Consider the following 121,896-nt stretch of genomic DNA (forward strand, 5'->3'; position numbering starts at 1 on the left):
AACATTATGACATAATTTATCCTTTGCCAAGTGAATGGTGACAGAGGCTGTTATTCTGTCATCTCATTGTGTGTTCAATGGATGAAAAGAATTCATACAGATTAGTAACAACATGAGAATGACTAACTGATGATAAGATCCTCATTTTTGGGTGAGCGATCCCTTTAAGACGTCAAAAATAGAAATATGTCCACAGCGTTTCCTTCCTCAGCATAACAAATCTTTTAAATTCGCATTATCCTCAGAGTCACAGAAGTTTATGTTTTGGTATGTGGCAACTGGCAAGTGTGACTGATTTTGCATAAACAGTCATTCTACTGTACTGACTACTAATGACAGGTCACAACATTGAGGACCCTCAGGAATCCCCACCGCCTGTCAATCATTCTCGCCGGGTCACACACCCTCACATTACACTCATAACCCGGTTTTGACAGGTTATTATCATCACTATTATTAATGTTATGTACACTGACCAACCTACCTAAATAACAACTACTCAGAAGCTCATAGTGAAGACAGGTCACACACAGAAAGATGGACTCTCATCTCTCCATCCTTGCGCCGTTGCTTGTATTTGGAGGGAAACTGCAGAAGAAAGCGAGCGCGAGCGAGTGGAGGCGTGTGTGCCGTGAGCCAATGAGAACGCACACTGGCTGCGCGAGCGCACATGTTTACAGGCGACATTCCGCCGGTACAGCCAGTGGCTCTTGAAAACCCGGATGGCATTTATGGAATGGAGTCTTTCTCACATGATACCGGATTTACGCTAATCTGGGGGGTAAAAACCGGCTGTTACAACAGCACAGTCGACACCGGAGACGTTTATTAATATTATAATATTAATTAGATTTCTGTTCGGCCGCTCTTCGGTGATTTATGACATAATGCTCGTGGTGTGTATTGTGAAAAATACATCGTGTGTGTCGAGTCAAAACGGGTGCTCCGCTCCATGTTTTACCACAACCCGCCAGCTTTAAGGGAACGGCAAGCAAAACAAACAGGTCGACAGAAGAAAGATATCGGTTGCCGGTCGGTTGTTCGGTCGGTCGGACAGAGAGGTTATTTAGCGAAGTCCATTTGCATATTGTAACGGTTCATTGGTTCGGTGTCCTGAACATGCGCGCTCACGCCGGCTGAAAGATGTGGATGCGGTTCATATCTGTGGTGATGATGTTGTCGTATTATTCGCATGTACGGCCCATGATGACGGTCGGTCCGATTATGTTTTGTCAACGTGACATTTCTTTTTTTTAAAGCGGCATTGCTGTGCAACGATCGAAGTACTTATATTTGTGCATTTCATTGATATATCAACTATGCATACGCGGCGGCTGGTGAAGCGCTCGGTCATTGGGAGCCGCGTGTACGCGCCGGGTTTAACGGGAGACGCGGCTCCGCTCACGGGAGTGATCCAGGCTGTCAAACAAGACAACAGAGATGCTTCAACCGGCCATCGGCGTAACGTGTACACGGTGCTCATGCAAGACGGGAGCTTGAAAGAGTACTCGGAGGAAGAGATTGCACAGATGACTGCGAAAGCACCGCTGAAGTCGAGCTTGAAGGTGTGTGTGTGTGTGTGTGTGTGTGTGTGTGTGTGTGTGGTCAGCTGGGCTTGTTGTTGTTGTTGTTGTGCTGTTGTCGCACACAGTATTGTTTACAGTGCATTGAGAGATTGTTTGTTTGATGATCCAAATAATGTGTGAGTGGATATTGCAGTAATCATGCTGAGGACGAAGCTACAGATTGGTCCCTCAAATTAAACATTTAGGGGCCAATTACTTTTTAGCTTACCAAATTCTAGAATTGCAGAAGCGCCGGTGTCCATGCTCACAATCCATTACATGAAACTTTTTTAATATGGACAATTTTGGCCTCATTGTAATGGGAATAGTTGCCAATGACTAAGTAGGCTTCATATTGAAGTAACGTTAGCGTATGAATTGAATATGCCATTTGAGTTCGTATAGTTTACTTTTTAACCTTCACTATGAATGAAACTATGCAAATGTTAGTTATAAAAACATGGCTAAAACGATGCTGTTGTGAGTCAGACTGTATTTGCGCAATATAAATATTTTGTGAGAATATTAAGCACGAATCCATCTTACAAGTGGATCTCATTCGACAATTAACTTTTCATGACAATGAACAATTTCATTAATCTATTACAATAATTAACTCGACTGTGCAAGCATATATTTCGATTTAGGCTACATGTTGTCATATGAACAATCAGCTGAAGTCTAACGTACCTAACGTTAAAGCCCGAGTAGCCGTGATCGGTTTATTTTCAATCGAACATAAACGAAAAAATGACTCGCAAGTTCAGCGAGGGAGTCATTTGTGAACTCAATGGCGGCTCCGGATGGTTTTAATCGAGAGAGCTCAACGCTGTTTTGGGAATACAACGCAACAGATAGATGCAAAATAACGGTGCTGGAAACACTGCATATGTATGCCCAATCACGAGATTAAATCTGACGAAACTCCCTGTGGTAAACAAACACAAAGTTTTGCCGACTGACTTCTAAATGATTGTCGTAAAATAGTGTTGTTTTGTTGCATTTGTGGTCGTTTTACTCGCAGTCTGTAGCCCTGTAGGGCCCGTGTAAGCCGCTGATGATCTGACTTCAGTGGGTGGATAACAGTGGCGAACAAACACAACTCTGCAACATTCATTCATTCACGCGCCAGCAAAAGCATCTGTGCGCGCGCGTAGATCTCTCCGCTGAAACCGGCTCTTAGTGTGTGTGTGTGTGTGTGTGTGTTTTTTAGTGTTTTCGACATTAATTGCTTTTACAGTGATCGCGTTTTTGTAAATATGTCATTTGATATTTAGTTAATGCTTTAGATCATGTTAATTTTATTCACCGAACTCTGTGTGATTGCACACCAGGCTGAGTCGCTTGCACGTGATTGCAAAATACAAAGGTTTTTTTTTATAATGACCTAATTGCAGTCATCAAGTTAAACAGCCTGAGGTGCCATATCAAAACAAAGAGGGTCAAAATGACAAGAATGGCACCAGTTCTTCTATTTCATTCTCTTATAATCAGAGCTGTAAGACTGTAAGGTTAATAACATCGGGGAAATAATTGAAGTAAATTAAAATAAATGCAATAACTGCAATGTGCATGCAATATTTGCAATCAAATTTTATTTTGGATGCTGCTGGATGTAATGGTTTGCATGTGTTTGTTTGTGGCACCTTAATGTTTGTGTAACGTAGCCTACATCTACACTCCCAAACAGACATTCATTTAATTTGCAATCAGAGAAAATAAAGTGGCACTTTTCAAATGTAACACAAGCAACTATTATATACAAGACACGGTGACATTTTCTCTGGTGACGCATGATGGGGGAAAAGGTTAAGATGTAAGCGATGCAAGCAGGGAGGGATGTGAAACTAGGGTGGGGGCTAATGGTCCCAGAGCAGCTGCTCCGTAACGGTGCAAAACGGAGCTCTACAGAGGTCATGCTCATAGAATCTGGGGCTTTGGCAAGGCGCCTGGATTCCCAAACGAGAGCCATTCGGCTTGGGGCTTGGGGGAATGCCACTTGTTGACTGGTATAGTAAGACAAAAGGAGGGGCTTCACGTTAAGTGTGTTACAGTGTGGTATTTCCAGACAAAGGCGGAACTGGATTGTTTTTGTTCCCTTGTTGTTTCCACTGCTTAATATCAAAATGTAATTAACCCACACAGGCTGTCTACCAGTCTTAACTCTTTATGCACCAAGGCTTTGTTGCTGGTTTACACTTCACTCACATTAAAAGGGTTGAGGTTTTGTCATGATGGAACCTTGTTACAGGGGCAGAAAGCAGTAGATGTTTGTTATGGGTTTATAAAGAGTGGCATAGTTCCTTTTGGCAGTAGATATTTCAAACCTTGAGTGCAGCATCTCGCACGTGAACGTGCATAGTGCGTGTGTTTATTTTCCTCATGAATATTCAAATATAAATAAATAAATAATTTGTAGATAATTAATTTCGAGTGCTCATCTGTGTGCATCCTGCTCTCAGATCTAATTAATTCTCTTATTAGATCAGCCGAGATCTGTTTAAATTGATTAAAATCCTCTAACTCTTTAGCAAAAACAAGAACTTATTTGAATAGTTTGACTGGCATATGAATTGTGACCCATATTTGATCATTTTGGAGGCTGTGCTCCACATGATGTGAGAAAGCTGTGGCCATTAAAATGCACAAAGCAAGGGTGTGTGGTTTGAGAGAGAAAGACAGAACTTAATAGTGTGTGAAATTTAAATTTGAACTTGTCAACTGTGCATTTTTGATTTGACGCTTGAAAGTCTTGCACAACATGATGCCGCTTTAACAAATCTGTTCATCTCGTGAAAATACGCCAAAGCCTGGCATTCATCTTCTACATGGAATAGCATTATGTTGTGTGTGTTTACTCCATCAGGGATGTGTTGTGGTATCGACCCTTCATTTTTTGTTTTTTTGTGTTTTGTAACTGAATTTTTTATAAATCATGTAACAAAATTCTATTTTTTATAGTCTCCCATTGATGTCTATAGGCGAATTTTTTTTTTTTTTTTGGTGTGTGTGTGTGTCTGTGTGTGTGTGAGCAGAGCGTTTCACATTGTGGATGTGCAATAAGGTTGCCAGCTCACTTCAATGTATTTGTGTTAGAGTTGTTCCGATTCCGATACATCGGAAATGCCGCCGATACCAATAAAAATTCTGGCATCGTATCGGCGATCCGATACCCTTTTCTTAAACAATAGTGGTGACATGTATCATATGCCATACTGCAATTTCGAGGGGTGGCACAAGATTAGCAGCTTCAACACTTAATAAAGCATTTGAAGACGCGTAACACGAGCAAGGGCAGAGAAGGATGAGCCGCGCCAGAATCAACAATCTCTGGAAGCTTCATTCAAACGAAGAGAAAAGTTTTCAAAAGACAGCCAACGGGCGATAAATATAACCCACAAAATTATCGAGCTTATTGTTCTGGATGACCAGCCGCTGTCAAAACTGAAATGCCGTGTATTTAACAAAATTGTTTCTGGACTTTAAGTTATAAAGAGGTTATTTTCTTATATTATTCATATATCATTTTTTAGATTCCTAGATTTATTTGTTGCACTTTTTTATACAGTTATATTGTAAATCTAAAATACCTTTTTCAGTTTAACATATTAGATGTGTGGCTGCATTTTAAGTTCTTTTTCACTTAAGAAGAATAAATGATATATTGCTGGGAAATGTATGTCAGATAATAAAAATACTCTAGTTCACTGTATGTATTTATTAAGGGATGTGTCTGAAGCACACCATAAAATAATTCTATCAATTCATACAGGGCTAGTATCCAGGAGTCCAGGTATCGGGAAGGGAAAAAGGGTATCGGAACATCTCTAATTTGTGTTCTGTGTTTTGGCTGGTTTAATTTTTTATATTTGACAAATATTTTTTTTTAATAAAAAAAGTATCACATTCATCCTATTTAAAAAATATATTTTAAAATTTGTTCATTTAAAAAAAAAAAATGCCTTAAATCCCCCCAACACTGCACAAATGTAAAAACATTAATACAGTGAGTGACATTTTGTTTAAAAAAATTTACATTATTTTGTTACAAAATCACATTGTATTGTCTGGGGTCTCGGTAGACCCTGAACATCCTGAGAGGGACTTTTTTTTTCAGCTAATGTACAACCAGATATCATTCAAATTTATTTTATTGTTTGTAGAGCTAGCAAGTGTCACAACATCAAGTCTCATGCCATTTAGATGAAGGGAGTCTTTTTTTTATATTTCAGCAAACATCATTTGGGGTCAATAAGACCTCGAATAGCGCATAAGGGCTAGAATTATGGCTAATAGAGATAAGCTGATAATTATTTTCATGCTATAGCTGATAATAGAATTGCAATATCTACCATTTATCAATAATCTAATTTGTCTAAAATAAAAGAAAACACAAAAATACATTTTTAAATGAATTTAAAAATGAATTTACACATCACAGCATTACAGCATTTAATTTGAACTAGTGTATTTAACATTGCTATTCAATTATTAGCATTTTTAAAGATTAAGTGAGCATTAGATAACAGCACAATGTAAAACTAATATTCACAATTACCTAGCTAATTTTATATTCAATACTATCCAGTAAATAAATAATAAAATCTTGTTGTGCATCCCAAGTTTTTCTCCCAAAGCTATTAAATGAAGATTTGGAATATTGTAACATATAGTTCATGTTTGTGAACATTTTATGGTGTATCTGTATTCTTTTTTGAAGCTTAAAAGCTCCAGTCCTAATTCACTGTTTTTGAATAGAGCAGCCAGCACATTCTTCAAAGTTTCTCCCTTTGTGTTCTACGAAACAAACCCATTTAGCTTTGGAACGACATGAGCGTGAATAAATGATGATAAATGAATAAATGAAAACAAACTGTTATTAATTCAATAGAGTTTATTAAGATAACCACACTTCACTAGTGATGAAATGGGTATTGAGGCAGGTAATCCATTTTATTTTTAACTCCATTGTAGTATGTAAACTCCCAGATGCTCAAAGCTCAGCACGATAGGCGTTTACCCTCTCTTCAGTCAAACTAATCATGTTCCGGTAAGATACTGATCTGTATTGCACGCCGCTCACTGTTAGATCATGCTCTCCGCTGGTGCATGCGGTGATGTGCGTTGTCTTGGCCCCTGTTTGTCCTCTCTGTAGCTTGAGGTTTAGTGTACCACAGCTTTAGTCACAATAAATAGAAAAGTCTACGGCAGGTGTGCAGATGAGACGTGCAAGAGGAAAAGCTGCTCGTCTTTGCATTAGTGTGGTCACGGATGGTGGCTTGTTGTGCTAAGGGGGAAATGGCAGAGTGAGGGAGGTTTATTTTTCTTTTTTTCAGCAGCGCAAAGATCTTCTAAAACAAACAAGCCTGCAGATCAGTGAATATGATTTCTTGATCCAAAACATTGGTGAGGTGTTTGTATGGACCGATGTATAAATTACAAGCAGTTTAAATACAGCCTAATGCACTGTGATTGCAAGCAAACAAGCCTCAGTTGGGGTCAAACAGTTGGGGTCTATAGCTTTAACGGCCCCCGTAGGTGTAAATAGAGCTTCATTGACTGGAGGCACATGGAGAGACTGTTAAGACTGAAAAAACTTGAATATGTTTCCCTCTGCAGAGCACCTGTAACGGTGGCCAGCGGGACTGGCCCACGCAGGGCCAGAATGGAGGTGTGCCGAGAGGAGAGGCGCCCTCCCTCAGCCCGGAGAGCATAGAGGAGCCACGGGTGCTGGAGCACAAGCGAACGGGCCGGGCGCTGGAGCCGGAGAAGGATAACACCCGCTCCATTTCTCTGCTGGAACAGAAACGCAAGGTGGTCTCTTCCAGCATCGACGTACCACAAGCCAGGTAAGGCTACAGGATGAGCACCCCCTACAGGCACTGATGAGAGCTGAAGGAATTATGAATGGCATTGTTTAGTAAATTGTTTGCTTTCGCGCACTGAATAACAAGAGCTGGGGCCTCTTTTTTAAACGTGGGGTACGGGGCTGGAAACGTGCGTACGCCACTTCCCAAGCAAAGGTTGCGATCTATTAAAAACAAATTTGACGGGAGAATGTGCGCACCTGTAAGTAAACTCTGAGCCATGAGTAAACTTCTTCATTATTGAGAAGTTACAAAAATGTTATATTCTAATAAATAGAAATATTTGTAGTGGATTGCCTGTGGCATGCTGTGTTTTAATGTTTCAGCGAGGATTGCTTAGCGCATGATAATAGCAGAACTCATGGTCTGAGAAAATATTTTTGTGCAAATAATGATCAATAATGCACAATAAGGCCTATCTGTTTCCATAAAAAATATATAAAGCAATTAAAACTACCATTTGGCCATTGGAAAAGATTGAGAAAAACTTTCTCTGAAATGTATTTGATTTATTTATTCAAAAACAAGGCAAGGATAGGCTACTAAATGATTTTTAGCAATGTAATGTGACGGGAAATCTTCAACTCATATTTTCCTAATGTTTTGTACCGTTAAACATGGTATCACGTGGATGAATATGCATATGCAAATGATTTGCACTGATATGCATAGTAAAACTGGTTTGGGGAGGAGACGGGTGAAGATGCATGTACACAATCTTCCGCTGACTGGGTTTTATAAAGGGAATGTTGCGCAGGTTCTGGTGTACCCATGGTTTTGCAAGTCTGAATATTTTTTGGCGGACGCCATTTTTGGCTTTCGGACACTTTTAGTAAGTAAGTAATTTAATAAATGAGACCCCTGGACTGAAGTGCTGGTGAGATGTTGGCTTCAGGTTATTTATGTTATTTAAGTGGCGTCAGTCTCCATAGAAACTAACATCAGAATCCCAAAGGACAAAGTTCTATAAATGGTTTGATCTTATCTTTTATAATTATAGATATTTTCTTTCAGTAAAAGTGATGTTTACACCATATATTTAATTTCATTTTGAGAAGTTATTGATTCCAAGAACTTGAAGTATTTCCCTCTTATATTATATAGCATGGTAACACCATGGTATTCTTTGCAGTACTGGAAAATACTCTAGTAAATGCACTACCTTTCAGTAAGATTTGAAAGTTTTTTTTTTAAAGAAGTGTCTTTAACCAATGGTGCATTTATTTGTTCAAAAATACAGTGCAAACCGGAATATTACAATAGTACAAAAGTTTAATATTTTAATATATTTTCAAATGTAATGTATTCCTGTGATGGAATCCAAAGCTGAATTGTCAGGATCATTACTCCAGTCTTCAGTGTCACATGATCCTTCAGAAATCATTCTAATATTCTTATTTGCTGCTCAATAAACATTTCTGATTATCAGCAGAGGCGGACAGAGTACACAGCTTTATTACTTGAGTAAAAGTACAGATACCCCTTGCTAAATTTTACTCAAATACAAGTAAAAGTACTACAGTCAGATGTCTACTTAAGTAAAAGTACTGAAGTACAAGAGTACATTTTCTAAATATTGCATTACTACTGCCACAGTGCTTACATTTATGTACAGAAATGTCTTACATAGAGTTATGAAAAATGTTAATAGTAATACCTTGGAGAATGCAAAAGGAATTGAAAGTAAAATCAAGTCATTTTCATCCTTTTACCATGTTGCTTTATTTAACATTTAAGAAAATTTCAGAAAATTCTGAAAATTGAAATAGTCTGGGGAGGTGGGGCCACGGGTTGGCACATTCACGGGATGGACCTGCTGCGTCTTCATCCATTGTTTCGTCCATGGTTTCGTCTCTTATCTAAATCTGACCATGGAGTTGACTTTGGTGGAAAGCTGAAGGTGATTGCTGATAGGCTGTCGCAATCAGTGGCGCCTGGACAATCCAATCACGTTTGAGAAGGAAACAACAAATTGAGGGTTTCCGAGATTTTTCTTTGTTCCATTTTTTTTTTTTTTTTTAGAAGAAGTAACGGGTACTCACGGTTATGGATAGAAATGTAGTGGAGTAAAGAGTACAATATTTGCCTCTCAAATGTACTTGAGTAAAGTCATGAGTACTCCCCAAAAATGATACTCGAGTAAAGTACAGATCCCTCAAAAATGTACTCAAGTACTGTACTCAAGTAAATGTACTCCGTTACTGTCCGGCTCTGATTATCAGCGTTTTTCTTTTGTGTGGAAACGGTGATACATTTTTTTCTCAAGATTTTGTCATGAATAGAAAGTTATAAAGTACAACATTTATTTTAAACATAACTGTTGTAACATTATAAATGTCTTTACTTTCACTTTTGCTCAATTTAATGTGACCTTGCTCAATAAAAGTATTAATTTCTCAAACAAAATGAAAATGACTGACTCCACTGATTGCTATTACTGTTGGATGGTACCTTCACAGTATATGTCTTTGTCCTTTAAAGGAGTCATATCGAAAGAGCCTTTTTGGAGCTTGATTAAATAAATGCTTTATTTATAATGAGGAGGACATTTCAAGCTGAAACTTGCAGGATGTTTTAATGGTACAAAAACCTCTTATATGTCAAAAGATCAAGGCAAATTAGTTTTATCATGTCATGACCCCTTTAATTTTATGATTTACTGTTATATATACACTAAATAAAGTGAAGCGTGTATGATAGTTATATTTATTTAGCACTCTAAGTGAAGTGCAGACCACCGGTATATTGATACAAGCTTGTTTGTGGTTTGTGAATCTTGTGGTCTGAATGCTTTACATTTGTACTTTCTTTTCTGACACCTCTAGCATGCAGCAAGTTGTAGAACTACAAAAACACAGTTAACGGCTCTTTCCTTTTATTTGTCACATGCAATTTGTAACATAACTGACACGCACTGTTTTTAGTGTGACTTTTTAAATATCAAAAATCAATTGACTTACAGCTTTGTGTGAAGCACAACATAAAACATCTGCCGTCTGATAGCTCTATTACTACACTCAGACCTGATATTGACTTATTTGTTGACGAACTATTGATCTTCTAGATCAATTTACATTCTATTCATCCATTCAGAAAAAAAAGGTCTCATTGAGCACTGAATTTATTTTATGGCAGACAAAAATGTTTGTTATTTCTATCTGCGTTAATTGGCTTTATCCACAGCTGCACTACTTCCTGAACTTCAGCCAGCTCTTTTGTTTCCTGTCTGCCATTATTGGACAAACTGATTAATCTAGGTGTGCCTGGTCTCGGTAACAATAATCAGGCACACCTGGATTAATCAGTTTGTCCAATAATGGCAGACAGGAAACAAAGGAGCTGGCTGAAGTTCAGGAAGTAGTGCAGCTGTGCATAAAGCCCATTGGCCTTGCATGTTTGATTCGCTATAGGTTGACTACTGATATCTCCGGGTGTTATATTGATTGCCTGAGTGGTGCTCAATTTATGAAGCTCATTATTTTTAATGCTTATAGAAAACTGCGATTACTCCTCCATGTACAACATGGTGATGTAGTTTGTTTTGCTACGTCTCCATCCTGACAGATATTCAGTTGTGCTGTGGTCATATACAAATAGTTTTTTGAACAGATTATGTATAAAACATGAGATATTTACTATAATATATTAGAAGTTAAAAATGGCTATAATTTCAATAACAGTATCCATAATAATGACATTTTCCCAGTTATCTGTAATAGCTGGGTTTCAGTCACGTGATTATGATGACGCGCGAAATTCAGATGGAGGGCAGGGAGTGAAGAGCGCAATGGACGAGATGGAGGAAAGTCCGTACTGTACTACTTTACACGCTATTACAAGAGAAAGATATAAACAAAAAATCAAACATATGTTGGACGTGATCCTTGCGTTATGAAGAGGAGCGATTTTTCAACTGAATTGAAAGATTTTCCTGACATCGAGGCGGTAGATATCAGCAACTACATTGTCTTACAGACATACTTTGACTTTACAAAGTTCGGAAACGTTACACGTTACACAAACATAGCCACTTAAGTTGTATTAACTCACCTTTGACGAAGTGATCACTGCACACACGGGCATTTTCCCATCCGGCTCCTCCCGACCGCAGACGTAAGTTTGCAAGCCGTTTTCACGGAGTTTTTCAGTCAATTTCTTTAATTTCCCCCCCTTATGAACAACAACTTTTGGTACACGATAAAAACTCCTCGTGGTTTGATCGATTTAAGTAACCATAAACGATGCAAAACATAGGCATTTTGAGTTTGTTATAGTGCTTTCTAAATACAGCAAATCACTTCCTGCCCTCCATTTGCATTTCGCGCCATGGCAACGCAGTGGCGTGACGTCATATGAAAACAAGCTATTATTATATCGGCGTTGAATATAGATTACTGTTAAAAAGCTTTGGGTCATAAGCTCCCCCCCCCCCCCCCCCCCCCCCCCTTTAAAAAAAAGAAAAGAAATTAACACTTTTATTACATTTCTATTTCAAACAAATGCTGTTCTTTTGAACTTTCTATGCGTCAAAGAATCCTGAAAAAATCGCGGTTTTCACAAAAAATATTAGGCAAGGCAGCACAACTGTTTTGAACATATATGATAATATGATAATAATAAGAAGAAATGTTTCTTGAGTAGCAAATCAGCATGTTAGAATGATTTCTGAAGGACCATGTAACACTATATGTAACACAATATTAATGTTTTAACCTGTATTTATTTTTATCAAATAAATGCAGCCTTGGTGAGCAGAGACTTCTTTTAAAAATATTAAAGAATCTTATTGAAACTTCTGAATGACAGTGTATCATGTACTGAACAATTCATCATCACCATATCCTGGCTAAAATCGAACCAATTTTTAGATTTGCGTGCTTGAATTGACTCAGTCTCAGTGCGTGTAACCATGTTTGCTCATATATTTTCTTTTCTGTGTTTCTTTTGGACAACACAAACCTCAAAGCATGTGTATGTTAAGCTCTGAGGTCTATTAGTCACGACTTTGGACAAGAAGCAGCCACACGTTTAAATATCTCAAAATAATTGCCTTTTTGTTGGCAGGGCTGGTCAGTTTAGACAAACAGAAAAAGTTCTGGATAGATTTTTCATTTTGTTTCATTTCTTAGCTCCAAGATAGTTGATCGATCCCTTAAGCCAAAGTAACATGAGGATTAGCTTCACTATGTTATTGTGTAACATGTCAAAATCAATATATAGAGCCTTGCAACAAATGATTTTATTGCGCACTTGAGAAGATCATTAGATCCCATGGCCGAAGAGTGTATTGTATGAAATCATGTGAGCACCAAGCACTTAAGTTGATGAACACAGAAAGGGGCCCTTTGACAAAAGAAAAGATCAGATATTGGTTCACCAGCTTCCTTAAAATTCGGTAGGCCTAATGGTTATTGGCGTGATTACTCTGAAATTGTGACTCATTGCTTTGAAACAGTCATTGGTTCTACCTAAATGGGAACTGGTGACATGGGAAGGGAATGGAGCGTTTAAGACTAAATCGTTGTGAGGAAGGTGATCCGAGCACATACATGTTATTGGAGACCAGGCTACACGCTCTTGAAGTTGTGATTGCAAAAAGCAGTGACCTAGATGCAGTAACTCAGTTTAATATCACAAGGCTGGAGCTTAAGTAGCCACTTGGTTTCTTTTCAATCAGCGTTCAATGGAGTGTGTGGTGGAGTTTGTTTGGTGACCTGCAGGTCTAGGGGGGGTGAATGGAGCCACACGTTTCCCACCTCACGTCAGGTGTTTTATGTTTGTTATTGAATACCGAATAGCTTAGTTCATCATATTTGTTTACATAATTACAACACAAGCATTCTGTCTTGTATTAGTTGACCGAACATGATTATTGTCCTCCCTAACCCCCGCCCTGGCTGCTTTGCTAAAAGAGAGGTTTGTTAAAAGATGGAATGCTAGAATGTGGAAACTATTTTTGGTTCATATTTTCTCTAGTGTACAACAAGAATCTACAGCAGCTTTTTTTTTTTTTTTCTATAGCAGGAAATAACCTATTTGTACAAGAGCAGTCAGACTGTAAAGTTGCAGGCCTGACAAATAGCCTTCACTAGACTAATTGCAAGCAGGAAATGAATGATGATTTTGTGTGTGTTCGTTCAGAATTGTGTAAAATCAACATTAGCCACTTTAAAAGAATAGTTAGACTAAAAAAAGTTTTTTAGTCTAAAATTTGGGCATTATTTACTCGCCCTTAAAATTATGAACCAAAACCATATGACTTTTTAACTTCTATGAAGAAGAAAATTAATTTTTAAAGAATGTCCTGCCCACTTGTTCTGGAAAGTGTCTCCCCCCAAGAGATCTGAGAACCCGAATGGCATCATTTGCAGCATTTTCATAGTTTGTATGACTTTTGTAGTCCATTTAAGAGCTTCAGCGAGCTTCAGTCGTCTCTGCACAATAAACAGAGTTTAGAGTGTTATAACATATACATACATCTTTAAACCATTAAAAGAAGAGATTTGTGATCCTGAATCATTATTTATGGGTCCTGAATTATAGCTCATTCACCTGTGGGAGACCGAGACTGTAGCAGAGGCAGTGGTCAGAAAACCACATGGGAGGATTCTCCAAATGAACTCATTGCTCTGAGAGTTCAGTCCCATGAGTCCATCAAAATAAGCCTTTGCATTACAGTGGTAAACCTACGGAAATTAATGCAACCAAATTACTAGGTTTCCTACAAACTCTCCTACAGCCATATTGCTTGAAATATGGGTGTGACCTTTGTTGATGCTTTTTTCTTTTAACAACAAGCTTTTTCCTTCCTCTTGATCCAGTGTCCGTATATGTGCTGGGTGAATAAACTGGGAATGGGACTGCTCTGGTCAAACAGTATGCTTTCTCAGTAGAGCAGCTTTAGTGGCTGCCAAAGAAAACAAGTTCCTTCAGTAAGCGGGTGGTGGTTGGGCTGCAACTTTAGAGAGCATGTGATTGCCATCTGAAAAGCGCCTCTCTTCTGCGATGCTGGATTCTTTCCAGCACTCTCACAGCAAACAACACAGTGCCTGGTGTTGATCCTGGGTGTCTTATCAGACTGGACACTGCATATTTTTTCCTTTTTTTCAGACTTCCCTTAACCTCACGAGGATTGAAGTAGTTTTTAAATAGTTCCTATATCTGATTGGCTCGACATGCAGCGAGATGACTACACAATCCATATGCACCTGGTTAAACTTAATAGCTGGTGGTCAGTGACTAACACACTTTTTAAGCTAAAAAAAAAAAAAATAGTGCAAAAGTGGTTCAACTATTTCCCCCTTAGTGATATGCTTAGGGGTGTAACGATACCCTCATGTCACGATTCGATACATATCACGATACTGAACTCATGATACGATATTATTGCGACACTCCAAGACATATGATAAAAGGTTAACAAAAAATTTACTGTTGATTAAAATGCTAACTTTGATATTACATTGTGTGTGTAAATGAATAGGCTTGAACTCTGTGCTTTTAACCCAAGGACAATGGTGACACCAGAATAAAAATTTTCATGATTCTGAAGCTGAAAATACAGAACTATTTTAGAATATTCTTGCACTTTTTCACTGACTAGATATATTTCAAATAATGTTGGACACTTTTTACTGGTCAGGTAACATTTGGTATTATCAGGACCCACAAATATTCCCCCATTGCATTATTATACATTATAATCAACATTATATATAGTAATGTAGTAATGTTTAATGTAGTACTGACACTAAAACTCTGAAAACTTGAATTATTTTCTCACACAGTAAATTTTTTTGGGGGGGAACTATCCACGATACATATTGTTGCATTTTTGTATTGCGATATATTGTGGCACGATATATTGTTACACCCCTATGCTTAAGCCAGGGGTAGGCAAGTTCGGTCCTAGAGAGCCGCTGTCCTGCAGAATTTAGTTCCAACCCTAATCAAACACACCTGAACAAGCTAATCAATGTCTTCAGGATTACTAAGGCTATAGGCAGGAGAGGTTTTTTTCAGTGTTGGAGCCAAACTCTGCAGGACAGCGGCTCTCTAGGACCGAACTTGCCTACCCCTGGCTTAAGCCATTAAAAATACATTATTGTTGTGTTTTCTGTTTAAAAATGAAAGAGGTGGCAATTTAATGGTAAAATGGTTTTGGTTGAATGTAGATAACTATAAAATCAGTCATCTGGAAATTGTGTTCAAAAGGGCCATCCGTGAATAGTTTCTCTTTCATTGCTAAGCAATAATAGCCTTTTCCATTAGAAGCTTTAAATCACCGGACGCTTGCATGTCGCGGCCACCTGTGATGGTTTGGAATGAGATGTGCTGGTATTTTTATGCAAATTAGTGGTTTAATTAAAAATCCCTGAATATCAGTGAGGGGGAGTGGCCTAGAATGGATTATGTCTTTCTCAGCAATAATACGTTAAGTTGTCCCCACTAGCTGATTGAAGTTACCAACATGAACGGCTCAGATGTTTGCCGTAGCTCGATGCCAAACATACCAGATCAGAAATGGCTTCCCAGTAACATCCAACCTCCCTAAAGATGCCTGTCTGAAGAGAGTCGTTTGTTTAATAGATCAAAGTATGATTCCATCAGCCTTTCTAGTTACGATACTGTGTGTGCAAGTGTAATACGCTGCATTCAGTTATGAACAATGCCTGATGTGTTGAGAGCTTTAAATGGACAGGTCTATTTACATTTATTTATGTTGTAAATAATGAAGTATCGCCTTGTTTTATGCGTTAAACACTTTTATATACTGCAGTCACGGGAGTAGAAACAAATGTTCCAGCTGTGTAATTCTGACAGTCATGTTACTGTAAATCACAATGTAAAGCGGTGGAGGGACTACTTTAAATGTAATTGCAGCATAGCTTTTCATTGCATGCCGCCAATTTGAAGGTGCATGTGTTAAGAGTGCATGTGGCATTCTCAGCAGTGTGATCAAGAAAAAATATTACATCAATACTGGGATCCTATGCAGTGCTTTGTTTAAAATAATTGTTGGAGGCTTGTTGGGTTGTCTCATTATTTTAAGAGGCTGCAACTTGGATCCGTGTGAAAGGATGAATTGATTGCATGTGTGAATTGATATGTTATGTGCTGTAGCAATAATCAAAAGGACTAATATCACGGTTTTCAGTTGTTTTGAAAGTAAAATGGACTGTAATTTAGTGTTCTCTGTCAGAGTTTCACAAACAACGATTCATAATGATACTTTGTGAGATTTCATGTTGAAGAAGATTTGATCATGTTTTACAATAAGGTCCCATTAGTTAGTGTAAGTTGCATTACATTTACATTTAGTCATTTAGCAGACTCTTTTATCCAAAGCGACTTACAAATTAGGACTAAATTAAAGCGAGTAATCTTGAAGAGGCAAAAACAACGCAAGAAGTGGTCAAAATACAAAATGCAGGCATTTCTCAAAGTAGCATAAGCCAGACAAGGGAGGATTAAGGGAAAAGGAAAGAGTTTTTTTTTTAATGAGGTTAAGTGCTCACGGAAGAGATGAGTTTTCAGTTGTCTTTTGAATGTTGTCAGGGATTGTTGTCAGAGACCACGAGCCGTCGCTCATTGACTGATCGTATAGGCTTCTGGTAGGGACGTAGACAGGAGCGAGTGAAAGAGGGAGCTGAGCCTGTGATAGATCTGTAAGCAAGCGTCAGTGCCTTGAACTTGATGCGAGCAGCGAGTGGTAGTCAGTGCAGAGAGATGAACAGAGGAGTGACGTGGGCTCTTTTGGGCTCGTTGAAGACAAGATGAGCTGCAGCGTTCTGGATCATTAAGATTGAGCAATACAGTGATTATTAATCTTTGTTAACATTAGTTAATAAAATACACGTGTTCATGTTAGCTTAGGTTTATTAAATAATATTAATACAACTTTTGATTTTAATAATGAATTAGTAAATTTGTTGAAATTAACATTAACTATTAATTAAATTATTAATGAATTAATAAATGCAATTAATAAATGCTTTAGAAGTATTTTTCATAGTTATTTCATGTTAACTAATGTAGTAAATTAATATGAATGAATGTGGAACTTTAATTTAAATAAAAAAAACATTTGAAAACCTTTGAAATAAAATATATTTATAACTATATTATATTAATTATATATGACATATTTTTTAAATTGGTTAACACATTTTTTGACTGATAACATTAGTCAAATTTTTTATAAATTTGCCTAAAAAGTATATATTTATATACAATAATTTATCATTTTTATTATGTAATTCTTATTGTGAAATATTTAAACTAAACTAACAATAAACCCCAATAATGTATAAGTAATTAAATATAAAATCTTAAGTAAATGTATTGAGAAAATATTTATAATATGAAGATGTATAATTCATTTTATTCATCACATTTCATTCCAAGTAAAAAATTTAAGCCATGTGAGTTCACCTGACAAAAATGGTTGGTTAGATTCAAGTCTGTATATACATTTCTCTGTTGCTCTTTTCGTAAAGGTAATTGTAGCCTAGTTTATATGTGTCTCCTCTTGTGGCTACTGAGAGGAACTAATTCAGTTTGAGTTGTAGTTTGGGGCAAAGTTTGTCTGGCAGGGGGGCTTGAGTTACTCAAGTGTGTCCTATTAAAATAAACCTGCGTAACATTTCCTGCATTTATAATTATACCTTTCAGTTTTGATAGTGTAGTTAGTAACATAAATTATCGATCTCTGTCGAGCTAAAAGGCTTTATTAATTAAAATGGAGATGAACTAATTAAGCTCTCAGCATGGGGGTGTCGCTCACCAATTGTGGCTGAGAAATGAAAATGAAGGGAGACTCTAGGCTAGAGATGTGACGGTAGGAAAGAGTAGCCTAATGAGCAGGCGAACAGAAGAACAGAGATTATTTTTTTCCCCACTATTAAAATACATAAGTTTCTCCTATCCCAGTTCAATGTGTGGACTTGTGTTGACTTCCTGGAAGAGCAGGAACATTGTGGCTCTGTGGTGTTTTCAAAACATGGCTCTGTTTAAAAGGTTTAACACATTTCACTGTGTGGCTCAATGGCATGAATTTGAGGCAGCCGGGACTTCCTGTTTGTCTAAACCAGTGTTTCTCAACCTCTCCTGCAGGGACCCCCTGACAGGCCATGTTTCTGTTTTAACCCTGAAATGGCACACCTGATTCAAGTCATTAAAGGCTTAATGAGTAGTTGACTAATTGATTAATTGAACTATTCCTACTCTAATTACTCATTAAGCCTTTAATTACTTGAATCAGGTGTGCCATTTCAGAGTTAAAACAAAAACATGGCCTGTCAGGGGGTCCCTGCAGGAGAGGTTGAGAAACACTGGTCTAAACAATGTGTGACAGGGCCACAACAGATCTTGGTGATCACCTTTAAATCTAAACATTTAGGCTAATAGGTTCATTAAAATTAAATTGACAAGATTTACTGTTATTGTTAATTAAAACTAAAACTATTAAAAATCATTATTGTTAATTGAACTGAAGCAGAAATAAAATAAAATATGACATAAAAATATAAATATTAGATAAAAACGTAAATCACAGTTAGAAATGTTGTACGGCAAGTAACTGAAATAAATTGAAGTACTGTAAAACTCTATAAACTCTATATATATATATATATATATATATATATATATATATATATATAAAAGGACAAAAGCACATCAAATTTAATTAAACTTAATCTAAAATTGATATTAAATATTAATTTGAAAATGAATATGATATATATATATATATATATATATATATATATATATTGATTATATTGGGCTCTAAGATTTGATTTTAAGACTATCCAGTTATATATGGTGATTATTGGACTACTCCTGCAGTCTTAAACACACACACACACACACACACACACACACACACACACACACACACACACACACACACACACACACACACACACACACACACACACACACACACACACACACACACACACACTATAAGGGAAAGGAATGAATTGCTATTCCTCTGAGGGAGGAAGAAAAAAAACTGTTTATGATTAATGTGATTATAAAGGTTTTTTGTTAAATCTATATCCCTCTCCCACAGGTTTAGGGCTTATAAAGCCAAGATTACTAAGCTTAAGCCAAAACAACACTGTATAGATTAGATGTTATGATTTTGATTTACTCCTGCATGCTGTAATACAGCTTCCTAATTCTTGCACAACACATTTTTTATATGGAAGGTCTTTACTGACCACAGAGATTTTAGTAGACTAACCACTTTAAAGGACTACTCAAGTTGAGGTTAGCTCATACTATTCTTGGTCTCTTGCTGATCTTTCAGCAGTGCGGTACACTATGTTCCAGATGTTTAAAGAATGTCTTCTGAAACACCATATGCATTACATGTTGCAGAGCCTTTGCACTGAGGTTTCGTTATATTGCCCAAGGGATGGAGTATCATTGTGATCGCGAGCTCTCAGCTCCATCATTCAGACACGTAGCCTCATATTATGCCTGTTGCACAGAGGCACGGCAACTTTCCCTTTGCTCTGTGAAACTAATATTACCTTTTTTTTTTTTTAGTTAGTTAGTTTGGTTATCTGCATATGAATTTAGAGACGCAGCTTCTCAGAGAACGTGATTACAATAACTAACTGTTGACTGTCAGAGGGCTAAAACTCTCTCCACGAAGCTCTCATCCCCTCCACCGCTACTGCAGTCATCAAAGCAGCACTTTTAAACAAATTATTCAGCTTCAACAATACATTTCAAGACAATTACTGTCAGACTCTTCCTGTTATATGCATAATTCGAGGTTCTCAAATTTTGAGGACTTTGATACTGCAGTTTTCACATTTAGATTTTTATCCACTGGTACTCTGAATCTGATTGTTTTTAAATATGAATGCCAGCCATTGATACCATTACCTGTGACATTTAATCAGTGTTGGGTAAGTTACTCTAAAATGTAATTAATTGCTAGCTACTAATTACATATTCAACAGTGTAATTAGACTACTGTACTAATTACTCTCTCTAAAAAGTATTGCATTACTTATACTAATTACTTTCTAAATCCCATCTCAACCTTGATCACTTGACCAATATAAGGATAGACATGCTCTTAATTCTTTCAAATATTAATATGAAATTGCTTCAATTATTCTTGAACTGACCAAAGTATTTAAAGGAATAGGTCACCAAAAGTTTGTAATTATTTGATAATACAATTGATCAAATTTACCCTTGAGCCATCCTAGGTATATGAGTTTATATGAGTTGCATTAATTAATATCCTGACACTTCCCAGCTTTGTAATGGCTTTGAATAGTGTCCGAGTTTTTGAAGCGCATCCATCCATCATAAAAGTAATCCATACGACTCAGTGGGTTAATAAATGCTTTCTGAAGCGAGGCGATGGGTCCATATTATCCATATTGATAATATGGATAAGCCACTGGCTTCCGGCAATGGCCGTACGAGAGAATCGAGTTCTGCAAAAGAGTGACCTTTGACCCGACGTATGAATCCACCGACATTTGTCTTGAAAACTTCTCGTTTTAGACTTCTAATTCATGACCGGAGTTTTTCCCCTCTATCCTCTGCGATCACCAATTCTCACCTAAAGTTTACGCTACTCCTTCGTCCTACATCATACGTCAGGTCAGAGGTCACCTGTAGCTTTCAATTATCTAAGGCCCCATCCACACTACTGCGTTTTAGGTCTTCGTTTTTGCCGTTTTAGTCTGGGTGGGAGGTGCAAACGTAGCAAAAGGTCTCCGTTTCTAATCTAAAACGTAGTAGTGTGGATGGGGCCTAAGTGAATTAATCCACTTCAAGTTGTCATGTAATTATTCAAGTAAACAATCAGTAAAATGGAACAAAGAAATAAATGAGTGTTTTTCTCTTTTTCTTGGCAAATTGTAGTCTAAATAATGACATAATAGACAAGAGCAGGTTTATTAAGCTGTTTTTTTATTTGTATTTTTTATTATTTATAATTTTTATACTTTAATTTTTTTAATTTTAGCATTGACTTGGTGGAAAAGTACTTTTGACGTTATTAAAACAGTGCTTAGCAAACAATACTTCAATACGAGTGAAATGATTTGATCCCGAGCTCTTCTGAAGAGCTGCTATTGCTGATCTTCGCATCTTGTGCTCTGAGAAGCATGTGGAGAACGGCTCAGATCCTTTTTTCTCTGAGTTCCTTTTTTTCTCTTTGTGGCTGTGACAACAGGTAAAGTCTCCCCTCAACGCCTCCTTCAAGAAACATGTGGGTCGTGTTGTGTTTTTCTTCCCAGTCTCCTCTGAAAGCCTGTGTGCTGGAGTAAACAATAAGGCGGTCCCGTGAGCATCTGTGGGAGCGACTGCGCTCCTCTTACGGGCGCTGAACTTTGCTCTGTTTGGAAGAACGGCGATCGGTCCTGCCAAACCCGAGAGGCTGCTCCTCCTCTCTGCGCTCGGGGGCTTGTGTGCGTTTTGAAGTCTCTTGTGTAACTCGAGGAACTGTGAAAGCGAGGGGCTAGAGCTTTGGCACTACCTCACAGCACGTAGTGACAGGAAACACTGCACAAATGACTCGGCCAACTCCCCCCCCTCCTTTTTCATTCTTTGTCTCAGTCGTTCTTTACACATACACTGTTGCTTGCTGCTTCACAGCTGTCTGCCTATTAGGGATCTGCAAAACAACATATTAAAAATCAACTTGTCGTGGAGTTACAGTGGGGAGAACAAGTATTTGATACACTGCCGATTTTGCAGGTTTTCCCCATTACAAAGCATGTAGAAGTCTGTAATTTTATCATCGGTAAATAAAATGCAAATGAATTACTTAAAACAATGTGATTTTCTGGATTTTTGTTTTAGATTCCGTCACTCACAGTTGAAGAGTACCTATGATAAATTACAGACTTCTACATGCTTTGTAAGTGGGAAACCTGCAAAATCGGCAGTGTATCAAATACTTGTTCTCCCCACTGTATATATCATATACACTCACCTAAAGGATTATTAGGAACACCTGTTCAATTTCTCATTAATGCAATTATCTAATCAACCAATCACATGACAGTTGCTTCAATGCATTTAGGGGTGTGGTCCTGGTCAAGACAATCTCCTGAACTCCAAACTGAATGTCATGGGAAAGAAAGGTGATTTAAGCAATTTTGAGCGTGGCATGGTTGTTGGTGCCAGACGGGCCGGTCTGAGTATTTCACAATCTGCTCAGTTACTGGGATTTTCACGCACAACCATTTCTAGGGTTTACAAAGAATGGTGTGAAAAGGGAAAAACATCCAGTATGCGGCAGTCCTGTGGGCGAAAATGCCTTGTTGATGCTAGAGGTCAGAGGAGAATGGGCCGACTGATTCAAGCTGATAGAGGAGCAACTTTGACTGAAATAACCACTCGTTACAACCGAGGTATGCAGCAAAGCATTTGTGAAGCCACAACACGCACAACCTTGAGGCGGATGGGCTACAACAGCAGAAGACCCCACCGGGTACCACTCATCTCCACTACAAATAGGAAAAAGAGGCTACAATTGGCAAGAGCTCACCAAAATTGGACAGTTGAAGACTGGAAAAATGTTGCCAGGTCCGATGAGTCTCGATTTCTGTTGAGACATTCAGATGGTAGAGTCAGAATTTGGCGTAAACAGAATGAGAACATGGATCCATCATGCCTTGTTACCACTGTGCAGGCTGGTGGTGGTGGTGTAATGGTGTGGGGGATGTTTTCTTGGCACACTTTAGGCCCCTTAGTGCCAATTGGGCATCGTTTAAATGCCACGGCCTACCTGAGCATTGTTTCTGACCATGTCCATCCCTTTATGGCCACCATGTACCCATCCTCTGATGGCTACTTCCAGCAGGATAATGCACCATGTCACAAAGCTCGAATCATTACAAATTGGTTTCTTGAACATGACAATGAGTTCACTGTACTAAAATGGCCCCCACAGTCACCAGATCTCAACCCAATAGAGCATCTTTGGGATGTGGTGGAACGGGAGCTTCGTGCCCTGGATGTGCATTCCACAAATCTCCATCAACTGCAAGATGCTATCCTATCAATATGGGCCAACATTTCTAAAGAATACTTTTAGCACCTTGTTGAATCAATGCCACGTAGAATTAAGGCAGTTCTGAAGGCGAAAGGGGGTCAAACTTAGTATGGTGTTCCTAATAATCCTTTAGGTGAGTGTATGTATAATAACAGTTGCTTTTTGGTTATCAGCTAAAAAATACATACTCAAATATATATAATGTCTGTGCAATGCCTTTCTAAAATTTTCTTAAAAGTTTTTTTTATTTTGAAATAATTATTAAATAAAAAGAATGAAAACAGTGGGAGTAGCGATGAAACATTACATTTTTTGTGTTATTTATTTATTTTTGTGTTAGTAGTTTTTTTGGTTAAATATATAATAATATATACTGTATAATGCCTTTCTAAAAAGACATTTTTAAATACAAATTTATTTTATTTCTAATTAATAAAATAATAATAATAAAATAAAATAAAAACTGTCAGTGTGTTAGTAGTCATGAAACATATATATATTTTTTATTATGTAGTTTTTTGGTTATCAGCACAATATGCAATCTACAATATTATATACTGTACAGTACAATAAAATAAATAAAAATTGCGTTATTAGTGAAGAAACAGCATTATTTCATATTTTCATGGAGATGTCATTATTGTTAGTTTTGTAACAAAAGTTTTTTTGAAAAAAAAGCACTATTTTACATTTGAGTGGGAAGTTTTTATTCTTATAATTGTTCTATCATTTTATTCTATCATCTGATTAATTGGTTATTGGACAATTTCAACATTTTAGATATTGGTATTGGCAAAATCTACTATTGGTCGATCTAGCCTGAATGTTAACCCAGTAATCATTCAGAAAACCCAATCTCTAGTTAGCTGAACTATTTCTTTAAAGTGGCTACAAAAAATGTCATGGAAAAAGAAACTAGATAAACTAGTTGACCCTCTTTCTTGTTGTATTTTCCAGATTTCCGCTGAATATTTACACTAAAGCGAGCACTGCTGTGAAAATCCCCCGTAATGTGATTCACCGCTGATAAAATGAGGCTGAAGCCCTCTTGAGACCCCTGTGGCTAACTTAACCCCCCTTTCAGCAGCTTGCTGTCATTCCCGGCGAGGGTAGAGCTCTATGTGACGGTCATAAATACAGCAGTGGCCCTCTCACAGCCACTTAAAAACAACCAGAGCTCTGTCCCGTTTCTCCCTCTTTTCTTCCGTCACCCTCAGATGCTGAGTGGCAGAGACCCCTCTCCATCTCACTATCTTTCTCTCTTACCTTCTCTTTACTGTTTGTACCCTGGCTCTCTCGCTCCCTTGCTCTCCCCCTTTGTCTCCGTGGCTGGTGTTTTTCTGCGGTGTAAGAGAGCTGCTTGTCCACCACTGTGCAGGGGATTGAGCTACGCCTTCTCTGGCTTTCACATTTACATAAGGAACAGTAGCCTGGCGCCAGCTCTACCTTAAACAGGGCATCTGCTGCTGTTTACCAAGTGTGCGTGCCGTGCACAGAATCAACATGCCTCGACGGAAACAAAGGAAAATTAGTTTACATGCTGTTACAGTATAACTTGTTTACTGTTTTGGAGACGCACCTATTTCAATTATGTGCTAAATCACAATGTGACTGCAAATGCATACATTTAAAAAAAAATTAATATATATATAATATATGCATGTACAGAACAAAAGATTTTTACATTTTGTGAATGTAAATGAAGAAGGTTGCTAAGGTCTTCTGAATGTTTTTAGGAATGCACTATATTTTGGACACTTAGAGTAGAGAGTAATTGTGTATACTCATTTCTCTTTATTTTTTTCCATCATCTAACACCCACTTACAGTAAACTCACAAAAAGCAGGCTTTTGAGATGCGTTTTAAAAAAATAAGTTTTACTTTCTAATTTGATTGCCGTTTTTAGAACGCCATGTCCTGAACAGGTCAAACACGTCTAGTGCATTTACATAGAAAAACATAGAAAAAAAGTAGCGAATGGAATGCAAAAATGCGTTCTGTGTGAACCAGCCCAGACAGTCTGCAAAATATGCCGTTAATCGGTTCCAACCATGGCGGGAAACGCAACAAACCTTTTCCATCACCTGAAAGGGCACCTTCCCAATGACATCATAGAGATTGCAAAAATACGGTCCCATGTTAATGTGTGTAGCATAATGACTGGTTTACAATGTTTACATTCTGCGCTTTAACTCAGATTTTTACCTCCAAATCATTTCATACTTGTAAAACCAGTGCATAGTTAATATTTTTCTCTATTTTATCTAACAGTGAGCTTTTTTTGTATAGGTTATATATACCTCTTCAAATATTTGAGATGGTTGCTGCCACTATTTTAAGATACAAGACAACCTCTGTTGTTTTAAGGCAGAAAAAGCATGTTTGCACAGTTTAGGTTTATGTTATTATGTTATTCTATTTTTGTTAGTAAACTATAATCTGAAATTTAATTATTGAACCCTCTGTTTTCTCTTGGCTTCAGTCATTGTCAGGATACTCTTCAAGCTAACTGAATTATCAAATTATAAATCGAGAAAAAATATCAAGATCATACTTTGCCATATCGCGATCATACTTTTTTGCCATATCGCCCAACCCTATTTTATTGGATTAATCACTTTGGTCAAAATTAGTTCTTTCTAAAGGTGCTATAGAAATGCCTGTGATTTGAAGGATTTGTTTTATTTTTATTTAGTTTTTTAGACAAAACGGAATAGAATTTTAATACCAGCCAATTATCGTTTTTTGGATGAAAAAGTTGACTATTCTGTCTCTATATATTGCTCAAGACCATTTCATTTCATGTCTGAGTTCTTTTTTTTTTTTTGTAATTGAAATAAAGCTGAAAAAAATAAATTCATAAAAATATAAATATTAGATGGAAAAAATCTAAAATTAGAAATGTTGCCTTGGCAAATAACTGAAATAAATAAGTCTTAAGTTGAAGTACTAAAATTACTTAAATAAAATAATTAACCTAAATAAAATAAAGCTAAATAGAAATATCTTTCACAAAAACTAATCAAAATTACAAAAGCATGTAACAATTAATAAATAACAACTAAATAACACTACCACAAGGCGATATCATTCATGAGTTACATGAATTATGTGAAATTAATACTTCTTGCTAGGGGTTTGTTCAAATCCCTAATCTTACTGTAAATATGAGCAATAGTAACATTGATGTTGCCTTAGCATTCACCACTTTATATACTTTAAAGGAATGGTTCACTTCAAAATGAAAATTCGGTCCTCATTTGCTCACCCTCAAGTTGTTTCAAACCTGTATGAATTTCTTTCTTTTGCTGAAAACAAAGGACGATATTTTGAAGAATGTCGGTAACCAAACAGTTGATTGACCCCATTGACTTACATAGTATTTTTTTCCTACTATGTAACTCAATGGAGTCCATAAACAGTCTGGTTAGCGACAATCTTCAAAATATCGTCCTTTGTTTTCAGCAAAAGAAAGAAATTCATACAGGTTTGAACTTGAGGGTGAGTAAATCAGGACAGAATTTTCGTTTTGAAGTAAACTATTCCTTTAAGCATGCCTTTCTGAATATGTTGTGTGTGTATTGTTGTTCTACAGGCGTAATGCTGATAAACTGATCACACTTTAATGGAAGCAGTGTTCCTTTGAGCTTCTTACCACAGTCAACTTCTCACTCTTAACCATGCACCTGGCATTTTTATTACACCCTTTAGGCGGCTCCGTCGAGGAATTAAAGCGGTGGAAACCACAACAAATCCCCTAATAAGTGTCCATAACACGCTCGCAAGTGACAGGGTCTTTGTCCCGGCCTGAGGCAGTTAGGACATGATGTTCAGGGGAAGACATCTACCCCCACCACACACAAGCGTTCTTACCCATCAGCCCCATCTCATGAAGTATGGACTTTTATGAGGCACTCCAATACCCCCCACACTGTGTAATTGGGAGCGTCTCTGTCGTAGTGATGGCTCCCTGGGGAGATTGGAGATCCGGGTGATGCTGGCGGGGGGATGGAGGGGGTCACGTGCCGGCGTGAGGGATTGTGGGCATGGGAATCTACGAGAGAAAGGGACACTTTGGCTTTGACATTGAAGCAGAGACTTTAAAAGGTACATCATTACCCATAAATCAAAGTTTTGTAGGCAGTCTGCTTCCGTTCTGTTGTTTATCTAATGTGGAGGGAACAAGGAATGTTTTTCACGGGACGAAGCACAGGTGCTTTGTGGACTTGGACTCAATAAGAATCACATTGTCACTAAATTCCAGTGTGACATTTGTACTATTGACCTCAGCTTTGTGCGTATCACTATTGTTACCACAGACAGCTGCCTTCCTAGGGAAGTTCCTACTTATGAGTTTAGAAGTTGTTCAGAAGGTATGTTACATATAAGTGATTTTGGTCATAGCACAATTAGACATTTTAGGCAATATAGATGTATTTCTTTTTGATCAGTAGATCTTAGTTTAACGTGCCCTGACAACATTTTCACTGGCCCAACCACAAAAGAATGATCCATATTTATTTTTAGCAACACTACTATTCAAAGGTTTGGGGTCAGTAAGATTTTCTTTCTTTTTTAAATAAATAAATATTTTTTTTAAATAAAATGGATAGTTCCAGTCCCTTAGCTGTTCAAAATTCCCTGTAAACCACAGCTTCTTTAGGCTTATTGCTTTAATTTAGCAAGGATGTGTTAAATTGATTAAAAGTGACAGTAAAGACATATATAATAATACAAAAGATTTCTTTCAAATAAATTCTCATCGAAGAATCCTGAAAAAAAATCAGTTTCCACAAAAATATTAAGCAGTTTTTAAAATATGAACTGTCTTTAATATTGATAATATTAATCAGAAATGTTTCTTTGAGCAGTAAATCAGAATATTAGAATGATTTCTGAATGATCATGTGACACTGAAGACTGGAGTAATGATGCTGAAATATCAGATTTGCCATCATCATAATTAATATTTAAAAATATATTAAAATAGAAAAGTAATTTTAATTTGTAATAATATTTCACAATTTTACCGTTTTTACTGTATGTTTGATAAAAAATAAATGGAGCCTTTTATAAGCATTTCTTTCAAACGCATACAAAAAACTTACTGAAACCAAACTTTTGAACTGTAGTATTTTTATATTAGCTGTATAAATATTTATTTTATTACTTGAGCTTAATTTTTTTTACAACATTTGTTTTCTTCATTTTTTCTTCACAAAAATAGCTTTAATGTAACTCGTACATTTATAAACAGTCTTTTGCTGGAAACCGTTGACATGCGATGCAAATCTTTGCTGATCCGTTTGTAGTTTTTAACACCTGATGCATCTAACACTATAACAAGTAAATTTCTACAAAACCTTATCCATGTTAGCCAGCTAGATAAGGTTATCTTAGTGGAAAATCAACAGAATTTGCAGAAAGTGCTGTAACTGTTTAGTTAATTTGTCCCTTACAGACAGTTATTATGACTTATTATGTCATTATGGCTCGCTCTATGGGAGAATTAAGGCATGGTTTTCTGTAAACCTGCTTTGAAATAATACTGTATGCATTGTGAATGGTGCTATACATTACAAATAAAATGTACTTATTATTAAGAATTCCAATTAGCATTCCACAATGATTCAGAAAGTAACCTTAAAGGGAAAGAAAGTTCACCCAAAAATACAAATTCTGTCATTTACTCGCCCTCATGTCAATCCAAACCACTATGACTTTTCTTTCTTGAAGAACAAAGATAGATATTTTGAAGAATGCTTCATCCGTTTAAAACAACATTAAACCCCTTTGACTTTCAATGAAGGAACAAAAAAAAAAAAAAAACATGGTGTGTAAATGACAATCATTTTTGGTTAAACTAACCCTATAAAGAAAACCCTGAGTTTCCAGCTGGTTGATACGACATTGAAGTGTCCCATCTCATAAATTTGATCATTCCGACGTGACTTGAAGACAACATGTGAATCTGGCAGGTAGCCAGCAGGAACACACTGGCATTGATGTGAGTTCAGTATTCAGGGAATAGAACAGGACCAAGTGTGATCAGCAGTCATTGTTGCCGCTGTAGACTTTATAAAGACTCTTTTTTCACGTGGTTGCCTCTTCCTTTCACTATCACCTCGCTCTTTTTCTGACAAAAGGGGCGGCTAAATGAATGGCTTGCAGCAGCAACAAGCTCTGTATTCCCATCGCTCATTAGGTCAGACAGAAACATCAATTCTCCGAGTCCATCAAAGCAGTTGCTATGCCCGCTGAACGGCCCGGCTCTTAAACATCCCAGCGCTGGCTTTGTGAATGCAGTTCAGGTACTCTATCATGGCACATCTCTGGGGGAGGTGACGCAAAGTCTACGGTTGGTCTTTTGCTGGTTCCTTTTGTGGGTCATATCTTTGTGTGAACTATACCGTGGGATGTAGACTGAAATGTAGGGCGCCAATGCCACGTCGCATTGATGCACACTACCATATTTCACATTCATGTCTCCTGAGGTGGGACAATGTTTGAGGTTGAAGTATATAGGTTAATATTCATCACTGATTCCCAACCTGGGATAACTAAGCTGGTTCCAGTGGGTACTTGGAACGATTTAGCTTTTGTTTTGTTTAACCTATAAAACAGGACAATTATTTGATTAATACAAGTAATCGTGATATGTGACCCATATTTTTCATTATTACATTTATTTAGTTGTTTAAGTGACTTTAATATTATTAGGCCTGATGCGATAATTACATAATCTCCTAATCAGCATTGTTTGATCTAATCACTTTTATAATTTCATGATTAATTTGTGAACTCCTCTGGTGTGTGCAGTGGACCGACACTCATGTCAAAGTTTTTGCTTTATTTTACTATATTTATATATATTCTTTGCACAAAAGCAAATATTTTTGGCCATTACAAGCTAGACATCTTTAAATGGCATATGAAAATCTATTTATTTTAATTATATCATTGTTGTCATTTTTGATATTCCAATATTCATAATGAAACAATAATAATTGTAAATATTTATATATAATAGCATTTTTGTAAATATTTTTGGACATTACAGGTCAGACCATCTTTAAATGATGTAAGAAAATTGATTTATGACAAATGGTTTTGTTGTGATTTATGACAAATGGTTTTGTTGTTTTAATTATTTGTTGATACTATTCAAATGTTCATATTAAAAGCAATAGGAATTCTAAATATTTTAATAACATAGCATAATAGCAGATATTTATCATATTTATAATAAAACAAAAATAATTTTGAATATTTTCATATTTCAAATATAATTCATGTCATTCTACCTCAGTGCAATATTTGTTTACAAAGGAAATAAAACATTATTGGATTGAATTCCAGGTATAAGTGAACAAAACAGGCAATTACATCATTCATACAAATTATTTAAATGACATTTTATCATCAATCATCAAGTTTCATGATTGTGACACGCTTAACTAATAATAATGTAAAATGATATTCAGTTAAAACTGATATAAATGGTTCAGAACAAAGATGTTCACCTGCAACTGCAGCCTGTCTGACATTTTTCTTCGACATGCTTGTGAGAAGCTTGTCATACTTCATATATCAAGCATACTTGTCATATTTTTTTACCCAATAGCACCAATGACTGGGATTTTTCTTCTTTCTTTCATGTAGTAGGCTCTTTTACAATGGCACTGTGTGACTGTGTCACTGTGTGGTCCTACTAGTAAAAAAGAACACCATCCCGAGGTTGATATTAACCCTTATTACCTGAGCTCTTACACAGCCCATGTTTAGCAGGAATGTGGAAACCTCCCTCTTTGTGAGTGTTTTTACCCTCCTCACATTGAGGAACGCTCATGAACACTGCGGAGAACTGTAAAAACTCGACCCAACCGTGCGGGGTGGGGGCAGGGGTGGCTATAAATGCCGTACGAGTGGCCAGTGTAGCCGAAACGCAGCACTGTATTTTGTCTGTTCGCAGATTAGCAAGTAAACAAGGCTGTCCAGTATTAAGGGAAATCATTGTTTGACTCCAGCTTTGCGTCTGGCCGCGGGCCAGGTTTCACAGGCACAATGTTTATCCATACTACAGGGAGCTGGGCCGTGTGTGTGTGAGGTAAGAGGAGGCTGGCTTTGGGCCGGTGCCAACCACTGTGATTTCTGGACCGCCTTGAGCATCCCTGTGTTGACCGACAGTACCCCCCTCGGGCCCCTGAGACCGCCGCAGCCCACACATTCAACGTATCCTGCGCGAGGGCTCAGCCTACGGGCGTGAGGAGAGCACCTCTGGAGCCGGGGTGGAGGGGGCGAGATGAAACGAGCGTGGCATTGAGAACAAAGAACGTGCGTGTGTTTGTGCTCCGTGTCAACGACACGCTCGACCTGTAATGATACAAAGTAATAGATGATGAATGGATTAATCTTTTCTTTAATCAAATTAAAAAAGAGAATAAGTGTGTATGTGTGTCAGGTTGCCAAGGTTAATGTCTCTCGCTCCAGAGCGCTTTGCAAGTTTTCCTTCCAAAGAGAGAGAAAGGGGGGAGATTTCCAGAACAGTTGGGTGGTAGAGCGTGCAGTAGATTCAGTCATTATCAAAACTGGAAACAGTCCTGGACTGGTCCTCTGGGTAGAGCAGACTCGAGAGATTTTCTAGAGTTTCTATTATAGACCGGGTTTTTTTAGTTAGACTTTTGACTAAAAATACAGTTTGTTCCTTTTTTCCAGCTTATTCTGTCCAAGAGCTGTTAACCTAGGGGCTGTTTAAACTAAAAATGTAAAACTTTTGAAAACGGGTTTCAAAGTGCAACTTTTTGAATACGGTCTCCGTGTAAACAACAAAAACGCGAATCTCTGAAGACAATGACGTCATACACATGTGACATGCGTATTATGTGCTCAGTCTAGTGTTTCATCACAATCTAATGGCCTGGCAGCAGAATACAGCGTTTTTATTAGTTTTCGCGGATCCGTGTAATTGGGGATCGTTTTGACAATGGTGTCGCCTGTACGCGGAAAACTCAAAGGAAAAACTTCTCCGTTTTAAGCATACCGTTGTCGTGTAAGCGTACCCTTAGACAGACGCTTCCTGAAGTGACCAACCACAGTTAGAGATTTGACATTACTTTCAGTGTCATTTCACACTATCCTGGCTCAAATTTTTTATTTGAACTGCCATACAATATATATATACAGTACAGTCATACCAACCAGAGGTGCACTGTAATGATATTGCACAGGAAATTGATAGATATCAGCCCATAAATGCCTCCGCCATTTTATCTTTTAAAGGTATGTGATGTTGATTGGATCTGCACACGGCCGTGGAAAAACGCGGAAGGCTCGGTCCATGACCGTATCTGATTAGTATCTGACAGTCAGAGGTCACAGTCACAATGCTACATGTTTATAGCAGGTTAAAGTTTTATAATGCCTTAATGTCTCTCATGCATATTTGTCCCATGTCGTATGCAGATTTTTACGTGGATGGCAGTGATAACAGAACATAGGAGCTCATGCCGGGAGGCTTGAGGTGTCTGATTTATTGCCCGTTATTTAGAAGGAAATGAGCGTCATACACTAGTGACTGTAATAAACGATGGACGGCCCAGCTCGAACAACTTCAAAGGCATCTCTCTGCTCCCTCCTGTTCTAGCTAAAAACCGAACAGGAAGGGGATGGCTGCAGGGGAGGAGCTAAGTGCTCTTGTTTTTCGGGGAATTCCCCTGATTTCCCCAGTGCTATTTCAGAGTTATCGGTGTCTACTGATACTGAAATGCTCTCTGAATTTTGAATGGACTGCAATTTGTTTTCGATCGTTTTGGTATGTTGAAGTAGCACTGTTATTTTGTCAAAGATTTTTTGTCCCACTGTTGCGAGGAACAATGGCTTGAATGAGTCCACAGTGATTAAATGCAGGAAGACTGATATTGGCTTAGGACAATGACTGTAATCCAATCAGTTGTTATTATATCCTCCTAAACCACCGTTATTTTTGAAACTGGAAACATCTTTCCAGTTTTCCGCCACTGTGGGCACAGGCCTCCTCAATGGACTAATTAAACACAAAGGTCCAGATGTCTGAAGGTATGTAGGATAGCCTTTCTCTGGCCACCCGCTCTATCATTTGTCTTACAAGTTTGGACGGCAACAAAAGTTGGCACATCTGTCCATTGAATCGCAACAGATGTCTGCGGACTGCCTCCCCCTCTTGGCTGGCGGCCATCTCACGCATTTACCCCCATGACCAAAAAAAACCCATTGACGTTTGTCTTCCTGCAAATGAGGGATACCACTGGAAGCGTATTAATGACTCTTAAATCTGGGTAATTCATAGACAAGCTCATTTTTACAACAATGGTCATTAATTTATATCTGCCTGATTGGAAATGAGCAGAAAGAGCATGATCATATTGTCCCAGTCCCATTGAGAAAACCAAAGACGTCAAAGTAAGCCAGTGAGAGTAAGGCAACATCAGATACAGCACAGGCTCAGTTCACAGCAGAGTGTCTGTTTGTCTGTTCTTTTTCTGTATTTGAGAACAGTAACTCCCATAATGTGTTTTTCCAGCTTCATGGTTGAAGATATTCTAGTGATGATGGTATAGACCATGATTAGGGATGTGCAAAATTACATCTTTTCATTATCTACTAGTTGGAAGTCCGGTGTAAATAACTGTGTCGTTCACTCTGCTGTGCATAATAGCACCAAATTAGTAGAAAGCACAATATATTGACCCGAGCCCTGTTTTCTACCATGCACCGTGTACGTTTGTGATGACGTAAGATGAACACCAGGGTTCGATAGAATCAAGTTAAGTGTGAAAGCAGACCACCGCTGCAGAGGGAGCCGGGAACGATCGCGCCCGGATTTGGACCGCAGCAATGTGAAAGCTCCCTTAGTCTCCCATCATATGCGTGATTTGCAGCTGAATGTATTGCTCACCTTCTCTTTTAATTACTATTCATAAATGTGCGGCCGGCTTCACTCCCATGGCTTGATAAGGACACTAATGACTCATGTGATTTGGGACCTCAGAGATCATTTTTTGTTCAAGTGTGGCAATATATCACATGCTAATTACACAGGATCTAATGCATTTCTTGAAATTTACAATATTCCATTGGATGAGAGATGTTAAAGCTCTTAATTAGCAGTCATCCAGGACCACCAGCGTGGCATTATCTGGAAAGCTCCATCACTCCCAGTGTGCTCTCCCAAGGTGACCAGGAAGAAGCCGTAATGGTGTGGTCCTGGGAAAAGCGGCATCGATGGCAGCCTACCGTGATTTATCCGAAAGCCGTAATGACATCATTCTCGCCGCACGAGAAACATAAATTAGGCCTATCTCTAATGGAGGTGCCGGGCTTCACTGTCAGCCAGAGGTCTCTCTCTCTCTCCCTCTCTCTCTCATATGAGATTTCATGCTATGCCTTTGGCAGGGCAGCTCAGGTTTTCCCAAGAGAGAATGTGCTCCTGTGAGCTGACAGGTGAGAAGATTTATTACTCCTTCCACACGTCAACGCATTCATTGTCCGTCCTTCAATCACAGGCATGAAATACTCATCTGAGATATAAAAACAAGTGACATCTTTCACGCAGCCCTTTTTTGTTGTTTAAAGACCTGCAAACGGCGCAAGATCAGCTGGTCCGTTCCCAAAGCAGAAGCAGGTTGTGTTGAGATATCATCATTCTCCATCATGCTATCGTAAAGAGACATGTTACACTGCATCTGTGAGTGATGAGAGTCATCTGTCAGGACAGATGTTCCTGTTCTGTCCATCATAGGAACGCTGTGCAGTGCGGCTTTGGAGATCCCAGAACAATGAACGCAGCAGCTGGCGTGGAAGTTTGGAGCAACATGTATGTAATAGCATTTTAGGGAGGTCTGTAATACCTAACCATTAAGGCCCCAATATACTCAAGGCAAAGTCCTGTTTCTTCACTTAAGAGGTAAAAACAAGTTTGAAATACCTGAGCAGCTGTATACTGTTAATGAACATCCCGATGTTTAGAAGAATATGTATATAATATATGCTGCACATATTCCTCTCAATAACAAAATGAACACTCAACAAAAAGGACAGCAGTGAGAAAACGGCAGTTGTGAAAGCATCTGATCAAAGCGATGTGGATATGTTTGCACTAGCTCTGCAATTCGGACTCCAGTCACGTCACGTCACATTTATTTATAGCACTTGGACAATAGATTGCTTTAAAGGGGTCATATAATGGTACATGCACTTTTACAAGTTGATTGTACTGAAATGTGTGTTGGCAGTGCCTGTACACAACCATCATAAAATGATAAAAATCCATCCAGTGTTTTTGTTTTAATATCCTTATATGTTTTCCCCTGCCTCAAATCGAGCCGTTCGACCGTGTGACGTCACAAGGTCGGAAGCCCCTCCCACGATTGTTGATTGACAGGAGCGTTTCAACACAGACCCGCCCTCGCTCGTGAGCGAGCTGTCAATCATAGTCTGCGCGGACCGGCGCGGTCATTGTTGATATGCTGGAGCACTGTCTATGAGCAGAATGGCGTCTAAGCGATTGTGGTGTTCTGTTCTTGGGTGCAATAACGAACACAGTCATTTTAATGTTCCTAAATCCGAACCGCTGAAGACGCAGTGGCTGAGTTTGTTTTCGAAGGGAATATTCCCCACGAGCAACGTCAATGCGTTCATGTTTGCGCGAATCATTTCTCACCAGACTGCTTTATAAACGAGGGTCAGTATAAAGCTGGTTTTGCTAAGAAGCTGCTCATGAAAAAAGGATCGGTACCAGCTATTCGTGTTCCTGCTGAACCTCTAGAACAACTGAAGTGAGTGTAACGTTTTATTAAACTTTATATTAATATTTATATTAATCTTTGCAAATCGCTAGCTGCACGCTTCACAATGAATGCGTCTTATTGTTTACATATAAGGTTTACACTTAGTGTACATTACGGCATGTTTACTATGTATGATGTTCTCAATATAATTCATAATCCCACGTTTAAACTGAACAACGCGTTATGGTTATTGTGTTATTGTGTTACAAACGGTGTACGCACAGAACAGAGAGGCAGAGTGAGCAAAGCTCATTATCATTTAAAGTCATATGCACTGAAACGGCGTGCTGAAAACAGAGCTGTTTTTGACCAAGTAAAATAAGTGTTTTCTTACAATACTAATGAGAATTTTTAATTAAAGTATATTACAAACTTTTAATTTAGACCCTAAAGAATCATACTAGCTTGTACAAAAATGGCATTATATGACCCCTTTAAAGCAAGCATTCACTGTCACTTTCAATTAGAATTACAACTTCAATTTCCACTATGAAGCGGCTCTCCTGTGTGCTCATGTTTTTACTCGTGTCTGACCTCGACGGTCAACTGAAGAAATTAACTGGAGAAGATTTCCATGTCAAAGGTGACGGCACACCTACCTATTTCGTAATCGCCACAAACCAATGGTAGTTTGAAGGCTTTTACTAGCTGGAGCGAACTTTTCCGGAAGGTTTGCTTTAGGAAGCGGTTTCAAACTTTTTTTTTTTTTGCTGATTTTGTTTCGAAATGATGTGACATAAGTTTGTTCTTCAATTTCTCTTGGAATATTGTCCCGCTTTTATTGTCCCACCCTCAAGAGTAGGGGTGGGACAAAATATCGATAGGGCGATATATATCGTTGTCCTTCTCCGTGCAATACGAGAATCAATACGCTGTCGCCAAATATTTTTTAATTAATAAAAAAGGCGCTCTAAATAGATTTCCCTGCTCCAAGCATCGCTACTTCATGGTTCCTTCGAGGTAGCAGTCAACAGATGAATGAGGGAAACGTGAACATAAGTTAACTAGCCTAAAACAATTTTTTTAATGGGATGGCGGACAGCAGTGTGAGTAAAATAATAAGATGCCCCAGCCGAAGTCTGGACGCACTTTGGCTTTTATACCATTGATGGGACAAACATGTTGTGAATAGACATCTTTGACGCTCTTCACTAAGCACTTACACAGATACACACGGGAGTGTTTGAAAGCAGGCGTCTATCAGTGGATATATTAGGGATCCGCTGATGGACACCTGCTTTCAAACGCTCCCGTGTGTACCTGTGTAAGTGTTTTTTATTACTCCTAAAAAGTATTACTCCTAGACAACATGTAAATAGACAACATGTTGTCTATTTACAACATGTTTTGAAAGCGTTGATTGTAGCCAATCAGAGAAATGTTTTAAATACCCAAGTCGGTACCTTGGACACCACTATTCCCAGGTTTATTTTAAGGAAGCTGGTAAACACTGAGATGCTACCAGGTTTAAATAAAAGAGGTTGGTAAATTTTGAAATGTATCCAGGTTTATATAAAACTAAAACTAGTCGATAAGCAGTTAAATGTGTCAGTTTACACACAAAGAAAAGTTAAAGCTTTTAAAAAGTATAAGCAGCATGAAATGTTTAATTTACTTAAAATGTTCCATTTAATTTACAGACTGAAAAACTTTTTGTGCTGTTTTCTAAACAGTTCGGACTTGAATAAAGAGAGAAAACCTGCACTTAACCTTTTCACGGGCATTTTGTTTTCATAGTTTGTTTTCGACAGATTTCGTGATGTATTATTATAGGATTGTCTAGCAATATATCTATTGTCTAGTAATATTCCCACCCCTACTCAAGAGATGTTGATGCGAGATGGAGGGGAAGTTAATGTTTTTGATTTCATGGTGAGTTTAAGTAATGTTTCTTGCTCTTACAGGAAATCCGAGGAGGAGGTGGACATGGACAAAGTGACGGCTGCCATGGTGTTGACCAGCCTGTCCACTAGTCCTCTGGTGCGGAGCCCTCCTGTAAAAGTTAGCGGTAAGTAACATTAGATCACAACTACACAGTGATCTCAGTCGTCATGAAGACGTTTTCACACTGCCTGCTATGAGCTGCAGAAACGACTTGCTTTTCACTCAGCTATTTCCTGTTTTCACTGTCACATGCGCATGAAAAAGTGTCACATGAGATGATAGTGCATTAGTTCAGCCATCACGAGACTAGCTTTTGCTGTCTTAAAGCGGTCATCTACTAATAACATAAAGAGGTTAGTAAAGGTTTGTTGCACCAAAACTGTCATAAATTAGTTACAATTCTATTCCCTCATTCTGATCTTTCACTTTTGATACTTTACCCTTAAGTGCTCTACATTTATTAGTTTATTGCTTGAAAATGTTTTGTTCTTGCAATAAATAAAATAAATAAATATATACACTCACCGGCCACTTTATTAGGTACACCTGTCCAACTGCTCGTTAACACTTAATTTCTAAGCAGCCAATCACATGGCGGCAACTCAGTGCATGTAGACATGGTCAAGACAATCTCCTGCAGTTCAAACCGAGCATCAGTATGGGGAAGAAAGGTGATTTGAGTTACTTTGAACGTGGCATGATTGTTGGTGCCAGAAGGGCTGGTCTGAGTATTTCAGAAACTGCTAATCTACTGGGATTTTCACGCACAACCATCTCTAGGGTTTACAGAGAATGGTCCGAAAAAGAAAAAACATCCAGTGAGCGGCAGTTCTGTGGGCGGAAATGCCTTGTTGATCCCAGAGGTCAGAGGAGAATGGCCAGACTGGTTCGAGCTGATAGAAGGGCAACAGTGACTGAAATAACCACTCGTTACAACCGAGGTATGCAGCAAAGCATTTGTGAAGCCACAACACGCACAACCTTGAGGCGGATGGGCTACAACAGCAGAAGACTCCACCGGGTACCACTCATCTCCACTACAAATAGGAAAAAGAGGCTACAATTTGCAAGAGCTCACCAAAATTTAACAGTTGAAGACTGGAAAAATGTTGCCTGGTCTGATGAGTCTCGATTTCTGTTGAGACATTCAGATGTTAGAGTCAGAATTTGGCGTAAACAGAATGAGAACATGGAACCAACATGCCTTGTTACCACTGTGCAGGCTGGTGGTGGTGGTGTAATGGTGTGGGGGATGTTTTCCTGGCACACTTTAGGCCCCTTAGTGCCAATTGGGCATCGTTTAAATGCCACGGCCTACCTGAGCATTGTTTCTGACCATGTCCATCCCTTTATGGCCACCATGTACCCATCCTCTGATGGCTACTTCCACCATGTCACAAAGCTCTAATCATTTCAAATTGGTTTCTTGAACATGACAATGAGTTCACTGTACTAAAATGGCCTCCACAGTCACCAGATCTCAACCCAATAGAGCATCTTTGGGATGTGGTGGAACGGGAGATTCGCATCATGGATGTGCAGCCGACAAATCTGCGGCAACTGTGTGATGCCATCATGTCAATATGGACCAAACTCCCTGAGGAATGCTTCCAGCACCTTGTTGAATCTATGCCACGAAGAATTGAGGCAGTTCTGAAGGCAAAAGGGGGTCCAACCCGTTACTAGCATGGGGTACCTAATAAAGTGGCCGGTGAGTGTATATATATATATTTACGTATCTATTTAATATACGTCTACATATCGCCTTTTGTGCTGACATGCCATAACAAATTAAGACTTCTATATGTAAATGACCTGTTATGATTAGCTAACCTCTTTGCATATGATATTCTGGGGTGGGTACAAAAAACAACAACAATATTTGAGAATTATAAGAGTTATTTTACCTCTCAATACTGTATCAATATTTTCACAAAATGTTTGTTTATTTTTCACATAAATATTATTTGGAGGAAAAAGAGACTTGGAATAAGCTAACAATATATTTACACAAAGAAAGAAGCAAAGTGCCAGAGAAACAAGTAAATATCACAAAAAATATATGACAGATCACAGTTTCAAAAATATTATACAGTAAATATAATATAGCAGTTACCTGCTGATTCCTATTCTGAAACAGTGTTATTTTATTTGTATTTACTGCATGTACTATTATAGTATTTTATTTTTCAGTTTTTTTATTAATTTTGTTATGTTTTCATTAGTTTTAGTTCATGTCGATTTTAGTCATTTTAGTACTTCAAAATATTTTATTTCTGTTGTCAAGGCAACATTTCTAATTTTAAAGTTTTTAGTCTATAATTTATTTTTTTATTTAAGTTAACAAAAACAATTTTAATAGTTTTTTAGTTGACAACCGCAACATTGCTCAGAATGATAAGTTAATAAATCATGTGTTAATAATATGTAAACATGGCTGCTAATTTGCTACAGTGAGTTCTGGAAAAACAATCATGTTTTCTTTGCTTTACCCAGGGCAGAAAGTCATATGTTGACAGTAGACTTTAATTATATGGATTTCTGGTGAAATCACTGTTCATTTAGTTCACCACTAACAATGCGCTATCACTTTAATTCTGCATGTGCATTAAAGCATTGCTGGACTGCATTCATGTGCAGTGTGAATGCTCTAACCCAGACATGGGCAAACTACGGCCCGCGGGCCACATACGGCCCGTTAGGCTTTTTAATCCGGCCCGCCGAACTTGTCCAAATTATAGTAAAAACCTCCTTTTTTCCCCTTTCCCTGCAATGCCCACGTTTCCCCAATAGATGGCGCACTCAAAACACATTGACCGTTGTTGGAGTGGCGCGTATTTCTCTTTATTTCAATTTAATTTTCACTTCGTTTCACGTCACCATTAAGCCCTTCTGTAAAAATGAGCGGACCAAAGAGAAGGAAAGTGGACAGCGAATGCCGAGTGTTTAATAAAGAGTGGACAACAAAATACTTCTTCACTGAAGTCCGATCAACGGCTGTATGTCTGATATGCCAAGAAGCTGTAGCGGTTTTCAAAGAGTACAATATCAGCCGTCACTTTGCCACGAAGCATGCAAACTATGCTAGCAAGCAGTCAACACAAGAACGGGCGGCTACTGCTCAGAGGTTGGCAGCTAATTTACAGAGTCAACAGAACTTTTTTCACCGACAAACTGCAATTCAAGAGTCAAGTACCAAGGCAAGTTATTTGCTGGCATTCAAATTAGCAAAGGCTAGCAAGCCTTTCTCCGAAGGCGAGTTTTTGAAAGAGTGCATGGTAGAGACAGCAGGTCTCTTGTGTCCGGAGAGCAAAGCCAAGTTTGAAAAAATCAGTTTAGCACGCAGGACAGTGACTCGCCGCGTGGAACTGATTGACGAAGATATAGTCAGCGAGTTAAACAAAAAGGCGGAGTCCTTTAAGTTATATTCACTAGCACTGGATGAAAGTAACGACATAAAAGACACTGCTCAGCTCCTAATTTTTATCCGAGGGATTAACGACAGTTTTGAGATAACGGAGGAGCTTTTGAGCATGGAATCACTGAAAGGGAAAACGCGAGGAGAGGACTTATATGAACAGGTGTCTGCTGTCATCGAGAGAATGAAGCTACCTTGGAATAAACTTGCCAATGTCACCACGGATGGATCGCCAAATTTAACTGGAAAAAACATCGGGCTGCTGAAAAGAATCCAGGATAAAGTGAAAGAAGAAAACCCTGACCAGGATGTTATTTTACTTCACTGCATCATTCATCAGGAGTCTCTGTGTAAGTCTGTATTGCAGCTTAATCACGTCGTGGATCCAGTTGTAAAACTTGTTAACTTCATACGAGCAAGGGGACTTAATCATCGTCAGTTCATTACGTTCCTGGAAGAAACTAATGCGGATCACCAGGACCTACTTTACCACTCTCGCGTCCGCTGGTTAAGTTTGGGGAAAGTGTTTCAACGAGTCTGGGAGCTCAAAGACGAGATTCGCTCATTTTTTAATTTAATGGGGAAATCCGAAGAATTCCCCGAGCTGAGCGACACAAACTGGCTTTGTGACTTTGCGTTTGCTGTGGACATATTTTCACACATGAATGAGCTGAACGTGAAGCTACAGGGGAAAGATCAGTTTGCGCACGACATGTACACAAATGTGAAAGCCTTCAAATCCAAGCTGGTTTTATTCTCCAGGCAAATGTCAAACAAATCTTTCGCACATTTCCCCACACTAGCCGTGCAGAAAGAGGCCGCCCGAAATGCGAAGAAATACTGCAAATCACTGGACGATCTGCACAGAGAATTTTGCCGTCGGTTCTGTGATTTTGAAAAAATTGACAAGTCACTTCAACTGGTGTCCTGTCCCCTGTCACAAGACCCCGAATCAGCACCGCAGGAGCTGCAATTGGAACTGATCGATCTTCAGTCTGACTCCGTCTCAAAGGAGAAGTTCAAGTCTCTTAAACTGAATGACTTTTACGCTTCACTTAACGAGACCGCGTTTCCAAACCTCCGGAGGACGGCGCAGAAGATGCTGGTGTTGTTTGGCTCGACCTACGTGTGTGAGCAGACGTTTAGCGTCATGAAAATCAACAAAGCCCATCACAGATCCAAGTTAACTGACCAACACCTCAGATCTGTCCTGAGAATTGCCACAACAAAACTAACTCCAGACTTTGATGCACTGGCAAAAAAGGGAGACCAACAACACTGTTCCCACTGAAATGGTGATTTTTTCTGCTGTGTTATGAAAAAATGCATATGGAAAGTTTGGAAGTGCGTCTTTTAATTAAGAGCAATGCGCATTTACGCACAGCAGCGGTACAGTAGCTTAATTAACACGCCGCACATCGCTCTTAATTTAAATGTAAATTTTCAGCTGCAGGTAGGATATTTAATACAGCCTATGTCTGTGTGCTTGGCAACGATACACGTGTACTGTTTGCGCGTGAAGGCGAGGGCGTCCGTGGAGAGTTTGTAGAGCGCGCGGTCAGGACAATCCATCCATGATTTTGCGGAGTTTAACACAAGTAGATATTATTGAGCTTGAGTATTTCATTGTGTAATAATATGTTTTGAATGTTGAAAGTGATTCCATTTTTCAATAAATGTTGATTACTTTAACTTTGCACCTTCGATTGAAACTTATTAAAAACAGACGCAATCTTGATAAATCACAGTGCGTATGTTATTTTAATCTATTTACATTTCCTCCTCACAGTATCTGCGAAATAGTATGTAAATGCCATATCTTGCATATTCCTTGAGACAAATTTATTAACTGATAAGGGCTATTTTTCACATTTGAAAGACAGTTAATAAATTGGGTTGTAGTGTTCTTACTGTGCTATGAGGTTTGCACACACTACATTTAATGCTTTAGTATATCCGGCCCAAACACTCCCTCCAAATGCACCTGGCCCGGCCCCTCTGTCAAATTTTAAAACCCATTGTGGCCCGCGAGTCAAAAAGTTTGCCCACCCCTGCTCTAACCTGTTAACATGAGCACTGAAAAAAAAAAAAACTTTAATTTTCTCATAATGTACATCACCTCATTTCTCAAAGAGTTTGAAAACGGTTTGTTCGAAGATTCTTCCGTCTTTTGTTGGAAACAAAATGGCTATTACCATAATGGGAATTTCAGCTCCGGAGGCTTCCTTAGCACTTGATACACAGTAATACAAACAGTAACAAAGGCGTCAGCTTTACCTCTGTAAATCCTGTTTAATCATCCGGATGTCCTTCTGCTGTCGCCTACGTTGTTGTCTTCTTGTAGCTCTTCTCCCCGTCTTCACATTAGCCTTCATTGGTTTCACCTCCGCTTGTGGTTTTAACACCTTCACTTCATCCCCGTGTGCCCTCTTGTTAACCTTTGTGGTTGACAACAAACATTAAGTTCAAGGAACTTAATTTTCACATCTTTTGCTCTACATAACAAACAAAGCAAGCCAAATGTATTTGTTTACACCCTACATATCACTAAGTATTTTAGGTACTCAAATAGCATACAAGCATTTTTATATATTTAAGCATATATGGCATTACCTTAAAAGCAAGCAAAATAACATTTCTTGGAAACAGGTAAATATATCCAAAACAGTATGTGACAGGAAGCAAGATTGGAATTGCTGACTACTCGTTTCAGCAGGTCAGAATAGTTCTTTCTTTTAGGAGACAATAACTTTTTGTTGTGCACTTTGATCTTTAAACTTTTGCAGACATTGTACATTTGCCAATAGCTACATTACATTACACACTGCATTAAAGGTAAAATTCGAAAAAGCATAATAGGAACACTTTAAAATGATATTACCTTTTAATGTAAGAGAAGCACCTTATGTTTATTCTGTATGTGCCATGTTACAACTTAATATATAAATCTATAAATATGGTAAATCTCTCTCTCTATATATATATATATAGTATTTTTAATGTTTTTGAAAGAAGTCTCTTATGCTAATTAAGCCTGCATTTATTTAATAAAAAATACAAAAAAAAAACAGTAATATTGTGAAATATTTTATTTTAATCTGCTTTAAAATATAGTTTATATCTGTGATACTTTTTTTTTTTTCAGTGTCACATGGTCCTTCAGAAATCATTCTAATATGCTGTTTTGCTACTCAGTTATTATCAATGTTGAAAACAGTTGTGCTGCTTAATATTTTTCTGGAAAATGTGATACTTTGTTCTGGATTCATTGATGAATAAAACCTCAAATAGAATAGCATTTATTCGAATGGTAATATTTTCGAACAAAATAAATCTTTACTATAACTTTTAATCAATTTAACACATCCTTGCTAATAAAAGTATTTATTTCTTTCAAAAATGAAAAGAAAAAAATTGTGACCCCAAACTTTTGAACGGTAGTGTATATGGTTACAAAAGATTTCTATTTGAATACATGGAGTACATGGATAACTAATAGTTGTATTTGTGGCACACAGCTGGGGATCAGCTGCGCACTGCAGAGTGCAAATGCGTCTTGTTTGAAAGCACAATGAGACAAACGGATCATGTGTGAAACGGGCGCAAGATTTTGATGAAGACGTGTTATAACTTTTGAAGGCCTTTAATGGAGTACTAAAATTGTGGCTTTTATGTAATATAATCAGGACTTTAACTTTCTGTTATGACACTCCTGCACACTGAGAGTTTCATAAACCAACATGACGTTAATGTCTTTACACTCCTCATTACACTTAATTGAAAGTTTAGTGTATTATAAAGCAGTATATATGTCGGGATGATGGTTATTATTACTTTACGCACTTAATGTGTCTTTATGGCCCTCACTGAGTTCTATTCTTTCCATACAGAGGGTCTAAATGGCTCCTGGAAGGACGGAGGTTTCACTCCATCAAGTTACAGCAGCAGTGGATACTGGAGCTGGAGCGCACCCAGTGACCAGTCCAACCCGTCCACGCCATCCCCGCCCCTGTCCGCTGACAGCTTCAAACCCTTTCGGATGCCCAGCCACAACGGCCCGACAGACGACAACATCGATGAGCATGACGGCAACAGCTTGCTGTTCGACGAACCCATCCCCCGCAAACGCAAGGTGAGCCACTGTCATCTCACCTTCACTTATGGAGATTTGATCGGACGTAACTTAGTTAAACGCTACTATAGGAAGAATGGATAAAGGAAGATAATAGATTTACAATGAGCGGCACAAAAATCCGCAGCCACCCTGCCGCCCTTGTCCCTGGCACGGTTTGTGATCCTTGAAGTGAAATTCAAATGCAATTTAGAATGAGACAAAGACCCTTATGTGGGTGCTGAAAACTTCATGTTTATGCTAGAGGTCGATTTGCATATTCATCGGCACCAAAAATGGCGTTTGCAAATATTGAATATCTGTAGAAAAAAATAAGTGCCAGTATTATAGATGTATTTTTAATTATGGCTGGTGTAAATGGGGTTAAAATGAGGAGAAGGAAAGTTAGCGGTGGTTACAGTGTATTGAGTATCATTTAAACTGCTTTATTTTATTTTCTGAATTGCGCGAATAGGCCTAATCATTTTTCTAGTTTTGGTTGCACAATAAACTGCTCCTGGGATTTCATATATTTTGGAGACTGGAATTTTTTGGAATTTTTTTGACATTCAGCATATTTACAGTATTTAAAAAACTTAAATTCAGAAATCAGGTTTTTAAACTCTTAAGTTATGGGTATCTACAAAATCTAGCATCAGTCAACCACTAGTTAAGGCCATTATGCCTTCTTTTTTTTGGGATGTTTGTTAATGTATGTGATTCGAGTGGAATAAAAATGGTTAGGGGAACATTCCAACATGGTACATTACAAAAATATTATAAAAAAAACCTATCAGGCCAAAACACATTTCAAGACCATGATGAATGGGAAAAGCCCTAATCCAAGAACCAGCGCAAAAAAAACATGATTTCTACATTGTGTTCAGTGCATTTTTTCAGTGCATGTATTTCAATGTTTTATTAGCAAGGATTCAGTGCATAATTTCAATGTAAATGGGGTGGTGATGGCGCAGTGGATAAGACACATGCCCTTGGTGTGAGAGACCCGGGTTCGAATCCACTGTGAGACACCAATGTGTCCCTGAGCAAGACACTTAACCCCTAGTTGCTCCAGAGGCGTGCGACCTCTGACATATATAGCAATTGTAAGTCGCTTTGGATAAAAGCGTCAGCTAAATGAATAAATGTAAATGTAAATGTAATGTAGATTCAGAAATATGCGATTTAAGCTTATATTATTTTATATGATTGACAGACCTTGTACTTTGCATTTTATTCCTGCATGTGACATGACTCCTGAATTTAGAAGAAGGCGTGTAAAAGTGATTTATATCTGGACACATACTTGCATTGCAGACAGATTATTTGAGAAGTCGTGGGTACATATTTCTTTACTTTTAATAACACACTGTCCTCTCTGGGATGTGGCTCATTTGGAGGTGCCATTACTAGACATGATGACGCTGTGTAGAGAGGCAATTTACTTGTCTTTACGAAGACAAGTTACCAATGCACTAGGCTGCTCACAGGCACCAATCTACTTTATCTTCCAGTTCATCAGGCTCATGTCAGGTGCATCCCAGATTCTGTCAGTCTTCCCTCATTTGTGGGAATGAATAGACCTCCGTTTATCTCAGTTATTGTCTCTCTAGCTCAGGATTCCAGGACAACAGCAATACCAGTGTTTGTCAGTGCCTTGTTTTCATTATCACTACTATTATCCTTGCATTTCATGTCATGGACATAAATATATTACATTTTTGTTACATTTTGTATTATAAGAACTTTTATTTATTCATTTTACTTCAGCTACTTGCCAAAGAAACATTTGTCATTTTCATTAAGTTTAACTTTATGTACTAAAATAAAAAATGAATAACTAAATCGACATATAAAAGAATATTATTTATAAATAACACATTTTTCTTAAAAATATATACATGCATGTGTGTATTTGTATATGCAAAATAATTATACACAGTACACACACATATATTATGTAAACACAAACTTTTATTTTGGATGCGATTAATCACGATTAATCGTTCCACAGCCCTATGAGAGAGGAGCTGTAATTATGTCAAATATGTAAAAAAAATAATGCGTTTTTTGAACAATCAAGTTATTATACAGAGTACTCTAAATATTTACCATATTCATGTACAATGGTACTTACAACCTTTACAAAAATTACTTTGATAGTACCATGGTACAAGTACCATGGTACATTGATGGTATCATGTGATAATATTATGGTACTCTTCATGATGTTTAGATACTTAAAAAAAAAAAAGGAATAAATGTTCAAAAAGTGCCATGGTACTGTTGGCACTTTTTGTGCGCTGATAGGTGGTGATTCTCCAAAGTATTTTAGCGAATATTATGTCCATAAAACATGGTAATACCGTAGTACTTTCATAAATACTGTGTTACTGAATGATTACCATATTTATGTATTACCTGTATGGCATTTACACACTATGCTACCTAAAATAATACCGTGGAACTACCATGGTACATTACCTTGGTACTAATGACCTAAAAACCTTGGTAGTACCACCATGGTACATTTTAAAGTAATGATTTCACACCAATTCCTACAAATATATCTAATTAATAATGCTGTTGATGAAGAAGTTAAATTCCTTTTAGATTCATTTCTAGGAATTGCGGTTCTAGGAATCACGAGCTGCCTCCAAACACATCAATCAGTCATTTCTCAGTGTCTTTCCTGGCAGCAGCTTCTAAAGAGCCTTTCCTAAAAGAAGAAAAATGGCCAAGCTTTCTGCTTTGACCTTCAGCTGCCTTCTAGAGAGTTGACTTCAACACGAGGACACCAGCCGGTTTCAACTGTTGTTAATTAGGAGCTGGTTTATAGCACTGGGAATTACGGCGCTGTTGTCATCCAGGGACATGGTGAACCGATTATGTGGGAATGAGCTGCTTTGTTTGCCAGACCAACACAATGGCCATCTAGAGAAAATTAAATTAGCGTCATGACAATGGTAAACAAACTACAGCACGCCACCCGACATAAAAGCATATGTCGAGAGATCGAAGGATTAAGACTTTCATCTTCACTTACGCTAACTTGTGCTTTCAACTCGAGTGCAGTTTTGACACGGGAGCCGCAGTTCTCAAATGACAATTGTGTAATTAGTGCAGACAGATTGTGTGAAAAATGACATGAGCTTTGAAAGACTGCGCTATAGTGTCACTCTCAATGCCGACCAATTACCAGCCTCGGAATAGAGCAAGAGAGACATCTAAGGTGGGCGTCCTGCTGAGGCTCTGGGTTCTGCTCTCACCCCTTGAATCCCCCCCCGTGTCAGTCTTTTGTGAGCATCTGAATACTGGGTACAAGAGGTCTGCCAATTGATGTTGATTAGTGTACTCACTGTGCACCTGTGTCCTTGACAGAACTCCATGAAGGTGATGTTCAAGTGTCTGTGGAAGAACTGCGGAAAGGTCTTGAGCACAGCCGCCGGGATCCAGAGGCACATTCGAACCGTCCACCTGGGGTAAGCCACCTGTGGTATCACAAGAAATTGTGTCGTATTCAATAACCACCCACAATACATTTTAAACAGGTGTTAAATGCGCTGAAATAGCATTACGTCATATTTAATAGCATGAAGTCATTGTCATTTTTTTTCTGCGCAAAAATGCCTCATTTTATGTCAGTTAGGCTTGTTATAGATTGTGCCTTTAATGGTAATACAAATTGTTAATGAGAGGGGTGTTTGGTACATTACCGTTCTAAAGTTTGGGGTTTTGATCAAAAGTGACAGTTACAGACATTTACAATAATTTCACATACATTTTTCAAATAAATGCTATTCATCAAAGAATCCTGAAAATATTTTTAAGTTTCCTCAAAAATATTAATCAGCACAACTGTTTTGAACATTGATAATATGAAATGTTTCTTGAACACCAAATCAGCATATTAGAATGATTTCTGAAGAATCATGTGACTGAAGACTGGAGGAATAACTATTGCCAGTACAGGAATAAATTACATTTGAAAATATATTAAACTAGAAAACGTATTTTCAGTTGTAATAATATTTTACAATATTACGTTTTTTTAGTGTATTTTTGATCAAATATATGCAACCATCATTGAGCATAAGAGACTTCTTTAAAAAACTTTTTTTTTTGCACAATGAGTCCGAAATTTTCATTTGCGTTTTTTCATATTAGTCACCTTAAAAATTCGTCATGCACAGAAACCTTGCACACTACGATACGTATTAATTAATCCGCAAAACAATACAAAATGGAGTCTTCAAGCAGTGACGATGATTTTGTTGTCCTCTCTTTTCTTAAAAATAAAAAAAGAGGAAATATTGGGTCCATCCAATCCTGAGATTACATATGAAAGGAAGGAGAGTTCCACCTTCTTATCAAGGAGCTGCGGGATTATCCCGAGCGATTCAAAATTTACTTCAGGATGTCAGTGGCCCAGTTTGATGCTGTCATGATTCTGCCTTAGTATTCTTGATTTTCCTAGTCGTGAGGCAGGATCATGACAGAATCATGTTTTATGTACAAGCGCATGGTCTGTTATTTGGACCATGTGCTTGTGTTGTCTCGTCTCGTTACCCCGCCCCCTTGTTATTGTCCCCTCGTCTTGTGATTATTGTCTAGTCAGTTTCACCTGTCCTCGTCATTAGTGTTCCCTATTTAATCCTCTGTATCTGCTGTCTTTTGTCGGTTCATTGTGATTGTTACCTGAGTGTTAATCCTTGGTCAGAGTCTGTGAGTATCTTGTCAAGAGTTTTAGTCCTGTTGCGCTATTGCCTGTAAAGGTTATTTGTGTTCTTATAGTTATCTGTCTCAGTCTAGTTAGTCTTCATAGTCCTGTCTTGTTTTGCCCCCTCGTGGGCTTTGTTTTCCTGTTTTTTTGTTTAATAAATCGTGTTGCCTTGACTACTGTCTGCTATTGGGTTCATCCTTCCTCACCCTCATAACAGAATGAACCGACCACCAAGGAACCCAGCAGACAGTATGTCCTCTTTTGTCGAGCATAACCCGGATGACCTTGCACAATGGTGGCGGAGGACTATTTCTGATGCAAGTAATGGCAAGCTGCCAATTCCTCCCCAGGGAGACCGGTCCCTGAGGGAGTACGCCCAGGTTGCAAACGAGAGGAGGCTTTTCCTACCTGATATCCTCCTCAACCGCTACCTCATTGCGGGTCTCAACGCTCCTCCACCCCTGGCTGAACGGGAGAAGCTGGTCTGCTGCCCGTTTGGTGAGATGGTGGATTGTTTGTCACGGAGGGAGTCGCGGGGTTCCACCTTGTCGTCACCATCACCCAAGCTGTCAGTGATCCCGGAGGGTCGTGTTATAGGCGTCGCGACGCTTGGGGACCAGGCTGGCTCCCTCACGACTCCCGAGGTTTCATCCACACCCGCAAGTCTCCGTGGAAAACGAGGGAGACGGATTTCCTGGGAGTCTGCTTCGGAGTCTTCAGCGACGGAGTCTTCCCTGCCTGAGACAGCCCTCCCACTTCCAGTCATGGACCCTGCTGCGCTTCTCCTGCCGATCTCCAGTCCAGCTGTGACATCAGCTCCGCGTCCCAGAAGGAAGAGGAGGAGGAAGGGACCCTCTTGTCCTCCGTCTCTGTCTTCCCATGAGCCCGCCTCAGCAAGCGCTGTCCCAGAGCCCGCCTCAGCAAGCGCTGTCCCAGAGCCCGCCTCAGCAAGCGCTGTCCCAGAGCCCGCCTCAGCAAGCGCTGTCCCAGAGCCCGCCTCAGCTAGCGCTGTCCCAGAGCCCGCCTCAGCAAGCGCTGTCCCAGAGCCCGCTGAGAGAGTTGCGGCCGATCTAGCCGCTAAGGAGGTTCTGCGAGCAGTTTCAGCTCGTCAGGAGATGCCCGTCATCATTGCGGCCAAGACCCTTTCCGATTACCTGTCTCGTCTCGTCGCTATTCTTGAACCCCCTGTCTGTCCTGCCTTGTCCTCAGCTCCCAAGCCTGTCTCTGTGAGCGCTGCACCTGATCCTATCCCGGTGAGCGCTGCACCCGAGCCTGCCGCTGTTATTGCTGCACCCTGTCCTGCCCCTTTGCCTACTATGTCTCACGTCAGGAGTCCCGGTTCCGCATCCTCTGTGTCCTCGTCTGAATCTGTTGCTGCTAATTCCCGGTCTGTTTCCCCATTCGTCCCTGTCTCCACCAGCCCCCGGACTGTTTCCCCATCTGTCCCTGTTTCCACTAGCCCCCGGACTGTTTCCCCGTTTGTCCCTGTCTCCACTAGTCCCCGGACTGTTTCACCGTTCGTTCCTGTCTCCACTTGTCCCCGGACTGTTTCCCCTGTCACCATTAAACCCCGGACTGTTTCTCCCAAGACCTCTACTCATGTGTCCCCGTCCAAGCCTGCCCGGAGTTCTCGTCCTCAGCCCTCCTCCCGTGGACCCAAGAACCCCAGTCCTCCCATCCACCCTGGACCTCCCCCCATGAACTCTGTGTTTCCTCCACCTCCTTTGCCTTGTATGTTGTTTTTGATTTTTCACCCGAACCCTGTTATTGTTTATTCCTGTTTGCCATTGTTAATGTTTTCCATGTTTTGTTGGTTCGTGTCTTTGTCACAGTCTGTCATGCCCCGTGTTTAATGTCCCCTTGAGGAGCGTCTGGTAGCCGCTCCTTAAGGTGGGGGTTCTGTCATGATTCTGCCTTAGTATTCTTGATTTTCCTAGTCGTGAGGCAGGATCATGACAGAATCATGTTTTATGTACAAGCGCATGGTCTGTTATTTGGACCATGTGCTTGTGTTGTCTCGTCTCGTTACCCCGCCCCCTTGTTATCCTCGTCTTGTGATTATTGTCTAGTCAGTTTCACCTGTCCTCGTCATTAGTGTTCCCTATTTAATCCTCTTGTATCTGCTGTCTTTTGTCGGTTCATTGTGATTGTTACCTGAGTGTTAATCCTTGGTCAGAGTCTGTGAGTATCTTGTCAAGAGTTTTAGTCCTGTTGCGCTATTGCCTGTAAAGGTTATTTGTGTTCTTATAGTTATCTGTCTCAGTCTAGTTAGTCTTCATAGTCCTGTCTTGTTTTGCCCCCTCGTGGGCTTTGTTTTCCTGTTTTTTTGTTTAATAAATCGTGTTGCCTTGACTACTGTCTGCTATTGGGTTCATCCTTCCTCACCCTCATAACAGATGCAGTGTTAGCGATACTGGAGCCACATATTAAAAACAAGACCCCCAATTTACTTTAACAACCAATTGATCCTGAACAGTTCTAGATTTTGGCATTTGCTTTTTATGTTGGCTCTGAATTGTCAAAACACTTCTCAAAATGCTTGCAACAGATGTGTAAAACGCAGAAAATCTAAGTAACTTTGAGTCCAAAATTCTCGTATGTGTTTTTTCGTTTTCGTCATTGAGTGGCTCTCAATTGTCAAAACACCTCTCAAAATGCTTGCTACGGATGCAAAAAAGGCAGAAAATCGAACCAAATCCGAATTTTTTTATGACGGAAGAAAGTTTCGGAGGCAGTGTGTAAACGTGATTGCCATAACGTGAGGTCGTATTTATTTTTTAACGTGCAAAATGTTCGGACGAGAATTTCGGACTCATTGTGCAAGGACCTTTACTGACCCCAGACTTTATAATGGTAGTGTACATGTGTAAAATAAGTCCATAAAGTGTGGGAAAATCATTTAATTATTGCAGATTTTGACGCATTCGGTGCATTTCCCTGTGTATTCACCCTGATCATTTTATAATTGAGGTAACACTTTGAAACAAACCCAGTATATCAACACAAGCATACAAAAAAATCTTTTAGTTTAACATTTATTAACAAAAAACTTTTCATGTCATTTTCAAAACGTTTCATGTACACTTAAACCCATTCACATTTTTATGCTGTTACACTATCTCTTGGCTGATATTCATCACAGTGATCTCTGGATAGCATATAGTGAGAGATAAGAGACAAACAGGCTGCTCCTGGTTCAATGTCAAAACATGAGACTAATTCCAGCAGGATTATCACCACGCTTACACTATTACTGCGGGGCACAAAGTAATGACAGCAAAGGCCAGATGATTGTGAAGGAAGGTTTATGTTTCTCTCTGCTGAAGTCTGATTAAACCACACAAGCGTAAGTACTGCTGGGAGATAGCGTGAGGATTTCAGAGAAAATCTCATTTTCAGAAGTATGGTTCAATGGAAGGACATGAGAAACTGACAGTCTTATGCATCAAGTAACTGTTGAAACGGTTGAAGGTATTGTACAATATACCATAGCATACTATACTATACTATACTACATCATACCATACTTTAGAACACTACACTATAATATCCTATATCATACTGTAACACAGAATGCTACACTATACCTTTACCATACTACATAAACAGTTGAGAAAGAAATCAGATGTAAATCATTATATTGGATCCGTGCATTAGGTCTTAAAGTGACCGCTGCCTATAAATACCCTCAGATGTCTGTGTCATTAATGTTAATCAAACAACAAAATGCAACTTTAAATCTTTTAATCTGTATTTAAAGGAGCTGTATGTAAGATATTTATTTCAATTAATCATAAAATGGCCCTGAAATGTCACTAGACATTAGGAAATCATGTACATTTCAAATACTTATATCACTGACAACAGTAGTCTGGCCAGGATATTGTCATTTAAAAAGTGCAGTTGCAGCCCTCAACTGATGTTGATGTTGTCATGTTGTGTTTTGGTCTGATGCGCCGCCCTCCACCTATCTACCAATCACGAAGTCAGTAGTGTTGCGGCATCCGGGTTGCCAGCTCTGCTCTAGTTACCACAGCTGCATCTCGTCACGTTCCTGCTGGATCCTGCAGCCGATCTGGCAACCTCGAGTCAGGGAGGAGGGGGAGGGGATACACCACTCTACAGTAATTTGACAGTGATTGCAGTACTAGTTTTGTCCACAATCTTACATACAGCTCCTTTAATTTGCACAGTGAACACTATGGAGTTACTTTATACTTACAGTGGGGAGAACAAGTATTTGATACACTGCTGATTTTGCAGGTTTTCCCACTTACAAAGCATGTAGAAGTCTGTAATTTTTATCATAGGTACTCTTCAACTGTGAGTGACAGAATCTAAAACAAAAATCCAGAAAATCACATTGTATGATTTTTAAGTAATTTGCATTTTATTGCATGACATAAGTAATTATTATTAAACATTATTAAATTTCTGTACCTGAAATTTACAATTACTATACTATTGTTAGACCTTACTTTGGTAACATTTTATTTTAAGGTGACGTAGTTACACGTAACTACATGTACTTACTATAGTAATAACAGTAAATTATGCATAATTACAAGTAACTAACCCTAACCCTAACCCTGACCGTAACTCTATAGTAAGTACATGAAGTTAATTAATATTACTCTCAGTACAATGTAACTACGTCGCCTGAAAATAAAGTGTAACCCTTACTTTTCTATGTAACTTTGCTCTATTGTATTTGTTCTTATTTTATTGGCATCAAAGAAGTACTTAAGTTACGTAAAGTATAAAGTAGTACAAATGTTTACTACTATAGTTTCAAAATGACAGGTTTGGCTTAACTATTATATGCTCAGATTCAGAGTAAAAATGTTTATATCAAATGTAAAAATGAATTCATATTAAAAATCAGGCAATTCAAAAACTTTGAAGCCATTTTTTCAGCTTCAGTGTGGAAGTACTGTGATTTGCCTTTATAGGGCTTTACAGTATGACAGAAAAGTATAGTGTTGTATAGTATAGTACCTTTAAAGCAGTTATATTAGTGGTGCACATTAGAAATGTTAAATGAAAGCAAGTCATAGTGTTGATATAACAATGTTTCAATGATCTGTCTCTCTTCAGGAGGAATTGTGACTCAGAGTTTAGTGACGGTGAGGAGGATTTCTACTACACCGAGATTAAGCTGAACACAGACTCTGTGGCGGACGGTTTGAGCAGTCTGTCTCCTGTGTCCCCGTCTGTTCTGTCTCCCCCGCCGGGTTTGGACCAGAGACAGCCGGATGGCACTAACGGGGTGAAGAATGAGAACAGCACCACCACCCCTCTCAGTCGCTCCGCTCCAAGCGCACTCTACCTAGTGCACACAGACCACGCCTACCAGGTACAGCCCATCCAATCACAATGAGTTTACACACATTTACATAACATTACATCACTTGAGACGAGAGATACACTCTGATGCTCTCAGTACACAACCTCTAGACAGAAGTAATATGAATATGACCTAGTAGATCTATGCAATTACAGAATCAATATGATTGATGTATCAACAGGCCAAGCTGTGCATAAAGACACCACTCAATTTCAATATGGAGGATGATAAGGTCGCAACACATGAGGAGAATTATGATGAGAACTCACGTTTCTCTTGATCACATACACGGCTGTTCAAAAGTTTAGGGTCGGTTTTTTAATGTTTTTGAAAGAAGTCTCTTATGCTCACCAAGGCTTCATTTATTTGATAGAAAATAACAGAAATTTTGTGAAATATATAGTGACAATGTTCTATTTTAATATATTCTAAAATATAATTTATTCCTGTTATGGTGAAGCTGAAATTTCAGAAGCCAGATGGTAACGGCTAGTATGGCAGTGCCACTTAAACGTACAATATGTAATTTTTGGCCACCAGGGGACGCTAATCTCTTACAATAACAAAGGCGTATATCAATGACGCAAAGCATCAAGCTGAATTATGGATCTTGTCGTCAAGGTGATGGATCTTTTATGGATGAGTGAATACAGTGATATTTTTAACATAACTGTGGTGTGAAGGAGGGCGCGATTGCTAATGAGAGACGTATACCAGCACCACACGCAACGCGAGTCCCGCGGATATAAAGGAATAAGGACATTTCATTCTACCGAACTACACGCAAGTGCTGAATTAATAAGTTACTCACAGGTCAGTTTATTAGACGAATTAAACTTGAGGTAACGCAGCGCTGTTTCACTTGCTCTAACAGTTACACTACCACACTAAACGGCATTTGAGTGAGTTGAATGTTGTTAGTTAGGTTGTTTGTTGGCTGTATGAGACTAGCAGTAAGCTAGATCAACATTAGAATAACATGCAGATCATATTCTAACATTTCATCATATTGAACTAAATAACATTGATTAGTTTTATGTACATTTGCTCACCTGTCTAATAAAGTACATGGAACACTCGCGTCTCTGTCAAGTCGAAGTTAGTCGCGGACGTGGAGCTCTCGGCATCTCGAAAGATTTTGATCTTCGTTCTAGTCCTCTTTTTGTCTCAAAGTCTGCTTGCCATGGTCCAAAATGTTTGAACAAAACAACAACAGCGTGAGCGTCCTGCTAAGCATAACCCAGTTGTCCACGTGTCGCCATGGTTACCATGGCAGTACGAGCGGAAACCGAGGGTAACGCGGATATGACGCCATTGACTGGCGACTCCTCACCCCTGCTGACACGTCCCGTTTCCAATTTTCTCACGATTTACAAATAGTTGGAAACATTGGGGATATTGTAAGTAATCAACTAAACAAAATATATAACATTGGCCTAGTGGTTTTTGGATATTTTACTGCAAAAATCCTACATATTGTACCTTTAATACGGTTGCGTTCATACAGCGTTTTGTTTTTTTAGGAGCTTGACAACCCCATTCTAGAACCGAACTGACACCAGCACATTTTCAGGACTCACAACTGCATTCTTGACAATCCAGGACAGGATTTGAGAACCCCTATACTAAACACTGAAACTGAAAACCAAAGCACAAAACAAAATTATAAAAAAAACGTTACATAATGATAACCCTGTTAAACAATGAATGTAATCATACATCTGCTGAACTGTTACAAAGCTTAAATGACCAATAATAGGGTGACCAATAAAAGAAAGCCCACTATTTGAATGCTAGATGTTATCACATTGTATACATGCAGCCGAGTCATAATCCCGGGCCCGTAGAGACTCTATATCAGTGTGACTGTCACCCCACAGGCCACAGCCCCTGTTACCATCCCCTCCACCAGCTCCACTGGCTTCACCCCCTCCAGCAGCAGTTTCAGTATCTCCTGGCAGTCCCCGCCTGTCACTTTCACTGGCACCTCTGTGAGTAAACGCACACACACACTCCTGTGCCCATCACACACATGCACACACTAAACTCCAGTGTGCCTTGTGTTAGACTGTCCCCTTATACACATCGATTGTCTCTCATAACCACCCACTGATCTACTACAGTTTGGCCCTTCATTTGATTGCACATTTGAGTTACCTGACATCACTGTCAGACACATCTCTGAGATGCGAGTCATTCTGACAAATATCTCATCACTGATAACCAAATACCAAAACTCTCACAAAACAAGCTAAACAGACACCATTTTATGCTGAGTGTTTCTGTAAATTACACTTTGAGGTTTTTATTACAGGAAATGGATGAATGATGTGTTTGTCTCTCTCTCTCTGACTGCAGGCGTCTCCCACTCACAGCCGAACGCAGGGCTTTGGGGAGCAGCGCTCTCAGACCATCGCAGTGCTCTCGTCTCCCCCGAGAGCTGCAGGCTCACTCAGGTACAGTCTCAAATACACTTCTGTTCATTAAGAGCCTTACACCTGAAGAAATGAATATTGTACTTTAAAATAGCTGTGTGAAATAGTTAGACCTGATGAATGTTGGAAGTGTGGCGGCCGTAAGGGATATTCTTACATGTTTTACGAGCGTCCAAATCTATCAGCACATCATAAAATCTGTAAGTAGTGTAGAAAACTACAATTAACAATATGTTCCGCTCTCTATGATGCCAAAGCAAATCACAAAATGAATATCCATTTTTCATACACATAAAAATAAGTGATTTCAGTTTTAGTTTTTTTAATTCTGACAAATTAACATCCAGAATTTAAATATCGTTGCATAAATATCTATTGTTTTTCTATTGCTTGTATCATGTAGCCTGGGTTTCCCCATACTGCCTTTGCGCAGTGCAATTTTATTCACGCTGCTAGGCAGTCTGGATACCATGGACCAAATTTTCGCTTCACCGAGGGGTGGCAGTGGCTCAGTAGTTCATGTGGGTTGTCTGCGAACCGAAAGGTTGGTGGTTCAATCCCCGGTTCCACCTGACCAAGTGTCGAGGTGTCCATGAGCAAGACACCTAACCCCGGCTGCTCCTGACGAGCGGGATGGCGCCTTGTATGGCAGACACCGCCGTCGGTGTATGAATGGGTGTGTGAATGGGTGAATGTGAGGCAAATGTAAAGCGCTTTGGTGGCCATTGGGTCTGTGAAAGCGCTATATAAATGCAGTCCATTTACCATTTACCATCACAGAACGGGGAGGGAGCAGCAAGACGATGACGACGTCTATGCGACACACCGAAGCAGTTTGTTTATACCTATGGATCAAACATGGCAGCAGACGCGAAGTTACCTTTCGATGCAGATATTGTTCCAAGTAGTTTAGAACGCAAATAAATCTCTGACCCATCGTCTTCTTCCTCGTCTAATTTCTTTCGCTCTACATACGTCATCTGGTATAATTGAAACGATTGACTATGAGCTACGTACAGGCGCATTTGATATACCAACGCCTCAAATACGAGAAAACCACGCCTCAAATACGAGAAAATGAACATGTGGTTCCCAGACCACGTCTCAATGTCAATGAGACGTGGTCTGACGTTAGCCAGGCTATGTATCATGTTTGTTATGTAACAATTTTTTTCAAATAATAATTTGAACAAATATGATTAAAATGATGTACACTCACTTGAGATAAAAACTCCAGTCATATCAGTGACATTGAAAATCTGTTTTATTCTGTATTATATATAATATTATATTATATTATTATATATACTATTTGACAGTTACTCAGGGCTTGACACTTACTTTTTTCCTTTCACTTACTTTTTTCGAAAAACTTGTTGTCCCCCTAACAGGTTTAATAACTTTTTCTTATGACAACAAAAAACTGAACATTTAAATACAATTAAAAGTAAACAAATGTTTGAAACCGATTAAAGTGCAAAAGAATTATAAAGAACATTGGTTTGTAAATTGTTTTTAAAGTCTCCATGTTGTCAATAACTTTATCTCTTAAAACTCATCTTTGATCACCAAAATGACATATTTAAAAGTGTTTCCTTGAAAAAGATTATTCATGACTTAAAATAGCTTGAATGCAACTCTACCCATTTGCATCATTTAGTATACGTGGTTCTATGAATATGCAAATTAGCCCCGTCTCCATTCACTCGCACCAGCTCAGAGATCCACTCGTTGACGATCACACGTTGACATTTGTGACACCAGCAATTTTCAAACTGCGTTTTTGAGACTGTCTTTGGTTCTCTGCAGTTTTAAGGAGAAAATACTCAGCAATGGTGTTTACTTATGCACTTGTACATGGTTTGTTTTAAAGCATATTAAAACGCCGCATATAAACGACATTAAAAGCTTGATTTTCACCACAGGGGAGCTTTAAAGTTGAAGTTTATATTGGAATTTGAATAATCACATTAGGATGCATCACTGTTTTCCATGCACAAATTGACCTCTTAAAATGATAATGAAGACGTTTGTTATACCATTTAAAATATTTAAGACATTTTATTCGCACTCATGCAGTTCACACACATCTAGTTTAGTTAATAATCATAAGCTTCAGATGAACTTGCCTTGAGCTCCAAATTTGAATAATGCAAGTACACAATTTTTATTAAATGTTTGCTTTTGTTTGTTGAACAATTTTTGTGAAACTTTTTTTGTGTTTTGTTATGTGCTGTGCAGTAGGAAGTCACGAGGCGAGGGGAAGAAGTGTCGTAAGGTGTACGGCATGGAAAACAGAGACATGTGGTGCACGGCCTGCCGCTGGAAGAAAGCCTGCCAGAGATTTGTTGACTGAAACCGCTGATGACTGGGACACGAAAACAGGGTGGGCTTCCTTTTGCATGCATAGCATAATGAAACACGTCCCTTCTCTTCGTTACTGACCACAGACCCACCCTGCCTCACCTTAAACCCATGTGGACTTCAGGGGTCAAACCCTTATGCATTTCCTCCAAAACCAACAGACGCACTCAAGGCGAGTTGCTTTATACTCCAAAAAAAAAAAAGAAAGAAAGAAAAAAAAAGACTTGTGATCCATCTTTTTGTTTGTGTTCGATAGACTCCTTAAAAACATTCTTGTCAGTTCTCAAAAGACCAGTTAAGGCAAGGCCAGCCTCTGTCCAAGCTCTTTTTAAAAGAGAAGAAAGCTCTCTTTCAGACTGTGTGAGAGTGCTATAAAACAGAACCCGAGAAAGCGTTTCTTTTTCCACAGGCACTTTTTCGCATTTCTCCTGCCTGTTTTACTAAAGGTTAAGGGTTGGACATCCAGAAAACCCTGTCTTCTTAAGAATGTACCACAACTGGGTTTAGTTTTGGGATGTTGACTGGACAACTCTCTTGATTTCATCAATGCAAAAAAAAAAAAAAAAAGAAAGAAAAAAGTATGGGACGAGGACTTTCAGCTCCCCCTTTCAGCCGTGCTGTCACAAGCAATTGCACCTACAAAGGACGGATTTTATATCTCTGGTTTTATATTTGCGTTTACCAATAGGACATTTCTTTCAGGGATGCGATCAGTAAAAGCAAAACCAGCAGTTAGATTTAACAGCAGAGAACTCAGTGATTTTTGTCACAGGAATATCTTCTTGCTACCAAAAAGGGTTTTTACGTGCCATTTTCTTTCCTTTTTTTCTTGTGTAACTTCAACTGACTGAAGTACAAAGATTGCAATCATTAAAATCCGACAGCACAGACTTGCATCAAAGTTAGCAGTGGCAAGAACCAGCCATTCAGGCAACGCAACCTTTCCTTCCCATCGGACTCCATCAGCAGGAATGAACTGCACTCATATTAGAGCCATAAATGAGCCCGCGGTGGTTTCACACCACTGTCTGTTGCCTAGTGAGGTTTGACCAACATGCCTGACTGAGTAAAGAGTATCAAAACTCTGCAAAGTGGTTCATTTTACCTCTGAAAGGTGTAGAGCTCTTTTCCTCTCACCTTTTTCCTGACCTCACAGGTTCAAGTAGGAAGTAATAAAAATAGCAAATGCCACATCTACTCCAGCACTGGAGCTCATGCTGGAAGAACTCAGATGTGATGGTGTTATTCCCCTGTAATTGGTACAGTATCGTGTAACATGGCAGAATGCTGGTTGCAGGAGGACGGACTTCTTTTCACGATGGGCTTCTTTGCAAAAGATGACCAGGATAGAATGAAAGTTGTTTGTTGAGTTCCACATAATGTCGACACTTAGTTTGGCTTTCAAGGAATACGGGCAATCGTAATCTGGCACTGTTTTGGTGGCTCTGATACAGTCTAACATGATATAATCTACATAACATCAACACAAGCTAGTTAACTCATCATATGCATGCAAACAGTGTTAATTGTGATCAGCACAATTGTCTGTTTCTGTTTTGTTCATCACATGGTTCCCCTCTTACTTACTGTCGATATGTGTATATAGATAAGGTATACAGTATTCAGATCTCCAAAACAAAATGTTTTACGCCCAGAGTAATGCTTGGTGTTATTGGTAGAACATGCATTAAGGATTTGTTCACACTGCACATAAATCCGATTTGGTTTCAAATCCAATTTCAAGTTAGCTCCATTTGTTAATTGGTTTATTTAGGAATGATCAGGATGACGACAAGAGACTCACAAACATCTTAAAGTACGGATAGAGTACTTGGAAAAGCTACTTGAAATCTTATTTGTCTGTTTACACTGAGATGCATTCAATCTGATTTCACACCTGATTTACAAAACTAAAAAAATTCAATGAATTGCCAAAAATCAATCAGATTTTTGCTGCTTATCTGAATAAAGCAATAGACTAGGCTAATAAAAGAACATTTTGAATGTGAATCTATAAATCAATATGCATTTAAATATTTAAATAGCGTCTCCAAAACAAAAACACTTTAAAACTGCCATTGGTTTCATGGGCTTTGAGTCTTGTTTATAGAGTTCAACAAGATATACATGACGGTTTCTGATCTATAATTTTCCTCTTTTTTTTTTTTTTTTTCCCCACGTTCTGTTGACACGATTCAACAGATCTTGCATGAAAACGGTCTCAAGGTTCTTGCGTCTTTCCGTATGACCGGAGGCAACCTGTTTTTGAAACCACACACCAGCACCCAAAGGCTCTAGCACTCCAATTCGACTCCAATACCCATCAAAACACTTTGTGATCTTATGCCAGAGATGAAGACGAGTTTCAATAATTAATAGCAGCATATTTTGGCCCCTCAGCTGGTGTGAGGAACATCTCAAAGGTTTCTGCCCGTCCCTCCATTCCCTTCCTGGTGCTATAATAGACCAAAGGGTCTGCGAGATCTCATGGGCGTTTTACATAAGAGGGCAAGTTGATTTCTACAACTGTTTACACTCAGTATATACTTGGGGAAACTCTTTTCATCATGTTTCCTACAAATGAGATTGAAGTCATTTTTAAGAGCAAGTTTTGGTAATATATTTCTAAACGCCCTTGCCTCGGATAAGCTGTTGTGTGAAGTTATTGTACGTAACATCACGGTGCGTTTGATTTCTAATGATGTTTCACACACCCGTCACCATGGTGCTTCGGCTACGGTTTTATTAGCTAGCCATGGCGCATTACTCGTGTTCATCAGGGGTGCTAGTTTTCTTCTGCACTGGCCTTCGTTTTGTTGTACAGCATGAAATTTAACAAACACACGGTGCATATCAAGCTGCAACGAGTAGGTCGTGTTTTCACTATTTTCTTTGTTTATGGCCAACTTTGTTCACAAGTTAAACCGTATATAATGTACCTACATGAATACATATATAAGCTACCTGTTAAACAGTATTTAGGACACTGCTCATGAATACCTACTTGGGTCCATGTCTCATAGTAATGCAGTACCAAGCTTTTATTGTTCAGATCCAGAGGGTTCACCGAGGTGTTCGCTGTCTTTAACCTATAAGTAGTCTTTTCTGGTTCTGTGTTAACACACCGTATAGGAAATAACCAAGGTAACTAATGATACTGTTATATTACTCAAAATGTGTAAATGTTCTGATCCATATGTTAAGCTACTTTAACACACCAGGGAACAGAATAAGATGCTTCCTGTTCTGAACTTTCACCTGGTCCAGAGTTTAACATGCTAGCTAGCCATTTCTAAAGAGGCGGAAAAGTCTCGCCGTCTCTTTTCCCAAACACATCAAAAATGGGATGTTAATCGGATACCCATATGGATTTTGTTGGTATTTAGTGTTAGATCTGTGCAGATGCAGATGACCCAATCTGGCAGTCTTTGCGTAGACTGAATTGTTTGTGTTACTCCAAACCGCCACTCAGCTACAACCAGATGGCAGATGGGCCACTCAGTAGTCTACTTACGTAACTTGCATGTTTGTGTCGAACCACAAACAGCAAGAAAGAGTACAGGCTGTAGATAGTCGAGAAGGAAAAAAAAAGGTAGTCGAAAGGAACATTCCAGACTGCCCATTTTAATTTTTTTTTATTATGAAACAGTCATCAGGATAGAACTTGCTCTCTCTTTGAGGGCTTATAATCTTCGCTGTCGTTCATCATTGGCATTCTGCAATGCATAGTACCGGTCAAATAGATGCTGGGTTCCCACGTGGTGCATGATCAGGTCATGTCTATCCTAGTTCAGGGGGCCTGAGAGGTTTTGTTTTTATTTTCTGTGGAGGGGGACAGTCCCTCTGACTGCTTTCAGGAATGTATTTGTATGAGGATATATAGGAGTCTGACTGTGCCTTGGTGAGGTCTGATATTGTGCGTTGAGATGCACAGAAAAGCAAAGGAATGTTTCTGGTGTCGGCTTGTCTGAGTTCATCATTTTGTCTGGATTTAAACTTGTGGGAGTTGAGGCCCCTTTTTTTTTTTTTTTACTGATTTAATGACTATATCTTGCTCCACCCCCCCCTCGCCCCCCCCCCCCCCCCCCCCCCCCCCCCCCCCCCCCCCTGCTCAAAGTGTTTTTTGATGCATTTGAAGCTTGGGGTGGGGGTGTCTTTTCCTGGTTGTGCTTTGTAAAACGATTTTTGCTACAATATTGTAGTTGTTTTTGTCTTGTTGTTTTCATCTCCGGTTTTGGAAACGCAGCGGGAAACATTTAATCAACATTTCAAGCAGGGGTTTGTTGAATATGGCTTTTAATGCGTTTTAAAAACCGGGGGGACGTTTTTCTTACAAGATGCTTAAACAGTGAGATCATCCATTATTGTCAGAGACTAAAACTCCAGTCTAACAGATAGGATCATGCCCAGAAGATCTTAGGGTTATGAATCACAAGTTTGGTCGGGTCTTTCAAAGTAGGGCTGCATGATTTGGGGGATTTTTTTTTTTTTTACCCTGATAAAAATTTAAATGAGATTTTTTTTTTTTTTTTTTACTTGTTTGTAGGGCTGAACTATTTGGCCAACATTTAGTAATTTATATATCAATATGACATGACTTCATTTTTAAAAAAAATCAAGTATTTAAGAAAAATAATATAATAATGTTATTTTACAGCCCAGACAGCAACATAGTGTCGGCCCAGATTATGCCCAGATCTGGGCTGTGTGGAATCCATGTGTACCGGATGTGGGCCGGATCTGGGCCGACGCTATGTTTCTGTCTATTTCACCGTTTTATTTCTTATTTCTTAATTTTTAAAGTGTTAAATCAAGTTTTTCTTTAGCAGAAAGCTCTTTTGTAGACAACAGCCATTTTTGAAAAAAAACGATTGGCGCACGTTGCGGAGCTGCTTTCATGTAAACAAACCCAGTGCCGCGCTTCCCTATGAAACACGCAGCACATGTATCTAGAAAGAAAAACAATAACCCGTCCAAAAAGGACTGCATGGGAAAGTAGGCTAAGCGCTCTGAATGGATTATCTCACTGCTGACCATTGTCAATCAAGAACCATGTTAACCTCAAGAACTCAAAGACTGTCGCACTGGATTTTTACACTTTTTCAAGTATTTACTTATCTAACTGTATTTTGTAATACTGCATGTGCATGCCGAAGAAAACAAACACAAAAAATATATGATCTGAATTTATGAATGTGTTGTTTGTGATGTTTTATCTGTAAAAACAGGCACAGGGCAGGCAGGCTGCTGTTACTATAGGAATTAATTGCAAAAACCACTTCCTCTGAAAATGTATTCATTTTCATCATGTGATTTCACCACTTTTTGAGAGTCACACAATTTCATGGTATGTTCTACCACAAAGGGCTTCTCCCATACGTATTCCTTAAAGGGACAGTTAAACACCCCAAACACCCCCCTCCCCCTCTTTTTTTTAAATAAAACTAAAAAAAAATCACTTAACCCTCATGTCTTTCCAAACCCATATGATTTTATTTTTTCTGTGAATCACAAAGGAGATGTTTTGAATATTTTCAGTCTCATAACCAAATGCAACAGGTCATGTTTGAATATGCAGATGTGCATTTAACATATATATATATATATATATATATATACACACATATATATATATATATATATATATATATATATACACTCACCGGCCACTTTATTAGGTACCCCATGCTAGTAACGGGTTGGACCCCCTTTTGCCTTCAGAACTGCCTCAATTCTTCGTGGCATAGATTCAACAAGGTGCTGGAAGCATTCCTCAGGGAGTTTGGTCCATATTGACATGATGGCATCACACAGTTGCCGCAGATTTGTCGGCTGCACATCCATGATGCGAATCTCCCGTTCCACCACATCCCAAAGATGCTCTATTGGGTTGAGATCTGGTGACTGTGGAGGCCATTTTAGTACAGTGAACTCATTGTCATGTTCAAGAAACCAATTTGAAATGATTAGAGCTTTGTGACATGGTGGAAGTAGCCATCAGAGGATGGGTACATGGTGGCCATAAAGGGATGGACATGGTCAGAAACAATGCTAAGGTAGGCCGTGGCATTTAAACGATGCCCAATTGGCACTAAGGGGCCTAAAGTGTGCCAGGAAAACATCCCCCACACCATTACACCACCACCACCAGCCTGCACAGTGGTAACAAGGCATGATGGTTCCATGTTCTCATTCTGTTTACGCCAAATTCTGACTCTAACATCTGAATGTCTCAACAGAAATCGAGACTCATCAGACCAGGCAACATTTTTCCAGTCTTCAACTGTTCAATTTTGGTGAGCTCTTGCAAATTGTAGCCTCTTTTTCCTATTTGTAGTGGAGATGAGTGGTACCCGGTGGAGTCTTCTGCTGTTGTAGCCCATCCGCCTCAAGGTTGTGCGTGTTGTGGCTTCACAAATGCTTTGCTGCATACCTCGGTTGTAACGAGTGGTTATTTCAGTCACTGTTGCCCTTCTATCAGCTCGAACCAGTCTGGCCATTCTCCTCTGACCTCTGGCATCAACAAGGCATTTCCGCCCACAGAACTGCCGCTCACTGGATGTTTTTTCTTTTTCGGACCATTCTCTGTAAACCCTAGAGATGGTTGTGCGTGAAAATCCCAGTAGATTAGCAGTTTCTGAAATACTCAGACCAGCCCTTCTGGCACCAACAATCATGCCACGTTCAAAGTCACTCAAATCACCTTTCTTCCCCATACTGATGCTTGGTTTGAACTGCAGGAGATTGTCTTGACCATGTCTACATGCACTGAGTTGCCGACATGTGATTGGCTGCTTAGAAATTAAGTGTTAACGAGCAGTTGGACAGGTGTACCTAATAAAGTGGCCGGTGAGTGTATATATATATATATATATATATATATATATATATATATATATATATATATATATATATATATATATATATAATTTTTTTTTTTTTTTTTCCAAAACAAAATAACATTTATACAGCTCAAAAGTCTTCGGCTACTTTTATGTTGTTGTTTTTTTTTGTATGGGGAAAAAAGCCTTGTGAACATTCTTCAAAACATCATCTTTTGTGTTCCACATAAGAAAATTAGTCATAACGATTTGGAACAACTTAAAAAAAAAGTGAGTATATGACAAATTATATTGATTGATTTATTTATTTTTTGGTGAACTATCCCTTCAAGAGAGAATGCTCCAAACTGATTGGCTGAAGCGCTGATAGAAACTGCCACATTCTTCAGTCTTTCCACTGCGAAAGCCAAATATGTGTGGCTTCTTCTTAGACCTCTTCTATACTTAGCGCCATGTGCTCACATCTAGTGAATGGACTGCCATAAAAACCAACAGATGCTGACAATAAAAGTGTTAACCAGCTTCTGACCGCCATAGTAGAGGCTATAAAAACAAACGCCTGGCGGATACTACATAAGCACTTCGAAATGATCCAAATCAGAGGACCAGTTCATCTCAAGGACCAATGTAGTCGGCCCAAACTGTGCTTTTTTATTTTTTATTCAAACGTTCTGTCCCATTGTCTGTTCTTTTGACATTCCTGATTTTATAAGTATTGTTTGATGTTAAGGACGGACGTCTGACGCCCTGTGCACATGATGGAAGTCTACTGTGTAAAGAGAAAAAGAGAAAACTCAGGATGTCATCATCTTTGCATGCCACTGCTAGCAGGAAAAAAAGATGCAGCAGTTGAGTTGTAAAGCCATAAAGGAAAAGAGGTGTGCTAGGGTGATCGATGCCATTTACCAAAATTATTGTTTTGACCAGTAAGCAATGTCTAGACTATATTCAATAACTGTGTATTATCCATTATTGCACATTGACTATGTATATTGAAGCTGTTCATTGAAGAAGGTACTTGATGTCTCGATGCCAATGTGATTTATAAAGTCATTGATGGGGGACAGATTTTATTGTAGATGCAATAGCTATGAATGTAGCTATGAATAAACGGATGGTTTATTTATATGCTTATAAAAGAAAATGATGTTATCCAGATGAGGGACACCCTTGGGTTTTCAAAAAATGAATTCAACCTGATTTGTACCATATTATTCATATACCTTTGTGACATTAACACTTACAGACTGAGGATTACAGTTGAAATTGTTACTAACGTTCAAAAATCAAGAAGCCCAAAGATTATCTCTCAAATTTGACATGATATAACACAGTTAATAGCAAGTAAACGGTATAAATGTCACTTAAATTTTACGTAAAACTAAGACCCAATAAGGGCCGGTTCACACAGAACGCATTTTTCCACATCTTTTGCAGCGTCTCATGCATGACACGACATTCTAAAAATGCGGCGCTCAAGTTAAAATAAGTTCAACCTTTTTTTTTCTCTCACTAACCTGCATTTCGCGTTTTTAACCGCAATACGTGTTCTGTGTAAATACCCCCTAAGGTGTACAATTAAAGTTTTATTACTCCACCCTTATGGCCAGGTCACACAGAAGGTGTTTTTCCATTCCACTGCACTACTTTTCCTTTTTTTTTTTAAACGTAAACATGCGAAAGATGTGTTTGCTTATGCTCTGACACAGCATTTTAAAAACGCAGTGCTTAAGTTAAAATAAGTTAAACTTAGACACAAAAAAGCTCCATAGACCTGCTACTATATTCGTAAATGCTAAAAAAAAATATTTTAAAAATCGAGTGTTAAGGGACGGTTCTCATAAAACGTTTTTTTTTTGCTGTTAAAAGCGCGAGACGAACACATTTTTAAAGTTGAATTCATTTTAACTTGAGCTCGATGATTTTAGAATGCTGTGTCGTCAGAGACGCTGCAAAAGACGCGAACGCAACGCAACGGTTAAAGACGTCAGTCTAGCGTGTGTTTATTGAAAAACAATGGAAAATTAGCACTGTGGAAAAACCTGAACGGCCCCTTACAGTTCAAATGTGAATCCGATGTGAAATCCGAGCAGGGAAATGTTCGTCTTATGCGAAATTAAAGATAGCATTGATTCCTATTGAGATGACTGCATTACACCAGAGAAATTTCGCCATACATACAGCACTTTTAAAGTCCATAAAACAATAAACCAGCAATAAAAGAGGACCAGTAAAAAGTCCAAAAAACAACAAAAGAACAGCGCAGCGTCTTGAGAAGGGGTGTAGGCTAAAGGTCAAAGGCGTAAGTGTAGCAAATTTTTTATTTAAAACCAATTGAAAGTCATTGCCCTTCATCTTTTAAAAGCGTTATTCTATTTCCTCAATGTTGCATCTTGTGTTAGACCGCAAAACCACGTCCTGTGTGAACGACCCTTGTCTGATTTATTAGATTGTGAAAACGTTGTTGATGATGTAGATGTCACCTGATGGGATGATACAAATGAGCGGCTCATCTCAACATTAATAATTACTGTCACTAGTGACAAGAACACTTGCTCTGGGTTTAAAGCAGACGTCATATTCCAGGTCAAGCGAGGGTCGCAGTGACGTTTCGCGCCGCCGCTTGTTCAGGCTCACGTGCGTAATCCCAGCGGGGGTTTGACATCACGGGCTCCTCTTTAACACACTCCCTCAAGCTTTTCATCTCTGTAAACCCATCATAATGCAGTGCAGAAAGAGTTGAGGCGCAGGTTTCAAAGGTTCGGAGGCTTTTCTTAATGATGACGATTGCTGCTGATCGCTATAGGCAACAATTAATTCTAATGGAATTTAAAAAAAGTAGCCCAATTGTTAAACGGTGTCAAGTTTCAGCAGAAACGAGGGCCTTTAATTAGAGGATATTTTTAAGGCTTCATGCCACTATTTTGTCATTGTGAGTGTGTAGTCTGTGTTCACTCGATACAATTATGCAATTTAATGCTTTAGTGCACAGGTTCGCGCTAACTCGTAATAGACGGAAATAAATTATTTTTTACTCCGCTCGCATTTACGCGCACTATAGTCTCGTCCTGTGGATATAGGACCATAGATCATGGAACTGATGATAGTTCATTGTATGGAGTTGATAAAATATCGCAATACATTAACTGAAAGCACTTGCTATGTAGGCTACAATGTTTATCTAAATGCATCGGTTTGTTTCTTTTCCTTTCCCCAAAGTTGAATAGATTTTCATCTCCCTCCTGAGGGAGAAACACTTGGTGACTGTTATTATTATATCTCACTTGCTGGCTGTACTAGTTTTTACTCTGAGCTGTGTAAATAGAAACTGCCATTGTAATTGTGCTACGGTGACAATGTTCTGGTGCTCGTCAGTGCCGCTGTTGTTGTTTTCTTTGGTGTTTTCTTTCGAAGGTGCCTGTGTTCATATGAGCTCCTGGTTATTGGTCATGAAAAAATAAAAACGATTTTTTTTCCGGCAGCTGTTTACTATACGATGTCTGCTGGTGTGTATTTATTAATCTAAATAAAACATGGCCTAATGTGCTTATTTCAGAAACTGGGCTTGATTATAATAGGTTAAAAAAAAAAAAAATTGCACACAATGCTTTCAAGTGTTTACAGACCCTAGCTTGGTAGCAGACTAATTAAAATAGTCTCCAGGATACTATTATGTATGAAATATAACTATTTCGAAATACTGACTGGGAAAATGTTTGAGATTAATAGATTTCTCCCCACATACTGTTAAAACGCGAAAAGATGTCGATTTAGTGTACGTTTATAGACTACAAGAACTCAGATCTCATGTGGACTGTAGGCCGGTGATGGGCTTGAAAATAGTATGAAAATAAAAAAACAGTTTCTATAGACTTTTTACAGTGTAGCCATTCAAAGATAATATGACAAATGTAACGTCTGAATTGTTTAGTTGCCAACTATCAATTATAAACGCGACTCAGTTACAGTACAGCGTTATTTAATACTTCACAGCGGAAAACACAATTGTACTACATTAAGCCATTAAAAATACAGGATGTAGAATCTTTTGACATTAGTCACCTTGAGAAAGTAAACATTATGGTGCCATCTAGTGTTCTGTAGCAGTAGTACAGCTGCATTGAGTTACTGCAACATTTCAAAGAATGACTGCTGGACAAAGACGGTGTGTGATGTGCTTTATTATATTATGCATCGGACATAAGGAACAAATGTTTATATTAAAGTAATTCTAGTCTTTCAGGGTGCTAATTATAAATGAACAATAGCATATTCAAATACAACTGCTACCCAAAACAAAAGCCAATTAGCGACATTCAGTGAAAAGCAACATCCATATTCAAAAGGATGTGAGGAAAACGGAAACATACAACACCTGAGCTACAGTATGACATCAGTGAGGCAGAAGGGGCACACATTAAAACATTTTTGGTCGCACTGGAGATTTCCACCCTCCATCTAGTAAGTCGCAACACAAAACACACAAACATTGTTTTAAACGGATTACTGTTGACTATTTTTCATATTAGTATTTTATATATATATATATATATATATATATATATAGGATATCACTATCAGATCTAGACTGATAGATCAAAAATTTAAACCTCTGTAAACGTCTATATTCCTATATATATATATCTAGCAACAGCATAGCAGCAAGCATAAACATTTGCTCGTCTCTGTATATCAAAGTAAAATGCAAGAAATATAAAAGTACACTCAAATTAAGAGCCAAGAATAATATTAATGCATCTGCTTTGAACGCAACAACGTTAAGTACAACAACAACCAGGTAAGTACCACATGCAGAAGCCCCTGCACCTTACTATTATCATACATTTGACTTAATATCTACAAACTCAAACTATATCAATAAAAAATATACCTTTATTTAACCTATAACATCAACTTAATTTGTAGTTTAAGAATTTGACAGCAGGCATTAGTGTAAGCGGATCCATTAACAATACTGGAATTAGTGCTTGTAAATATTATGTAGTTGCGCTGGATCTAAAGCTAATCATTTTATATCAACACGGATTTTTGGCTGCATTAGACAGTTTAAAACAACAGGGAACTAGGAGACTATGATATCTATCCCTCTCATAGTATGTCCTGTCGTCTTAAATTAAAAAAAACTAAAAAAAAAAAACTACAGCAGTGGTCCAATTACAAAGCCATCAGAAACACCCTCAAAGTGGGATTAAAGGGATAGTATAACTAAAAAGGAAAATTCGGACATTTACTCACCTTCAAGTTGTTCCAAACCTGTGTGAATTTCAGTTTTCTGCTGAACACAAAAGAAGATATTTTGAAGAATGTCAGAAGCCAAACAGTTGATGGACCCCATTGACTTCCATAGTATTTTTTTTCCCCCCCATACTATAGAATCAGTGTTTGGTTACTCATGTTCTATTAAAATATCTTTTGTGTTCAGCAGAAAGGTATGGAACAACTTAAAGGGGGAGTAAATGATTTATTTCTGGGCGAACTATCCCTTTAAATCACCTCATCTTTAGCAACAAAAGGCACTGGGGTCTCAGTGGTGCGACTATCCTAACGCTACGAAAATAAAGTAAAAAAGCACACAAGTATGCTCATTTTATGACACAAACTCTCTAAAACTAGAATCCAAAGTAAAGAAAAAGATTCATGAAATATTGTAACGTCACTACCATTTGATCATATTTTGTATTAAAGTAATACACATACTTACTATGCAAAATCTTTTAGTTTAAAGTACACACTTAGAGACATAACTCATGTTCTGCATTTTTGGCATTTGTTTTAAAATGGAAAAATAACTATACACACAGACAACGAAATTTGGTCAATTTGGTTGGTGATTTTAAGTAGTTGGATGTGTTACAGAAAATGTACACGAATAAGGAAAATCAAATTCAATTATATATTTCAATTTTTTATAATGACTTCAGGAGCTTATCTTCAAAAGGGACCTTTGAAGGACAGCCTGAACATACATCTCACAGTCCCGACACATCTGCTCCAGTGTAGGACTACCACGTCCCGTCTGGAGATGAACCAGACTCCAGTAGACAAAAAAATGGCCACAAAGCAAAGCTCACTAACTATGCTGTGAAGTAGAAGGAGGAGAACAGGAGGTAAACAGAGAGGAGCGTTTGAGGCTGGATCCTCAGTGCGCTTGTTGATCTGGTAGAAGCGTTCCCTCTGGCTGTTCAACCACGGGCTCTCCGTCAGGTGTGGAGTCTGAAACCTCTTCGATATCGCCTGTCGATGGTGTCGGGCTCATCTTAGTCTGCAGAGTCAGAAATGAGACTGGGATTTTCCACATTTTCAACTCACATACACAGTGTTGATATTATCCTTCACCTTTAAGGTTTCCACTTTCTCCTCAAATGACTTGAAGGTGGGTGTGTTCCTGCAAGAGACATGATAATGAATGACTGAATCTTCACACTTTAAAATCAATATGGAAAAGTAGATCAGTATATCAAATGTTTTGCAGCCTTTAATCCACCATGGCTGTGCTCTAAATCCTAAAGAGCTGCATATGTAGGCAACAGTTTTATGTATCAGACACAATCCTGAGGTCTTTCCAAACAGTAGGAGACAAAATGATGCTTTATAAGATTCAATCTGGCCACAATCTGAGCTAACACACATACTTTCTATAGATAAGGAGTCCATTATGTCAAGCACTTGACGTGCCCCCTGAGATTTTAGGTTAATATTTCAACAATTTAACAACTACTTTGCATGTTCGTGGTTCTGGTTGTTGGCTAATGGCCACAAAACATGCAGGAAAACAGCTCAAATATTTGCTGCACAATAAATAAACAAACAAACAGCTGCACAATTAATAAATAATATTGCTTTTATATTATTTTTTTTTTTTTTAACTAATTATAAAACATGGATGGATAAAAATGAAGACCGAAATAAATTTGTAAGAATACAATTGTACTATAAAATAAAAAAAGGGATATTTGCACGCAAAATAATTTTATTTTACAGTAGTTAAATACTAATGTCTTAACTTTCAAATGTTGAACCTTTGAGCTTTTATTTTGAAAAACTGAAGGGAGACCTTTAAATCTTGGTTTAGTTGACGACAGGTTTAGAAATGCTTCTTGTTACAAAATTCCACTAAAATGTTGGAAATTATGCAAATGTAAAAAAGTAAAGAGGGGAAAAGCGTATGTGTTAGCAACATGTAGATATGGAGTTTGTGTGGAGTAGCATTTACTGTGTATTAAAACATGCAGAATATCAGACTAAATTGCAATCTTTTGCTATTTCAACTTTATTTTAATTATTGTGCCACTATTTATTTATTTTAATTTAAGATTGAATTAATTATTAGCTTTTCATCAACTCACAACCCTAGTTTGGAAATTGAAAATTATAATCCAAGGTGGCAAACTGAGACAAAGATTGATTATAAATATATTTTATTCAGTACTGAAAAAATAGAAAATATTTCTATTAAACTAATAATGCTAATTTTCTATGCCAAACTTATTTGAATAGAATTATCTTAGCAACATGCTGAATGTGAGATTATTACAATGAACTGTGGGTGTTTATGAATATCTTGTGTGGTTCAACCTACAAAATATTAAATAAACCAACATGAAATATTTTAGATGTATTTATTTTAAAATGTGAACAGAAAGAGACAACAATGTGAAACGTTAGACACAAAACTAGCACAGCCATGTAGGAAATCGGTTGCCAGGTCAATAGAATGCAACAGTCGGGTTCCGGAAGTGAAAATTCAATTTCTCCCTAGGGAAATTTATTTTGAATGATAACTTATAAACCTTCAAAGACAGCCTTACTGTGAGCTACGAGGTTGATAATCGATAGTATTTGCTTCTGTTGGAGCCGTTAGCCCACATTATTTCAACTTAGTTTTAAAAAGATCTTGTTTAACAGCAAAATCCATGGTGAAAAACTACATTACCCATGATGCTGTACAGAAAAATGTCACCAGTGTCAAAACAAGCAAAATGCACCAAATGATCTTGTTAGCTCCGCCCACTCCCATGAAGCAGCACAAATGACGTAATTCAGTCGGCCTCTCTAAATAATTACATTTGAATATATGTGCATATTTTGCAATAAACTTAAAATATAGTGCTTTTATACGAGTAGTTTTATATTTCTTCATTGTAGTTCTTTCCATCACTGAAGTCATTAAGTAAATTTTTGAACAATTTTGAAATACTTTTTTGCTTTAAATCAAAGTTTGTAGTGTTGTGATTTACCTCGTAGCTGGTTGGCTTGATTCACGGCTTATAACTCTTTAACAAAGACTTTAAAAAAAAATCTCTTTGGGAGAAATGAATGGGAAAAAAAAATACTTCCTGAACTAGCGCTACTTAAAAAGTGGGCGGGCACTGTTGCACTCTGTTATACAATTAAACGTCATTATAAAACAATGTCTGACCACAGAATGTCACAACTGACCAATCAGAATCAGGTATTCCTGTGAAATACAGAGGATTATGTTGGTCTGCCAAAACTGTTCCTTACCTCATCACTGGCATGCTAGCCGAGTGCTGTATGGAGCGTATACTATCCGTCAGCAGCAAAGAAGAGCAAATAGGAGTTAGCTAAAGCTGTGAGTATTAGACGCATTACAAGAGGGGAAATAAAGTCATGCACCTACACATGTCTGAGTTTATAATCAGCATGAAAAGACACCTCAGCCCTTCATGCTGCGTGAAATTGAGTAAGAGAATAAGGCTTTAATCCATGGGGGGTTTAAGACTTTATTACCGCTATCATTGACTCGGATTCACACCACAGCTGGGAAGCCCAGTTTGGATGAACAGGGTGTGTGAGGGAATTAGCAGGGAATAAACAGGGTTTAAACAGGTCTGCATCACTGTCAGAGGGGATGATTTGTTTAGCAGACCGACAGCCTGAAGAGCGATAGATTCGTGTGGGATATGAGCACATACACTATGAAGAATGCCGAGAAACAATGAGAGACGATGCTGCCTTTTAGACAGAAAGCAGGAGAAAACCAAATCTTTGCATAAGACTGATGGGAAATCATCTTACTGACTTCTATTCATTCATTCTTTGATGACAAGATCAATTAAAAAAAGCATAATAGTTTTTTTTTTTTGTTACAAGAATAGTTCAAAAAAAGTGAAAATTGTCATTATTTACTCCAAACTTGACTGTTTTTCTTTGCTGAACACAAAAGAAGATATTTTGAAAAATGATCTTATGGACCTAGTGATTTTCATTGTATGGACAAAAACAGTTCTTCAAAATGTATCCTTTTGTGTTCAGCGGAAGAAAAACAGTAATATGGAATGATGTAAATGATACATTTATACATTAAAGGGTTAGTTCACCCAAAAAATGAAAATTGTGTCATCACTTAGGCAAGGTAAGGCAAGTTTATTTTATATAGCAAATTTTCATACACTATGGTAATTTACTCACCCTCACGTCGTTCCAAACCCATTACACTTTTGTTCATCTTCGAAACATAAATGAAGATATTTTTAGGAAATCTGAAAGATTTCTGTCCCTCCATTGACAGTCCAAGCAACTACCACTTTGATGCCACAAAAAGTTCATAAATAGATGGTTCAGTCCAAATTTTCTGAAGAGACATGATCACTTTATATGATGAACAGATTGAATTTAGGCTTTTATTCACATATAAACTTTCATTATGTGAATAAAAGCCTAAATTCAATCTGTTCATCATATAAAGCAATCAAGCCTTTTCAGAACATTTGGGATAAACTACTCGATTCATATTCGGTTTACGATCTCTTTATGAACTTTTTGAAGCGACAAAAATGGCAGTTGTGTGTACTGTCAATCTCTCAGATTTAACTGAAAATATCTTCATTTGTTTTTCGAAGATGAACCAAAGTCTAACGGGTTTGGAACGACATGAGGGTGAGTAATTGATTGATAACAATTGATGACAAGTTTTTTTATTTTTGGGTGAACTAACCCTTTAAAGTAAAGGTTTGAGAAGAAAAAGTATGCATGCAATGTTGAAACATGCAGGGGAAGAAATGGGAGACTAGCACTACCTCCAAGTGCATGCCACACTATAAAACCATTCATCACACTACGGAGAGGTGTAGCAGCCAAAATAACCGGCTTTTGTTTGAAGCCTCTGTAAACAGTCTTACCCAAAAGAATTGGAAAATGACTGTAATCTGTAAATGGCAGAGGTGTCATTAGCGAAAACAGTTAACAATGTTGCCAGCGTTGCAGCAAGAGTGTCGTAAGATGGTGAAATTGAGCGCATGTCAATTCCTTTGACTTCAGTGTATGATGTGGGTGTCTATGGTTAATGGTTTTATTCTACCTCAATTTTGGTAATTCCACTGTGTGGGTGAAAAATTCAGTCCTTTGCCATTTTGTCCAGTAGTGTTATGCTAAACACACATGTATGTATAAGTGGTTATCACAATGGCTACGTTCACACAGATGAAGCAGACTGAATACTGTCTGTAAAATCCGATAATTGAATTCAAGTTTCAATTGTCTCAAATAATGCCTGTAAACACACTGACAGATAAATAAAGCACATACTAAGATGTTCAATTGAGTCCTTGAAGAGAGCAGAAGCTCAATTTACCATATTTGATGAGCAAAATGTATGAGTATTGATCAATGATTATATTTGAATAAAAGTATCAAGGTTTTGGTTACATGGACTTTCAATATATATATATTATTGGGGGACCTATCCCTTTAAAGATTCAATTTTGTGAAATTTTTGAAAACTCCTACAACTCGTCCTCTGGCCAAAAACTCCACCCAGCATTTAACAGGAGTTTTGTCTCATTCTCTGACCACAAAACCTCCCAAATTGCACTTGTGACTCCTTCAAGTAGTCCCATTCACCTTCACTTTTTCCCATAAAATAACTCTGTGTGAACTTAGAACTCCAAACAGGAGTGATAAACGTTATCTCACGCTGTGTGAACGTAACAAAAGTGGTTTAGAACAGACATTATTAGTAGTTATTATTTAGTGAGTGTTCATTCATTTGTTACTAGGTAAAAAGGGTACAAGGGATAGTTAAATCAAAGGATGATAACTTAGACAAGGACTTCAATTTACGTTCTCACCTTACGTCCTCCAGCTTTCTGGTAATGGCTGAGCCCACGCTGGAGAACGCAGTTGTTGCCTTCTGACCCACTTGGGACAGGGTCTCTGAGGTCTTCTTATACCTGTCCAGGACAAATGGGGGGGGGCAGATATGTAGAGAAAATGTTACCAACAGCACAACATAACCATAAAACACCAGATCACGTCATTCTAACAGCTGGTAAAGTCATAACGTTCACAACTGTACTTCTTTAATGTAATTCAGTCAAATAGCAAGTGTGAATGCACAGCAGAAGCATTGACAGATGGAGCCGCTCCGCAGCAGCAGTACGAGAGGCGGCGGGCGGCACGCAGATGCCTGAGGCGAGTGAGGGCACGTACGCAGTGGAGGTGGTGACTTCCTGCCAGCCTTTGCTCAGGTTCTGTTTAAACTCGTTGAGGGGAGTGATGCCTAGCTTCCGCTTGATCTCCGCCACCTGCTTCTCCTTGGCTGCCAGCACCTGAGAAAGAGTCTGGATCTCATCTTCTACCTGTAGGGAAACAGGACAGAAAAATTCATCTGACATGGAAAATATGGTTAAAAATAAAAATGGGGTAAGAGTCCCAAAAATTGAAATCACTGATATAGCTTATCTATTAGAGACTGCTCCAGCTACAAGATGTAACACAGCATGTGTCAAAATAGTGAAGTGAGAGGGCATTGCAAAATGAGAATCAACCACACTTGGTCCTGAGAGAATCTCAGACAGTGAATGGCTGCTGAGATGTTGTTGAGATGTTGAAATCTAACTAGACTGAATGATGTCGACCTTAGCTAGTTCACTGCAGAGATCTGCTTGCTCTTTCTCAGTTAGGGATGTGCAGGGTGAACAGGGTTCCGCATCCACTGCATCTTCGCCTACTTCTGGGCTGAAGTCGGGCCTCTGGGTCCCTACAAAAACAAAGACATGCGCTATGAAATATCTTTTTTTAATTGTTGGCCTTAGAAAAGACTGCAGGTTTTAACTCCACAAAGGGAAATGGAATGGTGAGACACTTTATATGTCACACTGTAAATACATTAGAAAAAAAGTTACAATTCTGAAAACAAAAGTTGCAGTTACAAGAAAGTCACACTGTGAGATAAAATTACAATTACAACAGAAATCCCAATTACGAGAAATAAAAATCACACTGAGATATAGCTCTAATTATTTACATCACAATTACGAGAAAGTCATACTCTGATATTTAGTTACAATAATGAGAAAAAGTCACTTTACAAGAAATAAAACCACACTATGAGATTTAAAATTACAACTATGAGAAAGGTCGCATTTACAGGAAATAAAATTACACACTGAGATATAGTTCTAATTATGTTGCAATTACGAGAAAGTCATAATGTGATATTTAGTTACAATAATGAGAAAGTCACATTTAGGAAATAAAATTACACTGTGATATGTGAATTTACAATTCCGAGAAAAAAGTCGCAATTACAAGTCACATTGTGTGAGATTAAGTTACAAACAATATTACATTATATTTATTAATTTTTTCATTTATATTTTTCATAGTTACATTGTGAGTGGCAATCACCTTTGTACTTTTGTATTCTGATGCAGAAATGGGCTTTCTTATGGTAAAACAATTAGAAGTTCCAGAAACAAATTCAACTGATTCTTTGTGATATGAATTTTAGCATCAAGTAAGTTTTAGTTCACTTCAAGTTGAACTGTCTGAGTGTCCTGAAGTCCTGTTAGCTCAGTGGTGAGTGGTAGGAAGATTCTGGTTCTGATTTAGCGATTTTGTAGAGTCAGACATCAGACCAGGATGCGAAAGAAAAACATAAAGGAAGATGAGGAGGGCAGAGAGAAGTCATGTGCCAAAGAACTTTAAAACTTTATAAGGTGCTTGTCACATGATGGACACCCACCCTAGGGCTCACACATGTCTGGAAGATGTACTTTGATGCCTCCACTGACAGCCCATGCAATGGAAATACTAAATATATAATAAAAATCCTGGATGACACTATTCAGTGGGCTTATAACTAGGAAGAAAAGCACACTGTCAATCAAACTGAAAAAAAAAAAAATATGACAGCCCTGAATGAATAGATCTGTACTACACGGTATAGTACACTGTAATGTTATCAGCTGATGTTCTTTTTCTTATTTAGTGAAATCAGTGTTTTTGTGCTTTACATAATTATTGGATTATTGGAACAAAATTACCTGATAAGACCATTCACTTTGTCAAACACTGATCCCAGAGCTTTAAAAGAATCAGTCTTTTCCGTGTTAGTTGACCAACAAAAAAAATTGTAAATAATAATAAAATTCAAAGCTTGCTCATATCCATTTGATGGACCGCATTTTATCAAATCAGAGATTCAGGTCTCAGCTTGCAGCTTGGAGGTTTGAAACGTGTTTTGAGGAAGAAACTGCATGTAAAGTTGCATCACATGAGGAAGGTGTGCAACTCATTTGTAGGCAGCTTGTTTGGTATTTCTGGAAAAACTGGTAGGCTGGCCTCCCACTTTAACTTAACACAAAGGTAATTAGAAACAGAAGTGAGGAGCTTGTTTGACAATTATATATATATATACACACACACACACATACATACAGTATATATGCATGTGTGTTTGGTATGTTTAAAGTGTCTTGACAAGATTTTGCGACTTGATGCGAGCAGGAAAGTATTCTTAACCATACTTTGATAATGCAAATAATATAACACAATTATTAACAGAAAGTTATTGAAACGCACTGAATAATGATTATATGAACTGGTTACTTTCTTACTAAAATGAACAGGATGAATTAAATACAGATCATACAAGTTTTGGCTAAGTGGGAGGGTGAACGTTCCTAAATTAGTAGCAGTAATTTTCAGTTTGAATAAATTAAGTCTTTTCCCACCTTCTATGTTCACTTTCACAATGTCTATTAAATACACCATTATCTCTCAAAACACAATTCTTTTGAAACTACATCTGCTGACTGTTATAGTACGCTCTGAGTTACACACTAGCGCACTGACGCTGGTGTCACGTTCATTCATCATGGGAAAGGAATATTGACAGTGCCATCCAAGTTCAACAGTCGATTTGAAACAGTTGAGTAGTTTACAGGAGGACTTGCATGACATCACTTGCACAGTAATTATGACTATAACCAATGGCTGAACTTCATACTGAACTTGAGCAGGGATGAGCACTGCATGAAAGCATTCGAGGTGAAAGGTTCGTCTATAGAGTTGTTTTGCAGCATAAACCGGTTTAATGCAAACAACAATTGGGGCTCATTCCTCCAAAGGAATTCTATGCAAAAAAAAAAAAAAACAGAGACAAATGTACTACCTATTATACACACTACTTTCACACACACTCTTTTTCATGCAAGATCATATCAGTTTAACTTTCTGGATCTCAACTTCTATTATCTTTATGGGATCTGTTTTTTAATGTTAGAAATAACTTTTGTAAAGTCGTGACAAATTGGCTTAAAAAAGTGGTGGGAAAAACTAGACAGACAAAATCACTGAGGACATTAAAAAGAAAGTAATTCAATTATTTCCAACCCCTCAGACGAGCTGTAATGAAAGCGTTTCAGATTTGTTCAGAAATCCCTGATTTCATCACCAGCTTTACCGTCACAATTCCTGTTTAATACATTTGTGGTTCAACATTAATATCTGTCCTCAAGTTGAATCGATTTCTCCACATGTGGATTTCCAGATATGATATAAGATAACGAAAGGCTGCCATCTCACGAATCACCATATAAAAGAAGCCGTGATCCAACCCTGATGTGCCATGATGGTTCACAGGCTTGATCAATGGCCTCGGTATAATGAGATTGAGGGCCCTGTGTAAACACACTTGTAATTTGTTAACCAAGCTCACTGCTCCTCCATTTAGTGATTAAAATCTTAACTGCATTATAGGAACACTGCTGGCCACGGAATAATTTATAGATACAGTTTTACTGTACCGACCAGTTAAGCGTTTGTCATTTGAGTATGTGCCAGTCCTGTTAATTTAGTCAATGTTTGTTAAAGGGCCCTGCACTGCAGTTCTGTTTCTTTAAAAGGGCCATATCATGTGGAAGGCAATTTTAACTTTTTAATAAAATGGTTTGGTGTAATATGATTTCATACAGGGACATTATAACAGTAACATCATTTACCCGTCCATAATAGCGTTTTTCTTTTATTTAATTGTGAATGCTATTTTCAAATTTACATAGATTACCTTTGCCGTCATTGAACAATCACTTAAAGTAAATCGTTAAATACACTAATATTTATTAAGTGTAATGTTAAATGTAACAAATCCCATAATGAATATCTATTTTTCACACTGTGACTGTACATTATAATGTTGTGATGCATAAATTCACTTGTATGATTTGAAACAATTTACATTTAGTTTTTAGTGTTGAAACTCATTTAGACAAAACAAAATAATTTTGATATTGACATTTATCTGTTATAATATGAAACAAATACAGATTTTGAATATCTGTGCATCACTAGAAAGTTACCATTCTGTATTTTCAAAACTCAATACAAAAAGAACATTTATTGAAACTATAACCTGCAAAATCAAATCTGCACATGACTGTCCACATTTACACATCAGTAAAGCTTAATGAGTGATCAGAAACTCGACACACCCAGTCTCGGTGTGAGGCCATAGACAGAAACGCAATTACCACTTTCAAGGCCCAGAACGGTAGTAAAGACATTGTTAATATAGTCCATGTGACTACAGTGGTTTAACCTTAATCTTATCAAAGCGACGAGAATACTTTTTTGTGTGCAAAAAAAACAATGAATATATTAAAAAAGAACTTTATTCAACAATTTCTTCTCTTCTGTGTCAGTCTCTGACGCCGTTCACGTGAGCACAACGACCCATGAGTGTGACGCTGACGCAGGAGCCAGCTAATACTGAGACGTAGAACCTTGAAGCGCTGCACTGTGTTTACAACATTAACAGCGTCAGAGACTGACACGGAAGAGAAGAAATTTTTTAATAAAGTCACAAAAAAATATTCTCGGTGCCTCAACCACTGTAGTCACATGGACTATTTTAACGATATCTTTACTACCTTTCTGGGCCTTGAAAGTGGTAATTGAACGAAGGTCTTACAGGTTTGGAACGACATGAGGGTGAGTAATTAATGACAGAATTTTCATTTTTGGGTGAAGTATCCCTTTAAGCACCAGAAAAACTGACAATTATGCGCAAGCAAGTTCGCCAGACTCCTTGCCGTTCCTGGATGTGTGTAGCACCTACAGCTCTGCATATCCTCCTACAGGAGCCCAATGATAAAAAAATAGGAACTGGTTTTATTTTGAACAAGTTCCCAGATTTATTCAGTCTGATATTTCCTTATCTGAAGGGGATGTAAATAGCATATTAAATTTAAAATTTCAAACATACACACACAAGTTTTTTTATTTTATTCTAATAACAGCCAAAGAGATATAAAATGGCATGAAAAACTAAATATGACTAAAATGTGTTTTAGGCACAAACAAATTACAACCACTCTAAGTGGATATCAGGGAAGAAACAATAAATAATACAAAATAATACAGTGAATGGCTAGTAGAGATGGCACTTCCTCAGACTGCACTATCCCGGTGTTTGGGAGTTATTCTGCAACCCGACGGCCCACATGAACAGCACCTGCTCCTGATGGCTGAGCTTCTCCAAAACATCAGCAATTGACAGGAAGAGGGCTCTTAGCCTACGTACTTTTAATAACATTCTTTGTCTCTTTCTCCGTAACACTGCTTGTCTCTCACTGTGTTACACTGACAAACACCAGTCCACACCTAAACACACACACATCCACTCAGCACCTGAACAAACACAGTTACCTCTGAGCGATGGTACGGGTGAGCCAGGGGGAGTGAAACTCTCTTTGGGTGACAGGTAGAGGTAGCTAGTGTTCAATCCCTGCTCAAAGTTGAACGGAGACGTGTACTCCTCGACAGGTTCCTCCATGCTGCCCGTGAACAGGAAGCTCCCTGGACACTAAGTGATTGCATGTGACTGAGCGTGTGCCGATTGTCCTATTTGCTAGCTACGGTTGTGAGTAGAAGTGTGTGTTGCGGATCCTGCAGCGCTAGCAGGGAAGCCGCAGGCTCACATGATGTCCAGCACAAGACGACGACGGCAGCACGTTAATAAGTTACCTCTCCAGAGCGATCTATTTCCGTCACGAGCCGACACTCCCAGCTGTAATCTTAACTGTCCTTATTGTTGACAATCCTGTAAAAATGCCAGATTCTCAAGGTCTGAAAAAAGCCATCGCCATCGTCTTCAGCTTTCTCATGCTCAGCCCACTCCATTTATCCACATCCACGGGAAATGAAGATCCATTTGTCCCCTGGTCACATGACTCTGGGGCAAGCCCACGAAAAGAAGCTGTAATCTGTGGTGGCCCAGATTACAGCCCTAATCCATCACAAAGGGCCTCCGCATCGCTTCAGATACACACCAGCTGCACAAACCATTAGCTACACACTGAAATGGATTCAGCCAAGCGCAGTGGATTCAACCTTTATGGTTTGATCCATAAAGGCCGACACACACTCGTGAGTCTTCGGCACCATTTTACCGCAAACTCCATCCATGCAGCATTATATCGAGGAATGCAGATTTTATAGGTCTTATGAAACTGGAAGAATATTATTAATATTATCAAAACATAACTGCAAAGGCATGCATGTATGTGTGTGTGTGTCTTTGTGTAACGTCAGAGTGAAAAGGCTTCTCGAACAAGAAAAAATGAAGGATAGAACTTGATTTTGTCCATTGGGAATTGATAGGATCATTGGATCGTTGTTGTTTACTAACTGCTGCGATCATATGTGAGCGACATATATATTCATATACAAGAGCCAAGCAGTGACAAACACACATGTGCAGATGTCAATCAATTAACAACCTAACTACATTCACCTCGCACGTCTAGGACGGCAGAACCTTGACGCCTCCGCACTACTGTGTGCAGGTTAGTACCCGGATATTTGCCTTTCACCAAAGTCCTTGTTGGCTTCCATCCAGACTAAATTGCACAACAAAAGCCTGCAGATGTTCAAATAGAGACTTGAATGCAATCTGCAATCATCGAAAAAATGTAATTTATGTTCCTTTGCTTGCCAAATCATTTTTACACGAACCTAATACAATACATTTTCATTAACACTTCGGCACATGTTGGCAAGTTCAGACAAATACTTTTTTCATGTGTTTTACAGGGGCCTGGTGCATTGTGGGAGATCATGTGACAAGCCCCAACCTTCATGTTAGGAGGACCTGTCTATGACAACATAAAACAAACAGCGGAAATAGAACAGAGATGTTCAATGAAAGAAGGTGCTTGACTTCCCATTTTAAAAAAAACGGACGAGAAGTATTGTTTAAAAGGGGAAATAAGCAATAATCACACATTTGTTTTGACTAAACTCTTTGTTAAACAACACAAATTTAACTAGATACATGCCAACTTCTGCCTCTGGCCCAGTAACATATCCATGACCCCACATGGAGTGGCAGTGATCTTTACAATGCCAATAATAGGATAGACATGGAATCCCGTGACTTCATATAGAGCTGGAAAAGCCTTTCAATGGGCTCGTGCCACTTCAACATCATGCAGGAACCCTTCTGAACTGGCTCTCGTATGACTCGCATTTAAACTCAGAGAGCACAAGAACATAAACACCCCAGTAAAGAAACAAAGAGGACATTTGAAGCACCTAATAAACCACAGCTTCTAATCAATTACTGGGTTATTCCAAGCACATTGCATCCCGTGATTGGGACAAACGAGAATCATGGGACAGACAGAGTGCGACTCTAGCAGCCTGGACAGACAGCAATAAGAGGCGGGAAATGGAAAAGGTTTAGCAGCCTATGTGGTGGTAGAAAAGGGCAACTTTATTTCTTCAAATGGTGTAAGAATTGCCAAAAGCATGACTAATGGGAAAATGGAGGACATTTTAGCTTAAAGGGTTAGTTCACCCAAAAATGAAAATTAAGTCATTAATTACTCACCCCCATGCTGTACCAACCCCGTAAGACCTTCGTTCATCTTCGGAACACAAATGAAGATATTTTTGATTAAATCTGAGAGGTGGATCACTGCTACATAGGCTGCCTAAGGGAATGAAACTTGACGGCCCAGAAAGTCATTAAAGAAAATGTTTAAATATTCCATGTGCCTTAGGGCTGTCACTTTTGAGAAAAATCTAATTCGAACGGATATCGAATATCAAGCAATGTATTCGAATATACGAGCCCCGCCCACCCACAAAAAAAAAAAAAAAAAACACCGTAACGGAGATCACACATTTATTAACAGTCTGATAGTCATAAACAGGACTCAGGCCTGTCTGAAATTTTTTTTTTTGACTTAATGTTTTAAACAGCAGGTTTTCAACTTAATCTATATGAAGTGCCAGTATGCATAGCCAATCACAAAATTAGGCGCTACATGGGGAAAAACTGAAGCGGAACAGCACGGCACAAACAATAACGTGACAACTTAAACAGCAGCAGGAGTAAGGCCTATATAGCCTAGCTAGCCCATAGCTGTCAACATTGAACATTGAATATAAGGGAGATTTCCCGGAATCCATCCCCAAAATAAGGGAATTTTTTTACACGATTCTTACCCACCACAAACTTTAAAAATAAAGCACTAATCATTAAAAGTCTAAAGAGTTTATAACTACAAATGAGTGAGAGAGAAAGAGACAGTGTGTGTGTGTATTAGAGAAAGTGTGTCATTTTTTAAACATTTTTTATCAGAGAATGTTTAAATACTAATATCAGCTTACGAGGGAAACGGTACGTGGTGCTTCGGGGGCTGCTGGAGATGATTAGGGAGAGGTCTGTGCTCCTTTACCGATCAAAGCGCGCGCTGACACGGAGTATAATTGTTTATACTTGACGCGTCCGCACGAGCGCGGCAAAGATTACGCGTTGGGTGCGCAAGACCGGCAAGACCCCATTTCGCTTGGCTGTGTGCACAGCTTTTTTTGTAACAGCGCGCGCGGCGCCGCATCCGAGGATGAACGACTTCAAGCCGAATCTGCCCGAGCATGTACGTCTCACACAATCAGAGCGTAAAAATACGGGATATTTTACGGGAAAATAATAAAACGGGAAGACAGCGGGAAAAGAGCTAAAATACGTGAGAAACCCGGAAAAAACGGGAGGGTTGACAGCTATGAGCTAGCCTAATTCATTTCCTAATATTGTTTGCTAGAAACACCAATTTATCAACTTGATCTGGATCAAGTGCGGCTCTCCTTTTATTGACGATGTTCTCCGCGGTGGAGAACACGCGCTCGGAGCGCGCACACGTGCCTGGCACACATTTGCGCGTCTTTGCATGGACCCTTATAATCGGATTGACGGCTCAATCAGACTAAAAAACCTTCATGTAAACACCTTAATCGATCCGATGGTTTACTCCTTTTGTAATCCGATCGAGAGAACCTGTAAACACTTGATCGGATTGAAAACCGAAACTAAAAGGACTGCGCATGTGCAATGACGTTTTACGCACGGAGCGAGCTGTTCTTTCTGTTGAATAAAGTGTCATATAAATGAGTGTTCCGTTATTAAAAAAAATCTCATTTCACTGTGAAGTTAAGCAGGACAACGTCCCACCAGTGCTTGGTTCAGATTCTCATCCATGGTTTTGGGCGCAGGGTTTTACTGCGTGATCAACAAGCAGCACGGCAAATCATGCTCATCGTCTCCAAATCATGACCAGAGACGGATAAATATTAAGTCTGCTGTTTAAAACAAATAAAGAACCAATAGAGGAGAATATTTATGCGCGAACAGCGGCATATTCGTGCAGTGTGCGCATGTCAAAAAAATCAATTCCGATTTGAATCTTGTGACATATAACGCGCACATTACTTTATGTATCGTTCATGTAAACACCGTGTTCGGATTCATCAATCGATTGTCCATTTCCAGACACTACTTTTTAGATGAGTTGGGGTAGAAATTGTCCGCTCAGGCTGGCCGTTCTGCGCGTTATATCTTCCATTTTCAAAACAGGGTGGCTAGTGGCTATTATTCGCTTGATTTGGTCATGAGCTTACGCTACAATACGTTTAGAGTGCCAGCTACTGGATGAGATGGCAAACAATAAAATAAAAAACAAACGGTCTAAATCATAGACTGTAAAAAATGCGCTAAACATAGCATTTTAAAAACCGGTTAGTTTATTTATAGTTCGATTACGGATATTTCACGTCATGTTCGAATTCAAATTCGAATATCGAATAAAAAGTGACAGCCCTAATGTGCCTACAGTGGCTCAACTATAAGTTTATCAAGCGACGAGAATACTTTTTGTGCGAAAAAAACACACATAAATAACGACTTTATTCGACTATTCCATTACTTCCTTGTGGGCCTGAGACGAGAGTTGAAGAGATTTCCAGAACGCATGCACGAGAACTGAGAAGAGGACGTTCTTCTTCTACTACTTCTTGTTCAGTTCTCGCACATGCGTCGTGGAAATCTCTTCAACTCTCGTCTCAGGCCCACAAGGAAGTAATGGAATAGTCGAATAAAGTCGTTATTTATGTGTTTTTTTTCGCACAAAAAGTATTCTCGTCGCTTGATAAACTTATAGTTGAGCCACTGTAGGCACATGGAATATTTAAACATTTTCTTTAATGACTTTCTGGGCCGTCAAGTTTCATTCCCTTAGGCAGCCTATGTAGCAGTGATCCACCTCTCAGATTTAATCAAAAATATCTTCATTTGTGTTCCGAAGATGAACGAAGGTCTTACGGGGTTGGTACAGCATGGAGGTGAGTAATTGATGACTTAATTTTCATTTTTGGGTGAACTAACCCTTTAACACGTTACTGACATGGTATGTGAGAGGCATTATTTTCTACCAACGCTACTGAAAACACACAATCTAAAGGTTGACTGTTCAAAATTGTCTGTGTTCACATGACTGAAAGAGGGTCAGTTCAGAGGGTTGGAGGGTCACAGCGAGGCCTTAACTTTCTCCCCTCAGTGCAATGTTAGTCCACACCTTTATTAGGCCAAAACTCTCAGTCAAGTGAAAAATACAATAAATAAGACAAATGACATTTAAAATAAGGACAAAACTGTTATTCAGTTTAATGTCATGAAAAAAAAAAGATCTTACTGATTTAATTATCTAAACCATCTTTTTGAAACGGTGAGACAGCGGTTCTACTGCTACAATCAAACTATAAGTGAAAGGTGATTAAAGGGACCTGTGAGCCATTCACACAGACGCTTCAGGAAGATATTGCAAAATCGGATAACAGTCTATCAGTGAAATAAATGTGTTATTTCAGTAAAGAATTGACAAGTGAGTTTTTTTGTAATATAACAACCACAACACAACACTTTTACAATTAATGTATATGATATAAATATATTACATTGGTTCGGCGGTCTTAAAGAGTAGAGCCAATATTCAGGCCAACAGACACTCAGAAAAACATAAGCCACTGTTCTGTGGTTTTTTGCACACGCACACACACACACACACACACACACACACACACACACATAAAATCTAGCCTATATTATGTCATGTTTTACTCATCCTCATGTGGTTCAAAATCTATATGCCTGACTTTCTTATGTGAAACATGGATGTTCTTTCTGTGTTTCTCCATACAGGGAAAGAGGGCTGTTAAGCTCCAAAAAAGTACAATTTAGGCCAAGTATCATAAACATTTAATAACAGCTTTGTGTGAGGAACAGATCAAAAACTTAAATCTTTATTTTTGGTTGTTTTCTAAATGTGGTGTGGTCTATTTTTTATATGGTGGTCTGTTTCTGCAACAAAGCTATCATATGAATGCTCTAAAAGACTTGGAATACAGTGCACAAGTCATATGGACACAACTGAAGGCCCGTTCACACCAATGATAATAACTATAAAGATAACGATAAAGATATAGTTCTAAAAATCCTTCTCAATATTAAAGAATAGCAGAGTTCACACCACAGCTATAACAATAGCGGCACAGAGAAACAATATTGTTGGAATAACTTTCAAAACGATTTTATCCAGCTGATGAATGATAAAAACATTGACAGCCAATCAGAATCCATCCTGCTGTAATGAGCTTGAGCATTTAAAGTGACAGACAAGCACGTGCGTAGAATAAACAGAACGATATTATCCGCTGGTGTGGATGCTAATATAGTTATCTTTAGTTATCGTTCTTGGTGTGAACGGGCCTTAAGGGGATTTTTCATTTTTAGAGCTCAACAATCAATAGCATTAGTCCCCATTTTAGAAAAGATCATCCAGAACATTCTGTAATATTAAGTTGTGTGTGTGTTTGACAGAAGAAAGCTTATTTAAAATAATATAGTGTATTCCAGCCTTCAATGATGACAGAATTTGCAGGTGAACTATTTGAACATGAACTAGTCCTTTAAATCACAGTATTATTCCTATGATGGCAATGCTGAATTTTCAGCATCATTACTCCAATTTTCAATCACATGATCCTTCAGAAATCATTCTAATATACTGATTTGGTGCTCAAGAAACATTTCTTATTATCAATGTTGAAAACAGATTTTTATTTTTGTGGAAACTGAAACTTTTTTTTCAGGATTCTTTGATGAATAGAAGGTACAAACAAAGAGAAGCATTTATTTGAAATTACATTGTTTAGGGAAAAAAAATCAATGTAAAAGTCTCTATTGTTACTTTTGATCAATAAAAAAAAAATTCTTTAAAAAAAAAAATCTTACTGTGAACAGTAATGTAATGCATCTGTACGCACATACCAAGACAGAGAAAAGAATGACAAATATGTAGCTATAAGCCTTAGAGAACAAGGAGTGTATTTGGTGCAATATCTGAAATATCTTCTTTAAAATAAAAAAGCTTCCTGTCTGTGTTACTTCAACACGGAAATGACCTGACTTAAGTTATCACGAATCTAACATTCTGCTTTGAGTTCTGATGTTTTCAGTGAACAGACATAAAAAGATGGAGAAGTAACAGCGTAACTGTTATAACATGCAGACTGTTAAAAACTGCAGCACACCAACAAACACCAGGAGTGGAAATTTCCACCAATGAGATCAAAAGAATTCTCTGCTAGCTTTTGGCAATCACTTAAACTTTCAACCTTGAGTTGCTGAATAGTCCACCGAACGGATTCAGGCACAAATCTGCAATTCATAACTGAACAAATGCAACAACACTGGCTATAGAAGATTTGATTGCAGCTTCCTCATTCCTCCCTGTAGTTCTGTTAGTCTTTCATCTTTTTTATTTTCTTATGTTGCCATGACAGCAAAAGGAGAACAGTGTGCAGATCTACTAACTAGCAACTGGTGACTGCAGAAGCAAACTATGAATTAAAAACATATTCCCATTTTGACAGCGTTAGATCAGATGTCCTAATCCACTGGATTACCCATAGCTTGGGTGAAAGGTCTTCCATTGATGACTCACACTCACTAATGCAACAATGCTAAATCACTCTGCAAATCATAGACACATTTACTAACTTGAGTTCTTGGCACTTGATAGGATTCATAAGATGACATGGGTCTAGAGTAATCTCATAAGGTCAGTATACTTAGGGTAAACAAACAAACATCTCAGGCTTTGTCAAGCACTTTGCTTGTCACATTGCACAACGGCCCATGGGCACCAGCTGCAAGAAAAGACATGGGCACGCAGAAAAAAGGAATGAGCAGATGGCTGCCCTGCGTGAGAGATGAGGGGAGGGGAACAGAAGATTCAGACAGGAAGGCTCTGGCTCCCGGGGAGGCTGCTCACCGACACACTGCAGCCCAGGAGGGATGAGAGAGAACAGGCTGAGTGGGGCGGAGACCAGGTGACCGGGATGAAGACAAGATGGTCAGGGGGTCAGAAAGGACTATGAAAACAAAGCACGATGTGACCTTTAGTGACGTCCATTTTTCCAAAACGTAAACGACTGTATCTGCTAGGCCTTTATTATATTGTTAAACAAGGGCAATGTCTTGAATCTGTTTTTTGCCAAAATTAAAAGACTTGTCATGCTCATATGAACAAGATTTGAGAAACATTTGGGTTTGTATTATAGCATTATATGGCCTGAGAAGCTCGGAAAGGCTCAAGCATCTCCACGACCCTACAGAGGAAAAGAGATTAGATAGCTAGATTATATTATACATTTACAGTAAGGCAGCAAAAAATGTTGCATTTATAATAATAAGTAAGTATCAATGCTGATCAAAAATATGAACATAAATAATAAAATTGAAGAAAAAAAACATCTTTCTCCAAAATGGTATACTTGCATAGTATAGATAGACTATATTTGTTTTACATTTTTTCAGTAAAATATTACATCAAAACAGAGGCCATTGCGACATCCAGTCTAGGACTACACTAAATACCAAAGACTAGACTAAACTAGTCTGGCAGATGACATTTCCAGTGCCAGACATTTCCTGCCAGATGATAACCTCAACACCAGGCATCTGAACACAATTTAAGAACACTTTGAGTTGGAAAAATAGCACACGGCAGAAAAACTATGTCATCTTAGCCGACTATTTACGCAATGATGCAGTGGCCGAACAGGAACCCAAGAAAGCCAGATCATATCAGAAGGAACAGACCACCACATTGCAAAAAAACTTACTTTAAACGTTTATAATGGTCAGGTATATGATGCACAAACACAGTATGATCCTGCTGATGATCTGACCTTAACCATCATAACATAAATTCTAATTTCTAGGTCTATAATCTGCATATGAATGATATCACATAAAGGGAATAAGAAACATGAGATGATAAAGAAGAGGAAGAAAGCTATCAAAATAGTGATAACATAAACTGTATTCTGTGCTTTATTTTATACTTCCCATGTCATATTGTTAAGTTAAAATAGAAAGATGGTTGATCTGCAAGACATTCAAATACTAACTCAATTAACGGATTTGGCACGATAGAAGATTGGAAATAGGCTAATAATACAGAGATGAAAAGAGAAGGTTCATCAGTAGCCGCATATTTACAGCAGGTGTTTAAAGCTAACATATGTTTCATTGATGCTGCAAGCAAGTTAAGCCCACGCAAGTTAAATAAATAGTCACAAACATCCTCATTTACAAAAATAATTCAAGTTTTGCATTTGGATAGTGGGAGACTATGGTTCTGGTAGTTCCATAATAAGTTTTAACAGTATTTATAAAGACAGTTAATTATTAGAAACGCGAAAGAAATATTGAAAATGTGCACAAATGCTATAACCCGAGTAAAATCCCGGTAAAGATGTATCCTGACTGACTGTCACATTACCCATAATCATCCAAATTAAACAACCACTATTCCATTACCAGCTGTTGGCTGTGCTAATAAGCAAGCTAGCTAACTTCTGAAAGTTGAGTTTTGTTGCATTTCTAATCTGTGCCAACATGTCACGTTCTCAAAAGAATTCATCTACCTTGATCGGCTTCCTCCATCCTGTCTTTGAGGATTCTTTATGTTGTGGATTGTTCTGATCCTTGCGGTCCCGCTTTCCCACTTCAATCTTGCAAATTTGAGCTCAAAGCTGCCACTGCATTCTAGGCTGCTGCTACGCGAGGTGGGGTGGGGTCGTGTGACGTCATGACGCACAGCACAGCACGTAGAGATGTAAACAGACAGAGACGGGCACGAGGTCCCACCTGGCGCGCCCACGATCATTTATTCTAAATCATTTGTTATGTTAATTACATGAACTTAAATAAACTAGATATGACATATCTGTGAAATAACTATTTTATATTTCATATTTATGGCAATTCACTATAAAATATTGGCTAATTTAGAAATTACTTTTCCTCCATGCAGGTTAAAAGAAATATTGGTCTGTTGACATAAATAATAAATAATGTGATCTACGTATAATTACAATATTAACTAGAATTTATTACAAATAATTTTAAATAAACAAATTTGCATAGTAGGCCTAAAATAAAAAATAACTAGAGGTAGGCCTATGTCAAATTTTTTTTAAAATGTAGTCTTTTCTCTTTATGAAAAAGAGAAGAGAAGAGAAGAACAGTTTAAATTAACGAGGAAACCATTAGTTTTTTCACCAGGCCATAATATTAATTTGATATCTTTCAGTTAGTGAATAACACACATTTTACCTTTCTAATTTCGACATGATAGTGATAGTTATCAGCAGAGGAGAAGTCCTTCGTGTTCACAGGGTGGGCTCAAAGTTACATATTTTCCCTAAAAAAATACTTTCCCAATTAAACTATTTCGCCTTTAATCCAGAGGAAACAGTGCGACGGGGTTATTGCTGGTTTATAAATCGTCAATCATGTTGGTATAGGCTATTGTAGGAAATTACGCCACCCACTGGGTGACAGGATTTAATAGCCACAGTATATTTTTTACTATATGTTTGTTTGTTTGTTTGTTTGTTTGTTTTTTGAACCCCCACATCATAATGCCTTTATAAAATACGACTAAAACTATACATATTGCTTTAATACTGTGTGTATATACGTGTATATATATATATATATATATATATATATATATATATATATATATATATTTGTGTGTGTGTGTGTGTGTGTGTGTGTGTATATATAGCCTATAGCCTATATATATACACACATCATTATATTGTAAGACCATCTCCGTTTCTATCCATTTTGTCAAAATAATATATTAGTAGGCTAGTTTTTACTAAAATATATGGGTTTCAACTCGATGTCCTTCATCAGTAGGCTTATAGGCTATAAATGTAAAGTGATTAAAAAGTGCCATGAACTTCGCTTTGATTTAGGCTACTTAAAAGGCACATTTTACTTAATGTAGCCTAAGCAGCAGCGTAATTAAACTAGACGCTTTTTATTTAGCCAAGGTTTTTTTTTTTTTACCGTGTAGCCTATTTAAAAAATATATATGTGAACGTGTAACAACAAATTAAAAGACGATTCGATAAAACACAGTGACCGTAAATCAATTAAACTATATTCCTTTAAATCAAGCTCACTAAGATAATGCAGTAGCCTATTTGACAAAACGGTATATTGTTAAAGTTTCTGAATTCACCAGAAAAATGTATTAAACCAATGGATCAAAAACTAAATTTACAACGATGACTCAAGATATTGATATCGAAAACCCTATCAGTCCATCTCCGTCACCACCTGGAAAATACACCTATGCACGCGCCCATAATAACGCCTACCAGCCCACCTGTCCCGATCATCACGACTCGCGCGACAAACATGGGGCGACGTCTTTAATGTCGGGCGTGAAAGGGATACAAGGACTTATTGGTTCGAGACGTGTAGCTCTATAGATGAAAAAGCATGCGGAAAATGGGTGCAGTCATCGACACAAAAGACCCCTGGCTATTCGTCGTCACCCCCATCTTCCTTTAACACGAGCCCCCCTCCTCGTCCTCCTCCTCCTCCCTCTGACCGAGATGCATTGTGGGGGAAGTCGTTGCCATTCGACCTCTGCGGGGCCTGCGCGGACGCAGACAGAACCCTGAAATTCATTATGCCTTTAAAACCCCTATTTATTTCCGCATAACCTACATACTCTCACCAGGAGGCCGGAGCGCAGGAAAACGGCTCATTTCATGCGGAATACTTTATTTAAGAGAGCTGCGATCGGAGTTTTGTTTTGTTGAGAAAGTGTAGATTGTAATTTATTTCAAGAAAATGTCCGGAGAGCGAAGCCGCAGGTCGCTGGCTTTCCGAGGAGGTGGATTAGCCGTCACCGGTGCCAGTGCCGTCGGAGGAGGCAGCAACGGTAACAGCTGTGAGGCCCCGGCTTGTCAAGACCGACATTTGAACGGGAACAGGCCGGATCAAGAGGACGACAGGGATTTAGGGGCGAAAGGACCATCGCTGGGGAAAGTCGAGGGCGGGGGGTCCGTCAGCGACAGCACGGAGCCGGAGGAGGACGAGGACCCGGAAGGGGGCAGTTGGACAGCGGGTAACCATAATGACAAAAGCGCTTTAAACAGCGTAATGGTGAAAACCGAGGGCTGTAGGTGGGCGACCGGTAACGGCGTGAACCGGGAGGACGGTGGCACGGGAGAGGCGGAGGAAACGGCCGCTAGAAAGCCGCTGCTGGAGATGAGACCTCATACGCTGCTGTTGCAGAAACACTCGCTCTTCCAGGACTCCTGGCAGCAAGAGTTTCCCTGGCTCAAATTCAGCCAGGAAACAGGATTGATGTCTTGCTCCTGGTGCCATAACATCGCCACCAAAAACAGCGACGAGCTGGTAAAAGGCAGTCGGAATTACAAGCGGGCCTTGCTGCTGAGACATCACCTGTCCTCGGAGCACGGCAGGAATGACCCGACCAGACAGGTACGTCTACACTGCGATATAATGGGGACGGGGACACTCGGATAGGCGACGAAGCCGAATTGGGCTGTGCTATTCGTTCGTTACTTTACGAATGTTGATGTGTTTCCGTGTCTTTTTGGAGCGGGAATGCTGTTTTCGAAGCTGTTTAGCGAGCTAACAGGTCTGTTAGCAGTAGACTTAGGTCGGAGGTAGCAGGTTAGCATGTGCGAGCTAACTGGATCAGCGCTGTCAATTAGTGAGATGAGCTGAAAGACTCACTACTAGGTTATTTAAATCGGTATTTGTACGGCCATTTGAAGCCTTATAGAAACTGGACCGCCGATTATACGTGCAATCCCACTTTTATATGCTCAAATTCTCTATTTAGGTGATTTTTGTGGAATGTAATGTCAGATATCCTTTATTAAATAGACCGAAAGAGATTGTGGCTCAATATGTTGTCCTCGTTTGCCTCACTGTTTCCTGGATTGCACTGTAATTATCAACCCTGGTTGTCATGGTAACTAACCTGATTGCCACAGAGGTCACACAATGGAAAGGGCCTGACCCTGCTACCTTTGGGGAGCCGCACCCCTTCCCAACCCCCTCGCTGTAAAAAGTGACCTCTGGCACATCTCACCCTCCCCTTTCAGTGCACCTAAATTAGAGGCATTGTGTTAGGTGACTCCCCAAGATCCATAGATAGTGTGTGTCACTTGCTACATTGGGCTGGAGTGAATTATGTCATCTGTAACGACACGCAGGCCACTGCAATGAACAGAATAAGATAAGGGTTGAATAAATCATATCAGCATCTGAGAACCACTTTTGTAAGTATAATGCACTGTAATAGTGAAATATAATTCGTATTTGATCTGGATGCATTGTATATTCCCTATCATGTCATTTACAATAAATTGGTATTGATCAATATTTCTTATGCATTTCATTCCCTGTCTATTATCAAGTCATAAAATGACTGTTGCCATCCAGGAAGATGGTGTGTTCCTGGTTTTGCAGTAGAATCCCTTAGGATTGCGCTGTATGATAATGTCCAGTCAGTCTAATCAGGGTGACACAAAGTGTTTCACTAACTCAATTTATACCCCTCACTAATTAGGAAGGAAAGGAGAGATTACTGCCGCCTCCCTAGCAACAGAGGGGTTAAGACTCTACAGCAGATCTGAACCCTATTACGCTTTCCTGTTTGTTCACTTTCAAGTGACCCCTGACAGTCAACCCTTTTTACAATACTTTTTTTGTTGTTTCTGCGTAATATATGGAGTAAATGTGGTACTACATGTATTTCACTGAAGTAGACACCGTGTATACACATATACATGCACTGCTGCGATTGTATATTTAGTTGTTTGTACATATTTTAATTAAAGATTCTGGGACATTCTCAGACCTGCAACTTGTTTGCGTTTTGACCTCAATGTGCACTAGTACGATTTGCGACTCTAAAGCTGGTGACACTTTTGTGTTGAATTTTGTTAAGTTAGCCTGCCGAAAAGCAAAAGAGGAAGAGTTTGCGTAATAACTAAAATACAAAAAATATTTTACAACGCCAACATAACATCTGAGCTGCATCAGTGGTCCGTGATCGTCTGTCAGCGCTCGTCAAAATCAGAATGATTGAAATGGTCAATCAAATCAAAGAAGGCGGGGTTTAACGTTCAACGTAAGCCGAGCGATGAAGTATTAACAGTCAAAAAGTGTGTCATAAGACGTAGCTGAACATTTAATATTTGACAACTTTCATGATATAAATGACCTATATATCCATATCCAGGGATGTTTAGTCCTTTTTAATTGAAAGTATGTGATTCATAATGCAATGACTTGAGGTTGTGGGTAGGACTATCATTTAGCCTATTAAAGTCAGCATGAAATGGAAGTTTCTACTCTATTGTGACGTATATCTGAGTGAAACGGCCCAAACAAGGAAGAATGAAGGGCGGAGTTCATTTTGTCCATCGTGAATTGATCGGGTCGTTGGATCGTTGTGGTTTGCTATCGCTGTGATGTCATGTGGGTGACAGGTTGTTCCGCCTTGTGCCAGTAAACACGTCGTCAGTGAAGAGATGTCGCTGCAAGAGGGAGAGGAAGTCATTTTGATTAAAGATTATGAAGGCATAAAATAAATAATTATGACGTGCACGCATAAATCATTCATAATAAATACTGCAATATCCCATTAAAAACATGAATTGCCCATATTAATTTCATGGTGGGCACTTTTTTATATTTTTTTATATATATAGGCCTATATATTATTCATTTCCAAATAGTTCAAATACATTACTTTACCATACATTTTTTGTAATTTTATAGGGTGGGCTGTATGACGATATATAATATAGTTTGCTATAGAAATATATCCGCCTAGCTAGCACAGGAATGCTTTGCTAAAAAGTTATTTTCAGAGCTCCAGACAAAAAAAATTAATTAAGGAGCCATTGGCTCCGATAAGGGGAACAAATAGGCACCGAATATTTTTTTTGTGCCGAATATGTTTTAATTTTGTCATGTGTTGTCACGTCTGCCCTCCTTTTACAACATCAGCATTTTCATCCATCTTGTGGATGTCCTGGGAACTAAGATTCATTTAAAGTAGGAACTGAATTGCTTTTCCAACTTGAGAACTACATACAGTCACAAAGAATTGTTCTTTACACAGAATCTGAGCCAGTGTCACAGACCATAATGTTATGTCAGCATCATTTGGACAATGAGTATAGTTTGGCGGCCTCATAATGGATCCTATAAACGTGGTTGTATGTCTTGCACACACCCAATCTATTTTACAATACTTGCATGTTCATTCATTGACACATCTCCGTCGTTTTTCTATCTCTCCTAGCTGGCACAGCCATCAGTGTTGTCGCTCGATAGAGAAGCCTGATATTTTTCGCTTTGAAATGTTTCTTACGCTGAAAGCTGATCCTCGCTGTGCCCATGCATATGTTTTTCCACATGAAACTTTGCTGCACGTCGTCTCATTTTATTAGTTCAACACAATAAAGGATGTGATGGGCTACTCATCACAGAACATGCAGGTAAAAAGGCACAATATTTTGAATCATACCATGTCAATTTATATTGTCGCCAGTGGCGATCTCAACGCAAATACTTGCAAATAAATATTTTTGGTTGCAAATGCGTCGCAGTTTTAGTCGCAGTCTGAAGCCCTGTATTTTACAGAGATTGATGAAGAAACATTTGATCATATATATGAATATTTAAGATATACAGTAGTCAACATTTGAAGTAGGGCTGCAACTAACGATTATTTTGATAATCGATTAATCGGACGATTATTTTTTCGATTAATCGATTAATCGGATAAAAAATTCAATTGGATTTGTTTATTATGACTAAATAAAACCCGGTTACACTTTATTTTAAGGTGTCCTTGTTACAGTGTAATTATATATTTAAGTACAGAGTAATATTAAGTAACTACATGTACTTACTATAGGAATAGGGTAGGATTAGGTTGAGGGTTAGTTGCATGTAATTATGCATAATTTACTGTTATTACTACAGTAAGTACATGTAACATATGTAACAAGGACACAGTAAAATAAAGTGTTACCTAAAACCCTAAATTAGCATATTTATGTGTAAAAGTGTACTTTAAAAAGTGCAAAAGCCATACATTGAGTTTTACAAATATCAATATTTGCATTGTTTTTAATGATAATTGCTGATGGCAAGTTGACAACCATGATTAATGTAAAAAAAAAAAACATTTATATCCAACATATTGTTTTAACACAATTTTTGTTAAAACAAATTTACAGACATGTTCAGATGTGAAGATATAAACTAAAAACATCTCAAATATATAATTCATTTAATTTTTATTTAAAATTAATTGAATTATAAGGATAATTTGTAAAAAATAAATATAGAAAGACTGAAAACAAGCGTGTGAACATAGAGCCGCAGTAGATCGCGTTTGAAAAACAATTAAAACTTAATAGTAGACAAATGCTATATAAAGAGAGCGGAGTGGAGGTACGCAGCAAGCTAACAGGCTTGATTAAAAAGACAGGAAAAATGATGCATTAGTGCACAAACATTCGCTGAAAACCACTGAGTACAGTGACTAAAAAACAATAATTTACTGCTGCTGTTATTAACTGCCTTTATATTTAGTGCTTCGCTTTGTAAAGACCGTTTTAATTTAATATTTCTGCGGTAGCACTATTTTAATCCATCACTTATGTTGCGAGCGAACTGATTGCGCAACCTGATGCTCGAGACGCAAAATACAGACATCCCAAGTCTCCCGGAAGTTCTGGAAGTCACCCGCATATTGATAGCGGCTCGCAAATTAGTTCAAACTCCCGGGATTTGAGCACGCAAGCAAGAGCGCGCATGCGAGACAGAAGAGACTGTGCTCCAAACCGTGTAGCGCGAGCGCGCGGCAGAGCAACGGAGGGAGAGAGACCTTGCGTGTGTGCCTCATGAAGCGTGTGTAAGACAGAGAGCATCCTGATTGGCCTGTTTCAACCAATCACCAGTAAACGCTCCCCGTGACGTAATCAGACCAACTAATCGATAATGACATTCGTTGACAACGATTTTCATAATCGATTATTATCGATTTTATCGATTAGTTGTTGCAGCCCTAATTTGAAGTGGATCAACCTTTCATCAAAGTTATTCATGAATTTTGAACAATATCTGTTCTTGTGTTAGGACAACTTTGATGAACTGTTTTGATCCACTACAAATGTTGACAACTGTATATATATACACACATTTGTGATTCACTTGTGATTTTGTAATTGAAATCTCAGGAAATAAAGAGTAGCGTACATGGAGGTCACGAGATCGTGGATGAATAGTATCTGTCTTAAAGTAGACTAATTGGGCAAAACATTAGGATGTCTGCTGTCCGGGGAAAGAAAGGCTGTTCTGATAGGCCACATCCTCCAATAGCCAATTTCATAATTGTGATCTATTATGTTCTTCAGTGCAGTGTCTGTCCGTCATAATGGGCTAAATTTCTTCACTGGTCCATATCAAACTCCCGTAATTCAATTACCTCTAAAGAAGGGTATCTGGGTTGCCTCACGCTCCAGTCTGGACTTCACCCTCAAAGTATTTGGCCCCTCTTCCCGTTATTAGTGAGCTCCAGTGAAGACGAGGGTCTCCGCCCCTGTACTGTCTGCCGCTGTGATATATGTGTGTATTGGGAGGCTTGTTGTGTTGTTGGTGCTTGTGGCTTGTGCTGGTGGGGGAGAATTCCCAGGAATTTTGTATCGATGAGCCCTGCTCTTTGTTGGGAGGCCCAGATCCTGGCATTCCCCTCCCACACCTTGGGTCAAGCACACTGCCGTATTGTTCATGCATCTGGATGAGGGGACCAGGCGCTGGCCTCAGGGGCTGGGATGGCTCAGGAAGACTATGCGCAAGGAAAACAAAACCGCCGTCCCTGTTGTCTGAGGCACAATGTCCCCCTAACGTGCCACTTGTGTAGTGTATTCTCACTGCGGCCCTGGTAGGTGATAAAGGCACGGCTCTCTGTAGCTGAAGGCTATGTGTTTAAATTTTGGGGAGCTATTGTTGGTTTACCATGAATGGAACATGTTGGAAGTGTACAATGGAATAATGGGTGTTGGCAACTCGTTGCCTGAAGAGCTTTAGACGGCTGTCTGTTCAACTGTAGCACAGGAGAACTACAGCGGTATTGGAAGTGGTTGTATAATGTTCCCGTTTCACATCAAAATGAAAGTCTGGGGGGGGGAAACCAGAAAGAGAAACCACAGCGAGTTTCGTATTCGACATGTTTAATCAGAAAAGAACCAGTTTCCTTTTTTGTTTGTTTTTGATGCGTCTCATTCTGAATATGTTTTTTCTTTGATATATATAGGCCTACACCATTTAGTAAGAGTTTAGGGTTGGTAAGAATTTTTTTACATGTTTTTGAAAGAAGTCTCTTATCCTCACCATGGCTGAATTTATTTGATTAAAAATATTGTGAAATATTATTACAATTAAAAGCAACAGTTTTCTGTTTAAATATGTTTTAAAATGTGATGTATTCCTGTGAATGGCAAAGCTGAATTTTCAACAGCCACATGATACTTTTTTTAGGATTCTGTAATAAATACAAAGTATAATGTTCATAAGAACAACATTTATGTGAAATAGAAATCTTTTGTAACTTTATAAATGTATTATTGCTCTCACTTTTGATAAATTTAATGCATTCTTGCTGAATAAAAGTATTAATTTCTTTCAAAAAGAAAAATCTTACTGACCCTAGGTTTTTGAACAGTTGTACAATGAAAGGGTTTCTCGTAATATCTCAGGCAATTGTGAGTGTAAAAAAATAGTCTGAGAAACACAATTAGCATCAACTGTATGAGATCACAATTTTGGTATTTATAGATATTGTAAAAGTAATGTGTTTTCCTTTCATTGTACAGTTTGCAAAGTTGGCGTACAAAAGTGGAACGCAAACGACCTAGTAGCAAAACTGTAGACAATAACAATAACAAACATTCAATTAAGAAAAAGACCACGTCGAATTTCAAACTGTTACCACAGACTCATTTTGACTGATTTTAATGGGGGGAATCCTCAGAAAGCATCTGTTCTCTTGTAGTGCGTTTACACGTGGCACATCTGGAGAAAGGATGAACTGTGTGTGAGAGCATATATGAGAGAAAGAAATGGAGGTTCATTCTGGACTAGCATGTCCTGACACCCACTCTCGACTGCCACCTCATCTGTCCTCTCACCATAGCTTGGCTTGGCGCACAGTCAGGCTCTCTCTGGATAGACAGAGGCGAACAATAGTGGGGACATTGTGACACCACAAACGAACGTTCATTCTCGTCTAACAACCCCCCCCCCCCCCCCCCCCCCCCCCGTTCCCCCACCTCCTCCTCCTCATTCTTCAAACCTGCTCTCCACCAGACCCCTCTGAACTCAACAGTGCTGCCATTTAGGCTGTTTAGAATATTTTCTTCATTTTAAAGAAATAGTTTACAGAAAAATGAAAATTCATTAAAATCATTTACTTACCCTCATGTCATTCCAAACCCATATTTGTCAGTGTAACCCAAAAAGAGAAGAATTGAAGAATTGCCTTTTTGCATACAGTTCTCAATCCCTGCCATGTCCCCTTTATAAAAAAAAACACACACAAAAAAGCTGTTTTCAAACAGGTTCTCCAAACACGCAAATATCTGCCATTGTTTGGTCAAACAGATATTACCGTACCAAACTCACACCATTAGTTGAGCCTGTGTTGCTGGTCAGGATTCTCAAACAAACATAAATGTAATGAAATCAACACTGAGATGCAGTATTTGCACAAAAAAACTACACACTCAAGCTTTAAATTTCAATCTGCTCCTCACGCACAACTATAATATGACTTCAGAAGACTTTGAATGCAGTGCAGTAATATGGACTACCTTTATGATGTTTTTTTGGCAGCTTGACAGCTCCTGATCACTAGAGACTACTACAGTTCAGAAGTTTGGTTCAGTAACAATTATAATAATTCAACCATTACACATTTGTTACAAAAATGTCTATTTCAAATAAATGCAATGTTTTACATTCTATTTATGAGAGAATCCTAAAAAAAATGTTTTAGCACAGATTCCACTGAGACATTAAGCAGCCCAACTGTTTTCAAGGAATAAATAGCATTTTAATTGTGATATTTAACAGTATTGCTGTTTTTACTGTATTGGAACAAAATACATGCAGCATTGGTGAGTATAAGACGTAAAAAGTAAATCTTACCGACCACATTTCATTTCATTATATTGTAAAGACAAGAGCAGTGTGAAAAAAAATACTTTGAAAAATGATCTTTTGTGTTGAAATGAATCATACAAGTGAACATGAGAGGGAGTTAATGACAGAGTTTTATTCCAGCTCTGATTTTGTAATTCCAGTTGTGTTTAGTTGTGTTCCAGTGTGCTAGGGAATTGTAAGTGCTTTCTTCACAAAGCTTCAGTGTAGCACTAAGCAGTAGTGAACAATGAGCCTGGAGGAAAGGACTGGCTTTGTGTGGAGAAATGGGGTTGCTCTCTCTCTCTCTCTCTCTCTCTGACTACTGGCTTGCTGTAGCTGGATCAGGCTACAGTAATAACCCCATCTACCAGGACAAGCCCAGCAGTGTGGAGGAGGGGGCTTGGAAGGCCTCCGCCCTGAGAAATAGATTTAATCTGAATTACTCCTGCAAAAAAAAAAAAACCCAGCTGTGTGGTAGGAGGGGGAAAATGTAGGGTGATATAAACTTCAGCATGGATTAGGACATCTGCTTTGCAGTCCAGAAATATATTGTGTAGATTCACTCCCATTGGTAGGTACCAGCCGGTTCTCTCTCTTTCTCTCTCTCTTAATTGTGAGAGCAGATGATGGAGATTGATGGTGGGATGGGATAATGGCCAAATATTTCTCATCTTAAAGCGCATTAACAAGGGCACAGAGCGTGCATCCTGTAAGCGGGGGGTTTTACCAGTGCTATAGTTCCCACAGTATTCCAGCTTTCCAGCCTGTTAAACCAGTTCTATTGTCGGAGTTGTCACTGTACACCTGCCCTCCACCTTGTGTTTACACTGTAGACTAATGCTGATTGTCATTTTTGTTTGTTGTCACTCCACTAGGAGATGGAAAGGCCTGAGGACGTGGAGAGCCCAGAGGTGGAGGACTACAGGAACAAGCCCAACGAGAACTCGTACTGCTACCAGCTTCTGCAGGAGCTGGACAAGCAACGCAAGAGCGGCATCCTCTGCGACGTCAACATCATAGTGTGCGGCCAGATGTTCAGGGCACACAAGAACATCCTGGTCGCCGGGAGCCGCTACTTCAAGACCCTCTACTGCCTGACGAAGAGCGAGAGCTGTGACCAAACTACGATCACGCACCTGGATGTGGCGGCCGTGCAGGGCTTTTCCGTCATCCTGGACTTCCTGTACTCCGGCAACCTCTTTCTCACCAGCCAGAATGCCATCGAGGTGATGTCAGTGGCGAGTTACCTCCAGATGACCGAGGTGGTCCAGTCCTGTCGCGCCTTCATCAAAGATGCCCTTAACATAAGCATCAAGCAGGAAGCCCCTGACTCCGTGGTGGTCGACTACAACAAGCGCCGGACGGTGGCGAAAGACTGCCATGGTGCCGACAAGAAGCCCAGCAACTTCTGGGCCACCAGTATCCTTTCCAAGTTGTCCATCAAGGCCAGTGGACACGTGAAGGAGGAACCCAGCGACGTAGAGGTGTCCGGGGGAGAAGGTTGCCCACTGGGAAGCTCCAGTTGGGGAGGAGAGAACTCGTCAGAGTCCACGGAGATGGAGCCACAGGGTCCGGGGCCGGTGTTCATCTGGAACGGTCCAGATCCTGGCACTGGGGTGGCCATCAAGAGGGAGGAGCGTCCTGAGCCGGGCAGCAGGAAACGGAAAAAACAGGCCGCCAAGCGCTTTGTCTACAACATCCCACCTGAGCCGGAAGAGGGTTTCGACGAGGGCATGTTCATCCAACCATCTGCCTCCTACACCAGAGAGGACTTCTCTTACCTCTCAGAGAATGCTGGTACGTTACCCATCATGCCTTTTTCTCCTGTTCAGGCACCTCAATGGCTCTTCAAGCCAAGTCAAATTAAAATCACCTGTCACAACAAATTTATGTGTGATTAAAAAAAACAAAAAAAATTGTTTCCTTGTTTGCTGGAAATGTCTATTGAGGTCTTTCAGGTCAAGGGAGTTTGGTTATTTGAATAATGTTGCCGCCCTATTGTGTAGACTCATCAGCACACTTCAGTGCTGTCATTAGGATTGTCATGTATGACAATAGTGTTTTTGACTCCTCTCTCACACTCACACAAAGGCCAGTATGCATTTCTGTAAAGCCTTTGGTAATGGTATAATCACTGTTTATCAAAGGCTGAATACACAGCCTTGAGGAAGAGATCATGCCTTTTTCCAAATAGCACGTTATCATACTACTAGAATTTGATATGTAGAGTACATACTGTGCAAATTTTCAAAATGCAGATGGTTTACGATCTACTATTTCAACAAATTTCCAAACAAAGTTGATTAGTAAAATGGCTTGTATCTGGGGATGCGATTAGATCTTAGGCTGTTTACATCAATTTGAATATGGTTATGGTCTAACATTTTGTGTACTCTATTTAAAAAAGCGTTTCATATACAGTATGCAATTTTGTAGTGGGCATGATACGAAAACTGTATACTACTAAGACAAAAAAGTTCACTGGTATTGCTATGAATGGGAGAAAGTGCAACAAGCAGCAATATGGTGGAATAAGACCTGCCCATTGCCAATTGGTAAAGTTGTTGCATCACTGCTGCTTCCAAGCTCCGGTTCCCATAGAAACAGTCAGTGTACTGAAACCCATGCTTAGGACTGGCCAATCAACCTGAAATGTACACATTTTTTAATGCTATTTGAGCATAAGAAACATTAATGGGTTAGTTCACCCAAAAATGAAAATTCTGTCAGTAATTACTCACCCTCATGTTGTTCCAACCCCGTAAGACCTTCGTTCATCTTCGGAACACGAATTAAGATATTTTTGATGAAATCTGACAGCTGGATCACTCCATACTAGTCCATAGGCTTCTTCAGGGATTGAACTTGCCGGCCTCGAAAAGTTATTAAAGACATTGTTCAAATAGTCCAAGTGACTACAGTGGCTCAATCTTAAGTTTATCAAGCGACGAGAATACTTTTTGTGCGCAAAAAAAACACAAAAATAACGACTTTATTTCAACTATTCATTTCCTTCTGTGTGGGCCTCGAGTCAGTTCATTAGTGTAATAGCGTAAGCTTCTGTTGTTGTACGTCACACGCATCACGCACATGACCAGCGTCGGCCAATAGTGAGCCTACGTGTGACGTAGCTCTACGGAATCACACTACGTTAACTGACTAGAGGCCCACAGAGAAGGAAATGAATAGTTGAAATAAAGTCGTTATTTTTGTTTGTTTTTGCGCACAAAAAGTATTCTCGTCGCTTGATAAACTTAAGATTGAGCCACTGTAGTCACTTGGACTATTTTAACGATGTCTTTAATAACTTTTCGAGGCCGGCAAGTTCAATCCCTGAAGAAGCCTATAGACTAGTATGGAGGAGTGATCCAGCTCTCAGATTTCATCAAAAATATCTTAATTCGTGTTCCGAAGATGAACGAAGGTCTTACGGGGTTGGAACAACATGAGGGTGAGTAAATACTGACAGAATTTTCATTTTTGGGTGAACTAACCCTTTAATTGCTCATTTAAAATGTTATTTAAATGTGAGTTTGGCAAGCACTTTGTTTTCAGTGTTTTCCATTCAAGTAGATGGTAGTTGGTCTTGAGTGATATCACTGTCAGGAGGCGCTGCAAATGCGGCCACCAAGTGAACAGATTTCCAGGGACTTTGGCCTGATAGTAGAAACAGACCTTGAATCAATCTCTTTCGGTTTTACTGTGCCTTATATTATATTAATTATACTATTCATAATTTATCAAGAATGTACTCTGTCTCTGAAATGACTTTATTTCTGCTGACCTCATCAAGGCTGCTTAAGTTTCAACCAATGGGTGTCGGCAATGTTTAAGACATTTACTTCATTTGACCTCAAACTCTGGTATGAAAGGCCCACATTTCACGGTCCAAAAAATTCCCATCCTACATTTTTTTTTTCTTGTTATATATCTTGTTTCAGCTCACTTACTATAGCTGTTGATTTTTTTTCTTGGTGTTGTAAGTAATTGTAAAGGTTTTTTAAGAATTCCAGAGTTCCTTCTAAAAAAATTCACTTAGCTGATGTTCAAAACATAAGCTTGATTTGTTGTCACATCCTTTCCTTTGAAGAAGAAATATCTCTTGTAATTCTAAAGCACATTCTTACACACGCCTCAACCTTCAGCTATGGCAGGCAGCCGGCCAAGGTCTCACATTATGTTTGCTTCTCCTCAGGCCCTGTGTAGCTCAGGGCCACAAGACCATCTTCCCTTTTTAATTAGAGTGGCCAGTTCGTTTTCTTCTGCCCTTATTAAGGGAGTCGACCCTCCCTCCACCTCATACCACAAAAACCTGTGTAATCTCCAGTCTGCCGAGCTGTCATGCTTCAAACTCTCTGCCCCCATTAAGCAGAGCAGCGTGTGGTATAGTATCATGTCTTAAGTGACGCGGTTCTGAGGAGAGGCTTTCTCTCCCCGTTGTCGACTCCTCTAATGCAGGATAATGAAGTAAAGAGGAGGAAACGTTACCCTCAGGCTTCCTAAACACTCTCAAATGCACTTAGCTCGTATTCCTGAGGGCACTTAAATGTGCAGAGCTGATGGCTCACACCTGAAAGGCATGTGTGTGTCGGTGTGTTTGCCTAAACATGCCTACGTATGCTTACGTACTCGTCTGTGTACTTGCGCCCATGTTGACTACCCACTTCCTTTTTCACACATGTGTTTCACACATTTTTCTTGTGAGGGGTATTTTGCTTATTGCTTAATGCCTATCAATTTACATAAATATATATATATATATATATATATATATATACACACTACAAAACATGTTACATTTATTATAATTGTATTGTAAATACTAAATATTATGGGTAGCTTCATCCACTGAGAAATCAAAAACCTTCCGTGCGTGTATATATACACATAGCTCTATATTAAACATCAAATATGTTCTAATTGGCTGTAGCTTTCATGCAGTGTTATTTATATACAATTATAGTATTAATTAATATTTTTTAAGTTATTTTTTTATTCGTATTTTCAAAATCTAAATCAGTTAAGTAAAGGTACAATATGTAAGAATTTTGTAATAAAATATCCAAAAATCACTTGCACAGTGTGATATATTTCCTGCAGTTGTGAACTTACAATATATATCCCAACAGTCTCCAAAAAAAATTTAATTCAGAGAAATTCCAATTTTAAATAAGTGGCCGTCCCGGAAAAAAATTTCGCCTGTCAATGACGCCAAATCCGCGCTATCCTCGGTTTCTGTTCATACTGCCATAGCATGACGTAACCATGGCGACAGACGTGGACAACTGCGTTGTGCGTAACGTTTAGCGGCACGCAGTTCTTGTTTCTTTCAAACATAGACCATGGCAAGCAGACTTTGGGACAAACAAGGAGAACTAAAATGAGGATCAATATCAGCGTGGTGTTTTTGAGATGCCGAGAGCTCCACGTCCGCGACTAACTTGAACTTGACAGAGCTTCACGAGTCACAACTTGACAGCTTTATTAGACAGGTGAGCAAATGTATATAAAACAAATCAATGTTATATAACGTTAGCTCAACATAATGAAATGTCAGTATGTTATTCTAATGTTGATCTAGCTTACTGCTAGTTTCGTATAGCAAACGAACTAACACGTAGTATAACATTATAACTTTCAACACACATTTAAATGCCGTTTAGTGTGATAGTGTAACGTTAGACCAAGTGAAGCAGCGCTGCGTTACCTCATAAGTTTAATTCGTCTAATAAACTGACCCGTGTGAGTAATCCAGCACTTGCGGGAAGTTCGGTAGAATTAAATGTCCTTATTCCTTTATATCCGCGGGACTCGCGTGTGATATCTGTCTCTTTAGCAATCGCGACCTGCTTCATACCACTGTAATGTTAAAAAACATGAATGTTTGCGCTCATCCATAAACATTAGATCCATCAGCTTGACAGCAAGTCCCATCATTCAGCTCATCACTGCGTCATCAACCTACGCCTTTTTTATTTTTGGAAACTGCGCCCTCTTGTGGCGAAAAAATATTACATATTGTGCCTTTAACTAATAAATGAGTTTTTAAAGTTTTAGTAACACTGGTATCATGTAGCATTTTCACTTTCGGTGTGGACAGGCAATTTACTGTTTTTAAAAAAAAAAAAAAAACCTTTCATGTTGCGCCTGAATGTGCCCTGTCTGTTCTCTCTCACACACCACACAACAGGATCCATCACCATAAATGCTTGAGTCCTTTCCAAACAGGACGGTTGAATTGTTGATTTGCGGTAGTGACACACACACACACATACACACGCACTACCCCCGATTCCCTCTTCTGAGGTGCAGCGCTGCCAGGGGCCGTCCCGCCCTAATCCTGCTAATGCAGCGCAACTATCTCTGCCATTCCAAATATTGACCCAGGCAGAGTGGACCCACTGCAGAGGTACTTACAATGGGATCTGATGGCTTTGGCCCGCCAGCCTGCTAATCCACAGTGTGTAAGATGATCCACTGTTAGGGCTTCACCCATTTATTTACAGATCATATCGCCTTCACACACCCACACAGACACACATTTACAGTTGCTGCATTACGCAAAGTTGTGATCTTTACAAATAGCCACATATAGTGATGTGAAATTAAGGATTTATCCCTGATGTGTTACAGTGAGAGTGAACAGTAAGGCTGGAAAGTACAGCAACATCAAAATACCTCACTAAAATGTTGCAAGCACGAACATCAGTACTCAAAGAGGGGTATTGTTTCTACAAATGTGGTTATTTAGTTGATGCTAATGCACTTGCATTATATTTATATACTTTTATATACTTATAAAACAACAATGTGTAGTTACTAGCTAGAAGCGTTTACATTCATGTCATTGCGTAATATATTTTGGGCCTTTTCGAGCCTGTGGGTGTTTCCTTAGGGGGTTCGGATCAGTCTTGGCAAATAAAGGGTGAGGTCGGTTAAAACCTTGAGCCCATTTACCACCAATCTCTAAATTGTGGCCTAGCAGGTCTCATCCAGCAGCATACTGTAAGATTCCCAGCGAGGAGAGTGGCCATTTTCACAATCTTTGAGCAGTCTCATGACTCAGGCCTGGCCATTGAGATTCCAGGTTAATCGTTAACCATTTTAAGTACCGACAAGCCCATAGTAACAGATTGAACTTTAATTTTGAGCCTGTCGACACAAATGAACAGCACAGCTGCTGTCGGGCCTCCTTCAGTCCGCAAGGTGGTGTTTAGAGCCTCGATTGAATTCCCAGGTGATCTGGCTCTCATCACTCCCTTGGCAACCTGCTTGACGACCCTTTTGTTTTGCTCATTTTGGCTCAAACAAAGCTGGATCCCACCCCCCCAAATACCACGTTGTACAGACAGCTCTAGTCTAATTGTCACGAGGCAGCGCTCCTAAGAGAACTTAAGTGTTGGGATGAGTGTTTTCAGCAGCAAAAATGCAGAGATTGCAATTCCGACTATACAGTAGTCTCTCGCAGATAAACAATCAGACTTTTTAGGCATGTTAGTTTTGAGGAAAGGAATGGTGACCAGAAGGAAAGAGCTCTTGCTTATTATACAGCTTGTTTATCAGTAGAAAATTGCATTAGACTAATATAGTTACGGCCTCTGGCATGAGGTTTCCATGGCAACTGGCACACTTTCACAGTGTGTTTTTATTCGTTTTTTTCTTTGCAAGGCAGACACATCACTTACATACACTAATATTCTCTCTCAGCCACATAAAGCAACTTTTTGCATGTCGCAACTGACAATTGCAGCTGAAAATGCGAATGAAGACAATTGTCTCTGACAAGACAACCTACATCTGCTGCCAAATCTCATGCTGAATTGTCTATATCTCAGAAACCTGTGTGAAAAGTGCTGAGAATCTGTTTGTGTGGTTTCTCCTAGGTGAAGCGCCTGAAAATTCCCTTAATAAGCTGAAGTGTCCCCACTGTAACTACATTGCCAAGCACCGGCGAACACTAAAGAGGCACCTGATCATCCACTCGGGCGTGCGTTCTTTCAGCTGTGACATCTGCGGAAAGCTGTTCACTCGCAGAGAACATGTCAAGAGACATTCCCTGGTAAGACAGAAACATCAAGTCTTGTATGTGGGTGAATCTCACGGAAACATTTCACCCTAACATCTAAAGAACGATTCTTTTGATGAAAAACAAAGCCTATTTTTAAAACCACTACAAATTTAGTCACAATGCACAAATTTGTAATGACAGTTGAGCATATTTTCCGACACAGACAGTAATGACACCAACATTTTAGATGCCAGTGAAAATTCACAGTTCTCTATTCCAATTTCGATACCACAGCTGAAACTACTAGCCTAACTAATACAAATTTAAAACATTATTAAATACAAGTAAACAGTCAGTAGTAAAATGTGAACAAATAATCAAATTAGATGCAAAAGCACAAATAATACAGTATAACAAATATACAAATGAAATAAACAGTGCTTTTAGGGTTTTTCAGGTATGTCTGACAGTAGTTTCCAGGTACAGAAATGTAATAAAATAAGCAAATGTAAAATAACTGCATAGTCTTCACTGTATAAATTAATTGATACCTTTTTAATTAATCCTTATTTAAGTTAAAAAAGTTATTCAGTCAAGAGCAGTGAGTGATTTGTTTTTTCCTTTTGTTATTTGATTAACATTAAAAACATAGACTACAGGAATATTAGGTTGCTGTCACTTTAAGACCTAATGCATGGATGATGGATCCAATATACTGACACCGTACAGATGTTTACTTTCTCAAATGTTTACGTTCACTTAAGACATATCTGACTATGTTTACTTGGATACTCGCTATTTTAACATAATTTTGAAACATGCCAGGCTGTCATACAAAAAAATTACAAAACACATACAAAAACAAGAGAGATCCAACAAAATATTAAAAACTGATTACTTTGTTGTCAGTGTATGCTTTTTCCTGTGAACCTTTTTTTGTAATAATTTTTTTTGCATAGTAAATTAAAACCTGTAGCTGTAGTTTGGCTTTTTTTTTGTGCCTAATAATTTTGTTGGATAAATACCCTAATCAAGTTTATACACACAAACAGAGACATATGTGTCTTTATATGTGTGTATATACTGTGTGGTTTCTATTTTTTTATATATATTAATATTTCTACATATTCCCTATTATGCTTATATCTTATTTGCATTACGGTAATGAGAATTGGGGACTGGAAATGCTTAATTATTATGTTAAAGTTCCATGCAGAAAATAATGTCTTCTTTAATTTGACATGACAGACATTTTTGATAGTTTTTGTGAAATTTACCCACAGACTGATCTCAAAATACTCAATAATAAAATATCTTGCTTCACTGACTAATATCCCTGTTCATGACATTCATTTGCAGGTTCACAAAAAGGATAAGAAATACAAGTGTATGGTATGCAAGAAGATCTTCATGCTGGCGGCCAGCGTGGGCATACGGCACGGTTCCCGACGCTACGGCGTGTGTGTGGAGTGCGCAGACTCCCACCAAGGCACGCAGGAGGGTCTGGAGGGCATGCAGGACCTGGAATTCGCACGCGACGAAGACTTTGATGAGGCTGTAGAGGGAGACGAGGACATGGAGGCGGAAGAGGGGGAGCCCAATGAGATTGACCAATCCAACTGCGAGGGTGATGCGGGTGCCATCCCCGAGAAGGACTAATTTAGACATAACCTGGTAGAGAAACAAATCAAATGCAAAGAAAAAATAGCTGGGAAACAATCAACAATTCCAAAGTGCTATCAAACCTCTGTTGCACGTCGAGTTATGTCAAAGAGATATATAGCTTTGTTAGAGAGGGACTCCAATATTTAAAGATTGTCTATGTGTCAGAGTCTGGGCCGTGTGCCTGTCAGAGAAAGAGGTATAATGATATATAACGAAAAAATCAGGTTTTTCTGTGATGTATTTTTTTCTTTTGTAGGGGATGAGGGTGTACAGCGTTTTTGAGTTATAACAGGCCAATCATATTAAAAGAAATATTAATTATTTAATTTATGAAGAAAGATATTATGGTCTTATGAAATGATAGAATTAAATTTTTTTTTTTATTTTTTTTATGTACATCTGCTTATTTTCAGTTCATAACTGCGCTTCCTGACAGACCTGATCATATATTGCTCCGAGGAGGATCTCGACAAGGAGCATTATAGAAATTCCGCCTACAGGAAGATTTACTTTTTTTTTTTTGTGCGTGTGTGTGCGTTTCCTTTCTAGTTAAATGTTGTCATGAAATTTTTATGAAATATATAAATATATATATATTTTCCTTTTCCCTGCACAAATCTTGGAACCAAAAATCTGTTTTGTGACTCTAATTGACCACAGCCATATTTATGATTAAATTATACAGGGCTGTTAGATCGTGCCAAGCAGAACGCACACCAAGATTTTTTTGCAGGACACAAAACTACTGAAAATGCTGAGAGAACGTAAAGCAGAGAAATATAAGACAGAGAAGAGGGGAAAAAAACAGAAAAAGAGAAAATTATAAAATATAAGGGGAATATATTATTGCTAGCTTTATTTGAATCACAGCATCACAGTAACACTTTATAAAGCATTTTGACATTCACTTAAAGCTTGAATTTTGCCAAATGATGGAAACGTTTGGTGCTGTAACGCTTTTGTTTTTATTCTTATTTTTAAATACTGGACCTACAAGCTGTATATGATGTTAATAATCGTAAAGCCTACTCAACTCAGTTATACTAATCAGCTTTGTATTTTACACTGTTGTGCTAAGGAGCCTATCAGGTATGCTTTTCTGTTTTGAACGTCTTTTCTATTAAATGCACATGCATACATACACACGCATACACACCATTTGTTGTTAAAACTACTGGCAGTACTTGTATAGATGGAACGACCTGATGTTCTTGAGTTGGTTAGTGGTACTGAGCTTACTTTAAATCACTTGAACGACCTGTGTACCGTTTTTGAAGAATGCAGATGGAAAGAGGTGGTTTGCCACAGACTCCCAAACTCGGTTTTGGTCCCCCTTAACATTTGCGATCATTTCGGTTTCGTTTTATTTGGACTTTGTCATGTGTCTGCTGAGTGGAAAACACTTTGCTTGTGTTGACGTAGAACGGAAGGTCTATGAAAACGCATAGACGGGCACTTACCGTTCTTCGTTCTATAATTTCTTATTTCCCCAAAGCCGGTCTGGATGGAAATAAATTGAAACTGTTGTGTTTTATAATATTCCATGCAGAGCTTTTCTTTTTCTTTTTTCTTTTGACATTTCATTATTTAATGCTATGTGTGTATTGACTCCAAAATGCAATCAAGACTGTTAATTTTTATTGTCCTACCAAAATCGTTGTTTAATTGTTAAAGAAAATGTATAAGAAATCCAGGTAAATATTTAGTGTAGATCCTTGCTTGTGTATGTTGTCAAATTTAAATGTTTTTATTCTAAAATCAATCATTCACTTTACCCTTAGATGCATATATTGTTTTATTTGTCCTTCCTTTTTGAGGTTATTTTGTTTTTGTTCATCCATTGTGTTTTTTTTTATTATTTCGCTTTAAGCACATATTTTTTACGAAATATTGTTTGTGGGTTAAATCCTAGGAGCAGGAGTTTCTGTTCATATGCAGTGGATATATTGAAGTGCTATACTGATACAGAAATCGTCTATCTTTCCCTTTACTCGAGATGAAAGTGTATTTTAAAAGCTGTATAGAAGATCCTGTTTGTATTACTTACCTTCAGATCACTGTGGGGGGGATATTATATAGATATTTAATTATTATTTGAATTAAATGATGGCAACACCGCTGCAGTTAACCGGTTTAAAACCTCAGCCTGGCTTTCACTGTTCTCACCGACCTTCTCTCTTTGTTCACGTGCACGTTCACCATCATGTCAGTTTATACTTTTTTCTTGTTTTGTCTGTGTATCTGTTTAAATCACATTAATGTACTCCTTAGACTTTATGCTGTATATGGAGATAACAGACAAAAAAGAAAAAAAACACTACAGATGAAGGTTTTTTCAGCTGTATTTTATAAAAGCTGTTTCAAAGATGTATTTTTCAACTCTCTTACAGTGATGCAAATGGGGCCACTGGCTCACCTCAAACACAAATCAAATCAGGTTATTCTTTTTATGTTTTTTCAAGAATTTAAATGAATACGTTTTCCTTCTCTTTCAATTGTACTACTGTTCCTCTATTATAAATTTTAAAATAAAACTTTGATATTTCTTTGTGCTGTACTGTCTTATTGCACCAATCAAAGGAAGTTGTGAGGGTGCTCAGGGGTCTTGTAATCTTGTAATTTTATGTATTTGTCAACGTTGACCTACAAATTTAACAGAATCAGGTGGATATGCGCATTTCTAATGCAGTTTTGTTGGATTTTACGCTGTTCAGCCTTGTTAAACAGAAAACGCTCCTGAAATATTTTGAAATAAAAGCTCAAATCCACAATATTTAGCAGCCTACAGTGGCATTTCATGTAGGTTACAGTACAAATCTTTAATTGTACGCCTATTACATTATTTGTATTTAATGGAATATGTATTTTTCCTGCGCTTTGGCTCTCTAATCTCAACATTCTCTAAACGCACATGAACCAAACTTTGCTAAAAAGTTTCTCAGTTATCTTATGAAAGCTGTTGCAGAATGATTTGTTTATATTATATTTACTTCCTTATTTATTAAACAAATGTTGTAATGGCATAACCCCCCAAATATTGGGTGTTTATGAATGGCCCAGGAATCCAGGATGTTCCTCTTTAGGTTAGAACGAGACGTGATGTGATTTCATAAGCTGCGTCCCAATGTGCATACTATGCCCTAAATAGTATTGACAATTACCAATGTCACATACTATTTAGGATGGATAGTATGCATGCACATTGGGACGCAGCCATACTCTCCTCGTGCTGTTGTTATTACTTCTGTATCGCACTGCACTGCCGCCTCGTGGCCATTCCCCGATATCGTACTTGACAGTAAATTTATTGTTCAGGGTTTGACGCTTTATTTATTAACTTACTTGGTTAATTTAGGATATTCAAATAAGTCCAGAAAACATGAGCTGTGTAAAATTATAAGTGATATATGAGCTTTATACGGCTTTTTACAGCGGATGCTAAACACGGTAAGTCTAATTCCTCACAGCTTCGCTTTCATGGTGCTGCTTTGAATAAGGTATATATGGGTTAGTTACAGTAGTAGAGTGTCAGTTGTTATGACAGTTTCACATTCATTGTTTTTTCGCTGCTAAAAACACATAAAACGCTTGATTCATAGGCCTACTGTAGGCTAAGTCTACCGGTTACTTCAATTTATTTTAGCCTACTACGGTTTGCTTGAATTTTGGTAGGTGTAGCTTTAAATAAGTCGTCAAAACTGTATGATGACAACTGATATGACGATATTATATATCGACAGTTTAAAGTTTCATAGAGTCCCTTAATCTAGACCCGCTTCTGTCCAGTGTCCACTAGATGGCAGACAATTACTTTCTCGTCGACGTCTATCAGGAAGTCGGCGGTTGACTCTGTTGATGATTTTCTCTTGATCAAAATTCTGACAGTATCACTCAGTAGGCCTACCTCTAAACCACATGTCCTCAAAACTTCATACAGATCAAAATTCAACTAAAATCATAGATATGTATCAGCTATGTTCTGACGAAAGAGGCGTAATACTCTTGTCAGCACAGTTGTCAACAAACATTTATAAAAATCAAACTATGGTCATCCTTCTTCATGGTCACTGAAACTGAAAACTCTTTTCATATTTGACCTGCTACAAGCTGCTAAATCACACAGGTGAGTTTTATAGTTTTGAAAATGTTAAGTATAGGCTACTTATGGTTTCTGTAACAACCGATTAAGATGATTCTGATGATTCAGTGTTATACATTTAGTATATTCAGTTGAATATTCATATTTTCTTCATTTGAAAGGTAAATGGTTTGTGCGGCCTTTAATCCAAAAAAATTTAAATATATATGTGTGAGTGTGTTTGTTTGGCCAAGTTCATTCATCTAAGGGAATGTTTGTGTATGCGTGTGTGTTTGTTTATGCACGGTGTGAGTGCAAGAGGGAGAGAGAGTGTGTGTGTGTGTGTGTGTGTGTGTGTGTGTGTGTGTGTGCTGTTCAAACATGCCCCTGGGCAGCCACACACTGGCTCATTCTGCTGGCTGTGTGAGAATGGATGGCTGCTTTTGTGTGGGTGTCTGTCAGTGCTGTTGTGTGAAGCTGGCCCCATTGTGCCCGACCACTGTCCCTTATTGACACAGGACCTTCTTTTTGCCTGTTCCCATGCTCCGACCCTCTGGCTTGGCCCATCAGCGCCTGAAACCGGATCCACTGTGCAGCATTGCGTTCTCTCTCTCTCTCTCTCTCTCTCTCTCTCTCTCTCTCTCTCTCTCTCTCTCTCTCTCTCTCTCTCTCTCTCTCTCTCTCTCTCTCTCTCTCTCTCTCTCTCTCTCTCTCTCTCTCTCCTGGTACTATTGTCTGCTTTCCTATTTCATTCTAAAGTGTGGTTGGGCAAATTAAAGAGCAGCAGGTAATGGTGCGGTCATAGCTGCAGTTGTTGACGGTGGCCTGTGGCGGCCGTTTATTGAGGCCAGGACTGAATGCTTGTGGTCGGTTTCCCTCTCTTTTGTGTCTCCTGTTGCATGCGGTTGTGTCCTCTGTGACGGCATAGTTTCACAAGAGCCGATGAGGTCAGATAGAGGACGGGGCTGAGATTGAGGCAGTTTTGAAGGTATGTGAGGAGATTATTGCCCTGGACCTCCCATGGCGTACGAGGCAGGTGGGATGGATCGCAGGTGTTAACTTGAAGAACAATCTCAGCTGGAACTCTTAGGCTCATGGGTGCTGGGGTTTTTGTGACTTCAGGTGTTATGCACTATGCATATTCCTTATGTAAAAAAAAAATATATATATATAAATTCTCTCTTAGTCATTAACCCTATTTTTTTGGAGGTTCACTGCTTCCAGTAGTGTCGCTCTTAAATTACTCATGGTCAGGTAACCTTGAGTAAAAATGTTAGCTTTTAGTTTTAACCTGATCTAACCTTTAGTTTTGTTGGTGTAACTTAATGTATTTAGGTTGGTTTAGTGAAGTTAAATAATATTTCGACTTGAAGAAGAAAATCTGTTATTTAGATCAAAGCACAAAAAAAACATAAAGCACTTTTTTTAGGTTAACATTTTCTTCAGTTGAAAATATACTAAATAAAATGTATCTAAAGTTAATATAATAGAATTGTATATGATTAATGACGGAATCAACTTATATTAGTTTACACCAATTAAAGTCATTTTAAGGGTCAGAAATGAAAGAAATATGACTTAATAAAAAAAAATGTGATTCATTTTCAATCTATTAATCATTGGTTACGTTGGGATTTACGCAATCTTATTGTTTGAATGTTATAGATTTTCCACCATATTTTTCTTTGATTTACCCCATATAATTCTTAGACCTATCAATAAACTGTGTATAGCCTACTTTAAACTGAAGTTTACACAGTAAGCAATTTAGAAATTATGAGATATACTGAGTCATAACTATGAGATAAAAGTCTTAATCATGACCAAATTTAAAAGAGATAAAAAGTTATAATTACTGTAAAAATCAGTTTTATGTCATAATTTTAACTAATAAATAACTTTATTAACTAATAATAATGGATAAATAATTGTATTTCCTAATTATGACATTGTGTCCTATATTCATGACTTAGTATGTCAACATTTTGACTATGTATGTCATTAACTGTCATAATTTTGATTTACCAAAGCATATTTTTTAATGTGGCAGAAATAAGCTTCCATATCACTATGAACGTGTCTTGTTTGACCGAGTGAATTCGCTGTGTTCAGCTGCAATATCTCTTCCATGTTGAGGAATCAAGAAAGCTGCTATGTTTCATTTCTCTTCCATGGACTATGCTGCTTTTGTGAGAATAGATGTGAGAGATCTGTCCGTTATAGATTCGTTTGGGAGGAATTTCTTGGCCTGTGTCACAAAAGCCGCTTCGGTTCACACGCTGGAAGGATGTTCAGTATTGTGAATCACGGGGGTCAGTTTTGAAGAGCCAGTCGCTCCCCTGCCCTGGCACACTGGGGGCATTAGCATGTGAAAAAGGAGGAAATAAAGTTGTCAAGTTCGTTCGGTCCACACCGCCTCCCCCCTCCCCCCCTTTATTCCAGCCCTGTTTTCCCTACTCAACATGAAGTCAAGCACAGGAGTGATGTCTGACACTTAACACACACTTCAGATGACTCTTGTGCCTGCATTCATCACATAAACACATTTATATATATAAACACAAATCAGTCCAGTGCCCACTTGATGCCAAATTTGACCCCCAAATATGACAATATATGTGTGAGTTTGTACCATATTATCAGGGAAATAATGTTGACAGGTTTTTAACCCACCATAGTGTACTGTTATGTGTAAACCTGAAAAGAAACATTAAAGGGATAGTTCCCAAAAATGGTTATCATTTACTCACCCTCAAGTTGTTTCCAAACCTGTATGAGTTTCTTTCTTCTGTTGGACACAAAAGAAGATATTTAAAAGAATGTTGGTAACCAGAGAGTTGACGGTAGCCATTGACTTAGTATTTATTTTTTTCCTACTATGAAAGTCGGTGGCTACTGGCAACTCTCTGGTTACCAACATTCTTTTAAATATCTTCTTTTGTGTCCAACAGAAGAAAGAAACTCATACAGGTTTGGAAACAACTTGAGGGTGAGTAAATGACAAAATGTTCATTTTTGAACTATCCCTTTTAAAATAATTATTAATCTCATATGGACGAGTCTTAAGAAAGCAAGATGCAATATTTATAATAAATCCATATGAACTTATTTTAATCTAATATTGTTTTTTTTACTATTTTAATAAAAAAACAATTAAATAATTATAAATAAGAATAACTACACACACAAAAACAATAGCCCAATGTGTAGTTATTTATTTTATATTTATTTTATTTTGTATTATATTATATAATATGTATTACAATTATTATTATTAAGATGTAATATGCATATAATTGTCACGGGTTATGGGGCAGGATGAAGGAGAGGCTGAGACAAGGCTCAAATTCCAACATTTACTAAGATTTCCAAAACAACAAACAGGTACAGGCAGGTTGACAGGCAAAAGGTAAATTCTCACATTAACACATAACATATACACGTAACATGTTCAACGACCGACAAGGACAGAAGCAA

General features: G+C 38.5%; 3 protein-coding genes and 1 long non-coding RNA gene across 11 annotated transcripts; 3 read left to right on the forward strand and 1 right to left on the reverse strand.

The window, feature by feature from the left end:
* The first annotated feature begins 859 nt into the window (after nt 1–859).
* znf704 (zinc finger protein 704) lies at nt 860–60,766 on the forward strand. Of its 2 annotated transcripts, XM_056250051.1 has the most exons (9): nt 863–1,565; nt 7,185–7,414; nt 38,206–38,309; nt 45,494–45,735; nt 49,096–49,196; nt 55,535–55,793; nt 57,665–57,775; nt 58,143–58,240; nt 60,461–60,766. In XM_056250051.1, the coding sequence occupies exons 1-9, from the start codon at nt 1,320–1,322 to the stop codon at nt 60,573–60,575; spliced, it is 1,506 nt and encodes a 501-aa protein (XP_056106026.1). In that variant the 5' UTR covers nt 863–1,319; the 3' UTR covers nt 60,576–60,766. The 2 variants fall into 2 exon arrangements, with proteins under 2 accessions (XP_056106027.1, XP_056106026.1); XM_056250052.1 differs by lacking the exon at nt 57,665–57,775 and having other exon boundaries at nt 860–1,565.
* Nucleotides 60,767–72,808: 12,042 nt separating this feature from the next.
* Nucleotides 72,809–94,190, reverse strand: tpd52 (tumor protein D52). 7 transcript variants are annotated; one of them, XM_056250059.1, is made up of 8 exons: nt 94,024–94,190; nt 79,326–79,447; nt 78,898–79,046; nt 78,537–78,638; nt 77,589–77,615; nt 75,952–75,993; nt 73,783–73,831; nt 72,809–73,708 (listed from the first exon to the last, which is right to left on the reverse strand). In XM_056250059.1, the coding sequence occupies exons 1-8, from the start codon at nt 94,040–94,042 to the stop codon at nt 73,586–73,588; spliced, it is 633 nt and encodes a 210-aa protein (XP_056106034.1). In that variant the 5' UTR covers nt 94,043–94,190; the 3' UTR covers nt 72,809–73,585. The 7 variants fall into 7 exon arrangements, with proteins under 7 accessions (XP_056106034.1, XP_056106028.1, XP_056106030.1 ...); XM_056250053.1 differs by lacking the exon at nt 94,024–94,190 and adding an exon at nt 84,400–84,588; XM_056250055.1 differs by lacking the exon at nt 94,024–94,190 and adding an exon at nt 84,396–84,588 and having other exon boundaries at nt 79,326–79,443.
* On the forward strand, nt 73,861–76,117 carry LOC130084667 (uncharacterized). Its single transcript, XR_008807053.1, has 2 exons — nt 73,861–73,965; nt 75,871–76,117. It is a non-coding gene; the product is annotated as an uncharacterized LOC130084667 (long non-coding RNA).
* A 1,618-nt stretch (nt 94,191–95,808) lies between the features above and the next one.
* zbtb10 (zinc finger and BTB domain containing 10) lies at nt 95,809–116,887 on the forward strand. Its single transcript, XM_056250061.1, has 4 exons — nt 95,809–96,913; nt 105,544–106,465; nt 112,552–112,727; nt 114,036–116,887. Exons 1-4 carry the CDS (start codon nt 96,257–96,259, stop codon nt 114,333–114,335), a joined length of 2,055 nt encoding a protein of 684 aa, XP_056106036.1. The 5' UTR covers nt 95,809–96,256; the 3' UTR covers nt 114,336–116,887.
* Nucleotides 116,888–121,896: the final 5,009 nt, after the last annotated feature.

Source organism: Rhinichthys klamathensis, unplaced genomic scaffold (assembly GCF_029890125.1).
Source record: "Rhinichthys klamathensis goyatoka isolate OS25496 unplaced genomic scaffold, OSU_Roscu_1.1 h1tg000067l_1, whole genome shotgun sequence".
NCBI classification, from domain to species: Eukaryota; Metazoa; Chordata; class Actinopteri; order Cypriniformes; family Leuciscidae; genus Rhinichthys; species Rhinichthys klamathensis.

Bases quoted from the DNA above. Each gene is read 5' to 3' on its own strand.
- zbtb10 (XM_056250061.1), top strand. From the start codon at position 96,257: ATGTCCGGAGAGCGAAGCCGCAGGTCGCTGGCTTTCCGAGGAGGTGGA. The intron at 106,466-112,551 runs GTACGTTACCCA...GGTTTCTCCTAG, and splicing joins TTACCTCTCAGAGAATGCTG to GTGAAGCGCCTGAAAATTCC. The intron at 112,728-114,035 runs GTAAGACAGAAA...ATTCATTTGCAG, and splicing joins ATGTCAAGAGACATTCCCTG to GTTCACAAAAAGGATAAGAA.
- tpd52 (XM_056250053.1), bottom strand. From the start codon at position 84,526: ATGGAGGAACCTGTCGAGGAGTACACGTCTCCGTTCAACTTTGAGCAG. The intron at 78,639-78,897 runs GTACGTGCCCTC...TGTCCTGGACAG, and splicing joins GAAGTCACCACCTCCACTGC to GTATAAGAAGACCTCAGAGA. The intron at 73,832-75,951 runs GTAAGGAACAGT...TGTCTCTTGCAG, and splicing joins GCTAGCATGCCAGTGATGAG to GAACACACCCACCTTCAAGT.
- znf704 (XM_056250051.1), top strand. From the start codon at position 1,320: ATGCATACGCGGCGGCTGGTGAAGCGCTCGGTCATTGGGAGCCGCGTG. The intron at 7,415-38,205 runs GTAAGGCTACAG...TTGCTCTTACAG, and splicing joins ATCGACGTACCACAAGCCAG to GAAATCCGAGGAGGAGGTGG. The intron at 49,197-55,534 runs GTAAGCCACCTG...GTCTCTCTTCAG, and splicing joins ATTCGAACCGTCCACCTGGG to GAGGAATTGTGACTCAGAGT.